This window comes from Leopardus geoffroyi, chromosome A3, assembly GCF_018350155.1.
Source record: "Leopardus geoffroyi isolate Oge1 chromosome A3, O.geoffroyi_Oge1_pat1.0, whole genome shotgun sequence".
Classification (NCBI taxonomy): domain Eukaryota; kingdom Metazoa; phylum Chordata; class Mammalia; order Carnivora; family Felidae; genus Leopardus; species Leopardus geoffroyi.
In genome coordinates this window covers 118,956,050-119,098,937 of record NC_059336.1, presented here as the reverse complement: position 1 = coordinate 119,098,937, position 142,888 = coordinate 118,956,050, and the positions used below count along the sequence as shown (strand labels likewise).

At 47.6% G+C, this 142,888-nt stretch overlaps 1 protein-coding gene and 2 long non-coding RNA genes across 5 annotated transcripts; 1 reads left to right on the top strand and 2 right to left on the bottom strand.

Moving 5' to 3' along the window:
- The first annotated feature begins 23,194 nt into the window (after positions 1-23,194).
- DPYSL5 (dihydropyrimidinase like 5) lies at positions 23,195-125,303 on the top strand. Of its 3 annotated transcripts, XM_045447451.1 has the most exons (14): positions 23,195-23,494; positions 40,787-40,838; positions 69,184-69,448; positions 96,224-96,382; positions 99,248-99,427; positions 100,278-100,346; positions 102,591-102,635; positions 104,450-104,525; positions 105,472-105,628; positions 111,578-111,719; positions 113,343-113,485; positions 115,194-115,401; positions 120,252-120,420; positions 122,286-125,303. In XM_045447451.1, the coding sequence occupies exons 3-14, from the start codon at positions 69,188-69,190 to the stop codon at positions 122,369-122,371; spliced, it is 1,695 nt and encodes a 564-aa protein (XP_045303407.1). In that variant the 5' UTR covers positions 23,195-23,494; positions 40,787-40,838; positions 69,184-69,187; the 3' UTR covers positions 122,372-125,303. The 3 variants fall into 3 exon arrangements, with proteins under 3 accessions (XP_045303407.1, XP_045303405.1, XP_045303406.1); XM_045447449.1 differs by lacking the exon at positions 40,787-40,838 and having other exon boundaries at positions 23,196-23,494; XM_045447450.1 differs by lacking the exons at positions 23,195-23,494; positions 40,787-40,838 and adding an exon at positions 55,410-55,458.
- LOC123581385 lies at positions 69,440-75,753 on the bottom strand. The gene is made up of 3 exons (XR_006703720.1): positions 74,512-75,753; positions 73,487-74,168; positions 69,440-69,747 (listed from the first exon to the last, which is right to left on the bottom strand). It is a non-coding gene; the product is annotated as an uncharacterized LOC123581385 (long non-coding RNA).
- Positions 100,292-113,336, bottom strand: LOC123581386. Its single transcript, XR_006703721.1, has 4 exons — positions 113,142-113,336; positions 107,193-107,379; positions 104,944-105,035; positions 100,292-100,401 (listed from the first exon to the last, which is right to left on the bottom strand). It is a non-coding gene; the product is annotated as an uncharacterized LOC123581386 (long non-coding RNA).
- Positions 125,304-142,888: the final 17,585 nt, after the last annotated feature.

Here is a 142,888-nt window from a genome sequence, read left to right as displayed (position 1 = left end):
CCAACTTCAATCCAGGTCACAATCTCACAGTTCATGAGTTCGAGTCCCACATCGGGCTTACTGCTATCAGCCTGTCAGTGTGGAGCCCACTGGGATCCTCTGTTCCCCTCTTTCTGCCCCTCCCCCACTGCACTTTCCCAAAAATAAATAAATAAAAACTAGAAACCGAGAGGCACCTGGGTGGCTCAGTGGGTTGGGCATCCAACTGTTGATTTCGGCTCAGGTCACGATCTCCTGGTTTCTTGAGATCAAGCCCCACATTGGGCTCTGCACTGGTAGCATGGGGCCTGCTTGGGATTCTCTCTCTCCCTCTCTCTCTGCCCCTCCCTGACTCGTGCACATGAACACTTGCACTCTTCTTTCTCTCTCAGAATAAATAAATACATTTTTAAAAAATTAGAAACTGAGCCACAGAGAGAGGAAAGAGCTTTTCTTCACTCACAGAGCTGGCTGGTGAGCAGCCCTGCTGGACTCTGAGCTCCCAGAAAACAGAATCTCTGTCATCCCTGTCTCCGTGTCCCCACTTCTTAGCCCAGTTCTCAGCTTAGAATAACTACTTACTGAGCGAACAAATGAATGAGGGAGTGGGTGAAGGAATGAGTTGTGGCTAGAACCCATATTATGTTACAGATGTTAGAGATTTTGCGACTACATGTCTGGGCATCTATCAGCCTCTGGAAATTTCTCCAAAGTCCAAGAGGTCTAAATGAGGCAGATTTTTGGGTGCCTGGCTGGCTCAGTTGGTAGAGCATACAACTCTTGATCTCAGGGTTGTGAGTTCGAGTGCAATGTCGGATGTAGTGATTACATTAAAAAATAAAATCTTGGGGCGCCTGGGTGGCTCAGTCGGTTAAGCGGCCGACTTCGGCTCAGGTCATGATCTTGCGGTCCGTGAGTTCGAGCCCCGCGTCGGGCTCTGTGCTGACAGCTCAGAGCCTGGAGCCTGTTTCAGATTCTGTGTCTCCCTCTCTCTGACCCTCCCCCGTTCATGCTCTGTCTCTCTCTGTCTCAAAAATAAATAAACGTTAAAAAAAATTTTTTTTTAATAAATAAATAAATAAAAATAAAATCTTTGGAAGAATAAAAATAAACTAGGCAGGGGCATCTAAGTGGCTCAGTCAGTTAAGCCTCTGACTCTGGATTTCGGCTCAGGTCATGATCTCACAGTTTGTGCCCCGAGTTGGGCTCTTCACTGGCAGTGTAGCGCCTGCTTAGGATTCTCTCTCTCCCTCTGTCCGCTCCCCAGCTTTTGCTCTCTCTCTCTCTCTCTCTCTCTCTCTGTCTCTCTCAAAATAAATGGGCATTACGAAATATATATATTAAAAAATAAACTAGGCAGATTTGTTTCTAAATTATGAAAATTATGATGTCTGGAACCCAAAGTAACCAAGAGAGCACTGAAGAGGTGGGTGTGGACAACAATACGTACTTGCTTCTATGGTCAAGCAAGTTATCCATTACAGAAGACCCATAAGCAGAGGGTGCCAGATCATAGCGTAGAAAAAAGAAATAGTGTTGACCGTCCCCTGTTGGGAACAACAGCAATCAATAGAGAAAGTAGACTGGATATCCAAAGGGAAGCCCACAGCCCCTGTTCTTCCTCTCCCCACTCACTTCCCACTCACTGCCTCCATGAAGTTTCTCCATCACCACCCGTCTCCACACCACCCCCAGGTGCATCCCACGCAGTTGTGAGTTTGCCGGGACTTACAGATCCACTTTGCTACTGTTCTTTGGGTAGTATGAGAGCTGTCATCATCTTCATCACATTAGTACTCTCCTCTCACTCAGGTACCCCTTCATTCATGACCTACCTCCAAGAGTCCAGTTAGCCACCGTTGCTGCCTGGCTGGGCCATAAACCAGCTTGTGGAGAGTCCCCTGCAGACTGTGGCTCTGTGGCCCTGAGTGGTAAACCCTCAGGTTCCCAACCGGGAGGGGAAAACACCTGAGCCAAAGATGCAAGTATGAAAAAAGTGGTATTTTATTGTCTGTTATTCATATTTTCCTAACCAGCAGAAAAGCTGAACGCAGATTTATTGGCCATTTACATTCCCTCCTTATAAACCCTACGTATTCTTTTCCTACTTTCCTTTATCAGTTTATAGAAACTTATATATATCAGAGATACTAATCTTTACTAAATCAAATACATTGCAAATATTTTTTGACTTCTGGGAAGAATTTATTTGTATATACATGGTATGAGATAGGTGTCTAATTTTATCTTCTTCCAGATGGCCAGCAAAATATGCCTGCATGATTTATTAAGTAAAGTGCCTATTGAATTTTCCTCTATAGGATGAAAAGGCCTCCTTTACTATATATTAAGCTCCCATAGATACTTCCATTTATTTCTGCTCACTCTTTATTCTTCTGTTAGTTATAACAAAAAATGGGAAATTACCTGAATGTTTAAATAGACCATCGTATATCCATACAATGAAATATGGTATGCCCATATACCCATATACATATTACCTATGTAGCTATTAAAAGTAATAAATAAAACCTATATCTATTGGTCAGGAGGGACTTTCATGATATAATAAGTAAAAAAGGAAAATTACTAAGTATTATGGATAGACATGTGAAACATGGTATTTATTTTAAGAGGTAATAAAACTGTCGTGTGTGGGTATACAACTCTGTGAATGTACTAAAAACCATAGAATTCTGCACTTTAAATTTTTTTTTTCAACGTTTATTTATTTTTGGGACAGAGAGAGACAGAGCATGAACGGGGGAGGGGCAGAGAGAGAGACACAGAATCGGAAACAGGCTCCAGGCTCTGAGCCATCAGCCCAGAGCCCGACACGGGGCTCGAACTCACGGACCGCGAGATCGTGACCTGGCTGAAGTCGGACGCTTAACCGACTGCGCCACCCACGCGCCCCTGAATTCTGCACTTTAAAAGGGTGAATTGCACAGCATGTGAATTATATCTCAATAAAGCTGTTTTCTTTTTTTTTTTTTTTTTAATGTTTATTTATTTTTGAGAGAGTGAGACAGAGCATGAGTGGGGGAGGGCCAGAGAGAGGGAGACACAGAATCCGAAGCAGGCTTCAGGCTCTGAGCTGTCAGCACAGAGCCCGATGTGGGGCTCAAACCAGGAACCGTGAGAACATGACCTGAGCCGAAGTCAGACGCCCAACTGACTGAGCCACTCAGGCGCCCCAAAGCTGCTATTTTCTTTAATAAGTTTATTTTTTATTTATTTATTTTTTTTTTAGAGAGAGAGAGAGAGAGTGCACAAACAGGGTAGAGGGGCAGAGGGAAAAAGAGAGAGAATCCCAAGCAGGAGCTTGGGGCTCAATCCCACAGCCCTGGGATCATGACCTGAGCCAAAATCAAGAGTTGGACACAACCAGGTGAGCCACCCAGACGCCCCTCCTTAATAACTTTAAATTTGTGTTTGTGCATGTTTGCAAGGGTATAGAGAAAAGGGTAGGAAGATCCACCCCAAGCTGTCCATATGGGGTTGGGATCAGGAAAGGAAGAGGGGATAATTAACTTTCCTTTATACACCTCTGTATTGTTGAATATTTTGCACAGAGAATGTTAGTTTTGTAATTTTAAACATTCAATAAAATAGCTTTCCAAATTTTGTACTATTACATCTTTCCAATGGGAGAAAAAAAAAAAAAAAAAGACTCGGGCCTCAATGTTTATATGTTTGAATCCCTGCTGATAACAGCTGTTGTTCTTATTGGCTAAACTGATGAGAATATACAACTGGTTCCAAATGCCCAGCCTCTAGAGGCATCCAGAAAGAACCAAATGCAGTTCAATCCAGCAGAGAAACAAGAAACTTTCAGAGTCCCCAGCTGAGCTGAAGAGAACTCACAAGATGGCTCTCACTGTACATTCACGAAGTTCTAGACAGACCCCGCACCACTCCAGACCCAGAGGTCCACGTGGACACCCTCTCTAGTCTTACCGTCAGCTTGCGTGGAGGCAGGGCTCATCAGAGCAGAAGGCAAAGGGCCATATACTGAGATGCCAGCCAAGGCTGTGGAGAGAGAACTGTAATTCAGTCCACTGTAAGATGAAACCATCCCTGCATGTAACAAGTGTCTCTCCAAGCCTCTTCAATCTTTCAAGCTTCCTCAGTTTCCTCAGTGTACAAGTATATGCACACGGGGCACACCCTGTGTGTGTGTGTATATGCACTTGCTTGCTGAGTGTGGAGCCCGTTTAAGATTCTCTCTCTCTCTCCCCTCTCTCTGCCCCTCTCCCCCGCTCCTGGGCTCTCTCTCTCCCTCTCTCTCAAATTAAAAAGAAAAAAGAAGCACAATCCAAGTAAAACTTACACAGAGGTGTCCCAAGCATATTAGTAATACGTATGACAGTGAAGAGATGGCCTGGTAATTTGGTGTGCTGATGAGCAGGCCGTACGTGGGTGACCCCCATGCTAACTGCTGGACCAGGATTATGACACACCAAACCCAAGGTCACCAACCCCAGAAGGCTTACTGGGGAAGAAGGAGCAGCTAGATGGATGGGTCGGCACACCCAGCCCCAGGGGCCGTTAGCGGTAACCAGTGCGTCTCATTCTCTCTCCTAGAACCTAGACCGACCAGGAGAAGCCAGTCCTGCAAGAACCCACAAGAGATTTCCAGGGGTCACACAGGCCTGGGGCCTCACTGGGCTCTCCTCCTGGGGCCTCTCCCGGCCTCCCCATTCCACAGCCAAGGAAACAGAAGCCCAGGGAGGGTAAGTGAATTCTTGGGCAAAGAGTTTCTCCTGCCTGAGGTCAAGGGGACTTTGCAGGCATGAGGTGGGACAAGGGAGGGATTCTCAGTCCTGCTGCAGCAATGGGGACGACCCACCAGGGAGACAGGGAGGGGAGAGAAGTGACAGAGAAAAGAAAGACAGCATTAGACCATGACATGAGTCAGCCCCCAATCACCCTGCCAAGATCCTAGGGGATCTTGTGTTCCCCAAACCGATTCCCACCAAAAACAGTCCAACCCTCCTGGGGCCCCAGGGAGCACTCCAGCCCCTGCCCCTCTGTGAGGAGAGAAAGAGCTGAAGCCGTAGCAACCACCAGGTACTGCAGAACAAGGCAGGAGTCAGGGGACCTTCCCAGTCCCCTCCCTGCTGCACTGTCCTCACTTGTGCAAGATTCTGACTTCGGAGATCCCTCTAAAATATCCCTTTGGGGGGCGCCTGGGTGGCGCAGTCGGTTAAGCGTCCGACTTCAGCCAGGTCACGATCTCACGGTCCGTGAGTTCGAGCCCCGCGTCAGGCTCTGGGCTGGTGGCTCAGAGCCTGGAGCCTGTTTCCGATTCTGTGTCTCCCTCTCTCTCTGCCCCTCCCCCGTTCATGCTCTGTCTCTCTCTGTCCCAAAAATAAATAAACGTTGAAAAAAAAAAAAAATTTAAAATATCCCTTTGGCCCTTGCTATGGACTGAATTATGTGCCATCCCCCCAATTCATTTTTTCAAGTCCTAACCCCGGTACCTGGGAGACAGGGTCTTTAGAGGTCATTAAGATAAAATGAGGTCATTAGGATGGGCCCCAAGGCAATGTGATTGGTCTCCTTATAAGAAGAGGACCAATGGACACAGATGGGTATAGAGGAAAGATCAGGCGGAGGTACAGGGAGAAGGCGGCCATCCGCAAGCCAAAGAGAGAGGCCACAGAAGAGACAGCCATGTTGGCACCTTGATCTTGGACTTTCCACCTCCGCACTGTGAGAGATTATGTTTCTGTTGTACCCCCAATCTGTGGTACTTTTTGTGGTGGTTTTAAGTAAAAAAATTTTAAGCCATCTCTGATGAGGGACCATAAGGCAAGCTGAGGGCAAAGTACAGGCTAAAAACCCCACCACCACCACCCCCCGCCCAGGTGGGATATGGGCGATATTCCTCAGGCACTCCTGGCTGCCCAAAAACAAAGGGAAGGAAAGGAAACAAATGAGTAACTGATAGAAATCACAGTCATGCAGGACAGGAGTCTCCATCAGTTTACAAATATCTTAGTAAATTACAAGAAAAAGGCAATCTTATCGATAGCCTCATCTCCAGAAATGTATAGGCTCAGTTTCCTGGAGCCCCAACATCACCCCTCCAGAGGCAAGAAGGAAATGGCACGGTAAAGTTACATTTCCTAATAACCTGCAGCCCATTGACAAATACTTGAGGCAAATACAGAGTATAAAACATTTCTCCAGGAACCCCCTGCCTTCATAATGTTAATGCCTTACTAAGAGGAAAAACAACCTTAGCTTGAAGTAGCAAGGCCTCAGGTATCTTAAAGAATCCTCTTTAGCATATCAAAGTCCCTCTGGAGGCCTCCCTTTTGTCTTTACCTCCCAATTCCATAGTCTATAACCAATCACTCTTCACAACCCCCGGGCACCATTTTCTGCCCACCAGTCTTGTCCCCGTGCTTGAACAAAATCACCTTTTTTTGCACCTAAGAGGTCTTCAAGAATTCTTTCTTGGCCGTTGGCACTGGACCCCCACCGTCACCCCAAAACTTCATCAATCTCTACACCCAACACGGGGCTTGAACTCACAACCCCAAGATCAGGAGTCACACGCTCCACCGACTGAGCCAGCCAGGCAGGCGCCGCTGAGTCTGTGGTACGTTGTAAGTCAGTCAGCCCTGGCAAACGAAAACAGCCCTCGTCTGCCACCCGGATCTCACTGTTCTAGGGGCATCCACAAGAAGACAATCCAGGTGTGACAACAGGAAGGGACCCTGGGCTCACTACAGAGAACGGAGTATGGAGGCTGTGGGGCGAGAAGGTGAAACGTCACCATGGCAGACACGTGGCGTGGGCTGTTGAGGGCAGCAAAGTGGGAGTGCACAGAAGAGTGTGTCCTGAGTGGAAGGAATGGGTCCCTGCGTGCTTGGGAGGGAGTCCCAGACTCGTCTGGGGCCTTTCCCACCGGAACCCCCAGGCAGAGAACCTTGAGTAGGAAGAACCGTAGAGCTCATGGTGGGAAGAGAAGCCTGCCACCCCTCAGCTCAGGTCCACCTTCTCTGGTGGCAAGAGCAGCAGACCACAGGTCCAGGGGGAAATCTGAAGGAAAATAAGCCTCATTAGACCATCCCACTGGCGACACCTGTGCAGACATTGAAATTAGAAAGTGATTACAAAAAGGAGAGGCAGACCACATCGATAAAGAACTTTCTGTGTTCCCAGGGCTTTCACGTGAGCGGATATGCACCCATTCCTCCTGACAGGCCTGAGAGGTGAGCGTCGGGATCTCCGTCTTCCATCCGAGGTAGTAAATAACCAGGAGAAGGGAACTGAGGCCTGGCACGGGACAGCCCCAGGTTTGGACCCCGATTCTGGCTGCAGCTCCGTGACCCAGGCAAGTAGCTCATTCCCTCTTAAGCCACGGGGATGAGAGATCCTTCTCGCTGGGGTACTGTGAGGGTTGAACACATTGATGTGGGGGAAGCGTCTGCCCCCCAAAAAGGGTAGCTGCTACTATTCTTGGGATTCTGCCATACCGCAGTCCCACACGGAGGCATTTCGCGAGGCTGAGGAGCCGCGGCAGAAGTGGGGCTGGAACAGCCGGCAGACCCAAGTCCCAGGAACGACCACCAGGACCAGACCCCCTGGTACCTAGTGGTATGATGTGAGGTCCGGGAGTGAATGACCAAGAACGAATTCTTGAGATGTTTTCAGTTGGGGGGGCGGCGGGAGGGGGGGGAGTGGTGTTATTAAAGCACAGGGATGGGAGCCGTGGGCAGAAAGAGCTGCATTGGGATTGTGAAGGATATACTTGTAAAGTGGGGGGAGGGGTGGGTAGAGACCGAAGGAAGTTTCCAAATCCCCAAAGGATTTTCATATGTTAAAGAAGACTTACGAGATCCTGGAGGCCTGGCTGTTGTCAAGCTAAGGGGTTTTTTTTTTTGCCTCTAGTGAAGCATTAACATGAAGACAGTTGGGAGTCTGGAGGAGTGTCATACACTAGTGGCCTCAAGTATTTGTCAATGGGCTGCAGGCTGGAAGAAAATTTAGTTTTATCTACATTTCCTTTTGCCTTTGTTCTCCACGTCACCAAGCAAGGAGCACAGCCACACAAACGGGGGTGCTGGCCTTTGAAAGTCCTTCAAGGGTAGCCCCGGACCCTATTTCAGGATGGCTACGCAAGGCTGGCTCAGAGGAGAGCAGTCTCAGGGGCTAGGACTCGGTGGGGCTCAGGGGTTTTAAGCAATTCTGAAAGGTTGTCACCGGCTATTGAGTAAAATTGGTCACCCTCAGCTCCACAGCAAAGAGACTAATCTGCCATGACATCTTGAATTTATTCAGTGCTTTTCTGCCAAGGAGATCAAAGTACTTCAAAATAATTTCCGCTAAACTTCTCTGAGAAAGAAGCCAGTGGGAAAAAAAACATTTCACCTACGAGCTGTGCTTGACATCAGTCATAGTCTCTGAAGTTTTATAATTCTTCATGATTTACAAAATGCCTTTGTATATAATCCCCAGTGGCACTCTGGGAAGTAGACAGATGGGTGAGATTGACCCCACTTTACAGGTGGGTAACTGGGAGCCCAGGGAGCTTGAGCGCATCTCCAAAGTGAGGGCAGCACGTTGGTATTGAGTTCCACGCAGATCCCAAGCAGGGCGCGGTTCCTGGAAGGCCTTTGAATCTAGCAGCTGGGAACAGTGCCGGAAGCACCCACTCTCCGAATCCCGAGAAGCCAGTGCTGGATAGAGTGGAAGCAGCCATCTGCAGTGCCTGATGGGGGTGGAGGGCCAGAGCCGTCCTGGCTGCAGGACCCTGGGACCCCAGCCAGTCCCACACTGGGAGGTATCCTCCAGGCATGGCCATGTTTGCTATTTTCTCCTTCCCAGGGTGCCCCCAAATCCCTCCCATGTTGTCAACCCGGCCCTCTCTCCCCTCCCCGCAGGACTCACCTTCTCCAATCCTACCCCTCCATCTCCCCTCTGCTTTTCGTTTCTTGCTCTTCACGGGACATTTCTCCTGGTCTGTGGACTTGGCCAGGGCCACGTCCGGAAGCTGGAAAGAACCTTCCCCGACCCTGCTGGCCCTCCCTTCAGCTGCTGTCTACACCACCAAGGCCATTTCCTCTCCCTGCCAACTTTCCCCTGGCCCCGAGACAGTGCTTGCATCCATTGTCTCCCCACCTACCCCTGAGCCTTCGAGGGACCTCCACCCTCTCCCTGTACTGCGACTGCTCACCACACACCGTCACGACAGCCTTCTACTAGGGGGTCTCCCACTGCGGGTGCTGTGCCAGCCACCCTTAAACTGACCTTGAGAGAAGGGTCCAGGCGAGGCAGCACAGGCTCACTCAGCTCGGGGCTGGAACTCACAACCACTGTGGCTCCCTGCTCCGCCACAGCCCCACTGGTTGGGCCGTGTGTGTGCTTGGCCCAGGGGAGGCCTCCCCCATGTTAGAAAAAAAGCCCACTGACCCAATCAAAGGAGGGATGTGGAGACTGGGAGCACAGTGAAGAGAGGCTTTAATCAACATTCTTGGAAGAGCAGGTGACGGACAGGCACTCTCCCGGGCAGTTACAGCAGACAATTTATCTCCTAGCGTGCAAGTCCCTCCCCTGGTTCCTCATTGGCTGAGTGTTACAGAGGTTACAGCCTCACCCAGATGTGGCCTATGCCCATGTAAGGCAAAAAGTAGTCTGATCGGAACAAATGTACATTCCCTGAGGAATGAGACTTTCAGTCCCTCTTCCCTTTGTTCTTTGGCACATGCTCATTGCAAAGCCTGTGAAAATAAGCCCACTAACCAGAGAGGGGAAACAGAATCAGGGAGTGCGGTGTCTAAGGCTTTGGGACTCCATTGGGGGGGGTGGGGGGTATACACATTTCCAATAGGTTGTAAACCTATTGTTAATTAGCACAGCTTTGATTTGGTATTTCTGAGAATGAATCATCTCCCTTCTCGCACCCCACCCTCAGCAGCTTCCTGTCTCCTGCCTACCTGGCCTGCTGCAAGTGTCCCAACGTTCCTCCTTTGTCCCTCTGCACTCACTCCTACACTCTCCTACGCTCTCCCAGGCTTCAGCTGAGGGCTCTCTGCAGATGGCCTCTGAATGCTCCGTTGGCCTCCCAGCACCTCCTAGTTCCAAATCCTTGAGGTTACAGCTCCTTGGCTGCTCAACTTCCTGAGATGGTGCAATATAAGGTCTCCAAACCTAGACTCCTCCTCTTCCCCTCAAAGCCGTCTCCACCTTGCAACTTCTCCACTTCTGCCAGGGATGCTAGAATTCTCAGTCATTTGGGGCTTTTGTACAAGCCGGGCCTTTCCACAGGCCTGGCCAGTCACATATTCCTTCTCCCTGTAGCTCCTCAAGCCACGACTTCTTTATTCACTTCACTTACTTACAGCTGATCTGTGGTCACCTTCCCACTGGCCTTGCCTACGCCTGGGAGATCCCCAGCCCTGAACCCCCCAAGTCTCCTGCACATGCCCTGGTTTTTTAAAATCATTCTAGTATACATAACGAGGTCAACCCAGGAAAGGGCCAGGGAAAATCCAGAAGCTGTGGTGTCTCAGGAGCTCCACATTTCCCAGCACAAGCTAAAAAGCGAAATGTTGGGGGCACCTGGGTGGCTTACTCGGTTAAGCTTCTGACTCTTGACTTCAGCTCAGGTCATGATCTCACAGTGGTGGGATGGAGTCCCACATTGGGCTCTGCACTGAACGTGGAGTCTGCTTGGGATTCTCTCTCTGTCAAAAATAAATAAATAGGGGCGCCTGGGTGGCGCAGTCGGTTAAGCGTCCGACTTCAGCCAGGTCACGATCTCGAGGTCCGTGAGCTCGAGCCCCGCGTCGGGCTCTGGGCTGATGGCTCAGAGCCTGGAGCCTGTTTCCGATTCTGTGTCTCCCTCTCTCTCTGCCCCTCCCCCGTTCATGCTCTGTCTCTCTCTGTCCCAAAAATAAATAAACGTTGAAAAAAAAATTAAAAAAAAAAAAAAATAGACATCTTTTTTTTTTTAAGACTCATCATTTATTTTTTTTAATTAAAAAAATTTTTTTTATTCTTTGACAGAGAGAGGCAGAGTGCAAGCTGGGTAGGGGCAGAGAGAGGGAGGCACAGAATATGAAGCGGGCTCTAGGCACTGAGCTGTCAGCACAGAGCCCAATGTGGGGCTCAAACTCACAAACTGTGAGATCATGACCTGAGCTGAAGTCAGTTGCTTAACCTACTGAGTCACCCAGGCCCCCCAGATAAATGTTTAAAAAAAAAAAAAAAGGGCAAAATGTTGGCCTCACACCTGCTCAGACTTTAACCTTCTCCCAAATCCAAACACTCTGACGGTGTTATAGAACTTAAACCCCTTCCTAAACTGACTTCTCCAGGGAGGCACAGGATTCAAAGTCAGGCAGACCTCAGCCTGAAACCTACCTGCCCACCCACTTGCTGTATGACCAGTAAGTTGGTAACTTAACTTCTCTGAGCTTCAATTCTCTCATCTGAAAATTTCATCGAGTTGTTGAGAGGATTAAACTTAAACCGGGTAATATGCATAAAGCATACTTCCCGGCACCTCACTCAGGAAGTAGTGGCCTCTGTCTTTACTGGAGACCAAGATATACCCCAGCCGCACCCCCACCCCCCCTTCTACACTCTATGCCTCAGCCTTGGAGACTTCCCCCAGTGCAGGAAGGGCAGACATGGCTCCTCAGGAGTCATCAGCAAGGGGAGAGAGTGTGACAGAAAACATCTTGATTATTTTGTTTACATTTATTTATTTTGAGAGGGGCCAGGGGCAGAGAGAGGGAGAGAGAGAGAATCCCAAGCAGACTCTGCACTGTCAGAGCAGAGCCTGATGCCGGGCTTGAACTCACAAACTGCAAGATCATGACCTGAGCTGAAATCAAGAGTTGAGTGCTTAACTCACTGAGCCACCCAGGCACCCCCTTAATATTTTCTATATCAAAACTCTTTTAAAAAAAAAGAAAAAGCTTTATTCTTTTTTTTTTTTTAAGTTTACTTTGAGAGAGAGAGAGGGAGAGAGTATGCACGAGGGAGGGGCAGAGAGGGAGAGAGAGTTTCCCAAGTAAGGCTCCGTGCTGTCATTGCAGAGTCTGCTTGGGTCTCTCTCTCTCTCTCTCTCTCTCTCTCTCGATGAATAAATAAACTTAGGGGGGAATAGGGCTGGAAAGCCATTCTTAAAAAAAAATAATAAAGCTAAAAAAAAAACCGCTTAGAAGTATGAATCCCCAACAATCCTGCCATTTGGTTTTCCTTAATGAAATTAGACAAGAGGGGCGCCTGGGTGGCTCAGTCAATTAAGCATCCAACTTCGGCTCAGGTCATGATCTCACAGTTTGCGGGTTGGAGCCCCGCATCGGGCTCAGTGCTGACAGCTCAGAGCCTGGAGCCTGCTTCAGATTCTGTGTCTCCCTCTCACTCTGCCCTTCCCCTGCTCATGCTCTGTCTGTCTGTCTCTCTCTCTCTCTCTCAAAAATAAATAAACATTTTTTAAAAAATGGAAACAATTAGACAAGGATACCAAGATAGCTGTTCACAAATGTTTGTTCTGGGCTGTTTATAATAGTAACAAAATGCAACAACCTGGTCCAAAAATAGTCTAGTCTATAGGTAGAGTTCCTAATTGCAAGCAAAAGAAACCATTTCTGGCTGATCTGGGTGGAAAAGGGATTTATTAAAAGGATATCACATAGCTCTAGGTATGTAGCCAGGAGAGGTGGATGATGTGGGAAAGCAAAGGCAAATGAAAAATTAAATTTCCTTACTGCCTACAGCCCGTTGACACATCCTTGAGACAGCCAGAGTGACCTTCCTCTAGGGGCTCAGCTGCCTCGATGATGACACTTTGCTAAGGACAAACAAAAAGGAATCCTAGCTTAACATTCTCCTGACCCCTCAGGATCCTGTAAGTCTACTTTAACATATAAAAATCCCTTTGGAAACTTTCTTTATCTCTACCCGCCCCCTCCCCCCCGAGATATACATTGGCAACCAACCATACTCTAAGCATATGGCCCATATGCTTAGATATACATATACAGCTGAAGGGTCTCATGACTACGGTTTTACTAGACAGTGATAAGTGACCTTTTCCTAACAATAACTAACCCCCTCAAAGTCCTGGATACCTTGCTTCCAAAATTCCTTAGAAACTTATGCTCTCCCTAACTCCCTAACCCCCTCCCACCTTGAAGCTATGTAATCAGTCACCATTCACAACCCAAGTGCAGCTCTTTCCGCCCATGGGTCCTGTTCCCATGCTTTGGTAAACCACCTTTTTGCACTGAAGGCTGCTCAAGAATTCTTTCTTGGCCATTGACTCTGAATCCCAACGCTTCAAACAGCATCAGTGGGTACCTGGGTCATCGGCAGAACTGGCACGGTGGGTTTACCACTACATTTCCAACCAGAGCGGTGCCAAGCTCTACTCATTACCACCAGCTCCACTGCTGTGGGCTGCCCAAGCAATGCGCCGTCTTGCTGAAGAGTTCCTCCAGGGCCTCTCTGCTTTTATGCCACCAGTTCCTAGTTCAAACATGGGGTGGATGTGCCTGATGGGCAGAATCTGGATCCCATGCTTGTGCCCCACTGGCAAGGGAGCCTGGGAGCCAGTTTGGGACTTTTGGTTTCTATAGAGGTAGTCTGGCTCTGTTTCTCCTCACGCTGGAAGGGAATTTGGATGCTGAGAGACCAAAAAGATTGACACATGTGCAGCAGATTAGGAAATGGGTAAAATAAATGATGATGCCTGAATAGAAGAAGTGGGATACTATGGTGAGGGGGCTGAATCTAAATCTACAAACTTTAGTTTCCTAGCTGAACTTGATTCTTATCACAAGTGCCCATTCGGTGGGGGTGAGAGAAGCAATAGTAAATTAATCTCAGAGAATTTATGGCTCCTCTCCTGTGGAGTGTGTTTAAATTCTGGAGGCTTACACAGAGTAACAGCAAACACCCTCTGCTCTAGATTCTCCATGTCATTTGGACAATCTCCCATCCCCCCCCAGTGGCGCGGGGTAGAGGGAATAGGCACTCTCTCTTTGGTGTCCACAGAGGCTGTGCTCAGCCCTTGTCACCTTCTCTGTCGCTCTACTCAGCCCAAGTCTGGAAATATTAATCCAACCTCCAGAGCATGAATAAGACTTACTCAGACTTCTGGGGCTCCTGGGTGGCTCAGTCAGTTAAGCATCTGACTTCAGCTCAGGTCATAATCTCACAGTTCGTGAGCTCGAGCCCCACGTCGGGCTCTGTGCTGACAGCTCAGAGCCTGGAGCCTGCTTCGGATTCTGTGTCTCCCTCTCTCTCTGCCCCTCTTCTGCTCTCTCTCTCTCTCTCAAAAATAAATAAACTTAAAAAAAAAAAAAAAAAGACTTACTCATACTCCTATATTCTTCAAAATCTATTGATGATGCCTCAGTTCCTTCCTAGCCTGAGGGCTAGACTTTGGAAACACTAAAGGCAGGAATTAACTCCTTTTTTATGCTTTCTGCTTTTCGTGAAGCAGTGAATGTTGAGTCCCCTAGCTGACTGAATGGAGAAAGAACCAAGGAAATATGTAGAAATATCCCTCAGTAGACATTTCAAAACAATCCCCCTTCACTCTGTACTTACTGATCTCTTTTTCAGAAAGGTAAAATCAAGGATGCCTGACTGGCTCAGTTGGCAAAGCATGTGACTCTTGATCTTGGGGTTGTAAGTTTAAGGCCACATTGGGTCTTTAAAACTAATTAGTTAATTAATTAATTTAAATAAATAAATATTAAAACAAAATATATAAAATAAATACAATTTAAAAACAAAAATAATCTAAGTAATGAAAATATGATTAAAAAAAGAGGTAAAGGGGCGCCTGGGTGGCGCAGTCGGTTGAGTGTCCGACTTCAGCCAGGTCACGATCTCGCGGTCCGGGAGTTCGAGCCCCGCGTCAGGCTCTGGGCTGATGGCTCAGAGCCTGGAGCCTGTTTCCGATTCTGTGTCTCCCTCTCTCTCTGCCCCTCCCCCGTTCGTGCTCTGTCTCTCTCTGTCCCAAAAATAAATAAACGTTGAAAAAAAAAATTAAAAAAAAAAATAAAAAAAGAGGTAAAATCATGACACAAACAAATGTAAAATGAAGATATGTTCAAATTTTTTTTAACTCACTTATTACTGAGAGAATCAGCAAGCTATAACAATTATTAACAAGGAGAATCCAAATAACAAAGACATCTATAGACAGGTTGCTGATAGGAATTTGCTAATAACAGAGGCAAGACTGTTCTCTTTCACTGGATGAAATTGATTGCATCTTTACTGGAGAAAATGTATTTACATGTCTGTAAACAGGAATCATTTACAACTACCATCAATTCTTTACATTACATTTTATTCTAGAGAGTTACAGAATGATCGAAGATGAAAGGCACAGACATGATAGAATTGGGTGAGCCCAGAAAGGTCCAAGCCTGGCCTTCCATAGAAAGGGAACTCTATTAATTTCCTAGGGTTGAGTACCACAACCCTAAATGGGTATTATAGAACAATGGAAATGCATATTTTCCCAGCTTGGGAAACTAGCAGTCCAGGATCAAGTTGTCTACAGGGCTACGCTCTCTCCAAAGGGGCGAGGAAAGAATCCTTCCTTGCCTCTTCCAGCCACTTGTGGTTCCTGGCAATCCTTGGTGGTCCTTGGCTTGTAGACATCACTCAGCCTCCATTGTTACATGGCATTTTCCCTGTGTATCTGTGTCTAAATTTCTCCCTTCTTTTTTTTTTTTTAAACGTTTATTTACTTTTGAGGGAGAGAGAGAAAGATCATGAGCACTAGCTGGGGAGGGCAGAGAAGGAAACAGAGGATCTGAAGCATGCTCTGCACTGACAGCAGAAAGCCTGATGAGGGGTTCGAACTCACAAACCATGTGATCATGATCTGAGCCAAAGTCAGACACTTAACCGACCGAGTCACCCAGGTACCCCTAAATTTCTCCCTTCTTATGAGAACAGCAGTCGTATTGGATTAAGGCCCACCCTGATGACTTCATCTTAATTTGATTAAATGTAAACACTTCTATTTCTCACAGTTCTGGAGATTGAAAGTCCAAGATCAGTGTGTCAACAGGGCACATGGTCTGGTAAGGACCCTCTTCCAGCTCTCCTGGGCCCCTTTTATAAGACATTAATCTCATTCATGAAAGCTCTGACCTTATGACCTAATCATCTCCCAAAGGCCATACTTCCTAATACCATCATATTGGGCATTACGATTTCAATATATGAATTTGGGGGAAACACAAACATTCAGCCTGTAGCAGAGCCCAGTCGTAGAGGGGCCCTCACACTTTCATGGGTTTTACCTCCAAGAACCCCACCAGTTTCTCATGATAAAGAGTAGAGAAGGGGCGCCTGGGTGGCGCAGTCGGTTGAGCGTCCGACTTCAGCCAGGTCACGATCTCGCGGTCCGTGAGTTCGAGCCCCGCGTCGGGCTCTGGGCTGACGGCTCAGAGCCTGGAGCCTGTTTCCGATTCTGTGTCTCCCTCTCTCTCTGCCCCTCCCCCGTTCATGCTCTGTCTCTCTCTGTCCCAAAAATAAATAAAAAGTTGAAAAAAAAAAATTAAAAAAAAAAAAAAAAAAAAAAGAGTAGAGAAGATCCCCTTAATGTTTCTGGCATGGTAACCATTTTGAAATAAACCCAGAAGGTTCTCCCTAATAGGGACCTCCAAGGGAAACCCTACCAGAACCTTCTCTTACCTGGAGGAAGAACAATTAGCCAGCTATGACCATGTCTAGCCTCCCTGTCTCATGTAAGAGAAGGGAGAAAAAAGGCTGAGAAATGCTTCTGAAGGTCAGAGCCCAGGGGCTCAGGCCTGCTAAAAACAATGAGATTTAATCGTAAGATTATGGAACACTTCTCTTTCCAACATCTTTCCACTACATCAACAGGCTTCAGGATACTAACAGTGGATTAACTGGGAAAGCTGCATATCACAGAGTCTATCTAAGAAGGAGTTCTTAGGGAAACCCAAAAATTACAGAGGAAGAAAAAACAAGGAAATTAGAGGAAACAAGCCTGTGGCACTCAGAGCCACAGCAATTCTTAAACACAGCCCAGCTCCTGCCTAGAATAACACAAAGCATTACACTAAAAACCTACTTACCTCAGTTTCTCTTACTCAGTTTGTCTTGTCTAGCTTTCAACAAAAACTTACAAGGCATGTTAAAAAAAGCATGAAAGAGGGGCACTTGGGTGGCTCCATTGGTTAAGCCTCTGACTCTTGATTTCGACTCAGGTCATGATCTCACAGTGTGTGTGTTCGAGTCTTGAGGAACCTGCTTGGGATTCTCTCTCTCCCTCTCTCTCTCTGTCCCTCCTCTGCTCATGTATACGTTCTCTCTCTCTCTCAAAATAAATAAATAAACATTAAAGAAAAAAGCACGAAAGAGAGGCGCCTGGCTGGCTCAGTTGATGGAGCATGCAGCTCTTGATTTTAGGGTCATGAGTTTGAGCCCCACATTCGATGTCGAGATTACTTAAATAAATAAAACTTGATTTTAAAAAAAAGCACAAAAGAATACCATCTGAGGAGACAAAGCAAGCATCAGAACCACCCTCAGCTATGACATAGACGTGGAATGATGAGATAGGGAATTTAAAATAACAATGATTATTATGTTAAGACTCTGATGGAAAAAGTAGACAACATGCAAGAATAGATGGGGACTTCAAGCAGAAAGATGGAAACTCTAACAAAGAATGAAAAAAATAAAAATAAAAAAGAAGGAAGAAACACTGTAACACAAATGAAGAATAACTTTGATGGGCTCATCAGTAGACTGAACACAGCTAAGGAAAAATCAGTGCACTTGAAAATATGTCAATAGAAATTTCTCGAACTACAAACAGAAAAAAAATGAAAAAAAAAAAAACCCAGAATATGCAAGCATGTAGGACAATTCCAAGTGCTCTGAGATACTATAACTTTGAACAGCAGGATACAGGCTCTCTGGTACCTCACAGAGCACCCACATGGGACTTTTCATTGTGAAAGTCAGGAGGCAAGCTAATCAAAGTCAACAGAATCGCCAAGGTGGATGGGATGGCCACCACTCTGAAAATTCCAGTATGAATCCCCCCAAAAAACTAGATTTGCGAATAACACACAGTGTGGTCTAAATGAACAAATATGGATCCTGGAGTCAGACCTAGGTTTTGATCTCTCTCTGCCCCTTTGAACTGTTTGACCTTGGCACGTTACTTGCCTTTGAGATCCTGTTTCCCCCTTTCATAAAGTGGGCGTCATACCTTTCTCACAAGTCTGCTGTGAGGATTAAATGAATCCTATGAATAAAGTATGCAGGAAATTGGGGCGCCTGGGTGGCTCAGTCGGTCGAGCGTCCAACTTCGGCTCAGGTCATGATCTCACAGTCTGCGGGTTTGAGCCCAGCGTCGGGCTCTGTGCTGACAGCTCAGAGCCTGGAGCCTGCTTCGGATTCTGTGTCTCCTTCTCTCTCTGCCCCTCCCCCACTTGTGCTCTGTCTCTGTCCCTCAAAAATAAATAAATGTAAAAAAATTTTTTTTTAATTTAGAGTATTCAAGAAATGCAGGAAATGCTCAATAAATATTCGCTTTAATTCTTGTTGAGATAAGTTCTGATTAAATGCAACTGAAGAGGACAAATTAGCTGAACTAGGGCTGGCTTCAGGGGCACCTAGGTGGCTCAGTCAGTTAAGCACCTGACTCTTGATTTCAGCTCAGGTCTTGGTCTCAAGTTCGTGAAATCGAGCCCCGTGTCTCCCTCTCTCTGCCCCTCCTGCTTTCTTTCTCAAAATAAACATTTTTTTAAAAGAAAGCCTTTATAAAATAATATCAGGAAAATTCAAGTAAAGGCAGTAATGGGATTTTTTAGTGTTGTTTTCTTTAGACTCCTTTTATAAATGAAAACCCAACTTGGTGGCAGGGTAAGGGGACTCTTTCCAATATTCTCAGCTTCCCGGCCCACTCATCCAGGGTTTAATAAAGCATTGTGCTGTGGAGAGTGACAGGTGGGGAACAAAAAGATGATTAAAGATGTGGCTCTTAGAGTAACTGTTTTGTTCTCTGAAGGTGGTTGTATATATTTAAGTTGTGTTTCTTGCTGTCACTATTATTCTTGCTAATGCCCAGATGAAGTGTCTTTGTTAAGGGAGAAAAATGTCTTAAAACAAAACCTCCTTATCCTTATCTATAAAATGTTGACATTGTGAGACTATGCAGTTTATAGGTTCCGTTAACTTGGAGAATGTGTGTGTGTGTGTGTGTGTGTGTGTGTGTGTGTGTAAGAAATGCCAATTTCAAATTGTAGATTTCTGCCAAGGGGCTAGAGCAGCTGGAGTCATCCAGCGATTCTTCAGGTTGGTTTGTGGCCATTCTAGTTCCAAGAGAAGACAAACTTTTATTTTAAAATTACACTTTGAGGGGCCCCCTGAGTAGCCCAGTCAGTTAACCATCTGACTCTTGATCTAGGCTCAGGTCATGGTCTCCCAGTTCGTGAGATCAGGCCCCGGAGTCTCAGGGGAGCTGCTTGGGATTCTCTCTGCCCCTCCCCCTCTCTCTTGCACACACATTATTCTCTCTTTCTCAAAATAAGTAAATAAACTTAAATAATAAATAAAATTAAACTTTGAGACTTAAAAATAAAAGCAGAAAAAAAAAAAAAAAAGGATTCCTAGGCCAAAAGAAATGATTTAAATTTTCGGAGAGCTCATCAGCATTTCAAGAGCAGTGATAAGCCACTGGAATTTACTTTGATGTTTTCAGCTCCAGCACAGCCACCCCAGCCTCCCTGGGTCCCCTCCCCTGTGTCTCAGCGTTGGCTGGGTGACCACAGCACACGGGGACCTGAAACTCTCTTACTCTCATTCCCCACTGCCCTTGTTTGTGTATCTGATTAGCTCTATGCTTTTTTTTTTTTTTTTTTTAAGATTTTAAGTAATCTCTATACCCAACATGAGGCTCAAACCCACAACCCTGAGATGAAAAGTCCCACATCCTGCCGCCTCAGCCAGCCAGGCACCCTTAGCTCTATGCCTTAATTCTTCTAGAGGCTTCCTCTGTTCAGTCTTTCCCTCAATGTCCATTTGTCCATCCTCCTGACTCCTTTTTTGGTTCCTGCTCCGTGGCACTGACCTGAATATAGAAGTTTGACTGCTGGCTCACAATTGTTTTAATGGCTAAGAAGATGTCACAATGTGTTCTCCATGCTAGGGTTGTCATTGACTTAGGGGGAAGTTTGGGGGGAGAATGGTGAAAAGAGAATACCAAGGAAGAAATCTAATACACGATTCAGGAATGCTGGAGAACACCCCTTCTCAGAGGATGCCTTCAGGAGGAACAGGTTGAAACTGCAGAAGAAGGGACATAATTCCTAGAGAGTCACTCATGGTCGCCACAGTCCCTGCACTGGAGAGTCAGCCTTCTGAAAGACTTGTAGGGGAGAGCATGCCGGTGTAGAAGGGCTCTGCTCTGCATCAGGCAGATGTGGTTTGGAGCCCTGGTAATGATATTTACAGCAGGGTGACTTTCTGGGCAGATCACCTGACCTCCTCATCTGTAAGACATGTGGAGTTGTAAGGATCCAATGTGTTTCCAAAACACCTACTAGCCTTTCCCCTCTCCCCCTCTTATATGATAGTCCTTCACTTGCCCCTTATTCAGAAGCTTGTCGTTACAGCGATTTGGAACCCCAAACACATTTACTCATAAAAGCCAGTAGCCCTGAGCTTCATGAAGTCTGGCCCCAACACCAGCCTACCTTACTATCCTCTTTCTCTTCCCACCATCCCCATTCACGGACTTGACTTTCAAGTCGTGATGGGTTCCTCAGGTGCCTTCCAAACACTTCTCAGCTTTCCCACCCACAAATTTATACTCCTTCCTCCTGGAATCCCAGACCTTTGCTTAGAATCATCTAGCAAATGAATATGCAGGTGAAATCCAAATCCAGCTCCTCCATTCCCTGATGATCTGTTCAGACCAGATTTCTCTCGCATGGGAATTCCTCTTCTATTTCATCTAAGCTGGTCGTATGAGCTTTACAATAAAAGTCACAGCATATTGCTTTTCGTAGCTGTTATAATGGAAATCTTGTCATATTCTTGTTTCCCCTCACACTGTTCCGTGACCATTTGTTGTTGAATAAATTAATGATAATAGCTACATTTGTTGAGTGCATGCTATTAGGCCAGGCAGTGTGCTATGCCCTTTACATGTGTTTCCTTATGTAATTATCACAGCAAAATTTTTTTAAAAATTAAAAAAAAAAAAAAAAAAACCATGATCCCCACGTTCTGTGGGGAGCTAAGGCTCAGATGGCATAAGTAACTTTCCCAAAGTCAATTATCCAAAAAGTAGAGCAATGATTCCAACCCAGGGATGTCTGACTCCATGCCCTATGTCCTTTCTACTTCTCAGGAGAGACAGCCTAGATTAAAAGTATATGAATAAAACTAACCTCAAGTACTGGGGACATTTACAACCCCCAGGTCTAAGGTGTGTGACTTTTCAATGCTCCAGGCAGAGAGATGGCCACTCTTTCTCTTACCAGGGGAGGTAGGCCCCAGAAAGCAAAGAAACAAGATTCCCAATTTGAGGTCCACAAAATGCTGCAGAAAACATTTCCTGCCACTAGAGGACTCCGTTCCCCTTAGGCAAAAGGCGCAGCTTCCGAGGAAGATGGTACTCGGGCGATCCTGCTGTTGCTGGCCTGCTGGGGGCTTCGCTTCGCCTCCCTGAGGCTCAATCCATTTTGCCTAAAGCCCTGAGTCCCTGCAGAACCTGGCCAGCTTGTGAATCCATGGGGCAGTGCCCCAAGCTGGAGGAGTGGGAGGACAAGTCATTCCTGAGCTCCCTGGATTGGGGATGCTTTGGTGTAGGCCCTAGGCTCATTTGGGGGCTCCTTGCATACGCTCAGCTCAGGACGTGTGAGGCAGAGGGCAGAGTAGTAAACCTTCCTCCCCGGAGAAGCAGAGACGCAATGTGAGTAATCAGCATGCATCCCGCCCAAAGCCAGCCTGGCCTGCTCCAGGCCCAGAACCCACGGCAAAGGACCGCAGGGTAAGTGGTCCATGGACACCCCACTCCGGCAGGCTCTGCAGGCGGGATGCCCCTGTAGGTTTTGCTGAGAGGAGGAGGGGAGCACCCTCGGGAATAATGAAGCGCTATATTGGTTGAAAATAACTTGCAGAGAGGCGTGAACTACCTCTCTGGCTGCGACTGTACAGCCCGCTCGCCTGGGAGCTCCCTTGCCTCCCCCCCCCCCCCCCCAAGCTGGGAGGAGAGGGGTTTCTGCAGTATTCCATTGGGGTTCCCCTCCCCCCCCTCCAGGGACCGTGGGATGGGGTGGGAGGGGAGGACTCAATGGTGCATTTTAATCAACAGCAACACCTTTGAAGTGGCATTAAGTGAAAAGAGGCAAATTGCTAAACCGTATCTAAGCTATTATTACTACAACGACATAAAATAACAGATTACAGCAAAGGCTTGAGAGAGGTTTAGGGAAGTGGTACAAAGAAAGGCCTGATGATCCGCCCTCTCCTTTTTCAGATTTGTTGATTTAGTTCAATTATGCGTGTGTTTAAAACGTGAAGGAAAAAAAGGTGAGTAAATGTGAATTGAGTTATAAAACATTTCCAAAGGCTTCACCGTGTCCTGAAAGGAGGTGTCCAGAAATAGGACAGGCAGCTGGACCTGAGAGCTCCAGATGGAGAAGCCCTAGCTCAGCGCAGCTGAGAGAATGAACTCCAGGTTCGAGCCCCCAGAGCCGACAGACGCGAACTTAGTTGGCCCCGAGTGTCCGTCCACTGTGTACCGTACGTCAGAACATTTCGCTATAACGACCACCCGGTCCTCTCCATCGTGCAGTCCCGCCGAGCGCCCACTTTAGAGGCCTCACACTGGGTCTTGGAGGGAACTAGGCGGCAAAGGGCAGGCCCGGCAGCGGCCGGGGCATTGTTTCAACCCCTCGGGTGGGATCCTGCAGGGAGGGGGAGGGGAGGGAAGGCGGTGTATCCCAGGGACCCGCCCCGTAGCCCTCCCAGGGGACTCGTGCATCAGCGCGTGTGAGCGCTGGGGCTTTGTGAAGTGTAGTGAGTCACCATGGAAACCCAAAGGAACGCGGAGAAGGGCGCGCGGGGGGTCGGCGGGTTCTCCGGCCTCACTCTCCTTCCCCTCTCGGACCCCGGCCCTGCAGCAGGGCCTGTCGGGAGTTGTAGTCCCAAGGCTGCGGCCGCGCGCGGCGGCGAAGATGCGGGGCGCCGCCTGTCCCCGCCTCCCCCTAACCTGCTAGCGCGAGGTGGGGGAGCACTGGGGAGGAGACGTCGGGTCGGTGATTGGCCCAGACCGCCTCCAGCCCCCACCCACGTCCCCTCCCCAGCCCGCGGCTTCCGACTCCAGCGCCCCGCGCGCCAAGGCGGCGATCGAGCGAGCGCGCGTGCTGCCGCCGCCGCCCCGAGCACCCGCAGCTCCTGCGCCGCGTCAAGACCGAGGAGAGACGGACCGACCGACGGACCCTCGCAGCCGCAGCATCCCGGAGGAGTGCGTGATGGCGGGGCGGGCGGTGGGCTTATTCTCCCCGGGCTGGGACATCCATCTCATGGCCTCTGTTTTTCTGGGAGGCGCACAAAAGGGCAGGGATAGGGGTGCGCCCAGGGGCCCCGCTGCAGGGGACGCGGCGGGAGGTGTGGTTTGGGATTGGGGCGGCCATCGGGGCTACACTGAGGCCGGAATGGGGTCCTCTTTGTACGCCCACGGAGCGCCGTGCAGTGCCTGGCTCATAGTAGGCGTTTCATGTGTGCTTGTGGGATTGCAAAGAACTGAGGTGAGGAGACGGCTCGGTTGAAGGGATTTCACTCTTAGCACATAGTAGGTGCCCAGCCTCTCTCGTCGAGGTGCAGTGAATGGCTGGAGGCTGGGCGGGGGCTTCTCTGGCTACCGGCCCGTCCTGCGCGAGTCCCTAGATCGGCGCTATCTCTGGCCCCCCACCACCACCGGCACACACACCCTGCGTCCATCTCGCCTCCGGGTTGGGATTTGCCCAGCCTGTACCAGACCCGACGGCTTGTTCCACTCGACTGGTTAACGCAGCGGTCGCCTAAGGACGGTTCGCCTGCCGCCTCCGAGGCACCTGCCTGAACTACAAAGGCCGCCTGTGGCTGCCCGCCCCAGAGCGGGCGCCGAGCTGGGTCCCTTCGCTGGAGCCCATTGCGGGATCTCTCCCCGCAGCATCGATCTTGGTGGGCGACAGACACAGACGCCCCAGGCCTGGGGAGGGGCAAGAGCCCTAGCCTGAGAGAAGCTGGAATGGGGAGAGGCAGACGCGGGGCCTCCGTCTGGGCAAAGACGGGGAGATGGGGAAGCTGGGTGGGGACAGGTGACTGGGTCTGGGTGGAGGGGGAAGTAGAGACCAGGGTTGGAGGAGGAAAGAGAGAGGGGGCGGGGGGCGGGTCTGAGGCGGGAGGGAAGAGTGCGGTGCAGGTGGCGCGAGGCGGGGCGAGTCTGGGACTGAGGAAGAATGAGGATGGGAGGGCAGACGCTGGAGGGTGGAGACCGCCGGGGTTGTAGAGGGTAGACGCCGGGGAGGAGGAGACCCGCGCCGGCCGGGGGAGGGTCTCTCTGGGGAGGGAGGTCTCCCAGTGGAGGAAGGTCTCCGGGGAAGGGAGGGGGTGGGCGGCTGGGAGGCGGGTCTCGGGCCTGAAGACCCTCGGCTCCAGGCGTGGAGCCTGGAGATCCTGGCGGCCAGATCCAGGTGGCCAGCTGGGCGTGGCCGTTGGAATGGCAACCGACCTAGGATGGCGGCTCCGAGACTAGGCTGAGCTGTCCCCACTAGGAGCTTTGTCTCCCGGCCTGACACAGCCCGTAGGGACTAGCTTAAGGTTTTGCGATAATCCGCAGCGCCGCAGGCACACCCTTTTCTTCGCGGAGCTGAAAGGCTTGGTCCAGTGGCAGATGCTGGCAGGGAGGCGGGATGGGGGAAGTCTCCCGCCGGAGAGACCCGGAGAACAATAGCCGGCACTGGTATCCACGCGACTCCGTACCAGCCCCCCCCCCCCCCCCCATCCCCAGAATTTCAAGTGTTCAGTTTTCTGGTGCAGAAAATGCTCTGGTAGAAATCTCAGGGCGTGCGCTCGTCTTTTGGGGTTTGCGTTGGGGACCAAGCCCCGCTGTTAATTCCCTGGTGTGAGTCGCGCGTCCCCCCAGACTGTGAGGCGGGCTGAAAGCCGCCGCCACCGGCTTTGGGTGCCTCCGCGCCGCCGCCTGCCCCTTGCTATTGACCAGGAGCCCAGACGTGGCGTGGCGGCCCGGCGGCGACCTGGAGGTTGCCTCCGTGCACAGCGAGCCCCCTTGAGCAGTCGGCTTTGTCTGCGGGCTCACGTCTAAGGTCTGCTGTGTGTTCATAGAAGGAGCAGTCAGGATTGGTGCGGATTGTGGTTAAAAACAAAAACAACAAACAACCAACCAAAAAACGGAGAAGTGGCTTTTGGAGATTACCCGCCAAGGGTGCGGCTCTTGGCTTTTTAGAGCCTGCAGCCTGGGGACCAAAGCTTCCCATTGCCAGTGACCACACCCAAGCCAGTGTGTCCATCCTTTGCAGATTTTGCCTTTATTGTCTGCTGACCTAAGACAGGGACGGCTCTGTGATAGGAGGTGGCTGCTTGCCCATGGGAAAGCGGATGAACAGAAATGGAAGCACAAACCAGGGCTCAGCAGACCTTTCCATGCGCTCATAGTCTTGCTGGCTGTGTAAGCATCTTTCATGCCAGGCTGCAGCATCTTGACATGTGAAAGGATTACCCAATCCTAAAATTTCATTTTATAGGTTTTCTTTCATCATTGTTTGGCTTATATTAGAGGTGACTCTTTGCCATCAGGCTTCTACTTTTAAATTGTCATTCATTTAACAAAAAAGATGTGTAGGGAGGGCAAGGCAGAAGGATTATTTTCTTTTATTCATATTTTATTTTATTTAGAGTGAAGGAAGCTTGGATAAAAGAGCATCAAGTCTTAATCATTGTGACTTGTATTTGCCGTTAAGTTAACTGATGAGCCTTTGGCTCTCTCTAGCCTTGAAACCCCAGGATTTTCTTTCTTAACCAGGTTGATGCATAAGGTTGGTGCATAAGGCTGTGATATCACTGTTGGCTCTTGCCCAGAATATTCGATAGTTGCCAACCCGAAAGCCTCCTATTTGGGCAATACCGAGTGGCCATAGGAAAGCAGCAGTCGGCTGTATCTTGCTGGTTTTCAAGGATGGTGTTTTTAAGAGGTGCCCCTCAGAATTTACAAAACTGGTCTGAAAGGATTAATTGGAATGCTGTTCACTGAATGATTTAAACTAAGTTAATAGACCTGTCTATCTCTAGAGTAGATGAAAACTAGGAATCTTAATATTGGAAAACCTACAATCTGGCACAGAGGTTTTCTTCTTATGAAAGAGCTCCAGGGGGAAATGTGTCTTCATGTCGTACCCAAGGAGGAAAGTTTCAGAAGGGAATGTTTTGTTGGTTTATTCTTTTTGAAAGAATTTTACGGGTTTATTTAAAGGTGTAATCCTGTTGAGCCCTGTGTGAACATCCATCCCAATAGTTTCCTCCTGGAGAGTCCACAGATGAGGAAGGCCAGTATCCGTATGACCAGCCCATTTGTATGGGGAAGATGGAGAGAAAGCAGCATCCTTCTCCTACCTCCTGTGAAAATGTCTGGGAGACAGGGCGCAGAGGGAAGAATCAGGCGACCCCAGAATTCCGGGGTGCCATTGTTAACTTCCATCTCCCTGACCTCGGGGACCTTGGCTAGGTATATACAAGATGTTCATAGGACATGAACCTGACTGTTTTCAGCATAGCCCCTCCAAGATGGAGTTGTAAGCCAGGATGGTTTCAATATGCTTTATGCACTGTGCGTTTCCTCCTATGGGAATGGTTACGCAGCAAGGCGAGCATACACAATTGGCAGAAGTTAAGTTTGGGGACTTGGTGTTGACTTCCTCTGTGGTACCTCCACACCTGTGTGTCCTTCTACCATGGATACCTGGGAGTTTTCCCTCCTTAATAACCACTTCTCGGGGGCGCCTGGGTAGCTCAGTCAGTTAAGTGTCCAACTCCAGCTCAGGTCACGATCTTGTGGTTAATGGGTTTGAGCCCCGCACGGGTCTCTGTGCTGACAGCTCGGAGCCTGGAGCCTGCTTCGGATTCTGTGTCTCCCTCTCTCTCTGCCCCTCCCCCACTCGCACTAGTCTCTCTCTCTCTCTCTCTCTCTCAAAATAAATAAAACATTAAAAAAATAATAATAACTGCTCCTCTGACCCAGGATTCAGCATGATCCTACATAAAGAAAGCTCCAGGGAACTGTAGGCCGAGGGCCATCACAACTGGCCACATCTCTGGAGTAAATGAGGATTTAGATAATTATACAGAGCCAGAGAAGTCGGTATTATTATTTTTTTAAGTTTATTTATTTATTTTGAGAGAGCATGAACTGGAGAGGGGCAGAGAGAGAGAGGAAGAGAAGGAATCCCAAGCAGGCTCCCCGCTGTCAGCGCAGAGCCCAACTTGGGGCTCGAACTCACAAACTGTGAGATCACGACCTGAGCCAAAACCAAGAGCTGGACGCTTGGTATCTAAGACCCAGGGTGCCTGGCCGGCTCAGTCAGTAGAGCATGTGACTCTTGATCTTGGGGTGGTGAGTTCAAGCTCCACTTTGGGTGTAGAAATTACTTTAAAAAAATCTAAAAACCTGTCTATCTTGCTGGTGTAAAAATTAACCAAATTCTGATAGAATCTGATCCTGTTCATTTTTGTTTTCCGAGCTATAAGAAAATAATTTCAGAAACGCCTTGTAAGTCTTAGTACACAGGAACCTATAGGAGAAAATAATACAGAAAATCTTTGTCAGCATGAAAACCTGTAGGAAGAAGTTGGCATAATGTGAAATCAAATGAGAATAACAAGTAAGGTGTTTATTTTATTGCACTTCTAGCGAATAAATGAGAAATAATTTTAGGATCACTTTGCCTTAATTTTTTTTATTTTTTATTTTATTTTTTAAATTTTTATTTATTTATTTTTTAACATTTATTTAGTTTTGAGAGACAGAGAGAGAGAGAGAGAGCACAAGCAGGGGAGGAAGAGAGAAAGAGGGAGATATAGAATCTGAAGCAGGCTCCAGGCTCTGTGCTGTCAGCACAGAACCCGAGGCGGGGCTCGAACCCAAGAACCCTGAGATTATGACTTAAGCCGAAGGCGGATGCTTAACTGACTGAGCCACCCAGGCACCCCACGTTTTCCCCCATCTAATCTTTCATTGCAAGGGGCTGGAGCAGGCTGCAGTGGGGTATCACCAGTGGGAACAGAAAGGATGATTAGGACCACTTCATGAACCCCCACCCTTGCAAATAGTAGGAATAGCTCTGTGCTGAGTCTGAGCTTCTTGAAGCACAGCTGTTGTCAGCAGCTGAGAACTTGTAGTTAAGAATGTTCCAGAAGTGCCCTGATTCCAGCTTTGCCAAATCATCACAATGTGTGGTGTTGGCCTGGCATTTCACCTGCCCCTTCATCATCTAGATGATCAGGTACTGGTGAGGGGCTATTGTTCCAAGGCTGTTCTGGTTTTGGTGTGGGAAAGAGTGTTCATGTTTGGTTGATGGTAATTGTTGGGAATAAAAATATCTGCAGTTTTCCAGCTAAGAAATAAACTCAGCATCACAGAATTACTTATTTAACAAACACTTTCCAAGCACTTACTCTGTGCTAGGGGTTGTTCTAGTGCCTATGAATTAAGTACTATTATTATCCCCAGCTTACAGTACAGAAATCACCCAGCTAGAGGAGTCGCAGAGCCAACCTTCAAACCCCAGGGGTCTGCTTAGAGTCTGTATGACTTGCGGTTCTCCAGAGAAACAGAACCAGTAATGGTTATCTTACATGATTGTGGGGTCTGGCCAGTCTGACATGCCTAGGGCAGGCCAGCAGGGTGGAAACTCTCAGCCAGGAACTGATGTTGAGGTCTGAAGACAGAATTTCTTCTTCCTCAAGGGAACCTCGGTTTTTCTCCTAAGGCCTCTCAACTGATTGTATGAGGCCCACCCATATTACTGAAGAAAACCTCCTTTCCTTAAAGTCAACTGATTGTAGATGTTAACCACATCTACAAAATATCTTGACACCAACATATATAGATGGTGTTTGATTGAATAACTATACTATACTACACCATACTATACTATACTATAGCTTAGCCAAGTTGACATAAGAAACCAATCATCACAGAGTCCATGCTTTTTTTTTTTTTTTTTAACGTTTATTTATTTTTGAGACAGAGAGAGACAGAGCATGAACGGGGGAGGGGCAGAGAGAGAGGGAGACACAGAATCGGAAGCAGGCTCCAGGCTCTGAGCCATCAGCCCAGAGCCCGACGCGGGGCTCGAACTCACGGACCGGACCATAAGATCGTGACCTGAGCTGAAGTCAGAGGCTTAACTGACTGAGCCACCCGGGCGCCCCTGCTTTTTTTTTTTTTTTTTTAAATATTTATTTATTTATTTGCTTACTTGCTTAGAGAGAGAAAGAGTGTGTGAGCAGGGTAGGGGCAGAGAGAGAGAGAGAGGGAGAGGAAGAATCCCAAGCAGGTTCCGCACAGTCAACGCAGAGCCCGGGGCTGGGCTCCATCTCACAAATCATGAGATCATGAACCGAGATGAAATCAAGAGTAGGACGCTTAACCGACTGAGCCACGCAGGCACGCCCACAGAGTCCAGGCTTTTGAAACACCACTCCAACCAAGAACCTTACCTGGTGGGTGTAAGGTTTACAGTCAACGAAAGAATTTAGCATTGAGCTGTTCCGTGACAAAATGGTTCTCCCTCCTCTTGTTTAAAATAATATCTGGACCTCTTTTTCATCCACATAGCTTCCAGCACGAAATACTGCTCAGAGTGAGCATTCAGTAACGTTGAAAGAACGGCTGAGTGAATGATCTAGATGATGTGTTACAGGATTTTCCAGCCATTGAGACCTCTGGCTCCCCATTTAAATTGAAAATCCTTTGGCTCAAGTGAAGCTGAGGTTTTATGAATGAGGAGATTCTCTTGAGAAAAGAAGAGTATCTACGTTCTGAACTGAGTGTTGTGTCCTTCCCCACCCCCAACATCTGTCCGTTTTCATTGGCAGCAAAGTTTTTCGGGGTCTGTCACTGCCTCAACTCCCTGTGAATGTGTCTCCCACACACCAGCAATGCCCAGTACTCAGTCACACCATCTTTGTGTCACTTCAGTGTCCATTGACAGGCAGCCCCTTTGTTGATTTCAAATCCGCCATGGGCTCACTCTAATTTCTCAGGCTTTGGGTCTTTATTCTCCCTGCTTTTGTCTGGTCCTGCCCTTCCCTTTGTCCCTCTGCAGGGCATGATCCACTATTGATGGAGAGGTCCCCTCCTTTCTCATTTTTACCACTTCATCCAGATTTGTCTTTGTGGATTGATAGGTTCATTCTGTTATAAAATTCGAACATAGCCTCCAAATTTTTTTCATGCCATGGTTTTTTTAGCCGTGTTTGCAATACATGTGAAACTCAACTTGGATTATTCTAAGTTCGCCCTATTGCCAAGGGTGTGGGCAATACATAGGCTTAAGATGGTGACTTTGGGAGGGTGGGGTGAGGGTGTATTTTGAAAATACTCTTGTTTTTTAAACTCTTTGGTGAATTATAACAGATACCTAGAAAATATATGAATCATAAGCATATAGCATGATGAATTTTTGCAAACTGAACATACCCAGGTGATCAGCACCAGGCCAAGAAATAGATTACCAGTACCCCAAAGCCCTTCGCCTCCCCCTCCCTTTTTAAGTAATCTCTACGCCCAGTGTGGGGCTTAAATCTACAACCCTGAGATCAAGCGTCATGTGCTCCACCAACTAAGCCAGCCAGTCATCCCCCCAAAGTCTCCCTCTTAAGTCGCCTTCCAGTCACTGTCCTTCCTCCAGGGTTAATAACCACCCTCCTGACTTCTTACAGCACAGATCAGCTTTGCCTGTTTTTGAACTATTTTACAAATGGAATCCTTACAGTGGAAACTTTTTCATGGGTGGCTTCTTTTGCTCAATGTTATGTTTGTTGCATTTCATTTGCTCATTTTCATTGCTATATATTGTCCCATTGTGTAAATGTACCGTAGTATCCATTGTGGTGTTAATGGGTATTTGGGTAGTTTCCAGTTTGAGACTATCATGAATAGTGCTGCTGTGAATATTCTAGTACGCGTTTTGTTCGTGAACATTTGTGTGTTTCTGTTGGGTATAACCTTAGGAGTAGAACTGCTGGGTCGAGGGTTTGCATATGTTATTTTTTAGTAGACTGTGCCAAATAGTAAGATTAATGGTGATTAGAAACATTTTTAAGAAGAGTTTTTTAAAAGACATTCTGAGGGATGTACTGCTGTGATTAAACCATTTTTAGAAATCCTAGAGGCTGGTATAATGTCGTGGCTTGATCAGAGGTTGGTTTCCAACTCTCGTTCTTCAGGAAAAAAATAGAACTTCAAGCTGTGCCTGATTCCACAGTAGCTGAAATGAACTTCTTTTTTTTTTCTTTTTTCTTTTTTTTTTTTTTTTAATTTGAAAGAGAGAGAAAGCACAAGCAAGGGAGAGGGGCAGAGGGAGGAAGAGAGAGAGAAAATCTTAAGCAGTCTCCATGCTCGGGCTTGATCCCACGACCCTGGGATCATGACCTCAGCTGAAAACAAGAATCAAGAGTCAGACGCTCAACCAACTGAGCCTCCAGGTGCCCCTGAAATGAACATTTTTAAACTAAGGGTTGTGTTTCAGCCTTAGTCTTGCTACAGCGATTTCCTTACTCCTGTTTCTTTAAAAAAAAATTTTTTTTCAACGTTTATTTATTTTTGAGACAGAGAGACAGAGCATGAACGGGGGAGGGGCAGAGAGAGAGGGAGACACAGAATCGGAAACAGGCTCCAGGCTCTGAGGCATCAGCCCAGAGCCCGACGCGGGGCTCGAACTCACGGACCGCGAGATCGTGACCTGGCTGAAGTCGGACGTTTAACCGACTGCGCCACCCAGGCGCCCCTCCTTACTCCTGTTTCTTAAGGAAAAGATGAGAACAGATTATAATTGCAACATGGGTCCCCAAATCATTCCAGAGATGTCCTATCAGCCTTGAACAAGATTAACAAGTGATGTTTTTCTTCTGTTAACTATTTTGCGTTTCTCACATCAAATAGCGATTTTGAGTTGTGTCATTTCTCTGGCTTAAAAAATTCCTCAAAAGGGGGCAGCTTAGAATCACAGAGTTCGGATTTCTTACTTGGGAATTAGAATTCTAGCATAGATTCCCCCCCCACCCCCTTTTTTTTGTGGGTTTCTAAAAAAGACTTAAAACGGACATGATTCTTACAACTGGATTATAATGGGACAAAGCCTCTGCAACTACTGAAACCCAATAAAGATGAGGCACAGAGATAGAGCAACAGCCTTCAGATTGCGGATATAAGGCAAACCCATTTCATCGCCATGGCTGATCTTCACCGTTGGTCTAGGAGAGGTGGCAGTGATAACATGGCCAGTATAGATCAAGGGCGGCAGTTTAGGTGTGATTGCAGGATGGTGGTAATGAAGCCTATACTACCAAGGGAGCATGACAAGGTCGTCACGAATTCCTAACCCCTCAGGTTTTTCTTTAGGAGACCCATTCACAGAGAGAAAGATTTTTTTCCTGTCACGTGGCTTGCCACGTCTGTATCCATCCTCGTACAAGCAAGTGAGGGAGACAAGATTTATCCTTGCCTAAACACCTAGGTTTACTGCTTAGACTCTGAGTCCCTTAAGCGCTTAGGCAATACTGTAAGATTTAATTTGTACTTTATTTTTTTAAGTGTTTATTTATTTTGAGATAATTTGTACTTTAAAATGTATAGGGGCGCCTGGGTGGCTCAGTCGGTTAAGCCCTCAACTTCAGATCAGGTCATGATCTCACGGTTTGTGAGTTTGAACCCCGCACCAGGCTCCTTTGCTGTCAGCATAGAGCCCACTTCGGATCCTCTGTACCCTTCTCTCTCTGCCCCTCCCCTGCCTGTGCTCACTCTCTCTCTCGAAAATAAAATAAACATTAAAAAAATTTTTTTAATAAAATAATAAAAATAAATAAATAAAATGTATAATATAATATTCTGATACCTAATCAATTATAAACCACCCATAGACCATTTTGCTAATACAGCTAACGTAATGACTGCTTGTTTCATCAAAGCTTTGTCCATATGCTCACATAATTTTTTTAATTATTAAATATAATTTATTGTCAAATTGGTTTCCATACAACACCCAGTGCTCATCCCAATGGGTGAATTTTTACAGAATTATGACCACAACATGGATACTATTGGTATTCTGTTGTTTGACATTAAAAAAAAAAAAAGCTCTTTGGGGTGCCTGGGTGGCTCTGTCAGTTGAACATCTGACTTTGGCTCAGGTCATGATCTCACGGTTCGTGGGTTTGAGCCCCGCCTCGGGCTCTGTGCCGACAGCTCAGAGCCTGGAGCCTGCTTCAGATTCTGTGTCTCCCTCTCTCTCTGCTCCTCCCTGCTCATGCTCTGTCTCTTGATATCAAAAATAAATAAACATTTTAAAAATGTAAAAAAAAAAAAAGCTTTTTTATGTCTCTACCTAATTTAGAAATGTGAACTTTTATATGGCTATCTACCATTCCATTGGAAGAAACACTGTTGTATTTAAACATTTACTTATTGAGGTGCCTGCGTGGCTCAGTCGGTTAAGGGTCTAACTTCAGCTCAGGTCATGATCTCGTGGTCTGTGAGTTTGAGCCCCACATCGGGCTCTGTGCTGACAGCTCAGAGCCTGGAGTGTGCTTCAGATTCTGTCTCCCTGTCACTCTCAAAAATAAACAAACATTAAAAAAATTTTAAACATTTACTTATTGGTGAACATTTAGATTATGTCCAATTTTTTCTATTATCTTAAATATTGTTCACATCTTTATGAGTGAACATCACATACATGATTTTATCACCGAGCTGATAATGTTTTTGAGAATTGGAATTCCCTTAAAAGGAATTTTTGGTGTGGGGGATGCAGTTTTAATCATAATACCTGATATAGTTTGCACATAAAGACAAATGCATGAATGTATGTTAATTCCTTGACTTAAGGACCAACTTCACAAAGTTCCCTGATTGCTTTCTCATCCGTCTTCGTCAGCAAGTTGATCATCAAAGAATTTGTGTAAATGTAGGAATAAAATTGTCTGAAATGGTCATTAAAAACAGGGCTGCAGTGGGATGGATGCCTGTGTGGCTCAGTCAGTTGAATGTCCTACTCTTGATTTGGGCTCGGGTCATGATCCTAGGGTCATGGGATGGAGCCCCATGTCAAGCTCCATGCTGAGTGTGGAGCCTGCTTGAGAGTCTCTCTCTCTCTCTGTCTCTCTCTCTCTCTCTCTCTCTTTCTCTCACCCTCCGCCTCCCCTCCTCTCTCATGCTCTTGCACTCTCTCTATATATATAAATTTTTTTTTAATTAAAAAAATTAAAAGTAGGGGCGCCTGGGTGGCTCAGTCGGTTAAGCATCTGACTTCGGCTCAGGTCGTGATCTCACGGTTTGTGAGTTCAAGCCCCGTGTCGGGCTCTGTGCTGACAACTCACAGCCTGGAGCCTGCTTCGGATTCTGTGTCTCCCTCTCTGTCTGCTCTTCCCTTGCTCATGCTCTGTCTCTCTCTCCTTCAAAAATAAAAAAAAACATTAAAAAAATTTTTTTAATACAATAAAATAAAAATAAAAGATAAATTAAAAACAGGACTGCCATAATAACTTGGAAGGCAAAGGGCTGTAAGTAAAGCCAACTTTCATCAATAAGTTCTGTAAAAGTCTGCCGTTTCTTAATAGCAAATAGCAGCCAAAGTTGGCCACTGTGAAAGACATTCTGTGGTCTCCAAGTTGTGTAGGGATCACACAGTTATGCGGAACACTCAGTATTTAGTTAAATTCTAAATACCTGGGTGGAATGCAAATAGCCAGGAACTGGAAATGAGGGTTGGAGCAGCGTGGCAAGTGAGAGAGGGTTACTAACCATCCAGTGGCTGGACTTGGCTTGCATTGAGCTGTCATTTGAGATGGCCATGAACCTCCACTCATGTATTTCCTCAGTGTCTGCAGGGGGCCAAGCAATTTCCAGGAACGAGCTTGCTCATGGGAGAGAGGTGGGTTTGAATCCAGACTCTGCTGCTTTCTAGGTGTCAGAGATCTCAGGCAAAGTCCATCTCCCCAAGCCTTGGTTTTGTGATCTAGAGGAATGTTACTATCTTCCTCACAGGTTTGTAGGGAGGACTGATGGCATCCACGCACGGAGCCTGATGGGTGTGTGGGAGATACTCGGTAAGCGGAGCTAATGGTATTCTCTAGGGGCTGAGTTTGGTGGATATGTAACGGTATATAAAAGTATGCTCCAAGGCACATGATTGTCAAATGAATAGGCTGGACTGTATGGTCATTGGTGCAGAGATAATAGAGAGCACGTGAGAAATTCGGTCAAAACGGTTTCGTTCCCTCTGTACCATGAGGAAGCGGAGACTAGATGCTATCTGACAGCTTTGATGTTCTGTGACAGCCATGCTGTGTCACTGCTGGGAGTGTCGTGTCGCGATGCCTTACCAGCTAAAACCTGCAGACTGCAGTGGGGCACTACCTGTCGACATTAAAACCGCACATACCCTTTCGCCCAGCAATACCACCTCTAGGAGCGTACCCTAAAGGTATGCAAACAAGTGCACAATGGAAAATACCAAGGGCTATTATTGCGGCATGATTTATACTAGCCAAAAATCAGACCCAACCTAAATTCCCATCATCGGAGAGCTAGTTAAATACATTCTGATACATCCTTCCAAAGAATTATTATGCAACCATTAAAAAGACGAGGCAGACACTTGTTTTTTTAAATGTTTTTATTTTTATTTTGAGAGAGGGACAGAGAGTGAGCAGGGGAGGGGCAGAGAGAGAGGGAGACACAGAATCCAAAGCAGGCTCCAGGCTCTGAACTGTCAGCACAGAGTCCCATGCGGCACTTGAACCCGTGAGCTGTGAGATCATGACCTGAGTTCAAGTCGGACACTTAACCGACTGAACCACCCAGGCGCCCCTATGTTCTAATATAGAACAAGGGGCCAATTTATATCGCAACAGAAAGAAAGCAGGCAGAGCGATATTTCATGCATGCTGCTATTTTGTGCAATACAAAATAGATAAGTATATGCTTAAATATGCATAGGTTCTCCATGCAAAGAAACACGGCAAAACCTGTGATGGTGCTTATCTCCAGAGGAGGGGACTATTTGTATGGTCTTAAATGTTTATCGTGTGTATATTTTACCTGTTCAAACAGTAATAACAATAATTTGGCAGCTTTTCCTGGCTCTGGCTCCCCTTGGAAGGGATTCCAGAAAACTTGAGAAGAGTTGAGTTCTTGGCCCCATGCTCATGGCTTCTGTTCTCAGATGGTCTCCCACATGGAGGACCCCTAAAAATAAGACACAAGCATGCAGAGTAGGGCTTTCGAGCCGCTGAAGAGACAGAATGTGTAACTCCTTCAAAAAAGAAAGGTGCTGGGACCAGGTAGACTAAGGATGAGCCATTACGACAATTAACAAATAGCATCTAGTATTTTCCCTTCCGATCATTTTTATTCAGGAAAATTTGGTGTAAATCTTAGGATAGAAGATGAGAAACACTCCCCGGACATCACGATCATTTTTTAATCTTAAAAAATGTCTGCATTCTAATATGTACAGGTGCTCATTCCTTTATCCCTTCCTTTATGGAACAGGTGCTATTGAACACCTACTGTGGGCCAGGTGTCATCGTAGGACATCGGAAGAACCTTAGACAACATCTCATCATTTCACAGAGGAGGAACCTCCAGGGCAATTTAACTTCCAACGAGCTATATCAGTGCAGAGAAAGCATCTGGTGATTTTTGCCCTCTTTGGGCTCAAATGACAACAGGTTAAGAAGCCTCCAGATCATCCTGTAGAATTAGTTCCATTCTGCTTTATGGTTTGGTTAGTTGTGGGCATGTTTTCTCTGCAAGGATTGTGAAGAGGGACTCTTGGTGTGTCCCGTGCCATGATCCCCAGCTCCCGACGTTCACACCTCTGTGTAATGCTTTCCTGGGACTTTTTTTTGTTTTTTGTTTTTGTTTTTTCTTTAATGTTTATTTATTTTTGAGAGAGAGTGTGCACGTGCGAGCTGGGGAGGGGCGGAGGGGGGTGGGGAGAGAGAATCTCAAGCAGGCTCCGCCTGGTCGGCTCAGAGCCCTACACGGGGCTCGAACTCAGATCATAACTTGAGCCGAAATGAAGAGTCGGACGCTTACCGGAATGAGCCAGCCAGGCACCCCTGTGACTTGTTTTTAATCAGTAGAAGATGGCAGAGATGACAATGTCATTCCCCTGACTATATGATACACGACCTCGTCTGGCTAGCAGACTTGCTCTAGAGACTCTCCTTGCTCCCTTGAGAAGTAAGTGGTTATGTTGGGGAAGCCCACTTGGCAAGAAATTGGGTGGCCTCTTGGAGCTGAGAGTGGCCCTTAGCTGAAAGCCTACAACCGTAAGGAAATGAATTCTGTCAACAGCCTGGGGAAGCTTAAGGCAGGTTCTCGCTCATCACCTGAACGTCTTTTTACTTTTTTTTTTTTTTTTAACATTTATTCATTTTTGAAAGGCAGAGAGAGACAGAGCGCAAATGGGAGAGGGGCAGAGAGAGAGGGAGACACAGAAACAGAAGCAGGCTCCAGGCTCCAAGCTGTCAGCACAGAGCCCGACGCGGGGCTCAAACTCACGGACCGCGAGATCACGACCTGAGCCGAGGTCGGCCGCTTAACCGACCGAGCCACCCAGGCGCCCGCCCCACGTCTTTTTACTTTCATACCAAGCCAGCCACGTGCATTGCCCTTGGCCCATCCCACCCCTCCGTGCTCAGCTCTGGCAAGCAATACTCTCTTTACACCCTTTGGCACAACTCCGATAGGGGCCGCAGACCTACTCCAGAAACTGGGTCCATGCTTTTGGTGCCCTCCTTGCTTTACACTGGTTCCGTTTCAGTTGCTGACCCAGAGCCGTGGGGACATTACTTGATACTTCCCCTCAGACCTGTACCCCAGGTGCCCTCCTGGGGACCTGTCTCTTGACTTGTAGACCTGCCTGGAGTTTCCATTCTTTCCTGTTACTGCTTCTCGAAACTTAGAAGCACCCTGATGCAAGTCTGAAATCTTTGAGGCCTTGCTGACAACTTTATGGAGGTATAATTTACGTACCATAAAGTTCACGCATGGAAAGGATGCAATGCAGTGGTTTCTACTGTATTCATAATTGTGTAACCATCACCGTACTCTTATCTCAGAACATTGTCATCACCCCAGAAAGAAACCCCTTACCCATTAGCAGTCACTTCCCATTCCCGCCACCCCACCCCCAGCTCCTGGCAACCACTAATCCACTTTCTATCGATTTGCCTGTTCCAGACATTTCGTGTAAATGGAATCATGTATGGTGTTTCATAACTGTTCTCATTTTTTTTAATGTTTACTTATTTTAGAGAGAGAGAGAGAAAGAGAGAGACAGAGTGCGAGCGGGGGAGGGGCAGAGAGAGAGAGAGGGAGACACAGAATTGGAAGCAGGCTCCAGGCTCCGAGCTGTCAGCACAGGGCCCAACTAGCGCTCAAACTCACGAACTGCGAGATCGTGACCTGAGCCAAAGTCGGACACCTAACCAACTGAGCCACTCAGGGCCCCTGTTCTCATTTTTTTTTTTTTAAGTTATTTATTTACAGAGAAAGAGAGTGTGAGCAGGGGAAGGGCAGAGAGTGAGGGAAAGAAGGAAAATCCCAAGCAAGCTCCACCCCAGCTGTTCTCATTTTTTAATCTTAAAAAAAATTAATGCAAGGTCTACACTCCAGTTCACAAAATACCAATTTTTTGTGGGTTCACATGAAATTGTAAAGAATTTGGGAGGGGGGCGGTGCCTGGGTGGCTCAGTAGGTTGAGTGTCCAGCTCTTGATTTCAGTTTAGGTCACGATCTCACAGTTGGTGAGATCGAGCCCTGCGTGGGGCTCCTCGCTGTTGGCTTGGGATTCTCTTTCCTCTCTCTCTCTGCCCCTCTCCCAACACACACGCATGCACGTGTTTTCTCTCTCTCTCTCTCAAAACAAAAACAAAAAACAAAAAAACACTGAACCCCAAAATTAATAAAAATAAAAATTTAGAAAAAAGACGAATTTTGGGAATTACCCACCGTTAAAACGTTTTAAATTTTTTTTTTTTCCAACGTTTATTTATTTTTGGGACAGAGAGAGACAGAGCATGAACAGGGGAGGGGCAGAGAGAGAGGGAGACACAGAATCGGAAACAGGCTCCAGGCTCTGAGCCATCAGCCCAGAGCCTGACGCGGGGCTCGAACTCACGGACCGCGAGATCGTGACCTGGCTGAAGTCGGACGTCTAACCGACTGCGCCACCCAGGAGCCCCTAAAACGTTTAACCCCACCAAAGTGCTCCAGGAAGTGGCGCTCCAGGAATGAGCCCCCAAGGCTCATTCATGCCACTGTCTTTGGGCTCGGGTCTGAAAAAGCGGGCCTAGATAATTCTGACAGCATCTAGATCTTTCTATACAGAGCAGATAAAAATCCAAAAGTTGGATTATTGGGGCGCCTGGGTGGCGCAGTCGGTTAAGCGTCCGACTTCAGCCAGGTCACGATCTCGCGGTCCGTGAGTTCGAGCCCCGCGTCAGGCTCTGGGCTGATGGCTCAGAGCCTGAAGCCTGTTTCCGATTCTGTGTCTCCCTCTCTCTCTGCCCCTCCCCCGTTCATGCTCTGTCTCTCTCTGTCCCAAAAATAAATAAACGTTGAAAAAAAAAAAAAAATTAAAAAAAAAAAAAAAAAAAAAAACAAAAGTTGGATTATTTGAGTGGATGCTTTAAGGGGAAGGTGATTAACGTTCTGTGTGCATCTGCCTCTAGCCAGGCACCATGCTAAGTACTGCGGGAAGAGAAAGGTGGAGGGAGGCCGGGCCTTGCAGACTCTGTACCCTCCGTGCAGTGGCAGAGGAGAGCTAAGGTCTCCCTCGGGCTGAGAGAATGGTCCTCGCCCTTAGGATACATCAAAAGCCTTTTCTGACAAGGTGTTAGGGCAGGATTTGGGGAAGAGGACATTAGGGCAGAGGGTTTCGTGTAGAAGCTGCAGGATGGGGCCAAGGAGGTAAGGGGCTGTGCTGGTTGGTGTCAGAGCGGGAGGCTCGGACAGCAGGGGGAGGGGGAAGACTGAAGGTCGTTAGGGGCAACTGACCCCCACCCCCCACCCCCGTGCGTCTGTCCCTTCCTGGCTCTCCCCCTCTGGGGGTCTGTGTGCTCAGTGTTGTGACAAAGAGGGGGCCCAGAGGGTGTCAAATGAGGCCTTGTCTTTATCTGCATGAGTTTACACAGACCGACCAGTTCCCTGGGCCCCCAGACCACCCGCAGCGATTTTTCTTTCCTCATGAAAATCAAGGACAGTACAATGACAAGTTTTAAAATATATTATGTTTAGTGTGTGTGTTTAAAGTAAGAAATTCGTGTGCATAAACGCAATGCCTTTTCTCCTCCTCGGGTTGTGTTAAAATACCCTCTTTTGTTCCTCTTTTATTTTACAGCCTTTTGTTCACATCCTTCATGCTCCAAATAGCCAATAAATAGCACGGAAAATGTGCTCTTTGCTCCGAATTGTAGAATCCTCTGTTCTCAGCTGTGTAAATAGGTGTACGTTTTTCTTTTTTAAGTTTATGGTGAGCTTGGAGTAAGCAGCGGATTATCTTGTGTAAGAATTTAAGGTAGGGGCGCCTCGATGGCTCAGCTGGTAGAGCATAGGAGTCTCGATCCCAGGGTCATGAGTTCAAGCCCCACCGTGGGCGTGGAGCCTACTTTAAAAAAAGAAAAAAAAGAATTTAAAGTAACGAACGCGGCTCATGAGAAAGATCCTGTGTGTGAAGAGAACATCAAGAGCCTGGAAAACACAGCTCACGTCTTTTCTTTTGTGTTTTTCAACTTTTTTTTTTTTAATGTCTTTATTTTTATTTTTCAGAGAGAGACAGAGAGAGAGAGACAGATCACAAGCGGGGGAGGGGCAGGGAGAGAGAGGGAGACACAGAATCCGAAGCTGGTTCCAGGCTCTGAGCTGTCAGGACAGAGCCCCATGCGGGGCTTGAACTCCTGACCTGCAAAATCATGACCTGAGCCGAAGTGGGAAGCTTAACTTGACTGAGTCACCCCGGGTGCCTCTGTGTTTTTCAACTCTTAAGTAGCAGTCAACGGACCTGAACATTAGAGATCTGTAATGCACAGTCCTCACCCCTCCGGCCACCCGGGGCTGAAATGCTAACAGGGAGGTAAACTTGAGATTCTTGAAGGCAGAGATTCTGTGGAGCTCGTTTTGAAGACTGCCGTCAAGGACAGCGAGGGACTCCTGTGGGGGAAGGACACATGGGTTAGCCAGCCTGAAGGTGCACGTCCTGTGACCGGTACAGCCCATACTGAGAGAGTGCGGTGCAGAGGCAGGAAAGAGAATGCGTAGGAGTCAAGTCTGGGTGCAAGATCTTGTCTTCCAGACTTGCTAATAATCTGTGTGATGCCAGGCAAGCTGTCTACCCCTTCCTGAGCACCATTATCCCGATTCCTTGCGGTTTTGCTTCGAGGATTCGAAATGGAACACATCTGGTACAGTGCAGGGCACGAAACAGGGGCTCCGTAGATATGACTGGCCTTCAAGGTCGGTGGGTACGTTTTCCTTCAGTGAAAGTGATTTTGTTGCTTTCCCCTTCCCCCGGTTTTTATGAATAATACACCTTCACTGTGAAAAACTTAAACAATATTTAAATGTCAATGAAATAAAGTAAAAGTCACCTGAAATCCCAGCACCCTCAGGCAGCTACCGTTAGCATTTGGGTGATCATCTTTATGACACACACACACACACACACACACACACACACACACACACACACTCTCACACACATGTCCATCATGTTTTAATTGTTAACGTTTTTCTTTCTTTAAAAAAAAAAAAAGACTTTTCCCCTCTCTTCCACTCCTCTGCAACTAAATGCTCCCTCCTCACCCTCTGGTAATCAGTGTAAACAAACGGATGTTTTCACCCATATTTTGCTCTCTACACATTATCGTGTATAAATGAGATACAAAGATATTTTTTGTCCTTGCACATTTTATCAGAATGGGATCCTATTATGTCTGTGTCTGTGTGTGGATGTCATGGATTACATGTATTGGAGTTCCATTTTGGTAAAATACATGATCTCTACAACTTGTCTGTCTTATTACATCTTGGAAGAAGCTTTTTTTAATTTTTTTTTTTAAGATTTTATTCTTAATTAATCTCTATACCCAACGTGGGGCCCAAATTTACAGCCCTGAGATCAAGAGTCTCATGCTTTACCGACTGAGACAGCCAGGTGCCCCTGGAGAAGCTTGAAAGCAATTAGTATAGACTTAACTTTTTAAAAATTGCATGCTAGGGGCACCTGGGTGGCTCAGTCGGTTAAGCGTCCGACTTCGACTCAGGTCATGATCTCATGGATTGTGGGTTTGAGCCCCGAGTGGGGCACAGCTCAGAGCCGGGAGCCTGCTTCAGATTCTCTCTCCCTCCCTCTCTGCCCTCTCGTGCTCTGTCTCTCAAAAATAAATCAACACTACAAAGAAATAAAAAATTGCATGCTATTCTGTGGCATGGATAATGCAATACTGTGATATAATAATAAATCTGTATTTGGTCTTCTTCCCCAGTTCTGGCACAGAGCTCCTACAACCCTTGTAAGTTCCAGATTGACCAGGGTGAGGAGAGCGTCTTTTGTTATTCATAATAAGCCTCTAGCACCAAACCTGACTTATGCTAATGAGGTGACTCTCCAGATGGGTGCTAGTTGCCACGGGAACCAGCCAGGTGATTAGAGGGTTGAACTTTCAGCCCCAACCTCCCACCCCTCCTCCTGGGAGGGAAAGGGGCTGGAGATTGAGTAAATCACCCATGGCCAATGATCGAATCACTCTTGTCTTGGTAATGGAACCACCAGAAGAACCCCCGAAGAGAGGCGTTGGGAGAGGCTTCCAGGTCAGTGAACACCTCGAGGTGTGGGGAGGGTGAAGGTGCGGCAGCTTCACGTCTCTTGCCCTTACGTGGCCCCTCTTCCGCGTGTCTTGCCCTGTTCCATGGGTCTTCCTGTGTCTCTTCCACGTGGATGATCCTGACTTGTAATAGTAAAGCGTTTCTTTGTGAGCCGTTCTAGCAAATTATCAAACTTGAGGAGGGGTTCATGGGAACCCCTGATTTGTAGTCAGGTCGTCAGGGGTAGAGGCGACAACCTGGGCCAGGTGGCTGGCGTCTGCAGTGGGGTCAGTCTTTTGGGAGTGAGCCCTCAGCCTGGGGGGTTTACACTAACGCCTGGTGCTTAGCATCAGAAGTAGCTAGAGGAACACTATTCCTTTATTTTTTTTAAATGTTTATGTGTTTATTTTGAGAGAGAGCGAGAGAGTGAGGGGCAGAGAGAAACCCGAGCAGGCTCTGAGCTGTGACCTTGGAGCCCGACATGGGGCTCGAACTCACATACTGTGAGATCATGATGTGAGTCTTAAGAGTCGGCTGCTTAACTGACTGAGCCACCCAGGCGCCCCAAACAGTTTTCCTTTAGATAGTACTGTTCCCCATTGATGGGCATTCAGTTTGTTTCCAGGTTTTTGTTGGCTTATTATCCTCCCCACGTTGCTGCGATGGGCCTCCCTTACCTTCCATCTCCTTATGTTCTCTTGCTTCTGTTTCTATGGATAGAGACCTGGGAGTGGGCTTGCCAAGTCACAGAGCTTTTCAAATTTTAATAGAGGGCTTTTCAGACTGTTCTCTAAAAGCTCGAGATCATCCATATTTGAAGCAGCAGCGGCACCCTCACAACTACCCCCAGCCCACTCCCTCCCCCAAGTCCTATCGAGGTCAGGTATCACCCTAGAATTGTTGCCAGTCTGATGGATGTGGAATGACACCTCACTGTGACTTTCATTTGCATCTTCTTGATTGCTAGAGAGATTGGACATCTTTTCATATGTTGTTGGTTATTTCAATTTGCTCTTCTGTGTCACGCTTATGGATGAGCCCATCTTTCTCTTGGTTGTATTTTTCCTATCGGTTTGTAAGACCTCATAGCTGTCATATGCACTGCATATGTTCTCTCAGGATATTTTTCTATTTCTTCTTCTTCTTTTTAATGTTTATTTGTTTTTGAGAGAGAGAGACAGAATGCAAGCTGGGGGCAGGGGAGGGTGGGCAGAGTGGGAGACAGAATCCGAAGCAGGCTCCAGGCTCTGAGCTGTCAGCACAGAGCCCGATGTGGGGCTCGAACCCATGAACCTTGAGATCATGACCTGAGCCCAAGTCGGATGTTTAACTGACTGAGCCACCCAGGCACCCCCGGCTTTTTTTTTTGTTTCTATGATATCATTTACTTTACCAATTTTTTAAACTCATATAAAGTCAGAAATGGGACTTTTCTTTTATGGCTTCTGGGTTTCCAGACTGAGTTAAAAGGGCTCCCCCACTCCTCAATTATACAAGTAGTTTCCTGGGCTTGCTTTTAATATTTTTATTGCTTTATGTTTTACATTTAAATAAATTCCAGATGGATTACAGATTGGGCTATAGGTAGGGAGCCGACCTAATTTTCTTCCAGACAAAGAGCCAGAAATGCCGGCCCCATCTATTAAGTAAATCATTTATCTCCTCCGAACTGAAATACCACTTTTGTTAAATTTAATTGAAATCTGTTACCAGGCACCTTCTTCTTCTCCTTTCATCTTTTGTCTAATCATCTGCTGACACCATACAGTTTTTTTTTTTAATTTTTTTTTTCAATGTTTATTTATATTTTGGGGGACAGAGAGAGACAGAGCATGAACGGGGGAGGGGCAGAGAGAAAGGGAGACACAGAATCGGAAACAGGCTCCAGGCTCTGAGCCATCAGCCCAGAGCCTGACGCGGGGCTCGAACTCACGGACCGCGAGATCGTGACCTGGCTGAAGTCGGACGCTTAACCGACTGCGCCACCCAGGCGCCCCGACACCATACAGTTTTAATGACAGTAATTTCTTATAGCATCTTTTAATATTCCTAGGACAGTCCTTCACCTACCCCATAGTATTCCTTTTCATAATTTTGTTGACTCTTCTCAATTCCATTATTTTCCATTTCAAAATAAACGCATTAAGAATTCTAATAGGGGGCACCTGGGTACTCAGTCAGTTAAGCGTCTCTTGATTTCGGCTCAGGTTATGATCTCAGGGCGCTGACAGTGTGGAGCCTGCTTGAGATCCTCTCTCTCCTTCTGTCTCTACCCCTCCCATGCTCATGCTCTCTCTCTCTCTCTCTCAAAATAAATAAGCTTCAAAAAAAATTTTTTAATAAAAATAAATGAATAAATAGAATTTAAAAAAATTTTTTTACGTTTATTTTTGATAGAGACAGAGCACAAGTCGGGGAGGGGCAGAGAGAGAGGGAGACACAGAATCGGAAACAGGCTCCAGGCTCCGATCCATCAGCCCAGAGCCTGACGCGGGGCTCGAACTCACGGACCGCGAGATCGTGACCTGAGCCGAAGTCGGACGCTCAACCGACTGAGCCACCCAGGCGCCTCTAAATAAATAGAATTTTGAAGAAAGAGAGCTCGTGATTCAACACCATTTTATGTCCAAATATGTATACCTTCTAAAGCCATCTGTGCACACTTTCCTCAATTGTGAAACACTAGGCTGAGGGGAGAGGAAATAAAGGACCACGAATTTGGCTTAGGTGACGGCTGGGGTTGTAGTGGCCCCACTAGAGGGGCAATATTTTTTTAAAGGTTTAATTTTGGGGGCGTCTAGGTGGCTCAGTCGGTTAAGCGTCCGACTTCAGCTCAGGTCATGATCTCACACTCTTGAGTTCGAGCCCCGAATCGGGCTCTGTGCTGACAGCTCAGAGCCTGGATGGAGCCTGCTTCAGATTCTGTATCTCCCTTTCTCTCTGTCCCTCCCCCGCTCATGCTCTGTCTTCTCTCTTTCAAAAATAAATAAAAACATTAAAAAAAAAAAAAAGATTTAATTTTAAGTAATCTCTATACCCAACGTGGGGCTCAAACTCACAGCCCCGAGATCAAGAGTCACCTGCTCTTCTGGTTGAGCCAGGAAGGCACCCCTAGAGGAGTACTATTTAGACACCTTCCTTACCATTACCAGTTAAAGGATGGAAAGGACATGTTTGCATTCTCTTTATAACATAGGTTGGAGCACCAGATAAAAGCCGATAATTGGACTCTTTTCCTTTAACACCTTTGGACTCTTTAACACTTTAACACAGAAATGTCATCTCTAAGTAAAAATTTAGTGGTATTTCTTCAGCCTTTTATTGATGTTTGCTCTATATTAAAAATGGCTTGGAACAATATCTCTGCACCTTCTGCAAAATTGCAGTTAAATATATCCGTCATGTTTCTTACTTTCCTTAGAGAGGAATCCAATAAATCCCTTCTAGAATTATCTACATAGAGAGCAGATCTGCTTTCTCTAAAGCGTCCTCTTAAATGTTCAGTTGGATGGAGGGGAGCAATGAATTATTTGGGATTCAAAAGGCTCTTCCTGGTGGGTAAATCAGGGCCTCCCTTTTATCCAGTAATAGAAAGTTTTTCCTTCCCAAACCATTTCCACTTCTGCTTGGACTGCCAGGAAGCTTAGCACTAAATGTAATTCCTATTAAGTTCTATCTTGTTTTTTTCTGATCCCCCTTTAGCAATTCTCTGTTAAATGTGTTTTGGTTTTGGTTTTGGTTTTGGTTTTGGTTTAAGTCAGCTCTATGCCCAGTGTGGGGCTTGAACTCACTTCCCAAGATCGAGAGTTGCATGCTGTACCGACTAAGCCATCCAGTTACCCCTTTCGTTTGTTTTTCAGTCAGCTTTGTTGGGGTGCAATTTACATATGGTAGACAGCCTTTTACAGTATACATTTCAAAGGGTTTGGATATACTTACATACCTGAGTCATAGGGACAGGAGTCCACACTCCAGGTCATGTCACCAGGAGAGCGTTGGTGTCAGGAGAGCATGTTAGCAGGTGGAGAGGCCTCAGATGTGGATGGGCAGGCTTCCATTCCCTGGAGAAGGTGACAGGCAACAAACAGGAAGCATGTGCCAGCCTATTGGCCACGAGATAGTAGGTCATTTACCAAACAGGGAATCAGGTACCTGATGTGCAGTCTGGGGTCCAGTCCTCAGCAGGACACCTATGTATACAAAATCTCACTTATATATACAAAAGTTGATGCTCAGTCAGGGCTTGTCAAGCAAGCACCAGGTGTCCTAATCTTGAGCATGTTGGGCTCCAGTCTTTATTTTTTTATTTTATTATTATTATTATTATTATTATTATTATTATTATTATTTTATTTATTCAGTTTACATCCAAGTTAGCTTATAGTGCAACAGTGATTTCAGGGGTAGTTTCTTTAATGCCCCTTACCCATTTAACCCATTCCCCATCCCACCACCCCTCCAGTAACCCTCTCTTCGTTCTCCATATTTGAGTCTCTTCTGTTTTGTCCCCTCCCTGTTTTTATATTATTTTTGCTTCCCTTCCCTTGTGTTCATCTGTTCTGTGCCTTAAAGTCCTCAGATGAGTGAAGTCATACGATATTTGTCTTTCTCTGACTAATTTTGCATAGCATAATACCCTCTAGTTCCATCCACGTAGTTGCAAATGCCAAGATTTCATTCCTTTTGATTGCTGAGTAATACTCCATTGTGTGTGTGTGTGTGTGTGTGTGTGTGTGTGTGTATACTACACCTTCTTTATCCATTCATCCATCGATGGACATTTGGGCTGTTTCCATACTTTGGCTATCATCGATAGTGCTGCTATAAACATTGGGGTACATGTGCCCCTTCGAAATAGCATACCTGTATCCCTGGATAAATACCTAGCAGTGCAGTTGCTGGGTCATAGGGTAGTTCAATTTTCAGTTTTTTGAGGAACCTCCATACTGTTTTCCAGAGTGGCTGCACCAGCTTGCATTGCCACCAACAATGCAAAAGAGATCCTCTTTCTCCGCATCGTCGCCAACATCTGTTGTTGCCTGAGTTGTTAATGTTATTAGCCATTCTGACAGGTGTGAGGTGGTATCTCATTGTGGTTTTGATTTGTATTTCCCTGATGTTGAGCATTTTTTCACGCGTCGGTTGGCCATCTGGATGTCTTCTTTGCCCATTTCTAAACGGGGTTGTTTTTCAGGTGTTGAGTTTGATAAGTTCTTTATAGGTTTTGGATACTAACCCTTTATCTGATATGTCGTTTGCAAATACCTTCTCCCATTCCGTCGGTTGCCTTTTAGTTTTGCTGATTGTTTCCTTTGCTGTGCAGAAGCTTTTTATTTTGATGAGGTTCCAGTAGTTCATTCTTGCTTTTGTTTCCCTTGCCTCTGGATCCAGTCTTTATTTTTAAAACAGATTTTTAATGTTTGTTTTTGAGAGAGACAGAGCATGAGCAAGGGAGGGGCGGAGAGAGAGGTAGACACAGAATCCGAAGCAGGCTCCAGGCTCTGAGCTGCCAGCACAGAGCCCGACACAGGGCTCCAACCCATGCGCCATGAGATCATGACCTGAGCCAAAGTCAGACGCTTAACCGATTGAGCCATCCAGTCTTTAGATTTGCCTTCAGGAATAGGTCCTCGGCCTGGGCTGGGGGTGGGGAGGAGGCTGGCAGGGACTGGGAACCAAGGGAATCTGGCCAGCTCTTCCGAAGAGTAGAAGGGAATAAACTGTAAGTATTTATACAAGTAATTGGGTATCTGTCATCAGTTCCAACCCCACCTCTCTTCTGGCAGAAGCAGGTGAACCAGAAAACAAGGAAATGCCAGCATTCAGGATGAATTAGGTGGGAGGACAACCGTGTGCTCCCATTGACTTGTTTCAAGATGGAGACTTCATCCCTTCTGTTGACAGTTACTCAGCAGGTGCTCCCTGCCTCTGAAGGCTCATTACCTCTTTTTGTTTAAGTAAATGAGGGCATCTCCACATTTTCAGACTCAACCACCAGGAAAAGCCCTTTGAACCCAGTCAGTCAGTTGGTCCCTGTCTCCACCCATTCATTTGTGGAAGGCAGCAGCCAGATGGGCCGGGATTGAGAGGGTGTTCTGCTCCTTTAAGCAGCCATCTGAGAAGACACTGCCTCGTCTGGGGCGCCAGTGAACAAAAAGGAGGAAGGGGGCTGCGTGCTATGGCCTGTGGAGCTATCACTCGCTCTCCTCGCCCTTGCTGCTGGCTCGGTCCTGCGGTGGGAGCTGGGGTGTCTTACCCTGGGATGGGAGACACTGGAAGAGGAGCCAAGCGGAGACCGAGTGTAACGAGCTCAGTTTTAGGTGGGATCCGTTGGAAGGCCCAGTGAGACGTTACATTAGAAGGATCCAATAGGCTGTTAGACGTACCTATTAATGGTGGTTGAATAAATGTACGAGAGACGTTAACTTGCAAGTGAATTGCCCGTCCTGGCACAGACTTCCTCAGAGCCCACTCTAGTGTATTCTGTACTACTGCCCCCTTGACCGGGGCTGTTGTGGATTCCACAGCTGGTTTATGATACAGACATTTTCACAACCAAGTAGTGCAGAGAGATTGAGTCCTGCTGCAGTCCCTTTCTCTGAGACAACTGCAGTCACTAGTTTAGTGAATAACCTTCCCAGTGTTTTATGCAGAAAGCTTGTTTATATATGTGAGTTTTCACATATGTATGTAAGTGAAGTTTATGTATAAGTGAGAGGTCATATTCATATATATTCAAATATATATGAGATCTCACCTATATACACAAAACTAGAGGCACATACCATGGGGTCTGGTTCTGTAATCTGTTTTCTCCACCCAGTGCTGTATCGTATATAACATCCCATGTCAGTACTTAAAGATGTACGTGATCCTTTTCAATGGCTGCATCGCCGTCTAGTGTGTGAATGTACCATTATTTATTGAAACAGTCCTTACACTGACACACCCTAACCTTGTGTTCAAATCATTAGCTGTTATAACAGCAGAATAATTATGTAATTATATATAATGTTATGATAACGAAACACCCTCATAATCCACTTTTGTGCAATGGTCCGATTATTTCCTAGAAGAAATTCTTAGATGTGAGACGCCCATTTTAAGTTTTCATGTAGGTTTTTAGATTTCCTTCTGGTAAGGTTGTATCAGTTTGAACTCCTATGAACAGCGTATGAGAGTGCTTCCTCCTCTCCCCGTGGGCATTATTCTCTTTTTTTCTGTGCCATTACGACAGGTGAAAAATGTAATTTTCTTGTTTTCACTCACATTTCTTGGATTCTTAATAAGACAAACGTCTTTTCGTTTGCTTATGAGCTATTTACGCCCTCCCCGTCTCCACGGATTTCCTGTTTATATTTTTTGCTTACTTTTTCTTTCTTTTTTTTTTTAAGTTTATTTTTTTGAGTGAGAGAGCATACGAGGTGGGGAGGGGCAGAGAGAGATCGGGAGAAAGAGAGAATCCAAGCAGGTCCCGTGCTGTCAGTGCAGATCCTGATGCGGGGCTCGAACCCACGAACTGAGATCATGACCTGAGCCGAAATGAAGAGTCGAATGCTTAACTGACTGAGCCACCTAAACACCCCTCCTGTGCCCATTTTTTCTATTGGAGTACTTATCTTTCTCTTAAACCATGCAAACATGTCTTAAGCAGTTTTTGTCTTTTTTTTTTTTTTTTTTAATCTTTTTATTTATTTTTGAGAGAGAGTGACAGAGCACAAGCAGGGGTGGGGCAGTGAGCGAGGGAGACACAGAATCCGAAGCAGGCTGCAGGCTCCAGGCTCTGAGCTGTCAGCACAGAGCCCGATGCGGGGCTCGAACTCACAAGCTGTGAGATCATGCCCTGAGCTGAAGTCGGACGCTTAACCGACTGAGCCACCCGCGTGCCCCAGTTTTTGTCTTTATTAAAAGTATTTTGTGGCATCTTCTGCTGTATTACAGTTTGTTGTTGTTCTATAGTCACACCTGCATCAATCTCTTCTTTTCTGGTTTCTGGCTTTGGATTATGCTTAAAAAACCTTAGCCCACCCAAAATTTATAAACATATCTTTCTGTGTTTCCTTCGAATACTCTGTCCTTTGAATTTTTATGTAAAATGCAAATCTAATCATGTCACTTCTTTGCTTGCCCTCCCAGCAAACCTTAGAGTCCACACTCTGAGTGTGTCCCATCAGGCATTGAATGGCTGGGGCTCCTGGGGCTCCTCAAATACACCAGCCATCCTGAAGGCACCCAGCTAGGTCACACCGCCCCGCTTCTGTCTGGAATGCTCAGGTTTGGCTCCCCCAGCCCCCCATGGTGCACTCCTAAGCAGCCGTCAAGACTGATGTCCAAGGCACTTCCTCTGAGGAGCAGTCCTCTATCCCACTCAGGGTGAAGTGCTTCTCCCGCCCCGCCCCCCTTCCTGGTACTGACACAGCCCTTCTCTTAACTCATATTGAACTTTTTGTTCATGCCTTTCTTTGCACTCCAAACTTGGGAGCTCGTCGGGGGTTGGTGCAGTATTTGGCACTTAGCATAGTACCACGTAGGTGCTACGAGTGTCTCTGTGATCCTATTGGCAACTTACAAGCTCAGTATGCTGACAGGGCGGAGGCCAGGAGACCAGTTAGAAGTATCCAGGTCATAGTGATATCATCTTAATGCAGGTAGATGATAGGGCCCGAACCGAGGCAGTTGGTTCGGAGAAAAAAGAAAACGTAAGTGGGGCGCCTGGGTGGCTCAGTCGGTTAAGCGGCTGACTTGATTTCTGCTCAGGTCATGAGCTCGCGGGCTCGAGCCCCACGTCAGGCCCTGCTGACGTTGCGGAGCCTTGCTTGGCATCCTCTGTCTGCTCCTCTCTCGCTCACACTCTCACTCTCAAAATAAATAAATAAACTGAAAAAAGAGAGGGAGGATGGATAAGGAACAGATTTAGTAGGTAGAACTGGCAATGCCTGAGTAGAGTGTTTTGTCTCAAGTGTCTCCTAAGTGTTCAACGCACGAGTGAATCAGAAGGTTAGCCCATTAGCGCAGTCCAGACCTTTTGATCCTTGTATTATTTGGTGTTTCGAATTACGTCTACTCCTTTTCCCTTCCATGAAGCTGTGTGACCTTGACTAGTCATTACCTCCAGTCACTGGCTGTCAAGTGGAGACAGCCCCTCATCTCCAAGAGCAATTGTGAGGTTGTTTCCATTAAATGCCATGTGTTAAGAGCCTTAGCACACTGAGTAGCATTTAGTAGGCGTTGGTTTCCTGCTCCTGCCATCTCCTTACCTTGATTGGGTCAGTTGCCATCTTCTGACTGATCTAAAGGGTTCCTAGAGAGGGAAGCTGAAATCGGCTTTCGTTCCTGGGCGTCCATAAAGCACAGGCATGCCCCGACAGCTGGTCTCCATCTGTCCACACCAGCTCTCTGCTCTGCTCTGCTCTGTTCGCCCGTGCTTCCGTTCTTACTGTCTTCCCCAGTCTGTTCTCCCTTTCCTCCGGAGAACCCACCAGCATTCAGTCCTTTCTCGGCCCTGCTCCTTTTCTATTCCGTAGGCACCACCAGTTTAGCCCACCATATGCTCATGCCCGGATTCCCATAGTCCCCGTTCTCTCGGCCTCCACTCAACCTGTGCCAGGCAAACAAGCGGGGAGATCAGCCCCCAAACCACGTGCTCATCTCCTGACCAGACTCAGGATCCTGCTCTCCGTGCTCCAAGTCATCCTGGGCCACATGGGTCTCATTCAGAAGGCTGGGCCTCTTGCTCTGTGCTCCTTGACCTCATACCCTGGCTCCCCAAGCTGCTTGCTCAGCCCCGTCTGGCCTCTTGGCCCCAAGGCAGTTCGTCTGCCGGCTGTGCCGAGCCCATACCTGCTTATTCTGCCTCCTGTCTTGTTTTCAGCCCGGCCAACGCCAGCTTTGTTCCTCTGCCCTAAGCTTTGTACCAAACGCCCTCACAACCAGCATGGAACTCTTCTTTGGAGAAGCCTTCCTTCCTGTTGCTAACAGCCCCTCACTGTGGCTAACCCTTTGTGCACAGAGACTGCTCCTTACCCCGCTCTCTCTGCCAACCCTCGCTTCCTTCAGCTAGCATTTAATGAGCGCCTCTGCATGCCGAGCCCTTAGAAGGATAAAGTGAAGCCTGGGCTCTGCTCTCAAGGAGCTCCAGTCTAGTACGGATGAATTCCAACCCACGGTCTCCTCCGCTATAAAATGGGGATAATAATGCCGAACCACCTCACAGGCGGTTGTAAGATTTCTATGAAATTATGTGGGAGCCTGACACACAAAGAGCTCAGTGGTAACGATGGGCTGATGGTGCTGACATCCACTTCACAGCTGAGAAGACGGGTGTGGAGCAGTTAGTCACGTGGCTAGAGGCGCAAAGGCAAGTTCAGGGCTCCTGGCACTGCTCTACCCATCCCCCGCTCCATTTCCTCTTCCTGCCCCCTTTGCCCTTTGCTTCCCCATTTGCTCCTGTTGGCTGCTGTAAAACAGGCCACTGAAATGCAGACACAGGCTAGTGGCCTCACTGCCCCAGTTGAGGGAAGCTGATTATATTCACCCCAGGCCTGCCTTCAAGCCTCCTGGGAGTGCCCGCCCGGCCTGCCACTCCAGGCAGGCATGGTGCTTCCCACACAAGCCTGGGGGCATCACCCATGAGAATTTGGCTCCCATGGGAGATGATGGAGCTCACAGTGGTTCCCCGCCTTCTGCCCATCTCCCCAAGGTTGGGCTCCATTAGCCATGTATTGCTACAAGCACTGGGGAGATTTGCTCTTCAGGCTCCGGGGATTCTGGGTTAAGAAAAAAGTACCTCTTCACATTAGTGATGGAGGTGAATCAGGTCCATAAGAAGGCAGCTGGCAGCCACAGGCGCAGGAAGGAGGATGTCATTGCCTGGGCGGAAGCGTTATTGGTGAAAAGTCAATGGCAGGTGAAAGCACTTCATTTGGGGGAGAGAGCTGGAAACACATCTGCGGCACAAGATGAAATGTGCGGTACCTCTTTGAAGGAGTCTCACATCACAGAGAAAAAAGTCTGTGTCGTTCTAAAATCTATTGGAGTCAAAGGAAGGAAGGAGATTGGTTTGTCCTAAAGCCCAGTCCTTTTAGGAAATTTCCCTGGAGGTGGCAGGATGATGGCAAGATTTCCTGAAAAGAAAAGGAAACATTTTTTGCACCTTATTTCAATTTTTTTCCTAACAGTATAAAACAATTCATGTAGTTTTAAGTTACCATTATTATTTTTCATTATAAGATCTATATAATATTATACAGGAAGTTTGAAAAATTAGAGGAGTAAGATCACCTATAATCTCATAAACACAAACCTCGTTATTTATTCTCACCTGGTCTGTTGTTTTTTTTTATTATTTTTTTAATGTTTACTTTTGAGAGAGAGAGAGAGAGAGACAGAGCATGAACAGGGGAGGGTCAGAGAGAGGGAGACACAGAACCTGAAGCAGGCTCCAGGCTCTGAGCTGTCAGCACAGAGCCTGACGCGGGGCTTGAACTCACAAACCGCGAGATCATGACCTGAGCCAAAGTCAGACACTTAACCGACTGAGTCACCCAGGCACCCCTCACCTGGTCTGTTTTGTGTGTGTGATATTTTTACATAATTGTAGTAACACATTGCATATCATTCCGTATATTGACATGGAGTTCTTTTTTTTTTTTTAATTTTTAAGAGTTTTATGAGATACATACAGAAGAGCACAGAAAATGTCTAATTTAAAGAGTCATTTAAAGCAAACACCTGTGTAACTCCCACCCTTTTCAACTGAAAGACTAGAACATTTGCAGCTCTCCAGAAGCTTTCCCCACCAGGTGCCTCTGCCCAAACACAGCCCCTCCCTACCCTCCAGAGATAACCACCCACCCTGACTTTTATAATAATCCTTTCTTTGGTTTCTCTTCTTTCTTCAACTTTATGCCTAAACACTGTAGCTCACTTTTGCCTGGTTTTGAAAGTTCTTAAGGACTTACACTGTATTTACTATTTTGTCTCTTGCTTTTTCCTTCAGTTGTTGTTGTTGGGGAGATGTTATATATGGCGGTAGTTAGTTCATATCAAGTTTTAGTTTAAAAGGGATAAATAAATAAATAAATAAGAAAAGGTAGAATTTTTGTGTATTTTCACTTAGTATCTATCCCAAATCTAGAGTTTATCAGGTAGCCCAGGTTTGGGACACTTTTTATTTTATTTTATTTTATTTTACTATTATTTTTTTTTTATTTTAGTTTTTTGAAGTAGGCTTCATACCCAGCGTGGAGCCCAAGGTGGGGCGTGAACTGGCGACCCTGAGATCAAGACCTGAGCTGAGATCAAGAGTTGGATGCTTAACCCACTGAGCCACTCAGGTGCCCCAACTTTTCTTTGATTTGATTTTATGTTTTAAGATTTTATTTCTAAGTAATCTCTACACCCAGTGTGGGGCTCGAACTCACCACCCTGAGACCAAGAGTTGCGGGCTCCACTGACTGAGTCAGCCAGGTGCCCCTGGGATACTTTTAGTTAGGAAAACGCATTCTTTTCTCCTGCTTTTACACCCCCCACCTGAGAATGGGGGTCTCAGACAGAGAAGAGTCGTTCCCCACTCTCTGGCAGCGGCCGCTGGCCTCTCCGTCCTTTGGCTGGCGTTCTAGGAAGCAGCCACTCTGGAGGCCCTTGAGCTGCAGCTGGTCTCCTTCCAAGAGAGCTGATGGAATTATTTCTGGGGCCTGGAGACAGCTGGTGAGAGCCTGGAAAGCACAGCAGGGCTGAGGAATCTGCCAGAAGGCCCGCCTGGGGAAGGGCTATGCTGGCGATGGTGACTAGCAGTCACAAGAGCCTGGTGTTTTCTGGCTGAAGCCTCAGTCCGGAGGTTGGGACCCTTGTCTCCAGCGTGTTTACACCTCCCTGACTTTCGTCCGGGGCCCTGGAGCAGCTAGCTGGGCTCACGGGTGGGGATGGACTCATATTTACTGGTATTTGCTGGTACTCGGTCTCCCCCAGCCTCAAACGAAAGCCCCCTGACCTCAGTGAGCAGGCGAGCCCTTGAAAGGAGCAAGGGCATGGGCCGCGTGCACCTGGTGCCCCACGGCCGGCCTGTTCTGTCGCGGCGCCATGCCCGCCTGCAAGCACTCAGCTTCCCCTTCCCACAACTGCCCGGTTTCTCGCACAGCTAACCTGGAACAGGCGGTCTGTGGCTCCATTGCTTACCACCCTCTTGGGCTAATCCTTTGGAATTTCACTTTTGCCCTCCGTGCCCTGATGCACGTGGCCACGCTGCACCAGGCCAGGTCGGATGAAGCCACGGAATTAAGACTTCTTGCTCGATCTTAGCCTGAGGACTCCCCCCAAGTGGGTCCGCGTACACCTTCCCCAGAAGCCAGGCCCACCTCTTGGGCTTCACTATAGCAGCTCCTTTGTCTTTGTTTGCTTGTGTGTTTGTTTTTAACCCTTCTTAAGAAGAAGCCTTTGTTCATCACACTCTCACCCATCTTATGGACAGATGGGTCCTCTTTGCCTGCCTGCCCTCCCAGTGTGGCCCGGGTGCTGGACTCTTATGGCTGACGGCTACCGGCTGAAGGGTCCAGCGTGACTCGGGGTGGGCATAACATCGGCCACAGCCTGTCCAGCCTCTGCCCTTTGTGTGCTACCCTTCAGCCTGACTGGCCCTTCTCCCTGCCTCCAGGTCCCCCCCTAGTCCCTGGAGATGCCTAAGCCCCAGATCCCCCTTTTACCTTCCTTTTACCCAGTTCTCCTTCCCTGTGGCTGGGTTCCGCCTCCAGAATCCCTCAAGACATTTTGCACAAAACTCCTAGGTGACCCAAACCAGGCCCACCACTCAGACCAGCCCTTGATGCTGACAGTGGCCTAGTTGGGAGAGGAATTCAGGAAGAGTCTCAGATTTCTGGGTGGGCCATTGGGAATGATGCAGCTGGTTTTGGAAAGGTTGAGGGCATGTGCCTGTGGAACATGCTAGTGGAATGGTCAGTGGGCATTTAGATGTTAAAACGCACTCACATCCTCATTATTAGCATGGAAGAGGTTCCAGATTCCTGCTTACCTTAGAAAGGACGGTACTAAGTGATGAAGAAGTCCGTCGTCATAAGGCAGGTGAAGTGTGATCCTGAGATGTTGGGGAGAGGAGGTCATGGGGTGGGAACAGCTGTGATCTTGTCTTTTTTATTTTTCCTTGTCACCTAATTGTTATTGATCATTAGTCCATACAAATTAACTGGGGAAGTGGTTATGTCTGAGGGTGGGGTTGGTGGGTGGGACGAAAGAGGTGTGGGGACTTCAACAGTAGTGACAATGGTGAATTCACAGGTGTGTGTCACTTTTCTTTATACCTGACACGTATGTTAGAACTACTGTTTTAAATCTACTCAAGAGTCGATAAAGCCAATTAAGAATGATAAAATTGGGGCGCCTGGGTGGCGCAGTCGGTTAAGCGTCCGACTTCAGCCAGGTCACGATCTCGCGGTCCGTGAGTTCGAGCCCCGCGTCAGGCTCTGGGCTGATGGCTCAGAGCCTGGAGCCTGTTTCCGATTCTGTGTCTCCCTCTCTTTCTGCCCCTCCCCTGTTCATGCTCTGTCTCTCTCTGTCCCAAAAATAAATAAACGTTGAAAAAAAAAAAAAAAAAAGAATGATAAAATTATACGGCTTTCATATTAGTTAAGAATTATTTAGTGCTGTATTATTTAGAAAGGCAGTTTACTAAACACTTAAATGTATTTAACTTACAGCCTTGGCTGTTTCCCACTCACCTTAAACTTCCCTTTGTGGCTTTTGTGTTCTGTTGAATCTTTCATTTGTTCTCATTTATCATCTCAAAGAGAATCCCCTTCCAGTACCGTCCCAGAATGCTATAAGGGCAATGCCCCGCCCCCGCACACCTGTCCCCAACCCCCCTTTAGGGTCGGCTTTCCCCCTGCTCTGTTTCTCTTTCCTATATGCTGATCAGAAGAAGAAAAGCAGCTGTGTATTTTTTTTTGTCTTCTAACCACTGCCACGCATTGCCTTTTGATCCTTTGGCAAATGTTAGCTGCTTGGAGCAAAGGAAAAGCCACATCATTCAGCGTAGCCCCAGTGACCAGAACTGGCTTCTCCTTCCCCTCCAGTTAGCACTCCATTTACCATTAGGGTTGGCTGAGTAGGTCCTTCATGTCACAAGGTGGATGTGTAGCTCTTGCTTTGCACATCCCTTCATATCACAGTGACCGAGCGTCTGTAAAATCACACATTCTTCTTTGGATTTGACCGAAAGAGGACATGTGAGTCTTAAACCAAGGCCTATTAAAAAGAAAATACATATGGGGCACCTGGATGGCTTAGTTGGTTAAGCGTCCGGCTGTTGATGTCGACTCAGGTCATGATCTTGAGGTTTGTGAGATCGAGCCCTGCGTCGGGCTCTGTGCTGACAGCGCAAAGCCTGCTTGGGACTCTCTCTCTGTCCCCCTCTCTCTCTGTCCCTCTCTCAACATGAATAAATAAACTTAAAAAAAAAAAAAAGCCAAGAGAACATGACCTGAGCCAAAATTAAGAGTTGGACACTTAAGGGACTGAGCCACCCAGGCACCCCTTTAACAAGTTAGTTTTAAAGTCTTTATGCAAGAAGGATCCCCTTGGCACCCTTCTGGCCCCATGTGTCTTTGTCGAGCCCCAGAGTCCCCCGGCATCCTCCAGCTGAGCTGCTGGCAGGAGGCAGCTGTGCAGGACAGACCTTGCAGACTCTCCTTGTCTCGCACCTCCCTGCAGGCACAGGGGAGCTGGGAAAGGTGATGACAGACCCAGGCAATTTCAAGACACAGTGTTGGGGTTGGCATTTCCTTGGCAGGGCTAACCCTGTGCGCCTTTTAGGAGCATGGGCTTGTGTGCATTTCATGAGTGAGAAGCAGCAGCTGCCATAACCTTGACTGTCCACCCGGCAGGATCCCCCCGCTGTGCAGTTCTGCACTGGAACAGCTTACAGCACTAAGCGGGGCAGAAGGATGGGCGGTGCAGGAAATTTTCCTTTATCCAACAAGACAGTTATTAGATAGCAAATAGCAATTATTGTCACTGTTTTAAACATAAAGAGGCTTTCTCAGGAAAGACTGCACTCCCAGGTTAGACAGGGCTGTTTCCCCAGCTTGCACATCACCTTGTCTCTGCCCCAGCACTGGCTCAGGAGCATGAGGAATCCATGCCACGGAATTAGGAAATTGGGGAATACAAGCTGCATACAGTTGGATGAATCTTGGCATATCAAAGATATCCACCATCTTGCCGTGGAAGGCATCGTTGCTTCCCCAGATATGTTGTAGAATTCCTCAGATCTCCACATTTGCGGTTTACCGGCCCCCCTGGTGGTGCTGGACTGCTTCCCTTCTATTCAAGGTCACCGTTGGTAAAGTCCGGGGACTGAAGGGAGAGTCAGGGTAGACTTGATGAATCTATGCAGCTCTAGAATTCCATAGTTCTGATTTATTCCTTCTAATACCGTTTGACTATCTGGCATTTTTCCATTTCTGCCTGGGAGGACAGCCATGTGGTTTGAATTCTTTCATTTGCATAGACAACATAGCTGGGTGATCAGAGTTGTTGGTTAGACAAATGGGAATGTGGAATACCGCCAGAAGTCCTTAAAGGAGGTGACATCTATTTTAAGGCACAGTTGTCATTTAATGATGATTTTGATGATAATGTTCATTTCTAATGTAGTATCTTAGCTTAGGCCGCTATAATAAAAATACCACAGACTGGCTTAAACAACAACAAATTATTCCCCACGGTTCTGAAGACTAAGAAGTCCAAGATCAAGGTGCTGGCCAATTTGTTTCTTGGTGAGGACTCACCTCCCGGCTTGCGGATGACTACCTTTCTCTCTCTGTCCTCACACGGGGTGGGGTCCCAGGCAGGAGATGGAGAGAGAGAGAGAGGGGTGGGGGAGAGAGAGAGATCTCCTGTCTCTTCTGATGAGGGCCCCAACCTCATGACCTAATTCCCTCCCACAGGCCCTAGCTCCAGATACTATCATGTTAGGGATTGGGACTTCAACATATGAATTTTGGGGGTGATACAAACATTCAGTCCACAGCCTATATGGCAAGCCAGTGGGCCAGACATGGGCTCTGTCTATGCAGTAACTGTGTTTGGAATAAATGAGTGATTTGAAGCATCACAAGTAAGTAAATCTGATGCTGACCATGACCATGGATAAGAATGTTTTCTGAATATACTGCCCCCGCCAGAACAGAGGGAAAGACCGCCATAGCCCGTGGCACAATTGTGCTCAAAGCTTTTCCCTTCTGAGGGATTCTCCTAAGGGAGCCAAGGTATATTCCCCACTCACCCACCCCCTTACCCCATTATGTTCACGAACTCGTCTGTACACAGACAGAAGGCTTGCTGCAGAAAAAGACGCCAGAACATCTTTTCTTCCGTTTAGTTTAGCAAAGACTAGCAGGGAAATCTGTGGGAAGGTGGCGCTAATGAGGTTACTGGGGGAGGTGAGAAGCATAATGAGTGTCAACCGTCAATGGTGAGGGAGACTAGGTGGGATGAGGCATCTTGGCCACGTAGACAATTTGGAAATCTAAAATTGGGGGGGGAGGATACTGGTGTAGCAAGACAGTCTCACCATCAATCATCACACAGCCGGCTCACTCACTCACAGCTCTGGTCTCTGGTACACGGGTCAGAGACACCCAGTTTAAATCAATACCTGTGGGGGTGCCTGGGTGGCTCAGTCGGTTGAGCATCCTACTTCAGCTCGGGTCATGATCTCACGATCCGTGAGTTCGAGCCCCGCTTTGGGCTCTGTGCTGCCAGCTCAGGGCCTGGAGCCTGCTTCGGATTCTGAGTCTCCCTCTCTCTCTGCCCCTCGCCCGCTTGTGCTCTGTCTCTCTCTGTCTCAAAAATAAATAAAAACATTTAAAAAATTTTTTAAAAATCAATACCTGCTAATTTTTTTTTAATGTTTATTTTTGAGAGAAAGAGAGACGGAGCGTGAGCAGGGAGGGGCAGAGAGAGAGGGAGACACAGAGTCCGAAGCAGGCTCCAGGCTCTGAGCTGGCAGCACAGAGCCCGACGCAGGGCTCGAACCCATGAACTTCAAGATCATGACCTGAGCCGAAGTCAGACGTTTAAACGACTGACTGAGCCACCCAGGTGCCCCTAAACCAATATGTGTTAACTTTGTTTTCAGGTTTTTAGACAAGAAGTATATCCTCTACATTTTAGTTGCTCTGTAACACAATTTGTGTCTCTCTCACCCACTAGAGAGAATGAAATTAGAGTATTTTTTTAAAGTTTATTTATTTTGAGAGAGAAAGAGAGAGGCAGAGAGAGAATCCTAAGCAGGCTCCGCACCATCAGCGTGGAGCCCAACATGGGGCTCGAACTCACGGAACCGTGAGATCCTGGCCTGAGCCGAAACCAAGAGTCAGACCTTAACCAACTGAGCCACCTAGGTGCCCCAATTAGAGTATTTTAGTGCACACAAATGTTCATTTTAAAAAGACAATCTCTGAAAGCATCACGGACAGGGAGTGAGTATACTAAGGAACCGTGCTATGATATTATCCAAACACGACAGCACAGCCCTAGAGTGTTCTGAGGCCTCAGTCGCCCAAAAAGGCTGAAGGCCCGCAGGCAGTTCTGATGACAGCAGTCCCTAGTCTGAAGCCGAAAGTCTGCCAGAGGGTGGGGGAAGGAGCTCAGAGCATCCACCGAAGTGGCTCCACCAGGCGGCTTGAGATCCAGGCTCTGGGTCGCACGGCCTCCATGTTGGCATATGGCGCATGGTCAGGGATGTCGGCTCTTGTGTTAGTCTGCTCAGGCTGCCACAACAAAATACCACAGACTGCAGGGCTTATACAATGAAATTTATTTTCTCACAGTTCTGAGGCTGGAAGTCTAAGAACTGGAGGGTGTCAGTGTGGTAGGTTTCTGGTGAGAACTCTCTTCCTCCCTGGTGGACAGCTCCTTTCTTACAGGGCCTTTTTTCAGCGCTTATGCAAAGCACATGGGGGTGGTGGGTTGGGGACTCAGCCCTCTGGTGTCTCTTCTACTAACCTTGTGGGGTCAGGACGGCACCTTATGACTTCCTTTAGCCTTAAAATTTTGCTTAGGGGCTCATCTCCAAACGCAGCCACACTGGAGGTTAGGGCTTTAGCGTATGAATTTTGGAAGGACACAAACTTTCGGTCCACAACAGCTCTAGACAAGTGTCTGGCTTTCAATCCCTGCTTTGTTACAAGCTAGCTATGTGACCTTGAGGACGTTTCTTTAACTTTCTAAACCTCAGCCATCTCTGTGGCAGTAATGGGGCAATAATGGTATCTACGTCAGAGCGTTGAAAGATCAGATAAGATCATGTGTGTGACAGGTTTGGTGAGGGCCCAGTGTACAGGAGGTGTGCACTAATTGTTAACATCATTAACAGGGTCCTCCACGTTCTGAGAATGAGTTCCCTCTAAAGGTATCCTGGGAATCCAGTCCCTTCAGAGCTGGGTTAACCTTCATGGATTTCTACAAGGAAGATGAAAAGACAGGTTGGGTCGGGGACCCAACCCAAGGGTTCTAGAGAAAGGATTGAGTGTTACAGTTGGTAGTAGCTCAACCGCTCCTCCCATAAAGGAGGCATCGGGAGGAACTGAGCCCTCCACCTGAATGAAGGGTCACATTGGATGCCTCTGGCTTCTTTTTAGCTTTAAAAAAAAAAAAAAAAGCTTCTCAACATAACTTCTCAGGTTATGCAAGGTAACCCAAGTTTATTGTATATAGTTTGAAAGTACAGAAAACTATAAATAACATAAGAATCACCTGTAACTCTTCTATCCAGAGCGAACTCTAATGACCTTTCTTTAAACTCAGATAGACCTGACTATGAACCCGATCCTTCTCCTGGAGTGGTGTAGCCTTTAATTTCCAAAACTTGTGTTTCCTCCTCTTAAGATGGGGCTAATGTTTCTGCCTCGTTCCCACTTCTCAGGGTTGCCCCGTGGTTGAATGCATGGAAAATGCCAGACACGGGGTGTTAGCTTACCAAGAGCTATTCCTCTCGTTTCTCTTGAAGAAGATACCCTTGGCTTTTGACAACAGCATCAAAGCTAGGACAAGAATCCCCAGTAATTTATTATCGCATCGCCCTTCAAAGTCCCGACCCTCCAGGTATATACTCTGAAGTATGTGTTCTAGATTAATAAGCAAGTCAATATTCTCATTTACAACACTGACATAAACAATTTGCCAGCATAAATATTCCTACTTTTCCTCTTACCCTAAAGTAGCTTTAAAAGGTGAGGATTATATATTTGCACAGAGGGCTGGGGCGGGGGGGTGTCTTCTTTCGGCCTCCCCTACCACCACCATCACTTCCCTCTTCTAGTGCAAACTGAGAAGGTGCGTCTCTTCTTTCGTGGTCACACTTGGCCTTGACTTCGTAATGAGAGAGAGGGAGATTGCATCTCTTAGGCTCTCCGGGCTTCCTTTGGCCAGAGTGCTTATGTCCATCACCTGAGAACAAACTCATTTCCTAGTTGCATATTAAATTAAAACTCCAGTTTTCAGGTTTTAGGACAAAAGATCTGAAATAATGTTCAGCTTCTTCCCAGCTTCAGGCAATAAGCTTGTGGCCGGGACGGTCCCATTTTCCCATCTCTCCAGTCCCATTTTCCCATCTCACTGCCGCCTCTCTGCCCAGTACCTTCCTCACTAGGAGAGGGGCCCCTTCTCCCCAGAGCTTGGAATGATACCTGGTGGGGAGCAGATGTTCCTGGGAAACAACTGTTGCTGTCCACTCCCACCACCTGTGTTGTTCCCCAGCACCGCCCCAGCAGCAGCCCCCCAAAGGGCCAGCCCCTCCTAACAGCAGGAGAGCCTGGTGGTTGACGCTGTGAATAAGCACAGTAAACTTTCTTGGTGTTGAGATTCCAGGCACTCCAGACTGGTCATCTTGACAAAAACAAACTGCTTAATCAAGTGTATCTAGGAGAGCAGGCTAAGACTTCCAGATAGCTGACTTATCTCCTTTCAAGAGCTATTCCTTCAACAGGTTCTAAAGCCTTTTCATCCTGGGACACAGCCTCCCCACAACTTACCTGGTGGCAGGCAAATGAAATGGCAAGAAGAAGAGGACATCTGTTGGTGCTTTGGCTCTGTCCACAGGTTTTTGCTGTATTGGAAAAGTGATGAAAGCTGAGCGTTATCCCGAACGTAGAGTTGCCAGATATCCCAGGAAACAAATATGGAACAGCCTACCATTCACTGCTTTAAGCCACTTGATCATGTTGTGGGTGTAACAAGTGCAGCAAGGCCATTCATTCACTTGTTCACTGGTTCTGAGTATTGTATACAGGAGGCTGGGGATGAGGAGGGAACAGAAACAACGATCATTGATTATACTGTTGATTTGGAGGACCTTAGTTCACAGATGCAGATAGACTCCAGGGCCATGAAGTCTATGAAGGGGCAGGGAGTCAGGAAGCCTTCTCAGAAAGGGGGACAATTGAATTGGGTCCCGAGGAATGAATGAGAAGTTTACCAAGTAGAAAGGTGGGCTTCATCTGAGCCTTGGGGAGACCCTGCAATGGCGAGGTCTCCGTCCCCCTGGCCAAACTTTGTCCTATATTTTCTAGGCCTAAATGAAAATCATTTCTGTTCAGATACCTAAGGGTCAGGAGAGATGTAGATCCAACCAAAGTGGGCTCCCTGGACGGAATTCTGATTCGCTCACCGTGACCGCAGCTGTCTGAGCACTGACCCCTTCCCCTGTGTACCTCCCCCTTCACGCCTCCAGCCCCACAGTGGCTCCCCCATATACCCCCCACTCTGCTCACAGCCTCTTGCTCCTCGATGCTCCCAGGAGCTCCTGCCTCCAGATGTACAGAGAGAACAGCTATATATTCTTACCTCTTCTGCATCTTCACATATCTTCTTCCTATGAGCCTTGAACTTAGCCTTTCTTGAGTCTGTTTCCTCTTCTGTGGATGGGCATGATAATAGCTTCCTCACAGATTTGTTGGAAGGATCAAATAAAATAAACTATGTTAGTTGACAGGGACCTGGCTTCCATTGATGACGGCCGTCATTCTTCCCATGCTGCAAGACCTTACATCACAAATAATCTCTTATTCTCCTAGAACTTCAGTCTTTCCTTTGACTCTTTCCTAGCTGCTTGAAAAATCTTGGGTCTTCTCTGTCCTAAATTGGTACCTTACCTCAGCCATATTCCTCAGCCCATATTATGGCTTCTTTTATTCACAAAGAATTGACAAATTCCCACAAACTTGCCTTCAGCCACCATTTATCAAAGACTTGTTCATCTCCAAAACTGGTCAAGAACTCCTTGTGGTCCCTATTCCCCTCCACTGCATGGCCACATTTAATGCTAATGGAAGGGAGTTCCAAGAGGAAGAGAATGGTTAGTGGTCAAATGTGGCCACTCAGTGTATGTTCCATTTTGAGTTGATTTTTTATAAGATTTGAGATTTAAGCCAAGGTTTATTTTTTGTCTATGGATATCCAATTGCTCCAATACCATTTGTTAAAAAGACTATCTTTCCCCCCCCACCGCCATCAAATTGCTTTTTTGTAACTTTGTCAGAAATCAGTTGACCATACTTGCATGGGGATATTTCTGGGTCTTTATTCTGTTCCACTGATCTTTGTGTCTATCCCTCCATTCATATCACAAAGTCTTGATTACTGTAGCAATGTAGTAAGTCTTGAAATCAGGTAGACCGATCCCTCCCACTTTATTCATCTTTGTCAAAATTATTTTAGCTTTGTCATTTCACATAAACTTTAACAATAAGCTTGCCTCTATCTACAAAATATTTTTGCTGAGATACAAACTGCATTAAACATGTATATCCAGGGGCGCCTGGGTGGCGCAGTCGGTTAAGCGTCCGACTTCAGCCAGGTCACGATCTCGCGGTCCGTGAGTTCGAGCCCCGCGTCGGGCTCTGGGCTGATGGCTCAGGGCCTGGAGCCTGTTTCCTATTCTGTGTCTCCCTCTCTCTCTGCCCCTCCCCCGTTCATGCTCTGTCTCTATCTGTCCCAAAAATAAATAAACATTGAAAAAAAAATTAAAAAAACAAAACAAAACATGTATATCCATTAGGGGGAAATTGATATATTACTATGTTGGGTGTTCCAATCCATGAACATGGTATGTCTCTCCACTCACTTAGATCTTTGATTTCTTTCATCAGCATTTTGTGGTTTTCAGCATACAAATCCTGTATATGTTTTCTTAGATTTATGCCTATGCATTTAAAGTTTTTTGCATCATGTATATGTGTTCATTGCTAGTATATAGAAAAACTAACTTCTTATGTTGGTCTTTTATCTTGCATTCTTGCTGAACTCACTTGTACTAGGAGTGTTTTGGTGGTTTTTTTTTTTTTTTTTTTTTTAAGAGAGAAAGCACGAACAGGCAAAAGGGGCAAAGGGAGAGAGAAAGAGAACCTTAAGAAAGAGAACCTCTATGCTGAGCATGGAGCCTGATGTGGGGCTTGATCCCACAACCCCAGGATCACTAACTATCTGAGCAGAAACCAAGAGTCAGATGCTCAACCGACTGAGCCACCCAGGCACCCCCTAGGAGATTTTTTTTTTTTTGGTAGATTCTTTGGTATTTTTTACATAGACCATCATGTCATCTACATATAGAGACCGTTTTATTTTTTTCTTTTTTGATCTATATGGAATATATTTCTATTTCATTTCATTCGTTTATAGTGCTGGCTAGAATTCCCTTTATTGACTAGCAGTGATAGTGGACCGCTCGCCTTATTTCCAGTGGACACCCTCGCCTTATTTCCAATTATAGGCAGAAAGCACTCAACCCTTTTTTTTTCTTTTTAATGTTTATTTATTTTTGAGAGAGAGAGCACGAGCAAGGAGGGGCAGATAAAGGGGGAAAGAGAGAACCCCAAGCAGGCTCTGAGCTTGTCAGTACAGAGCCCAACGTAGGGCCCAAACCCACGAACTGTGAAATCATGACCTGAGCCAAAATCAAGAGCTGGATGCTCAACCGACTGAGCCACTCAGGCACCCGAAGCATTCAGTTTTTAATCATTAAGTCTTATGTTAGCTATAGGTTTTTCACAGGTGTTCTTTATTAAATTTAGGAAGTTAACTTTCCTACTTTTCTGAGAGTTTTTATCACGAATGGATGTTGAATTTTGTCATATGCTTTTTTCTGCATCAAATGATATGATTATGCGATTTTTCTTCTTTAGCCTGTTAATATGGTGGATTACATTGATTGAATTTTCAAAAATTGAACCAACATTGCATCCCTGGAATAAATCCCATTTGCATGGTATAGAATTCTATTTACACATTGCTGAATTCTACTTGCTAATATTTTGTTAAGAACTTGTTTTTTTTTTTTTTTTTTTAATTTTTGAGACACAGAGTGTGAGCAGGAGGAGAGAGGATCTGAAGCAGGCTCAGAACTGACAGCCCAATGCAGGGCTCTAACTTATGCGCTGCAAGATCATGACCTGGGCCAAAGTCTGATGCTCAACCGACTGAGCCACCCAGGCGCCCCTTGTTAAGAACTTTGTAATGTATATTCATGAGGGATATTACCCTATAGTTTTCTTTTTTTGGAACTGTCTTTGTCTGGCTTTGGTATCTGAGGAATACTGGTTTCATAAAATGAGTTGGGAACATTTCCTTCTCTTCTGTTTTCTGGAAGAGATTGGCATTAATTCTTCTTTAAGCATATGGTAAAGTTCTCTAGCTTTTAAAAATAGTGGTTCCAGGGGTGCCTGGGTGGCTCAGTCAGTTGAGCATCTGACTCTTGGTTTCGGCTCAGGTCATGATCTCAGGGTTCATGAGTTCGAGCCCCACATTGGTCTCTGCGCTGACAGTGCGGAGCCTGCTTGGGATTCCCTCTCTCTCTGCCCTTCCCTCCCCTGCTCACTCGCTCTCTCTCTCTCAAAATAAATAAATAAACATTTTGAGAGAGACTGAGACAGTGCGAGTGGGGGAGAGGCAGAGAGAGAGAGGGGGGCAGAGAATCTGAAGCCGGCTCTTCTGACTGCAGAGGGCCCGACATGGGGCTCAAATCCACAAACCATGAGATCATGACCTGAAGCAAAGGCCAATGCTTCACCAACTGAGCCACCCAGGCGTCCCTAACATTTTTTTATAAGTTTATTTATTTATTTAGAGAGAGAGAGAGAGAGAGCAGGAGAGGGGCAGAGGGAGAGAGAGAATCCCAATCAGGCTCTGCACTGTCAGTGCACAGGCCGATGCGGGGCTCGAACTTGAGAACCGTGAGATAATGACCTGAGCCAAAACCAAGAGTCAGACACGTAACCAAGTGAGCCACGCAGGCGCCCCCCCCCCCCAAACTTTTTTTCAAATAGTGGTTCTGGGGGACCCAGTCTGGACCACATAAGGCTGAATCTCTGGGGGTGGAGCTTTAGTGCAGGTGCTTTGCAAAGGCTCTGCCAATGAGCTTATTTGTGTGCAGCCAGCTGTGGAGCTTACTGTGGTAGTAGTGGCCTTGAGGCAGACATGGGAGAGCCAGCTGGAGCCGAATCCACCTGAAGAATGACACGGATTCAACAACTGTGAGGCTTGGAGAATTTGGCTCTGTGAGACACGCCCCGGGAGCCCCTGATACCTTTGGGACCATATGGTACAGTGGGGACACTGTTCACACAAGACCTGTGGTTTGACTTGGCTACTGAGAAGCCATAAATTCCTTACTCAGCAGTTTCAGCTTTCTGATTGGTGAAATGCCAGTCCTTGGGTTGTTCTGGGACTAAAACAACACAGTAGATAGGAAAATGCTTTAGAACCTACACATCATTTTGGGAAGGTAGACACTGGTGTTTCTTTGGGCCCCGGATGCACCCTTACTGCCACTGTGTCGTGATTCCCAATAAGTCTCACTATGAGGTCAGTGGGAGGCTTGTGACCCCAGCTGGTTGTAGGACCAGTGTTCTCAGGCCATGGGGAAACTTCCTCCCCCTCCCTGTTCACTTACTCTGCCCGTGGGGTTGGGACTCTGATAGGAAGAAGTGGGATCTTGGTTACAGTGAAAAGGGACTTTGACCTTGACTGGTGCCCCCTTTCACCCTCCATAGGAACATGCTTGCCAATTCAGGCAGCGTGAGGATTCTCATCAAGGGAGGCAAGGTGGTGAACGATGACTGCACCCACGAGGCTGACGTCTACATTGAGAATGGCATCATCCAGCAGGTGGGCCGTGAGCTCATGATCCCCGGAGGGGCCAAGGTGATCGATGCCACTGGGAAGTTGGTGATCCCTGGAGGCATTGACACCAGCACCCACTTCCATCAGACCTTCATGAACGCTACATGCGTGGACGACTTCTACCACGGGACCAAGGTAATGTTCCTGTTCGCCGAAGGTGCCTTCCTTCCCTTTCGGTTTCTTCTGTTTGTGGGGTTGCTCCAGACTAGACCCATGTGAACAGGATGCCCCTGCTGTATTGCTAAAAGGACGAGGGTGCTCTCATGGGGCCACTGTGGCAGCTGACATAGGAAATTCCAGGCTAGATGTCATAGATCTCCATGGCTACCGAAAAGGAGGTATGTAGGCCTGTTTTACTGATCACATCACTTACCCGTGTGCCGAGGCCGGGAACTGATTTTTATTTTTATTTGGTTACATCATGTAATGCAGACCTAGAAGAAGAAGAGAATCATAGCTGGTGTTTGTTGCTATGCATGTATGTGACGGGGAGTGTGGTATTGATCTGAAGAACTCCTTTATGGATGATCAGCTAAATTAATTCCCCAAAGATTGTGAAAAATAGATATGCTTCTTCTAGATGATTTTAATGGCAGTAATTATGAAACAAACATGGCTAGCGATCTTGGATTATCTCTCCTAGCTTGTTCATTATTTTTAAAAACAGCTGGAAAAAAAAAAAAACAAAAAACCTGGTAGTGGGGCCTCTTTTAGAGGGAGTTGTCGTGGGCAATATTTACTGTTATTGAGCTGAGCCAGAGCTGTGGTATGTTGCTGAATGCAGAATACGAAAACCAAACGAATTAGGAGGAAATTAACATTTTGCAAAAAAAGTCACGTGTGGATTCTTTTACCCTTCTGTGCTCCCGAACCTCTGTTATTGCTGTCACTCCTCTGCATTGTAATTACCTGTCACATGCCAGCCTCTCCCTGAACACCAGACTATGGGCTCGTTATGGCCTTGATGATATTCCTCTGCTTTCCCAGATCCTGGCACTGACCAGAAACCGGAATAACTACCCAGTAAATGTTTGTTGACTGAATAAGTGAACAGTGCTTATACATCAAAGTTACCTATGAAGGTTTTTTACCTTTTTTTAAAAAAAAATGTTTATTTATTTTTGAGAAAGAGAAAGAAAGAGAAGGGGAGGAGCAGAGAGAGACAGAATTTCAAGAAGGCTCTGTGCTACCAGCACAGAGCACAATGTGGGGTTCACACTCATGAACCAGGAGATCATGATCTGAGCCAAAATCAAGAATCGGACACTCAACTGACTGAGCCACCCAGGTGCCCCTGAAGATTTTTTTAAATGTAGAATTAAATCAATTTCAAGGACCACAAGTCCCTAACCCTGGAGGCAGCCTCTTCCACTGTCTGACCTAACAAAGGACTTGTCCTCTAACACTCTCTGGGCAAAAGGGATCCACTAGCTACTGGTCCAGGAGCTGTAGTCAGCCCTCTGTCCTACTTTGGCCCACAGCCTCAAATCCCCACGGCCCTCCACCCTAAAATGCCGCCTCTGCTCTACCGGGGCTTCTCAGGGAACCCTTCTCCCATGCTTAGGTGTCTCTCCTTAGAATCTATTTTCCTGGGGGTTCAGAGGCTCCTGCTAGGCAGTGACCGATGAGGCTCTGCAAACCCACCCCTGAGGGGTCTGGCTCGGGCAGGCAGAGGCTGGCCTTGGGGTCACAGTTCTATGGGCAGTTGGCCTCTAAGGTCTCCCTGAAGATATGTTCCCATCCTGCTGCAGGAGCAGCAGACCAGACCCCCGGACGGCTGAGCTGTGAGGAGTCACAGCCGGCTTGCCATAGCCCAGCCGGTTCTAAGGCAAGGATAGGCTCAGGACTAATACTCTAGAATCCAGGGCCAAGTCTGCCTACTCTAGCAGAGCCCAGAGAAGAGAGGCAGTAGGCAGACGCTTCCTACTTTCTCTTCTGAGAATTCCCCCAGGGCCTGTGAGTAAGGCTTCACTGAGGAAATGGGGAGCCCCAGCCCCATCAACTTCTGCAGGGTACACGAGTGGCAGGACTTTTTTGAAGGGAGTGAGCACATCCACCTCACCGTCCCCAAGTACTGGAGCCAGGCCAGGCCTGTTTGATTTATGGTCATCGTACTGTTATTTTTGTTGAAGCAGAGCATATATACAGAAAAGTATGCAAATTGTAAGTATACAGAATGTCACAACTGAACACACCCTTGTAATCAGCACCCACATTGAGAAACCAGACTTGACCAGCACCAAAGTGCCCCTCCTTATGCCCCCTCCCAGTCACTACTTCTTACCAAGGATGACCACTATCCTGACTTTTTATACCATTGTTTGAAAAACAAAAAAACAGCTTAGCAATCCCTATCAAAGTAACACCAGCATTCTTCACAGAGCTAGAACAAACAGTCCTAAAATTGGTATGGAATCAGAAAAGACCCCGAATAGCCAAAGCAATCCTGAAAAAGAAAACCAAAGCAGACATCACAATTCCAGGCTTCAAGACATATTACAAAGATGTAATCATCAAGACAGTATGGTAGTGGCACAAAAACAGTCACACAGATCAGTGGAACAGAATAGAGAACCCAGAAATAGACCCACAAACATGGCCAATCAATCTTTGACAAAGCAGGAAAGAGTATCCAATGGAAAAAAGACAATCTCTTCAGCAAAAGGTGTTGGGAAAACTGGACAGCGACATGGAGAATGAGCCTGGACCACTTTCTTACACCAGACACAAAAATAAACTTAAAATGGACAGAAGATAAGACATAAGACAGGACGCCATCAAAATCTTAGAGGAGAAAACAGGCAACAACCTCTTTGACCTCAGCCACAGCAACTTCTTACGGAACGTGTCTCTGGAGGCAAGGGAAACAAAAGCAAAAATGAACTACTGGGGCCTCAAGATAAAAAGCTTCTGTACAGTGAAGGAAACAATCAGCAAAACTAAAAGGCAACTGACGGAATGGGAGAAGATGTTTGAAATGACATAGCAAATCAAGGGTTAGTATCCAAAATCTATAAAGAACTCACCAAACACAACACCCAAAAAACAATCTAGTGAAGAAATGGGCAAAAGACATGAATAGACACTTTTCCAAAGAAGACATCCAGATGGCTAACAGACACATGAAAAAATGCTCCACATCACTCATCATCAGGGAAATACAGATCAAAACCACGAGATACCACCTCACACCTGTCAGAATGGCTAACATTAACAACTCCGGCAACAACAGATGCTGGCGAGGATGCGGAGAAAGAGGATCTCTTCTGCATTGCTGGTGAGAATGCAAACTGGTGCAGCCACTCTGGAAACAGTATGGAAGTTCCTCAAAAAATTAAAAATAGAGCTACCCTACGACCCAGCAATTGCACTACTAGGTATTTATCCAAGGGATACAGGTATGCTGTTTCGAAGGGACACATGCACCCCAATGTTTATAGCAGCGCTATCAACAATAGGCAAAGTGTGGAAAGAACCCAAATGTCCATCGACTGATGAAGGGATAAAGAAGATGTGGTGGATGTGGCGTGTGTGTGTGTGTGTGTGTGTGTGTGTGTGTGTGTGTGTGTATAATGGAGTATTACTCAGCAACCAAAAAGAATGAAACCTTGCCATTTGCAGCAACATGGATGGAACTAGAGGGTATTATGCTAAGAGAAATTAGTCAGAAAAAGACAAATGTCATGTGACTTCACTCATATGTGGAATTTAAGATACAAAACAGATGAACAAAAGGGAAAGGAAGCAAAAATAAGATTAGAAACAGAGAGATAAATCATGAGAGATTTTTAAATACAGAGAACAAATAGGGTTGCTGGAGGGGTGTTGGTGGGTGGATGGGCTAAATGGGCAAGGGGCATTGAAGGAGGACTCTTGTTGGGATGAGCACTGGGTATTATACGTAAGTGATGAATCACTAAATTCTATTCCTGAAATCATTGTTACACTATATGTTAACTAACTTGGATGTAAATTGAAAATAAATAAATTTTTACAAAAAGATCATAGAAACCAAAAACAAAACAAAACAAAACAAAACCCAACAGCATAATTCAGACATCATACAGTTAAGTAAGTAAGTAAGTAACTAAAGTATAGAAGTCCATGATTTTAGGTATATTCACCATAGATTGGTCCTGGCTGTTTATATAAATAAAATTAAGTGGTTTGTACCTTTGCATTAGCTTCCTTTGCTCAGTATTATTTTTGTGAAATTCATTCATGTTGAACTTATTCACTTTCACTGCTTTATTGTTTGATGTACCACATATTGGCATTATCAATGCCAATAATACCGTTGCGGTGAATGTTCTTGTACATCTTTCAGCAAATGTATGATCACATGGCTGTTGAGCACATTCCTAGGAGTAGAATTGCTGGGTCATAGGGGTACATGCGCTCAGCTTTAGGACAGGCCGCCAAATTATCTTCCCAACTGATTGTAACAATGAATACTCCCAGCTGTAATATAAGAGAGACCATAGTATTTACCACCAACAGGACTCTGATTACCACCGGGGTCCCTGCTGGGGTCAATTCTGTAGTGTGCTCCAGCGTCGCGCCCAAAATCGTAGCTTTCTGGCTCCTGTCTCCACTTGGGAGACCTTCAGTCTAAGGTCAGATGCCATGCTGTCACCACGCTGTCTACCAGCCTCTCAGAGGGCAGGCTGGCCTTCTTTGTCTTATTTTTCACATTGTCATCTGCCGAGACCTCATTAGCCAGGAGTGGCAGGTTTTCCCCCGAGAGCCTTTAGCTCTTTATAGCCGATGAAAACCCCAGCACACGCATCTTTGTGCAAGGTGGTGGGTAACTCCTGATCTTTTCCAGGCTTCTCATCCATGGGAGCAGCTGCCTCTGCAAAACACGTAAAAGCCCCTCTGTGATTTAAGGCCCCCCAGTGCATGTCAGGCCCTAGTTGTGCAGTGTTTAAAGGCCCAAAGATCCTACGCCACACTGGCTACTGGCATCCCCCAAACCAACCCTTTGTTATGTCCGTACTAAGCAAGATTGGATCTTGACGCCCTTGTGCTCGAGCCCTTGTATTGAGCATCTGTTTCCTAACGTAGCCCCTGACTCAGCCTTCCCTGGATCCCATCTATAGACCCTGCCCAAAATTCTGCCACAGTCTCCCAGCCTCCCAAGAGCCGGTTTCCTGCCCCAGTACTCCCACCCCTCCACTCCTGGATTTCCCCTTCACCTTGGTGCTCCTACAGGGGGACACTTGGGCTTCCTCTTTCTTCTAGTCGCTGACCATCTCCCAGGGAGAGAAAACGCTCTCCTGTTGCAGTGCTGCTCCAGGGACATGTCGATTTAATTATTCACACGGCCTGTGGCACTCGTTCAGAGGCCGTGCACCCTGATAGACCAACGCTGACCTACTTTGTACATTCTAAGAAAGGTAGCAGTTGATTGGCTTGAAGCATCTGGATTTATAATAGAATAATAATCCTAAGGAAAAGCTCACCCGAGTGATTAGCCTAGAGAGAAAGAGAGATCAAGTTGCATCTTTTTGTTCTTGTCCGACAGATCCGCGGGGCCTTGAACTCTGCGCCCCCTAAGCTATTGCGTGCCTGTCAATTTGGCGGCAGCAGCCAGGGCTGGGAAAACAAAACAGTTGAAAGCCTGGCTCTTCCGAGAGCATCTGGGTCTCCATTGTACTGGGTCTAAAGGGATTTCTCTAGCACTTTAACAAATGCTTTGCCTGCTTTCAGACGCTGTGGCAGGCGCTGCCTGGCACCCCGGGCTCTGCATCCCACGCGCACAGCGGGCCCTTGATCCTCCTCCCCGCCTCCTCACACCCTCCCGACCTGCGGGCCCTGCCCTCCCCGGCCCAGAACCTAGGTTTCCCGGAAGCGGAGCGCCAAGACCACCTGCTTGTTAATAATGCAGACCCCATTGAAGAAAGAGCTTGTCTCCCGCGGGGAGGCAAGGCCAGGATTTCAGATGGGTCATGAGGTCTTTTATTGTTACTCTCCTTAACTTACTTATAAGTTATATTTATTCTCTTGTGTGTAGCTAATGCTACATAATGAAGAATGTTAACGCAGGGTCTTGAGATCCACCCCACCAATGGCTCTCCGCAGCGAGGTGGGAATATCAGAATCAGGCTTTTTAAGCTATAGGCACAGCCCCTTCGCTAAGATGTTGATAGAGGGGGCAGGCATGGGCAATCGGAAAAAGCTTCCTAGATGCCTTTTCTGCTTTCCCGCTTCTCCGAAAATATATTAAGCACCACCATCTAGGCCAGTGGTTTTCAACCCTTAGAAACAAATTACAGTAGAACGACTCGGGGAATTTTTTATGACATCGGTACCCAGGGCCCATGCCAGACCGGTGAAATCCGTGCCTCTAGGTCTGCCTCTTCCTCCATCAGTATTTTTTTTTAATATTTTATTTTATTATTTTTGAGAGAAAGAATGTGAGCAGGGGAGGAGCAGAGAGAGAGAGAGGGAGACAGAGAATCCAAAACAGGCCCCAGGCCCTGAGCTGTCAGCACAGAGCCCGACGTGGGGCTCGAACTCACAGACCGTGAGATCGTGACCTGAGCCAAAGTTCGACGCTCAACTGACTGAGCCGAGCCACCCAGGTGCCCCTCCATCAGTATTTTTTTTAAAGCATCCCTGATGATTCTGACACTGGCAGGTGAATTAATAAGGAACTTTCTCTGCTGTTTTGAATAGTGTATTGTCCTGGCTGTTACTGCTGCCGAGCTGGCCCTCACGTCCTCTTTGAAAGCTGGGGCCTGCTTTGCCTGCCCTTGCCGGTCTTATTTATTTGCTTCTCTCCTTCTAGTCACATTCCAGGGTCGTCAATGGGCTCCCAAATCCCAGCCTGGGTCTTAGAATGCCTGTACTTGCTAGAATTCGCTGGCCCTGTCTTCTCCCCTCCTGTCTGTATCCCATTGACATCATCAGTGAGTGAGAAGTTGGCCATGATAGACGTGTCAGTAAACGGAAGTCCGGCTGGGTCTTTTCCTCTTTGTGGTCCCAGAGACTCCCTCTCGCCTGTGCCAGGACCATCTGGTCACAGAGACAGCCTCCCATTAACTCAAAATCAGCATCAGCAGGACATCTACTCTTTTCTACAAGAGAAGCCAAATCCAAGAAGAGTGCTTGGGCCAGCATGAGATCAGCCAAGGGGCTGTTCGATGGCATAGGTTTGGAGAGCCTGCCACATCCCACCCCCCAGTGGAGGGCCCTGACCCTCCCTCCCCTTCTGTCACTGCAGAGGACCGGGCCCTATCTGGCAGAGTCATGAAATGGGACAGGCTAGTACATAAATAAATTCCCTTTGGTGTCCAGCCTGCCAGCATCCTTACCAAGGAGCCCATTTATCCACTGGGCAGGCTGTTTTTCTAATTTGCTTTTGAAATTTGCTCTTTTGGAATTAAACCTTTCAATGGTGTTCACGTCCTTTCTTTTCTTTTTTTCTTTTTTTTTTTTTTTTTTTTTCTCTTGACTCCAGTACTCTGTCCATTTCTGTTTAATTCGGGCCAAAATGTTTTTCCAGTCTTTTAGCTCTGCAATAACTCTGTTTATCAGGACCCAGGTTCCTATGGTCTGGCTTATTAATTAATGCTCCCGAATTCACTTATGTCTTCATTCCTGTAAAAAGCTGGAAAGGGACCTTAGAAATCTAGTTCCACCCTCCCATCGATGGAAAATGCATGAGTTGCCCCAAGTCTGAGAGATAACTGGGCCAGAACGCAAGTTTCTCAGTCTGAGGGCCTTTTCACCATTTTCACCAGGCCACTCAGGGGCTCTTCTGAAACCCTAGAGTTGGATAGTCACCCCTTTCGGACCGCCAGCTACCTCTCAGTGGGCTGCATACAGATAGTTTCCTTGACGCTATGGCCTGGACCCGACGAAATCATCACAGAACTGACGTGCATTGCAGACCGCGGAGTGAGCTCTTTGTCATCCTGAAACGGGTGGGCTTTATAAAACCCCACCCGTCACTGGAGGAGTAACAAACATCCTCCTTAGATATTGACAGTTTCTGCCATTTACAAACGGGTGTCGTGGGGCTTAAAGGAGGATGCATGAAAGACACTTCCCACAGTGCCTGGCACAGAGTGTGCGTACGATAAATGATAAATGTTGGTCCCTAGGGTGTGACTGCCTGTGTCCACCCTAGGCCTGGCCTTGGCTCTGTCTTCGGTCTCTTAGACCCACCCATTTTAGCTTTGCGATGAAACTGTTCCACTGCCCGTCTAGTCCCTGTGCTGCCTGGGTCCCTAGCTTTGCCAGCAGGACATCCTGACGGGCCCTCTCTCAAAAGCCACCCTCCTCCCATCTCTCAAAAGCCACCCTCCTCCCATCCTGGGCCAGATGCTGCCACACCATGCCTGTTCTTCCCACCGACCTGCCACCCTTCTGGCACGGCTGTGCTGGTCAGGATCAGCACCGCTGGGCTCCCCTCCCTCCTCTGAATCACTTACAGTCACACTAAAGATCTCCATGAGTGCCTCATGAAGTGGCTTCCCCTTCTAAGCCACCTGGAGGTCATCCCTTCTCCTGCCTCTTCCAGTGGAACCTGGCACCCTGGCAGGCGTCGTATTGGTTTTCTACTTCACGACAAATTAAAACAATACCTATTTACCAGCGCCCAGTTCTGTAGGTCCGAAGTCCGGGCACAGTGTGGCTGGGTCCTCTGCGCAGGGCCTCACAAAGATACAGTCAAGGTGTCTGCGGGCTGCTTTCTCATCTGGAGTTCAGAGTCCTCTGCCAAGCTCACCTGTCTGTGGCAGAATTCGGTCGCTAGCAACTTGAGGGCTGAGGTCCCTGACTCCTTGCTGGCCACCTGCTGGGAGCCCTTCTCAGCTCCTCGAGGCTGTCACCATTTCCTTACCACGTGCCCACCTCCATCTTCAAAGCCAGAAGGAGACTTGCACTTTGAATCCCTCTCCTGTTTCAAATCGTTCTGACTTAGAATCTCTTTTGCCAGAAAGAGCTCGCCTGGTTAGCCTCGGCGCACGGAGATCCTCAACTGTCCCATATGACATAACCCGTGGGTAATGGCGTCCCATCTGATTCACGGGGCCCCTTCCACACTTAATGGGAGGGATGTACAGAGTGTGGTTCCCTGGGAGTCCCCCTGCCTACGGTTGGTGAAGGGGAACACATGCAAAACCATGGCCATCCTACAGACTGTTACCCTCGTCTACCCCTACCTCACCGATTTTGCTTAAACTACTTAAGACTCCACATTTACTTTAAAAAAAAATCAAAAATCACCTTGGCCACTCTTCACTTCACAGCTCTCTGTGCCTCATGTCACGTTCCTGCTTGAGACCCTGCTGTGACTCCCTGTGGTCTCAGATGTCAAGTCGGGTGTCTGGGTCTTCACCCTGGGCAGCTCCCCATCTGACCTTACCTGTCCATGCAGTCCGCATTCCCAACACGTGCCCGTGCATCAGCAAGGTGGTTTTCTCTCCCTGGGACCATCCCATGCTCCCCACTACTGTCCCTTCCCACCATCCATGGAAACCTTCGAGGCCTACCAAACTCCTGTCATGTTCTTCCTCCAGCTAATTCAGATCCTGGATCCCACTATCTCCTCCCCAGCCGAAATAATTTGTCATCTGGGGCTTTCAAATTGTTTTGTGTGGAACGTTTGTCTTCCAGCTAGATTGAAGAATATTCCAGGGGCAGAGACCACCATTTATCTTTAGCTCATGACCCACCACAGACCCGCATGGCTTGAAACATAGAGTAGTTGTTCTCAGAAATAGGTGAATGTCAGCAGTGTGGTAGTAATGAGCAAAGACAGGGGGAGACCACTGGAATCTGCATTTCAGCGCATGTTTACTAGATGTGTGATTTGGACAAATTCATCTCTCTCTGTCTCTCCGTTTCCTTCTCTGGAAAATGGAAGATTACAATAGTATTTTATGCGTGTTAATTGAGTTCCTATTTGTAAAGAACTTAAAATAATATTCAGTGCTTACTAAGGACTCTATGAGGGTCCATTAAATCAATCCATCAATCACCCAGTTGTGCTAATCAAGGACCAACCCTTGGAAAACCATTTGTGCAATTTCCTCCTGAGCCTACTACATATTCAACTGCTAGGCATCACACAGGAACTAAAACATTGGATTCCGTTTCTACTGTTAGGTTAATGATGTGTGTTTTCGATTTCAAATGGAGTCTAATAGTAATGGTGATGAATTCTAGAGAATTTTCTCTCTTCTCTCTTTCTCTTAAAAGCAGAAATAGCCAGTCAAACTCTGCAGGCACTCAGGAGCTATTTAAAGATGCCCTGCTTCAGATCAGTTATCTTGTTTAACAAAACCTTGCCGGCAACTTCTTTCTATGTCCACATTAATTGGGAGGCAAAATGTAGGCCAGGTTGACCCTTCTTAGAACAAATGTAAGAGGAGATCTATCGTTTCTTATAAATTTTATATCTCGTATTGGAAAAAAATCTCCTATGGTGACCGGACAACTCCTCAATTTCTAGAATAGTGTTTGCAAAGAATTTATCTATAAAGAGATTATTGAATCTTAATAGAATAGAAATAAACGCCCCCTCTGTGATCCTAGACGTACTGGAAACCTCTCATACCTCGTACGAGAAGTTCTGCTTTTATATTCTCATCCTTTGAGGTTTAAAAAAAGAAAATAAAGGGGCGCCTAAGTGTCTCAGTCGGTTAAGTGTCCAACTTTGGCTCAGATCATGATCTCACGGTTCGTGGGTTCGAGCCCTGTGTCGGACTCTGCTGAATGCTTGCTTAGAACCTGGAGCCTGCTTCAGATTCTGTGACTCCTTCTCTCTGCCCCTCTCCCACTCGTACTCTGTCTCACTCTTTCAAAAATAAATAAATGTTAAAAAAAAAAGAGACGAAAAATACATCATCTACTGTATGTATATTTCAGTGACACGTAGTACATGAATGATGTGTTTTTTTCCTTTCTTCTTTTTCTTTTCTTAAAACCTGCATATTTTTATGGGGCGCCTGGGTGGCGCAGTCGGTTAAGCGTCCGACTTCAGCCAGGTCACGATCTCGCGGTCCGTGAGTTCGAGCCCCGTGTCGGGCTCTGGGCTGATGGCTCAGAGCCTGGAGCCTGTTTCCGATTCTGTGTCTCCCTCTCTCTCTGCCGCTCCCCCGTTCATGCTCTGTCTCTCTCTGTCCCAAAAATAAATAAACGTTGAAAAAAAAAAAACCTGCATATTTTTCCGTGGTTCAAGAAATAGTTGAACACAGCCCATGGAAAGCTTCAAAAATCTTTTTTTCTTTATTTATTGAGAGAGAGAGAGAGAGAGCACGAGCTGGGTAGGGACAGAGAGAAGGGGAGAAAGAGAGAATCCCAAGCAGGCTCTGTGCTGTGAGATTCACAGACTGTGAAATCATGACCTGAGCCCAAATCAAGAGTGGGACACTTAACCAGCTGAGCCTCCCAGACACCCCGAAAACTTCAAAAATCTCCACTGAAAATATCTCTTTTCCCAAACCTCGCTTTAGTTGCCTCGGGTCTGAAGTTGTCCTGTTGTTGTGTTGAATGTAAGGTGTGTCTTAAAATCCCACACTGACTGACAGGTAGAAATGTGTTGAGATGCCACATCTCTTCCCCCGGTGGTTTCCGCCTCACCATTCCCTCAAGTTACCACTGCAGCCGAGCACATTTTTTCTCCTTCTGATCTCCTTTGTTTCTCATTAATTAAAAACTAGGAGCTATAGTGATCCTTAATTAGTGACTACACCCAGACAAAACTATAGGTCAACCATAGTAAGAACTTTCTCACTGATCAGTTTTTCTCTTTCATACACACGTTCACACACTTTCACATTCTCACACACACGCTCGATCACACACACGCAATTTTAGAGCTAGAAGTGCCATTAAAGATTAAGGAATCCATCCCCTAATCCATAAATAATTTTCGTGTTTAGATTTAAACTCTCCACAGCATTCTCAATATTTAAAAATAAAATTAGGGGCACCTGGTTGGCTCAGTCAGAGGACTATGTGACTCTTGATCCCAGGGTTTTGAGTTCAAGCCCCACATTGGGTATAGAGATTACTTAAATAGAACTTGAAAAAAATAAAAATTAAATTAAATGAAAATTAAACAATATCTGTGGGTGAACTCTTTTGAGAAGGAGTATGAATAGAATAAAGAAGTTCATGATTAGGTAACCTAGGAAACCATCTTTTTTTAATTTTAATCTGTTTTTTTTCTTCAACAAATTAAGACATACAATAAGCCACACATCCTTAAAGTCTATAGTTTGACACATTTTAACATATGTGAAGCCATCACCATTGATATAATAAACATATTCATCATCCCCAAAAGTTTTTTGTGGCCCTTGTAATCCTTCTCTCTCCCAGGTAACCACTGATCTGTTTTCTGTCACAATAGATTAGTTTGCATTTTCTCATGTTTTCATGTAAATGGAATAATACAGTATGTATTCCTTTTTTTGGACTGATTTCTTTCACTCAACATTGTTAAGTTTTTGGTTATTGCAGATAGAGCTACCATGAACATTTGTGTACAAGTGTTTATGCAGACGTATGTATATTTCCCTGACGTAATTACCTAGCAATGGAGTGTCTAGGTCATATGGTAGGTGTATATTTAGCTTTTTAACAAATTGTCAAACTAGTTTCCAAAGTGATTGTAACATTTTATATTCCTTACAGGCTCTACATCTTTGCCGTCTTGTTATGATCAGTTTTTTGTTTTGTTTTGTTTTGTTTTGTTTTTGAGAGTGAGAGAGAGTCAGAGGGAGGGAGAGAGGGAGAATCTTAAGCAGGCTCCACGTTCAGCACTGAGCCCCATGCAGGGCTCGATCCCATGACCCTGGGATCATGACGTGAGCCGAAAGCCACCCAGGCACCCCTATGATCGGTCTTTTTAATTTTAACCATTCTAACAGGTGTGTAGTGATACCTCATTGTGAGTTTTTTGTCTTTTGTTTTTGTTTTGTTTTACGAGATCACCAGTTTGTTACAAAAGGATATAACTCAGGAACAACCAGATGGAAAAGGTGCACAGGGCGAGGTTGGGGGGAAGAGATGTGGAGCTTCCATGCCCTCTCCGCATGCACCATTGTCCCTACACCTCCATGTGTTCACCAACCCAGAAGCTCTCCTTTGTGGTTTTAATTTGAATTTCTCTAGTGGCTAATGTTGAATGTCTTTACATGTATAGATTCCGTATGTCTTTGGTGAAGCGTTCACATCTTTTGTCTGTGTCTTAATTGAGTTGTTAGTCTTTTTATTAGGTTATTGAAGTCGTTTATATTTTCTAGTTACAAGTCATTTATTGGGTATATGTTTTGCAAATGTTTTCTCCCCGGGCTGTGACTTACCTCTTTATTTTCTGAACAGTGTCTTTTGAAGAGCAAAAGTTTAAAAAAATTGTTTTAGAGAGAGAGAACACGCAAGTGGGTGAGAGGGGCAGAGGGAGAGAGGGGGAGAGAGAGAGAGAGAGAGAGAGAGAGAGAGAGAGAGAGAGAGTGTCTCCCAAGCAGGCTCCACGCCCAGCACAGAGCCTGACGTGGGACTCCATCTCACAACCTTGGGATCATGACCTGAGCCGAAATCAAGAGTTGGATGCTTAACCAACAGAGCCACCGAGACGTCCCAAAAGTTTAAAATTTTGAAGTCCCAATTTATCGATTTTTTGTTCATAATTTCTTTTTTCACTGTGATCAAGGAATATTTGTGAAATTCCAGGTCACTAAGATTTACTAAATTTTCCATTAGTAAACCCTAGCCCCTACATTTAGGTCCGTAATCCATTTTAAGTTGGTTTTTGTATATGGTATATGGTAAGGATGGAGGGATTTTTGTGTATGGCTGTCCAATTGTTCCGTGCCATTTGTTGACAAGATTATTATCCCTTGTCAAAAAAGCAGTTGACCATCTATGTGTGGGTTTATTTCTGGACTCTCTTTTCTATTCTTTTGATCTATTTGTCTATCTTTACACCAATACCTCCCTGTCTTGATGCTCGTTACAGTAAGAATTGAGAGCAGGGAGTGTAAGTCCTCCAGCTTTTTCTTCGTTTTCAAAGTTCTTTTGGCTACTTCGTCTTTGGGAGCAAACTCTTTCAGTGCAGGCAGTAAACCAAAAACTGAAGAGAACTGTACACTGAGTGCATTAATCACATACTTGGTAAACATTCTCTGCCCTTAGCGTGGTCCCTTTCTGTCAGCTAAAAGTTAAGACCTTTCTTTAAAATTTTCTCAAGTTGGGGGGTGCCTGGGCAGTTCAGTTGGTTAAGCATCTGACTTCGGCTCAGGTCATGATCTCACGGTTTGTGAGTTCGAGCCCCGCATCGGGCTCTGTGCTGACAGCTCAGAGCCTGGAGCCTGCTTCGGATTCTGTGTCTCCATCTTCCTCTGCCCCTCCCCTGCTCGCTCTCTCTCTCTCTCTCTCTCAAAAATAAACATTAAGAAAATTGTTTTAATTTTCTCAAGTTGGGGCTTCTGGGTGCCTCAGTTGGTTAAGCATCTGACTCTTGATTTCGGTTCAGGTCATGATCTCATGGTTCATAGGATCGAGCCCCACGTTGGGCTCCGTGATGACAGCATGGAGCCTGCTAGGGATTCTCTCTCTCTCTCTCTCTCTCTCTCTCTCTCTCTCTCTCTGCCCCTCCCCTACTTGTGCTGTCTCTCTCAAAATAAATAAACTTTAAAAAAAACCATACAATTTTCCTAAGTTGTTTGGAGGTGGGGCGGGGGGAGGAAGCTATGAGTGAGTGAGTGTGTGTGTGTGTGTGTGTGTGTGTGTGTGTGTGTTAAAAGAAACTTTATTGGGTGTTGCGGGTCCAGGTCCATGGAGGATGTTGTCCTCCATGATCCTGGACTATGACGTCATGGGGAAGAGCCATTCAGCTCCCTCTCTGCCTTACAGTTGGTCAATGGCAAATAGGGGTAGGCTGGGGAGTACCGAACGAACTGGAGGAGTATAAAACTTTTGCGGACTGGAATTGCAACCACTGAGCCATTGCCACCCCATCCTTGCCCCCGTCAGGTTTCCATTCTTTTTGGTGTCCCTCCTTACCACCAGGCCTGGTGGACTGGCCTGAGTCACTTGCCAGGCTTAAGATACTCTAGAACTCATGTTTGGGAGAGTACTCTAGCTCCGAATCTCTATGCCCTAGACTTACTGGACCATCAAAGAGCATTTTTTTTTTCCTGCTGTGTGGAAAATACAGAGTTCACAATGGAGCACATTGAGCCTCTGACGGGTTCTGGGGTCCCAGGCCCCCAGGTGGCTCCTGGCGGTGCATGGCTCTCCACCGGGACCCACAGATGAGCTTCTGTCCCCTGCTTCCTACAAGAGGGGTGTGCTGAGCTGTCAGGCCTGGACTCAGGCCCATTTGTCAGAGCACTTCTCTATCCATCATCCACTTATTTTGATCTCTAAAGCACCCCCCCCCCCCACCACACACACTTAATATTATCTTATTATCCTTCCTCTCCAGGGGGGAATGCTGAGTCTCAGAAGAGTGAAATTCTTGCTATCCATGCTAATCGGTGCAGGGATAGGTCTGCCTGCCTCCCAACCTTGACTCCAGCCCCATTCCTGGACGCCATGTATCCAGGGAAGCCCCAAGGCAGCCTCCCTCGGCAGTTTGATGGTATTGTTATCAATTAGCTTTGGAACCAAAATGAGAACTCACCCACATCAGAGTAGACGAGGAAAGGAGAGCAAGGTGGGTGACATGCGGCTTATTTCTGGATTGTTGATAAATCCCTCCTCTCTGGCACCCATGGGCAGCCTGGACTTACAATAAAGATGGTCATGCCCTGATGCCTGTAAACTTTCCCGCTTTGGGATTAGAAGGGGCTCTGCTAAGGAGGCGGTTGACAAAGGGCCTCTCTGTGCGGCTCTATTTTAGAATGGTTTCCCCAGGCCCCTTGGCTTCTTAGAAGCTGGCAGCACATTCTCTCCGCCACATAACTCCGTTTGAGGATCATCTCCAGTCTCCATGGTAACTGCATGTCGGGAGACAGCCTGCTCTGTACTGTGGCTTTGTATTAAACACAATGAATTTAAATTGGATGCTCGGCAGTGAAGATAATCATTCTGGATCAGAGAGAAGCCTGGAGCTCCTCATTTCATAATTTTGGATGTTGGCACAATTCTCAGATTGAGCCCTGTAATTCAAGCCCAAGCCCCACCTACCCCTCTGTTTCTAAACTGCAGTTAGGTCCAATTTCACTTGGGCTTTTCTCCAGCTTCTCACAGAGGAGTCTTGGAGCCAGGGAGCCCCTCAGTCAGGTCAGGGCTATCCTGAGCTCTAGAAGGGGCAGCATAATGTAAAAGAAACTTGGGGGCTCTAGAATCAGATGGACCCTCATTCAGTCTGGCTGTGTGACTTCCTCTGAGCCTGTTTTCTTTTTAATTAAAAGAAATTTTTTTGGTGTTTATTTTTGAGAGAGAGACACAGACAGAGTGTGAGCAGGGGAGGGGCAGAGAGAGAAGGAGACCTAGAATCTGAAGCAGGGTCCAAGGTCTGAGCTGTCAGCACAGAGCCCGACACGGGGCTCGAACTCACAAACTGTGAGATCATGACCTGAGCTGAAGTCGCATGCTTAACCAGCTGAGCCACCCAGGCGCCCCTACCTGTTTTCTTATCTGTCTCCATAATTTTTTCATCCTCCCTGGCTGAACTCTGTGCCCATCATAAATATAACTCCCCCATTCTCCCCTCCCCGCCCCCAGCCTCTGGCAACTACCATTCTACTTTCTGTCACCGTGAGTTTGACCCCCCTGGGTCCCTCCTATATGTAGGTTCATACAGTCTTTGTTCATTTGTGATGGGCTTATCTCTCTTAGCGTAATGCCCTCAAGCTTCAACTGTGTTGTAGCACGCGTCAGAATTTCCTTCCTTTTTAAGGCTGGATAACATTCATATATGCCACACTTTATTTATCAGTCTGTCCACCATTGGACACTTGGGTTGGTTCCGGCTTCTGGCTGTCATGAATAATGCTGTGCACACATATATCTGTCTGAGTCCTTGCTTGCTTTCAATTAGAGACTCATTTTGAGGAGCAAATAAAATCAATGTTAAGGGGCACCTGGGTGGCTCAGTAGGGTAAGCATCCGCCTCTCGGTTTCGGCTCAGGGCGTGATCGCACCCTTCGTGAGTCTGAGCTCCACATCGGGCTCTGCGCTGACAGTGCAGAGCCTGTTTGGGATTCTCCGCCCATACCCTACTCCCTGCGTGCGTTCTCCCTCTCTCTCCCTCTCTCTCTCTCTCTCAAAATAAATAAACGTTTAAAAAAAAGATAATAAATATTAAGAACACTGCACACAGTGGGCCATCGGTAAACGTTAATTTCTTTCCTGAGTGTGAGTTCAGGCGCCGTTAACTGCCACAGTGGTCTGCTGGCTTCGGTGAGAATGATGTCACTTTCTACTGAGCAAGCTGCTTCTGTGTCCCCGCAACATGCTCATCTGCCGTGTCTGGGAATTAACACAGTGCGTTCCATGGTTTAAAGGAAATGTCTTAACCATGAAAACAGGCAACGTCTCATGCATGCTTTTACATTCTCCCACCAGTTGGTATGCATGTATCCCTGCTTCCAGAAACGACAAGATGTTACGGCTGATGTATATACTTCCTTATCGGTTGTCTATTTTAAGTCTTCCCTCTGGGAGACCCTGATGCAGGGGTGAGATCACCCCAGGCTGTGAGATTCTGTGCTTCGTAACTGTTTCACAGGCGTCAGATCTGTTCTGAGCATTACAGAAGAGTATGGGATTTGGAGGGAAGATACCTACACCCCAGTTCTGGCCCACCTCTCAAACACTGAGGTGAGGAAAACGTCTGTTGCCCGTGGTGGTTGTGAAGATTAGATGAGGGAAGTACTTTGCTGTGTGACCCGCTCCTGGAGCAGCCCATGCCCTGGGGGAGAAAAGGACCAGGTCCTTGGGCTGGGGGGGGGGGGGGCAGCTGTCCAGGAGATCCTCCCTGGGTCAAGTTTCATCCAAAGTGCCTATAGTAGGGGTGACTCTCCACTGCCTTGGGCACCTCCAGGGGTGGGAATCCCAGAGCTCAGGAACTGTCTTTCCTGCGGGGTAGCCCTTCCAGGCCACCGGGCGGCTGCAGTCCCCAAGAGAGTCAGCGCCCCTTTGTACTCAGGAATTTGAGACAGAAGGGGAGGAGGAGGAGGGCTCTTGCCAGCCTCCTGACCTGCGTGCGACCCAGCTGCTCCCTGCAGCAGGCCGTCAGGCCTGTTCTTTATTGCTGAGGCTGGCGGGAGGAGGGGAGATGGGGATCTCACACCACATCCCAGACCCTTCTCTCACTCCTCAGCAGTGCTGCTCGTGGTGGTAACGTATGCGCCCCGAGTCTACCTGTTGAGATCCTGCCTCCACGCACTGCTAACGAACGTAAAAATGCAAATGTCCCTCTAAGCCCCAACCAAACTCTGGGCCAGCCCTGAGATGCCTCCCTCCTGATGCTGCGCTGGACCTCTGCCTCGAGCCAGCCCTCTTCCCTGGGCTCCCCGCTCCCTCCGTTCTCCCAGGCTGCTTCCCCTGCACCCGCTGCCGGCCTCACCGGTCCCTCAGAGCAGCGTGTTGGTTCCAGCCCTTCCTAGTTAATTCTGCGTGTGACTCCCATAGGAGCATTGGCTCAGTGCCACACTCCTAATTTTCCCACCCCTTGCCTCCGGGAATTTGATTCCACTTCCCGTTTTGCTAAGGGGCCTGGCACCCCTTCTGATCATCTCCTCCTTTCTCTGTTACCCGCCCCTCTTGAATGGATGGAAAGAGGGGCGCCTCCCAGCCTAATAGAGATGAAGATCAGCCCTCAGGTTTCCTCATCGGAGTAATGGGCACAATAACGCACCTCTTTCGCAGGGTCGTTGTGAGAATTCACGGGGCACAGAGCACACGCTCAGGGGGCGTCGGTTACCGTTAGCGACGTTCGCCTCCACTGGGTTGACACTCAGCTCTATCTTAAGGCAAACGAAAACTCCTTTTCTTCTTCTTTGTCTTCTGAGAAACAGCTTCCACCTGTCTCTTCCGTCCCCACCCCCAAATTCAGGGCCATGACAATGCAGCCAGCACCCCACAGCCAGAGTCATGTTCCGAAGCCATACGTCATGTTCTTCCCCTGCCCAGAGCCTGCTGTGACCACAGACGCGTCCAGAGCTGGGGGTGTAGCCAGCGTCCTGTCTGTAAATGTGCTCCTAACCGCCCCCTCCCAAGCTCCCTCAGGACCCCCAGCGGCACAGCACATGAGCTGCTGAACTTTGCTGACTGGACAGAATCCAGGTTCGACAAGGTCCTCACATGTTTGGTCCTAATCAGACCTGCCTTGGCCCAAACCTGTCTGCATTACCTCATTTATCTATTGTGACCCCATGGGTATATATTATTATCCTCATTTTACAAATAAGGAAATGGAGGGGCACCGGGGTGGCTCAGTCGGTTAAGCATCCAACTTCGGCTCAGGTCATGATCTTATGGTTGGTGGGTTTGAGCTCCGCATCAGGCTGTGTGCTGACAGCCTGGAGCCTGGAGCCTGCTTCTGATTCTCTGTCTCTCTCTCTCTCTCTCTCTCTCTCTGCCCCTCCCCCACTCACGCTCTTGTCTTTTTCTCTCCCTCTCTCTCTCTCAAATATAAATATTTAAAAAATGAGGAAATGGAGCTCAGAGATTAAACAGCTTGTCCAAGGTCTTACAACTAAGTGTAAGTGTCTTACAACTAGGATTTAAACCTGGATCTGCCTGCCTTAAAGGCTGATTCTTGTCACTATACTGTTTTGCCTCTAAATATGACATTAATATGCCTTTACGTGACAGGTGGATTAAATGTGGGAAAATGTCCTTTTCTCGAAATGCGTTGTGAACTGAAGGTTGCCTGTTTTCTCTGCAGAAAAGTCAAAGAATGAAGTGCGAGTTTTAGATATGGTAATGTTTAGGGTAAGAGCATTGCAAAATCAGAGGTGGGACCAGGCCCCAGATGGTGTGGGAGAGGCCATGGACCCAGAAGGTAGGCATGGAAAGTAAAAGGAAGTTTGGGAGCACAATTAATTGCAAACGCACAGTTTGGAGAAAACCAGTCAGCTGCAAGCTGCTCAACAGGCTGTAAATCATGGGTGGAGAAAAGACTTGAGAGCTGTATGTAACGGGAGGGACAGAAAGGGTAGCCCCAGGGAACTGATCACACATCAAATGGATGCTCTGCAGAAAAGCTAGGGTTGCTTTTGGTTTGGTTTTGTTTTGTTTTTTCACAGAAAAGAGGCATTTGATAGAAAGAGGTTGGGGTGACTCCGAAGGAGAATGGATGGGGCAGTGGTCAGAGCAGAGGTCAGCACTCAAGCGGCCTGGAAGGGAATTGTCAGAGAGCTGGCTTGGGTTGGCAGTAAAGCTAAGTGTAAGCCTGTTAAGAGTCTCATCACCCTACATCAGGCAAGTGTCATGAATAAAGAGGTGGGACTCCTTCTTAAAAGATTATTAAGAAACTTAAGAGGACGACAGCAAAACATTAAACAATCCAGGCACAGAGGCCTTCTAAATGCAGGGCACTGTGGGCTGCACAGCCCACAAAGCTGGCCCTGGCTGGTGGGCTTGTGTTTCAGGATGAGGAAGATATTTACTGAGTGCCAGGCATGGTTCTAAGTACCATAGATGTATCATCTCACTTGATGAAGTGCTCAGGTCCTCCTTTTGGAAAGCTTCTCAAGTTCCAGGACTTGAGTGGTATTTAAGAACTGGCTTTCCAGGGGCGCCTGGGTGGCTCAGTCGGTTGGTTGGGTGTCTGACTTCGGCTCAGGTCATGATCTCACGGTTCGTGAGTTCGGGCCCCCCATTGGGCTCTGTGCTGACAGCTCGGAGCCTGGAGCCTGCTTCAGATTCTGTGTCTCCCTCTGTCTCTGCCCCTCCCCTGCTCATGCTCTCTCTCTCTCTCTCTCTCTCTCTCTCTCTCTCTCTCAGAGGTAAATATTAGGGGGCGGGGGGAAGGCTTTCCAAAGGGCCAGTAAGCAACCAACAGATCCCTGATGGTGCAGGAAGTTACTCCGAGCAAGAGAGGAACCACCGAGCTGGTGATTTTATTTCTCTTGTACTTTGGGAGATTGTGAATAAAAGAAGAGAATTTTCATGTGCAAAGAAAAACAACGGGTTCAGTGATTCCAAGAGAAGCAGATCTAGCTGAACCGACGATGGCTTTCCCAGCTGCATTAGGAAATGTAGAAATGTTTGCTTGACGCTCATTAGCCTACAAAACACATCCAAATACTTGTTATTTGGTTCTCAGTGCTGTAGCGTCCCCCCTTTAAAGATTAAGTTGCCCTTGATCGATAGGTCTAGGTAGCGGCAGATCCTGCTTTTCCGATTCCAATCACCTCCCCCCCCAAACACACCCCTTTTCTATGTGCTATATGAAAATACACTCCAGGAAGCCCCTCTCCCTCTTCCCCAGTGAAAAACCCCACGAATTATCTCTGGCTCAAGGGCCTTCTCAACAGCAGAGCACAAAGTTTGTGCCTTGACTTACTGGTTCAGCCTTGGAACAAGCTGCTTCCGTGACAGAAGGGTTGCAGGGCAGGGGCAGGAGGGTGAAATTGGAAGATTAAAAAAACCATTGCTACTGGGAAACCAGCAAAACGTGATTCGAGCTGCAGCAATGCAGAAGATGATAAGTGAGTGATTCTCCAGAGAGCTCTGTCCTGACAAAGGCAAGGAGGGCCAGTACACTCTTCTCTCCAATACTGTGACGGCAGCAAATAAGTCCTATTTTTCTGTTCTTTCCAACTTGCTGAGCATGGCCCTGGTCAATACAGAGACCCTGCGTGCCCCACAGGGGTCCGTCCGATGACTTCCGAAGCATAAAGATGACATTTATATCCGGTTTAGGTTTAGTTTCAGTACAAGTTCTTGCCAAGTGTATGCCTGGAAAGTCGGTCAGAAAACGGATCCCCATTAAGCATGTTGGGTTTTATTAGGAAACAAATGGAGGTGACATTACTGGGCATCAGACAAATCCAGACTTATCCAGCAGAATATCAAATATGTCAGAGACAAATCATGGTAACCCTTTGAAACACTAAAATTATGTTTCATCTCTGCCAAATGTGCATCATGATGCTGTGTCTGTTGGTTAAACAAATAGTCCCAGTGTCCGTGTTAACTTAATAGTGAGAGATGTGTAGTCCCACATTCACGATTAAAACCAATGCCACATTCTCAATGGGGATGCTTGGCTGGGCAGCAGTGTATGTAAAAAATTAAGGGCTTGCGTTGGTAAACGGGCAGACTTCGTCAGCCACCAGGCTCCAGGAGGCCCTGGTGAGATAGCCCGTCCGTGGCCCGGCGTGGTATAATTGGGGGTGCGCATGTGCACGAAGCTACAACTCCACTTCCGGGCGACGTATACCCTGAAAGTGGGGACCGTTCATGTGTGTGCAAGAATCCTCAAGCGCCATGTGTAGCGGTAAATGCCCATGAATTAGAACTGAATATGTACATGGAGGAGTATTCATACAATTAATTAGAATGGAAGAAACAAATCTTAAAGATGTTGAATTTTTAAAAAGCATGTTGCGAAAAGGTACGGATAGTACTTGGTGTAAATTTTTAAAATTCACGAAACAAACGTAGTAAAAGCATGAAAACAGAGATGGGATGACCAACCTCAGGGGAGAGGGATAGGGAACAGGATGGAGGGTTTTGGTTGTATTGGTTTTATTTATTTTTTTTTTTTCATTTTTTTTTAACATTTATTCATTAAAAAAATTTTTTTTGACATTTATTTATTTTTGAGAGAGAGACAGAGCATGAACAGGGGAGGAGCAGAGAGAGAGGGAGACACAGAATCCAAAGCAGGCTCCAGGCTCTGAGGTGTCAGCACCGAGTCTGACGCGGGGCTCGAACTCATGAACCATGAGATCCTGACCTGAGCCGAAGTCGGTTGCTTAACCAACTGAGCCACCCAGGCGCCCCTGTATTTCATTTTTTTTAAATGTGTTTTAAACAACAGCAAAATGTTAACATCTGTTATGTTTGACTAGTGGGTTCATGCCTGTGTGTTATTTTCTATACTTTTACCGTATGGTTGAAATGTTACATAACTTTAAAAGAAAATATTTTAAACACACAAGCGTGGTTAACTAAACTTTAAGTAATTTTTAGCTTCTTCCAAATTTATGTTTAAAATAGATATTATAAATAAAGTAATTGATTCTATTAAGTAAATTTCAGAAAACTAGAAAAAAATAACTCAGACTCTCATCACTGAAAACAGTCCTTGTTAATGTTTTGGTATATTTCCTTCCATGTTTTTCCTTGTGTGGGTGCCTGTGTGTTTAAACATCCTTCTAAGCATCTTGGGTACACATATTGAATTCTGTCTTTTTCGCTCATTACAGTATCACCCTTTTTCCATGTTATGACTTAGCCTCCATGAACATCATTTCTATTGACTTCCATTAAACATTGTCCACAGCTTGCTTAACCCACACCATTTTTTGCAGAAAAACAGGAACATTCAGTAGTCACACGGTCACATATTCATAAACATAATCCTTTTGAAATCCTCGGGAACAGGATTGGGTCATGCTCTCTGTTGATTTCTACAAGGATGTTTTATGTGGGATGACAGTAAAAAGGTCTGTCACATCTGTGATACCACATTCCCAGGAAGACAGAGCTTGTCGGCATTCGTCCCGTGGGTTGGAACTGTACATATTTTCAAAGCCAGCTATGTGTGTCTCTTGCCTGAGAGGAAACAAGTGCTCATACACCCTTGTACATCCAGCATCTGGTCTGGGCTCCTGAACCCGCAGCTGGGGGAGTATTTGCTGATCCTGTTAAACTCTTGTTTTGAGGCCTGAGGTTAAGAGTAGAAATAATTATTGCAGATATTTATGTGCTCCTTCCCAGCTTATAAAGGCTGTCACATCCATGGCCACCTGATCTCCTCTGGGAGGGGAGGTCCGAGTGGGTATACAGCTGGCGCTGGATTACAGCCAGAAAGTGGGAAAGTCAGGACCACTGCCCAGTGACACCTACCTGAACTCTTCAGTGACTGTCCTTAGGCTCAGGCAAGAGGAGCCATGTCTGCCCAGAGCCCCCTGTCCTCTTCCAGACCACACTCTGGGTCCCTGGAATCCCCTAACAGATGACCCTGAGCACTTCTAGGACCTATGTATGCTTGAATCTGTCCTCCTTGGGGGCCAGACCACCAGTGCCTGTTCGCCTAGGTCCACGGGCAGCATTTTGCAGGGAGTGAGCAGATGAGAGGCCTGCGGGCTGCAGGATGAACCCAAAGCAGGGGTGTGGGCTGGGGGCAGTGCAAAGGCTGAAGGCCAATATCCCCTACGGTGTAGCTCAGAGCTGCAAGGACCCCAAGAACTCCAAATTCAGGCCTGGTCTTCTTGGTCACGTATTTGTCAGAGTAGGAGGATAGGAGGTATTCTTGATATCAAGAATATCAAGTTAGCTTGATCTGTGACTTTTAACTATTTAGAGATTCAGCACGTGGACCTCCTTTTCTACTCTCGCTCTGGGACCCACAGATCTTAAGAAGTCTTGCTTCTCTTATCATCCTATACCGTGCTGTTTCCAGGCCTCCTTTTTTCTACCCAAGGCTACAGACATACTGAGGGGAGTGCAGAAGAAAGCCATCGAGGGGCACCTGCGTGGCTCAGTCGGTTAAGCATCCAACTTCCGCTGAGATCATGATCTCACGGTTCCTGAGTTCCAGCCCAGCGTAGGGCTCTGTGCTGGGCTCTGTGCTGGCCGCTCAGAGCCCGGAGCCTGCTTCGGATTCTGTGGCTCCCTCGCTCTCTGCCCCTCTCCCACTCATGCTCTTTCTCACAAAAAAAAAAAAAAAGTGAATAAACGTTAAAAAAAACAACAACAAAAAGAATCTAGAACCACAGAAAAATAAAACAATTTAGTGTATAAAATCCCAATAGATAACCCCACCCCCACCCCCATCTCTGCATATAAAGGCAAAAAATGCATTTTGGGGCAGAATAGAGTACAACCACCTGCTATGAGGGTGAATCAGCCTGACACGATCGGGATCACAAATAGAAGCCAGCTAGTAAAGCTACAATCAGCGGCTCTTCCCCTTCTCTTATTTCCCGCCCCCCCCCCGCCCCCGCCCCCCCCCCCGCCCCCGCCCCCCCCCCCCCCCCCCCCCCCCCCCCGCCATTCTGGTTACCCATCTCTGCCACAGAACTACCGCCCTCTGTTGGTTGCTTTAAGCCATGCAAGAAGTTGGACCTCTGAACTCACGGCAACAGGGGAAGTGGTCTCCCAGCCGGGGACAACAAGGAGAATCTGTGTTGCGAGAGTTTTAATTGTTTGGCCGCTGAACTTTTTTTTTTTTTTTTCAGTTCCCCATTCCCCACCAATATTTCTGATCTGATTTGTGATCAAGGATTTGACTGACTAGAGAAGCAGGAATCATTAAGACAATTTCATTGTCAGAGATAAACAGAGATAAACAGTCCAAATCTGGATGATTAAACACACACATTAGGACAGACTTCACTCAGTCCATTTTATTAGAGAACGGCTCAGTTGACTTTCCCAACGATCCAGGAAGGAAGCTAATTTAGGTAAAGCTTAGAGAGGTTAAGTAGCTATTATAGTAGCTATTATAGGTAAAGCATCTCAGAGAGGTTAAGTAATGTGGCTGAAGTTATCCAGCTGGGAGGTGGTGAGCGGGGACTCAAGCTTGGGTTCATCTAAGTTCTTGCAAGGACCCAAAAAGAAAGACAGGTTTTATCCAGGCTTACTCATGGAAAAAGAGAGTCACCTTCTATCGGAGCACTCCGAGTAGTGGAGCTCTCTCTTAATTCTATTTTGATGAAGTTTTGTTGGGGAACAACACATTAACGTGGAACAACCTTTGGTCAATGCTAGTTCTGGAGGCTTGTGCAGGTCACCTGACAAAATTGGCTTTAAAAAAAAAGTATGTGTGGGCAGGGGAGGTGGAGCTTTAATACAGATTTAGCCATTATTCCTGGAATTACAAGAGAGGCTTTTTAAAGATTTCTTGTTAAGTGATGTCATGTGGAGATTGTGAATAGGGTAATTTTTCATTGATAAATCATACAGGGACCTAAAAACTGCTCCATCTCAAACAAGATAAATGGAAATGAACTTAACGTGCTTGGAGAAACTGAACACAAAGGCCTCGATGTTGAAAATGCATATGAAAACTTTGAATAAAATTGTTTCATGGAATATGAGAGGATACGACAAAACAGTCTATCCAAACTAACATTTTATTCATTGGGATTTAAATATGTATGTGTAATAGGGCGCCTGGGTGGCTCAGTCGGTTACGCATCCAACTTCGGCTCAGGTCACGATCTCACAGCTCGTGAGTTCGAGCCCCACGTTGGGCTCTGTGCTGACAGCTCAGAGCCTGGAGCCCGCTTCGGATTCTGTGTCTCCCTCTCTCTCTGCCCCTCCCCTGCTCATGCTGTCTCTCCCTCTCTCTCAAAAAAAAATTTAGAAATTTAAAAAATCTGTGTGTATCACTAAACATTATAAATAGACATATTATATTGCGCTAAACATTTGGTTATGTCATGTATATATTCACGTTGGTCAAAATTGTTGGGGGTGGAGGGAGTCTTCTTTTGGGGAAATAGAGGCTGGCTTTGAGGCTCCAGTGACACACTAAGTGGTTTTTCTAAAGCACTGAGCCACAACCCAAGATGAGGAAGAGGCAGGTGTGTTTACTGGATCCAATGGGGTGATGAAGGTTGACACATGGCCTCCAGTGTGTGTCTAGCTCCTCAAAATTTCCCAAGCGTGGCTGCACTGGGGCCTCACAGCCTCAAGCTTAATAGGGTCTGTGGTTGTCCTGAATGTCCACCCAAGGACCTCAGGTGTCTCCCTGCGTCAGTGACTCGGATGTGGGAAGGGATGTGACGAGACTGCTTTTCCCGTCCCCCACAGGCGGCACTAGTCGGAGGCACCACCATGGTCATCGGCCACGTCCTGCCTGACAAGGAGACCTCCCTCGTGGAAGCCTACGAGAAGTGTCGGGGTCTGGCCGACCCCAAGGTCTGCTGTGACTACGCCCTGCATGTGGGGATCACCTGGTGGGCACCCAAGGTAACAGTGCTGGGTAGAATCCCGAGAGAATAAGGGCTTTTTTTAGGGAGAGGGGCCATTTGGGTGGAGTCAGCTGGGGTGGGGTGCTCTCCCACAGGTAGGGGACGCCCCCCACCATCCTAACTCCCCAGATGCCAAAAGAAAAGAACACATGATTCCACAAGGGGGTGACAAGGCTTGTTCTGCTTAATTTCAAGAGCCAGTGTCCCAGCAGACCCAGAGGCCTGGGGAACGCCGGCTGACTCCTTGCTCAGACCACAAAGCTCTCAACGTGTCTTGATACTCTTCATCGGGTGCCACTTCTGCTGAGTAGCGGGCTTGGCAAGAGTCAGGCTCCAGGGGACGTATTGTTTTCATGCCAGAAGTGACGGCATGGACCTGAGGTCTCCGAACAGAACAAGAGAGTCCTGTCCTGGCTCCGTGCCACCTGGATAAATGGGACTGGGCCACTTTTTTCCTCCTGGGGCCCAGCTCCTGCTCTGAGAGCCCCGAGGCTGCTTCTGGCCTGTGGCTGAGGCTGGCTCCCACTGAGCCCTTTCTCACTTCAGCCCCTGTGCCCCTCGCTTCTGGCTTTCCCGTCCCCCCGCTGCCCCCAGACCCCAGGGGCAGAGTCCAGTCCCCTCCACCCAGGTTCCCACTTCCTAAAAACAGACATTTAGATTTTGCTTCATGTCTGGAGTTTTACCACTTTTTACCCCAGGGAAGCAGCCTGGATGCCCATTCTACCACCAATTCTGCACTGGTACAGGTGCCAGGACCTGTGTGGGCATCCTAAGCAAACACTGGGGCGCCTGGCTGGCTCAGTCAGTCGAGTATGCGGCCCTTAATCTCAGGGTGGTGAGTTCTAGCCCCACATTGGGCATGGAGTTTACTTCAAACAAACAAAAAAAACAAACAACAACAAAACAAGCATTGACGTTTTACAAAGTTCTTCAGCTAGGGAGCCTGGTCTAAAGGGCCTGCGTCCCTTCTGAGATGGTAATTAAAAGCCTTGTGTCCTTCTGCCCTTGGGTTTTAGCTTTGAGCGTGGGGCTCCCCGACTCTCCTCCGTTATGTCAGACATGGTCCTTATGAAAGGCCTTGGAGCCCTCCAACCTTCACACCATGAAGACCTCCCTGCTGGCATTGGGTAAAAGTGCAGACCCACCCTGAATGGCAGCCGGCCCTTATCGGAGGAGGGGATTTTGTTTATTCTCGACACCCTCCTGGGGGGACGACCTTACCCCGAGCCTCTGTATTCCCTCCCCCCGGAGCTGGCCTGGAATAGAGCATCCATTCAGATTCTCAGCAACACTGAGGCCCGGCCAGCCCTCCCTAAGTCCCCAGAGGTTGTGGGGACTTCCATGCATCTAGAATTTTAAATTCTTTTTTGTTATTATCAAATAATTCTTTTCCTAACTGTCGATTTTAAAAAGAGAAAAGAAGCCCATCATTCTGGTTATCCCAACACAACCACTCTTGTTACTTTGGCTTATTTCCCTCCAGTCTTTTTTTTTTTTTTTTCCATGTGTGCTTTTTACATAGTAACTCCTTCACTTAAGTGTGAGCATTTTCTGTGTGGCTGCATGGTCTTCATGACCATCGGTGCGGTGGCCGCTTCATGTCCTATTAAGGAGATAAACCTCAACTTGTTTTCCTGCTGTCAGACCAACGTTGCTTCCATTTTTCCCCAATATAAACAACGTTAGGATGAATCTCCATATTCATATAGCCAGGCGGGCCAGTCAGGCGCCCTGGGTCTCAGGAGTTTCAGCATTATTGTGCCTTCTTTGAAATTTTTTTTTTTTTAACGTTTATTTATTTTTGAGACAGGGAGAGACAGAGCATGAACGGGGGAGGGTCAGAGAGAGAGGGAGACACAGAATCCGAAACAGGCTCCAGGCTCTGAGCTGTCAGCACAGAACCCGACGCGGGGCTCGAACTCATGGACCGTGAGATCATGACCTGAGCCGAAGTCGGACGCTCAACCGACTGAGCCACCCAGGCGCCCCTATTGTGCCTTCTTTGTAACACCACTTCCATTATGGGAGTGGGGAGCACAGGCCTTGGGGGTAAACGCTGTTAATGCATTCACCAATAAGGCTGACTTGGAGTTAGAAACACAAGACAAGCCTGTACGACAGCAGAAACATGCCTAGATGGTCACAATATGGTTCCTACGTTTGTGTCATGCTTGACAATTTTCTTTTTTTTTTTATTTAAAAAAAATTGTCTTGGGGCGCCTGGGTGGCGCAGTCGGTTAAGCGTCCGACTTCAGCCAGGTCACGATCTCGCGGTCCGTGAGTTCGAGCCCCGCGTCGGGCTCTGGGCTGATGGCTTGGAGCCTGGAGCCTGTTTCCGATTCTGTGTCTCCCTCTCTCTGACCCTCCCCCGTTCATGCTCTGTCTCTCTCTGTCCCAAAGATAAATAAACGTTGAAAAAAAAAAAAAATTAAAAAAAAAAAAAAATTGTCTTAATGTTTGTTTATTTTTGAGAGAGAGAAAGACAGAGAACGAGCAGGGAAGGGGCAGAGAGGGAGACACAGAATCCGAAGCAGGAGCCAGGCTCCGAGCTGTCAGCACAGAGCCCGACGCGGGGCCCGAACTCACAAACCGCGAGATCATGCCCCGAGCCGAAGTCGGACTCTTAACCGACTGAGCCACCCAGGAGCCCCATGCTTGGCAATTTTCAAAGTCCTTCTGCATCCATTTGCTCACCTGACCTCACAGAGGCCTGGGGGGTGGGAAGAAAATGAGATACTGCAAGGTTGCAGGTGGCCGTATGGTCATTCCTCCTCCCACTGGCCCCCATCTCCTCCATCCTGGGCCCGTCAGCCTCTTGAACATCTGTACTCACGTGGCATTGCCTTTGCATTTTGCTCTCCAGGTGAAAGCAGAAATGGAGACACTGGTAAGGGAGAAGGGTGTCAACTCCTTCCAGATGTTCATGACCTACAAAGACTTGTATATGCTTCGGGACAGTGAGCTGTATCAAGTGTTGCACGCTTGCAAGGACATTGGAGCGATCCCCCGAGTCCATGCTGAGAATGGGGAGCTCGTGGCTGAGGCAAGGCTGTAGAGAATATTGGGGAAGGGGGGGCTGGGGCACCAATAGAGACAGTTCTCGGGGGGTTTCCTGACCACCCATCGCCCATCCCACAATTTTGTCCAGACAAAATGAGTTATAAAAGGCAGTGTGAGATGTTAACACCCCAGATGACAAATCTAATCCACTTGTCTACCGTCTGTCTGGAAAAACAAAAACAAAAACAAAAAAAACTCTTCATAGTCCAAAAGGGTTTCTAAGTCTTAGATGATAATGTCTTAGTTCTAGTGATATGATATTTAAATTCCATGATAGCAAAAGAACTTGGAGCACCTCTAAGAAATATTTTTAATGAGATTTGACATCAGAATAAATGACAGTCAGCTCTCCTCTTTCCTCCGCTTTCCTATTACCTCTCCCCCACCACCCCCGAGGAACTGAGATATTATAGCAATCTGCTCACTGGTAGATGAATCCCTTTGTACCTCCTGGATCTTAAATAGGATGCTTGCTAAGGGTTATTCTAGGTGTTGCTGGAAACTAGAGATTTGACTAGATTTCCGGTGGGGAAATTCTGATTTTTCAGACCGATGGTCTTTGATGTCCCAAGCCTATTGGCTAGTTCTAGAACTGGAATTTTAAGAGGAAAAAAAATACGTTCAGTCCTTAGGAAGTGAGGTGCAGGAGAGCCTGGCTGCCAGGGAACCCCATACTTACTCTGCCCTCTTTGGAAGGCGGATACTGCAGAAGTGAGCAAAGCGGCAAGCCTATTGGAATGCACGGTGTCCGGCATGCTTTTGTGTCCCTGGGGTTCGTTATTTTCTCGTATCTGTATGGTTCTCTCAATTTTCTTTCTTTTGCTATTATTCAGGGTGCTAAGGAGGCGCTAGATTTGGGAATCACGGGCCCAGAAGGAATCGAGATCAGCCGCCCAGAGGAGGTGAGGAAAACTGACTATGCCTCTTCTCAGCTTCTTTCCTATGGATTCACAGAACCTTTAGGATAGAAGAGACATCAGTAAATATAAGTTGCATATTATCGCTTTCTCCATGGGTGAAATTCGCATCTAGAAGCTTTTCAGGGAACAGCCATCGCCCTGCGGAGGCTGACTTGGCCTTGAGCTTCCTTGGGAAAGACTGTTTGGAGGAAACCAGACCCACCTAATTTGATTCTGATTTCAGGGATCTGAGGGAGACTATGTGAGCACATCGGGGGCTGCGTTCCCCAAAAATTGAATGGTGAAAGAAAAGACAGAGTGAAAGCGCTTTCGGGTGTAAGAAGAAATTCCAGATTATAAGCCAGTGATTTAGTGTTGTAGGAATGAGAGCATCTGAGGAAAACTTTGGACCCTTCCCACCAGAAACCAGAAGCACATACGTGTCTATAGTCTTGCCCCCTTGTTACCTACCATATTAACCACCGTGGTGATCATGAAAAGCCCTGCTCTCCTCTGCCCTCTGGTTTAATCCTGGCACAGTTTGGCAAGGTGCCCACACAAATCCCCAGAGGTCCCCCCGCTAAAGATGTCTATTCTGGAGGGGACCTCACTGGACAAATCGTGCCTTCTCGTCCTGCGACCCCATTCCGACACCTGCCGTTTGTGAAGAGAAAGCTATTTCCCATTTCTTCAAAGCGTTCAATGCAGAGTGGTGGCTGGATGTCCATGAGGGATCGATGGGAGGCCCTGAGGGACGAGGAGCCAGAGACCAGATGTCATGGCACTGCCATCAGACATGCAAGGCCCTGCGAGGACCTGTAAGGACAGGAGTGGGCGGGTGGGCAAAGGACTGGGCTTTGTTCAGTTGTATGAGGGAATAAGCCAAGCTCTGACTGTAGGGTATCAATAGCGAGAGTCACCACTGTTATCTACTGGTTAAAGGCTCTACGCCAGGAGAGATTTTGCCCTCCAGCAGACATCTGACAATGTCCAGAGGTATTTTTGGTTGTCCCACTTGGGGGGGGGAGGGGGGCAGGGGGAGGGTGTGGTACTGCTGGCATCCAGTGGAGAGAGGTTAGGGATGCTGCTTGACGATCGATCCTACGGTGCCCAGATGGCCCCCCACCACAAGGAGTTACCCGACTCAAAATATCCATGGTGCCGAGGTTCAGAAACTCGGATCTAGGTTAATTTCCAGCTTGATATTAGTGAGTATCATTCCTTGCTACTGCACTGAGGTGGCTGTGGAAAGAATACCCCAGAAAACACGGAGGGGTTTCTAGGTTTCTGTTTCCTTTTGTTTTGTTGCTTTTTTCTTTTTTTGAGAGAGAGAGAGAGAGAGAGAGAGAGAGCATGAGCTAAGGAGAGGCGGAGAGAGAGGGAGGGAGAGGATCTCGAGCAGGCTGCACACTGCCAGCACAGAGCCTGATGCAGGGCTAGAACTCATGAACCATGAGATCATGACCTGAGCTGAAATCAAGAGTCAGACACTTAACCGACTGAGCCACCCAGGTGCCCCAGATAGGGAAGAATTTTTAAAAATTTGTTTTAATGTTTCGGTTTGACAGAGAGAGTGTGTGTGTGTCAGAGCGCCCGTGAGTGAGGGAGGGACAGAAAGAAGAAGGGCGGGGGGCGGCGGGGGTGGGGGGGAGCAGCAGAGGATCCAAAGCAGGATCCAAAGCGGGCTCCGGGCTGACAGCAGAGAGCCTGAGGTGGGGCTCAAACTCGAGAACCGTGAGATTCGTGACCTGAGCCAGAGTCATATGCTTAACTGATTGAGTCACCTAGGCGCCCCCCCCCCAAATTTTTTAAAGTTTATTTCTTTATTTTTAAGAGAGAGAGACAGGGGCAGAGAATCCCAAGCAGACAGCACAGAGCCCCATGCAGGGCTCAATCCCACGAACCATGAGATCATGACCTAAGCTGAAGCCAAGGGTTAGATGCTTTAACTGACTGAGCCACCCGGGTGCCCCTCGTTGCCTGTTATTTAAGGCCTGAGTAGCATCCAGCGAGGATATGCCTGGTGTAGTAAATCCTCAGATTCTCTCAGGGTGAGAAGAGGTGGTTGGAACTTGGTGCCCCTGCCCAGGGCTCACCCCCCGAGCCAGCCCCTATGGGTGCATTTGGCCCCTCCGGCCCAATGTTGGATATTCCAGCACTTTCTACAAAGTGGGCTCTTGAGCAGAGGTGGGCTTGCTTGGGAGAGAGGCTGAAGCTTGTTTTCTTCCTGTCCTTTGTTTCTTACAGCTGGAGGCTGAAGCCACTCACCGAGTTATCACCATTGCAAACAGGGTAAGTAGACCCCAGCTCGCCCTAAACCCATCCTTGACTCTGGGATCAGAAACCAGCATCTTCAGTCTACACAGTGGAGTCCCATTCTGCCCTGGGTGCCACCACCATGCCTGGCTCACAGGACCCCAAAACCGTTTCCTGGGTGTTGTTATTCCCACAGACCTGGCAGAAGTCCTCCTAGCTGCCAGCTCTCTGTCCTCCCCCTCCCCCCCCCCCCGCCCCCGCTGTGAGCTTGGTGAGTCTGGCTTCATTGCTCAAGTGGAAATGGCTCCCATGGGAGGCAGGGTGAGTTGGGTGTCCACAGAGCCTCACTGCAAATGAACTCTGTTTCCTGTAGAGGAATTCGGTAGATGGCTTGCTTAGAGAACCGTGATCGAACCCTCTGCCTCTAGACCACTTAGAAGTTTTCCTTGGTATCGCTTAGGGCGAGGGGTTGCTGACACGGTGTGGGAAACGAACAAGACGTGAGATCTTTACCAAACACGAAGCTCTCAGCGTATGCGCATCACTCAACCACTCTGATATACTATTTTGTTACCTAACGTTGGAATGATAATATCACTTCTCACAGGAGGATTGTGAGGGTCAAAGGGGGGCAGAGAAAGAAAGGCACTTTATAAACAGTAGATATATACCAAGAAATATACCAAGGTTGTTTATCCTAAACCGTCATTAAAGAGTACGATTTGCTCAGATAATCTGTGCTGTCACCTCGAGAATACCAGTTTTCTAAAGTGTGGCGCCTGGACCAGCAGCACCCGTGTTTGTTAGAAATAGAAACTTAGAATTGCAGATTCTCGGGCCCATACCCATTGAATCAGAAACCGGGGACGATGCCCAGCAGTCTGTTTTAAGAAGCCCACCCATGGTTTTAGCGGGCACTAATGCTCGAGAACCTCTTCTCTGAAAAGACATGGGCGATCCCGAAGGATGTAAGTAAGCATGAGGGCGTGGTGTTAGGAATGCTGGGGACGAGGCAGAGGTTGGAGGTCCAGCGGATCTCAGAATTGTAAAGTTGCACCAAGCACGACAAATGTCAGGCCAGTTCCTAAGCTCTCTGTCCTCTCATTTTGATGAGCAGAGAAGGCATCAGAGTAACATTTGGGAAAAGTTTCCCATGAGCAGTTGACGAGTCTGGGTGCCGGTCGAGGACATTGATTTACTGGCACACCAGTGGTCATGATACCAATGATTTCCTGACGGAGACCGACCCCAGGATAAGGAAAGATGTCAACAACAAAAAGCCGGCTTCCTGTTTTTTAGCTCAAACATATGCCCAGGCAGGTGAAGCCAGGGACCATTGTCGTACCGCTCAGCAGAGGAAAAGCTCATCGATATTACAACCCAGGTGTCCGTTTGTCCAGTCCTGCCTGACGTAGACCCTGAACCCCAAACCTCTTACATTTTGTTTCTTCTCAGGGTACATCCTGTCTACTGCTAAGGCAGCCCTCGTTGTAATTTTAGATACGAAGTATGATCCACGACTGTCTCTAGGTTGTCACGTTCATGAACAGGAAATTTAAAAAGTCCCTGGCGTTAAGTTATAAATCATCTTGACTCCGGCTGGTGGAATATTTGAGGCTCGGCCCTGACATTCCCCTTGGGTCCTGGTGCTTGCCTCCTCCGTGCTTCCCCTAGTCTGTGCTCTGGCCGCCAGCCTGCCTTCCCGGTAGAAGACCCTCTCTCCCTGCGAGTGGGGCTAAGACGTGCAGAGGGAGGTGCCGGGGCCCGGACTGGTTTGGCTGGGGCTGTGCTAGTGCTTGTTAGGTTCATGGGGCTGACGCGCTCTCCTTTCTGCCGGTTTCCTTGTTTAGACTCACTGTCCAATATACCTGGTCAACGTGTCCAGCATCTCGGCCGGTGACGTTATCGCAGCTGCTAAGATGCAAGGCGAGTCCTTGGGCTGGAGTGGACCGTGCGCACGTGTGGTGGGGTTGCAGCCCTGCGGGGTCCCCCGGAGTACTCCCTTTTCTCTCCCGCCGCCCGCAGAAGCACTGCGCTAGCCTGGGTTCGGTGCGCTAGAAGCAGTGTTTTCCTCTGTGCATTTGCATGCATAACAGCTCTGCAGAAGTGTCTGTCACCTCTCCCGGGTCTGGTAAAGTTTTCCACGTTTTCAGTCAGCTCCTTAATTGGTATCTTTTTGGCCTCTTGGGTTTTACTGGTCGTTGCCTTGGCAACTAACATAAAATCCTGGACCGGTTCCAGTGGACATTTCAAGGGGATGCCAGGGAAGTCCCCGGAGGAGTAACAGTGTATGGACCCAGCTTCCCTTCCAGCCACCCCACACCCTGTGTGTGAGCCCCGATACCTGTGTGTCGGCTGCTGCTGAGCACTGGGCAGCACCTGAAGGTTTTTATACTTGCTCATAGTCTTGGCCCGGCTCAGGGTGCCAGTGAGGTCCTGGAAACGGGAGAAACAAAGTCATGGTCACAGACCTGGGGAGATAAATCAGAGCAAGGGCTTTCAGCCTTCTGGTAGAACTGCCCGCGAGATCCTGCCTCCCGCCTCTCCCCCAGTGGGAGCCCTTGGGTGTCTCACCCGCACCGCTGGCCCTCCTTCCTCCCATCAGTGCCCTGAAGCACCCGTGGTCCCCCAAAACGGCGGTGCTGCCCCTCTTCGGCACCTTTGCCCTTCTGTTCTCCTTGCCTGGAGCCAGCATGGCAATATGGAGCCCTCCGGCCTTGAACCCAGCTGTGCCCTCAAACTCCCGTGTAAGCTCGGGCAAGTCCCTTCCTCTCTCTGACTTCAGCTCCTCTGCCTATGAAATGAGAAGCTCAGACCAGTGATCTCTCAGGTCACTGGCTTCCTAGTCACGGTTTGACGTTTCTTCTTCTAGGGAAGGTTGTGCTGGCCGAGACCACCACCGCCCACGCCACTCTGACAGGCTTACACTACTACCACCAGGACTGGTCCCACGCGGCCGCCTACGTCACGGTGCCTCCGCTGAGACTGGACACGAACACCTCCACCTACCTCATGAGCCTGCTGGCCAAGTAAGGCATTTTGGCAGAACCTCTGTGGGCCCCGTAGCACATCCTTAACTCATAATAGATGCCGTCCTGGGAATGTACGTATCTTCGAGGTGATGTTGCAGAGGCCCCGAATCTGACCTAGGTCTGGTTCCATTGTGCCCGTAGGACGACGCTGCTTTCGTTACCTTCTCCAGAGCCCATCAGCTAATTGCCATCCCAATTACCTGTCGGCTTCTCCGACCACTTGATTTGGAGCGAGAGCTTCTGCAGTGTTAAGGGTCAAGAGCATATATGAAACGGTGAATGGTGGTTGTTCAGAATTTCCAAGGACATTGCTTTTACACTGAGGACCACTTCAGGGCTGTAGGATGTGGCTGCTGACTTATTCTAGAATATATGTGGGCCTTTCTGTCTCTTTTTTCTTTACCTCCCCCTCCTCGTTGTTTCGCGTGTGGTTTCCCCTTTCTTTCCCCTTTGTCCTTTCCTTCTGCCCTCTCTTCCTCTTTCCCCCTCATTCTTCCCCTCCAGATCTCCTTTTCTCCAGCTTCTCTTGTGCTAACACCATTTTTTCCCATATGATCCAAATCTAAAGGAAAAGTTTTAACGAATAGTCTGAATTCGGTGGGACACAAAGATGAAAAGATTTTGTTTTGTCCCAAACTGCTTGCAGCTTCTTTCTTTCCTTTAGTGACATTTTGCATAGAATCCATTGTTTTCTCTCCCTCTTGGTTATTAAAGTCTAGTTTATTTTTTTCTTAAAATGTTTATTTATTTTTGAGAGAAAGAGAGAGCTGGGGAAGGGCAGATAGAGAGAGAGGGACAGAGGATCCAAGGCCGGCTCCACACTGACAGCAGAGAGCCCGATACGGGGCTGGAACTCACAAACCATAAGATCATGACCTGAGCTGAAGTCAGACACTTAACCGGCTAAGCCACCCAGGCGCCCCAAGTCTAGTCTAGTTTAAATGTCAGTCTCCTCCCTTCCCCGTGCCCAGTCCCTGAGTAGGGGGATTCTTCTCCATACCCAAGCACCAGTCTATACTCCTGCTTCTCAGACTCAACGTGACTGGCCTTTGGGGCCCTCCTTATGTAGGACACATGCCCTTGTGGGCTCTCTTGTGCAGCCCTCATACAATCCCCTGATATGGAAGATGGATTCCAGCCCAGCCTCTTCCACCCACACCTTCCTTGCTTCTAGAACTAGTGGTGTCCCTGTGAACAAGGACCCTGGAAGGCAGCTCCAGCCTGACCACCTTCTACAGTGTCTGGGGCCCAGAGAAAGCTCACACAGCTTTGCCACTCTCGACGGTGGGAGGGCAGCCTGTCCCCATCCCACTGGCTCTCCTCTCCTAGAGGCTCAGGGCACGTCCACCGGCCCCCTCCCAAGCAAGAAGCCCACAGCCATCACCTCTGTTTTCCGTGGGTGAACCTGTTGCAATGTCCCCTCCTTGACTATGGAGGAGACTGCTAGGAGAGAGGGTAGGGAAACCACACTCGAACACGAAAAGAAGGAAGAGGAAAAGACTACAGGACTCTCCATCCTGTGATACCTCAGTCTCCCTCCTTGTCGTAGGCTTTTATATACCTGGGGGGAGGTGACAGCCCTCTTCTCTTCGAGGGTGATGGTGAGGATGATTGAGGGAAGTAGCCAGCCCCGACTGAAGATGGCTGTCTTGAGAAAAAGGGGCACTTATTTTATCCAGGTCCTTAATATTCCCTCCTGGTCGCCGACAATTGGCAAATTCCCACTCAGCATCCTGCTGTGTTAACACCTGAAAGAGGAGTATAGGGTGCAGTCAGTAAGGTCTCGGGGCGCAGGTGGCCCCGGAGGGCCAGTATATGCGTGGCCCAGTGCAGCACCTGCTTTCTGTCCCACAATATTGCTGTGATCCTGAGCAGCAGCGCCCCTTACACATTTAGATAAGTTAGGGTGTACGATGGGGCGCCTGGGTGGCTCAGTCGGTTAAGCGGCCGACTTCGGCTCAGGTCATGATCTCTCGGTCCGTGAGTTCGAGCCCCGCGTCGGGCTCTGTGCTGACAGCTCAGAGCCTGGAGCCTGTTTTGGATTCTGTGTCTCCCTCTCTCTGACCCTCCCCTGTTCATTCTCTGTCTTTCCCTGTCTCAAAAATAAATAAAACATTAAAAAAAATTTTTTTTTTTTAAATTAGGGAGTACGAGAGAGGAGAAATGCCAGATCAGCTCTGACTTAAAAATGCTTTTCACTGCAGAGGGCACCTGAGTGGCTCAGCTGGTTAAGCATCTGACTCTTGATTTCAGCTCATGTCATGATCTCATAGTTTCTGAGTTCGAACCCCCCCCCTCCCCTCAGGCTCTGCGCTGACCTGCGGGAGCCTGCTTAGGATCCTCTCTCTGCCCCTCCCTGGCTTGTTCTCTAAGATAAATAAATAAACTTTAAATATATATATTAAAAATAAATAAGGAAATAACTTTTAAAAATGCTTTTCACAGGGAAATGCCAGCCAGCCTCTTTTCCATCTTTATCAACACAACCAAAACAGACAAGAACCAGGAGCCCGCTGTAGTAATTTGGGCTCAGTGCCAAGGTCAAAAAAATCTTTTGAAGTACCTCTGTTTGCCACAGCCATATTTGCTGGAAGAACAAATAGGTGGCAACTGCCCCAACCTACCCAGATGACAGCGGCCCCAACACATTCAAATAGGCAGGGGAAAATAGTGCTGTTAATGGAATCATTTAAGGTTTTATATCTAGCCTATTTTTAAGGTAACTTAAATACATTTATTCACTTAGGTCGAATTGCAGTTTCATGCCAACTGTCCTGAGAAGAGTTTGAATCCCTTTTGAAGATTGGTGCATATTGTACAAGTGTGTAATTTTACAGAATTTGGAGCAGCGTTTGAACATTTTTTTTTTTTTTTTTTTTTTTTCAACGTTTATTTATTTTTGGGACAGAGAGAGACAGAGCATGAACGGGGGAGGGGCAGAGAGAGAGGGAGACACAGAATCGGAAACAGGCTCCAGGCTCCGAGCCATCAGCCCAGAGCCGGACGCGGGGCTCGAACTCACGGACCGCGAGATCGTGACCTGGCTGAAGTCGGACGCTTAACCGACTGCGCCACCCAGGCGCCCCAGAACATTTTTGTTGTGTATAGGAATTTGTGGTACTGTCGTTTCGTTTTTAGGACACCTTGGTGGTGATAATTGATATCCTACAAAATGCTTGACAGAAAACCCAGGCACCAATTACCATATTCTTATAAGAAAACGTGCGCTGCTTTCTTAGGACCCACGTTAGCATGTGACTTCTTCCGTATCAGGGGGGAAAGCACCATCTATGGGTGCAAGGATTTATCCTTTATTTAAAATCTAGTGTCACTAACTAAAATTTCAATGAAAAATTAATTAATTAATTAATTAAAATTTTGGTGTTGACATAAATAAACAAATACATCGATAGATAAATAAATAAATAATAAATCCAATTTCTTGGGGTGTCGGGAGAGCACGCAACTCTTGACCTTGGGGGTGTGAGTTCCAGCCCCGTGTCGAGGGTAGAGATGACTTAAAAATAAAATCCCTAAAATCAAATCTAATTTCTTCCTCCTTTTTTTTTTTCTTCTTTTACTGACACGTGGTTGACACACGATGTGACGTGCTACACGCGAGTACAGCAGCGACTTGGCACTCTCTGTGTTATGCTGTGCTCACAAGTGTGGCTACCTCCTGTCACCGTGCGACGCTGTCACAATCCCGTGGACTGTATGCCCCACGTTGTGCCTTTCGTGGCTGTGACTTACTCGTTCCATAACTGAAAGCCTGTACCTCCCCCTTTCCTTCACCCATTTTGCCCAGTCTCCCAGCCACCCCCCGCCTCTGGCAACAGAGGTTGTTCTCTGTGTAAAATTTCATTTCTGAAAGGGGCCAGAAGTTCTCTTCATTTGAATATGTAAAATTTTAAAGGACTTGAGGGGCGCCTGGGTGGCTTAGTCGGTTGAGTGTCTGACTTCGGCTCAGGTTATGATTTCCCGGTTCGTGAGTTCGAGCCCCATGTTGCGCTCTGCGCAGACAGCTCGGAGCCTGGAGCCTGCTTCGGATTCTGTGTCTCCCTCTCTCTTGCCCCTCCCCCACTTGCGCCCTGTCTCTCTCTCTCAAAATAAATAAACATTAAAAAAAAATGTCTTCAACTACTTAAAGACAGTCATGTCCTAAACTTTAAAGGGTATGGATGTGGGTGTCGTATTTCCTAGATTCAGGGCAGCGCTAGGAGACCTCAGAAGACTTTCTGGAATGTGACCGCACTCCCCGAGGGGCACCTACTTGTGTAGGAGCCTTTTTTGAAAGGTGGTTGCTCAGTAGCACTTGGCTCAAGAATGGGAGTTGAGGTCCCTGACCCTGAGCCAATGATTCTGACGGGCACCTCTTCTGATCTGAGCCCTGCCTGGGGGTCTGGAGGACCCCTGAGGAGAAGGTGAAACTCTGATGGGTTCTGCAGGCCCGGGGAATGTGGGCAGCACTGGGGCGCCCTAGAACAAACCCTCTGCTCTGTGGAGGGTGTCCCCTGCAATCTCTGAGAAGGCCCAGAGCAGCGTGTTTGGCTAAGGGAGACACCAGCCCATGCCACAGGAAGGGCTAAGTCATCTCACTGTGGATTTGGCCAAGGAAGTCAGTCATTTGGCAACAGTTGTGACTGATGAACCCTGCCAGGCCCCCAGTGGAGACAGCCCAATATGCAGCCTGACCCTGAATTGTCTGAGAGCCTTAAGAATATGCCTCGTCACTGGGGCGCCTGGGTGCCTCAGTAGGTTGGGTATCTGGTTCTTCGTTTTGGCTCAGATCATGATCTCATGGTTCCTGAGTTTGAGCCCTGCATCAGGCTCTGTGCTAACAGTGTGGAGCCTGCTTGGGATTCTCTGTCTCTCTCTCTCTCTCAAAATAAATAAACTTAAAAAAAATTTTAAAAAAGGAGATGTCTCATCACCAAGTCTGACATGGGCAGCTTAGATGGCCCACAGGCATTCACAGGCTTTGGTGCCTCCTACAAAGAAATTAGATTCTCAGGGCCCCCGCTGTGTGGTCCCAGCAGTTGTCCCCCTCTCCCACACAACCCCCATGCTCCAGCCAGGACCCTCCCTGCCCTCCAGTGGTGTTTCCTCATGAGGTTGCCCTGGCCTGGGCGATGTGGGCATCCTTCCCCCTCTGCCCCTCACCACCTCTGAGCCCTCGGCCTACAGAGATCTCTGTACATGGGCCAGCTATCTGTCGCCCTCATTTGGTAGAGGGTCTGCTGCCTCGTGTACTGTCGCACCGTCCTACTAAGTCTCTGCCCTGAATCCTAGCGAGGCCGGAACCCCCGGAGAGCCCCACCATGCCTTAGCCGCCCACAGCCTTGCACGGAGGTCGGCCTCAGTAACCTTCCGAGGACAATGGTCATAGAGGGCGGGGGTGATGAACCGGTTGGCTTGCATAGCATCGCTGGTTTATTAAGGCAAGCATCTCTTCTGTCTTGTCCCTCCTTTCCTCTTCTGTGCCATCAGAGTCCCCATATCCAAGAAAGGCTATGGCTGCAAGTTATTTAGCAATGCTTAACATTGAACTTGTAAATGTTTTACCAAGCACATGCTTGTCACCAGCAGGGACCGGTAGGGTTTGAGGGAGAAGACGACAAGAGCTTGGCATCTGAGCCTCTGGCAGTAAAACCACCTCAGGTTAGCAAAACTAGGAGTTGAATTTTTCTCTGCCTGCTGCCTTAACTCTTAAAAGTTGTTGCCCCAAAGGCTCCCATCAATGTCGCCTGTGACACTGACAGCCAGTGTCAACCCTCAGCCCACAAACCCATTCTACAGATGAGTAAACTAAGGTTCACACAAATGAAGTAACTTGTTAGAGGTCAGCTTTGCCTGGATCTGAAGGGAAGGCTTTTTCCCTGCACCTGTCCCCACCCTCCGGGACCCTGGCCTCCCTCCCTCACTGGCCCATCTTTCTTTATCCAGTGATACTCTGAACATTGTGGCATCAGATCACCGGCCTTTCACCACGAAGCAGAAAGCTATGGGCAAGGAGGACTTCACCAAGATCCCGCATGGAGTGAGTGGTGTCCAGGACCGCATGAGCGTCATCTGGGAGAGAGGAGTGGTATGTTCTGGGGACCCCCCTCTGCTCAAGTCCTCGCAAGGGTTTTCACTCTTAGGAGAGCTATAGCCATGGCTCCTTGTTTCACTCAAAAACAAAACCAGAAAGTTTGTATTTTCACCTAACCAGAAAGGTAGTACAGCTTCGTATAGAAATTTGGAAAACACAGAAAAGTGTGAGGAAAAAAGATCCCCCTAGTTCCATACCGAGAAGTGAAAGTATTAATATTTTGGTCTCTTTCTTTCTAGTTCTGTGTATGTTCTGGATGTTATTGTAATAACGGGGTTCATCTTTTTTTTTTTCACATAACAGCGTATCTTGAGTGTCTTTCTATATCAGTAAAAATTCTTTAAAAGCATCTCTCTCTTTTTTTTTAATGTTTATTTATTTTTGAGAGAGAGCATGAGCAGGGGAGGGGCAGAGAGAGAAGGAGAGAGAGGATCCGAAGCGGGCTCTGCACTCACACCACAGAGCCCGACAAGGGGCTCAAACTCACGAACTGTGAGATCATGACCTGAACTGAAGTCAGACGTTCAACCCGCTGAGCCACCCAGGTGCCCCAATAGCATCTTTTTTTTTTTTTAACGTTTATTTATTTTTGAGACAGAGAGAGACAGAGCATGAACAGGGGAGGGGCAGAGAGAGAGGGAGACACAGAATCTGAAACAGGCTCCAGGCTCTGAGCTGTCAGCACAGAGCCTGACGCGGAGCTCGAACTCACGGACCGTGAGATCATGACCTGAGCCGAAGTCGGACGCTTAACCGACCGAGCCACCCAGGCGCCCCGATAGCATCTTTTTAGTAGCTAAATAGTAAGTATTTCCTCCGGTGGAAGTAGCACATTTCAGTTAATCCTTCCCTGAGTTTGGAGCTTTTAGCTGTTCCGGAGTTTTGCACTTACAAATAATGCTGCAGAGAGCTTCTTTGTTCAGGAGTATATACGTGTGAGCGTTTCTAATTATTTCCTTAGGACAGATTCCTAGAAGCAGATTTCTGGGCCAAAGGGAATGAACCTTTTTTTAAGGCTCTTTATTTTGGCCAGTTGCTTTTTGAGAAAAACAGGGACTAGGACTTCATTTGAATACCACCTGTTCTCCCCACGAAGAATAAGTATTTTTGGTCCTGACCTATCACAGATTAGCTGCAGCAAATCCGAGCCTAAGGAGATTTGAAGTCCTCAAGAGTAAGCCAGCAGCTCAGAGAGGCCCACGAGTGGCTGTGGAATCCCCCTTGAAGGGAGTCCACGGTGCTCTCACTGGTGGGTGAGGCAGTAAGATGTTTTTCAAGAGCCCAGAAATCTGTGTCCCTTTGTGGACGAAGGGAGGCTTCCGACCCATCCCTAGTAGACACATGGGTAGAGCCGGTTGTACAAACAGGAGGTCGATTTCCACCAGGTGGGCGGCCTTTGGCGAAGAGCCCACTCACCACTGTTGCCGGAGGAAGGATTGAGGCGATGGCCGGGAACCCGGCCAGCAGGTTGGCTCAGCTGAGACGGTGCTCACTTCATCGTCCTTCTCGGCACCGTTGTCGTGACCAACGAAAAGACCGCAGGCCCGAGTCAAGGGTGGCCGTGGCTTTGAGGCACGCGCAGGGTTTGGGTGACGTGGCACTGTTGCAATGTTTCAGGTTGGAGGAAAGATGGACGAGAACCGTTTTGTGGCCGTTACCAGTTCCAACGCGGCGAAGATTCTCAACCTGTATCCCCGCAAGGGCCGCATCATCCCTGGGGCCGATGCCGACGTGGTGGTGTGGGATCCAGAAGCCACAAAGTAAAACCTGCTGCTAGTCGCCGGGGCTAGAGGGACTTGGGATTTTTAAGGCGCTCGCAGTGCAAAACTCCACCAGCTTATCATCTCTGCGCTGCATCTAGCGTAGCGAAGTGTGACCCTGTGGTGTGTTCGGTTCGACAAGTATTTGAGGGCCTGCCGTAGTCTGGGCACTAGGAATGCGGCAGTGAACAAGACAGGCTCAGACCGGCTGCAGGGTATCACCATGCACATAGCACCTTACAGTGATGCGGAGCGGCTTCACATCAGTGATCTCGTTTGGTTTTCACGCGGCCCCAGGAAGCACTCATGCTGGCGTTCTTATTTCCATTTTCCTATCGAAGAAACGAAGACCCAAAGAGTAGAGGGGCTCCCCGCACCACATAGCTAACACGCACTTGAACCAGTCAGGTGTCCTGACGCTCCGGGCTCCTCCGCCAGCCCCCTGCTCCCCTCACTGAGGGTGTTGGGTACTCTGGAGTGCACAGAGCTTGACACCCACAGCATTAGCGCACGCGAGTTGAGTGAACGAATGAAGGGGGTTACCAGGCCACGGGCTACAGAGCCTGGTTTTTTTTTTTTTTTTTTTTTTTCAACGTTTATTCATTTTGGGGACAGAGACAGAGCATGAACGGGGGAGGGGCAGAGAGAGAGGGAGACACAGAATCAGAAACAGGCTCCAGGCTCTGAGCCATCAGCCCAGAGCCTGACGCGGGGCTCGAACTCACGGACCGCGAGATCGTGACCTGGCTGAAGCCGGATGCTTAACCGACTGCGCCACCCAGGCGCCCCCAGAGCCTGGTTTTTACTAAGAGATTTGGGCAGGGGAGATGGAAACCGCTCTTTCCGATTAAATTTCATTAATCGCTCAGCAGATTTTTGTTAAGTGCTAACTGGTGGCCAGGTACTTTTCTCGGTGTACAGGCTAGAAGTAAAGAAGATAAGCAAAAATTTAATGGAATTTTGAAAATAAAAAGTTGAATTGGAAAGAAGGTTCGCCTTCTTTGGTGCACCGCCACCCACCCCAAGGCCGGGATACCCACGCTGTCTTCTCCATTAGAGCATTCGAGAAGCCATGTTCTGCCTCCTGAAGCCCGGGGCTGGTCCCTGTTGCTGCAGAGGTGTGGGTGTTCATGATCACTGTTGGCAGAAAACTCGCTAGAGTTTGGCTCAGTTGATCCATTTCCTAGGGCTGCTCCGGCCCTACCACAGACTGGTGGCTTAGACGCACCAGAAACGTATGTTCCCCCAGTTCTGGAGGCTGGGAGTCCAAGATCAAGGTGTCAGCGGGTTTGGTGTCATCTGAGGCCTCTCTCCGTGGGTTGTAAATGGCAGTCTTACGCCTCCGTCCTCACCTGGTCTCTCCTCTATGAGTGTGCATATCTGGGGTCCGAATTCCCTCCTCTTATAAAGACACCAGTCAGATTGGATTAGTGGATCATCCACTCGTATGATCTCATTTTACTTTAATTAGCTCTCTAAAAGCCCTGTCTCTAAATGCAGGCACATTCAGAGGCTGGGGGTGAGGACTTCGGTATATACATTTGGGGGGGTGATGGGATTCGGTCTGCAGCAGACAGCTTTTGGGGACTATTATTATTCCTTGTCACTGAGCATCACCCCCTCCCACTGACCATCGATTCATCCTGCTGAGCTGTGATATCGTCACCTCTTCTCAGAGCTTTCTCTCCCACCCCTGCCTCTCCACCAGGACCATCTCAGCCAGCACCCAGGTTCAGGGAGGAGACTTCAACCTGTACGAGAACATGCGCTGCCATGGCGTACCGCTGGTCACCATCAGCCGGGGACGAGTCGTGTATGAGAACGGTGTCTTCATGTGCGCTGAGGGCACTGGCAAGTTCTATCCCCTGAGGTCCTTCCCAGACACTGTCTACAAGAAGCTGGTCCAGAGAGAAAAGGTAAGAGGAGGGAAGGGGAAGAAGGTGTATACGAAGAGGTTAAAGCCCCCCGTTGGGGAAATTCTATAATGACTGTTTTAAACCTCAAAGATGTTCTCATTCCATTTTCCCACTGAACCTTATTGCCTAGAATGGTCACTTTGGGGACAACCAAAATAGCAGAAAGGGTGTACCTATAACAGAGTAAAAGTGTATTGGGAACAGTCCCTAAATCCCCCTAGAGCTAAGGAAATGCTACAGGATGCTCGCAGATGTCCCCCACATCTAGTCTCTGGGAGGATTCTCACCAACCCTCAGATGGGACTCCCGGCTCGGCCTGGGTTACCATATTTGCCCTGGAGTTGTTCTTTCCCTGAAGCCTCCCCCTCCCTTGTGACCGGAGTGAGGTTGGTAGGATTTTCTGGGTCTGGATGCCCCCCAACCCTGATGTGATCAGGCCGAGTCTAGAATACTTCATATCCCAGGGGTCCTACCCAGCCCTTGGATTCCACAAGCACACTGAATGTTCCCTAAATCTTTGGGCTTCACCTCATCCCCAGGGGTTCCTGTCCTCTAAGTAGACACATTCACCCAAAAGAAGACTGGCTGTTGCCTCGTTGCTTAGGGATTGACTGCCCAGACTTATCTTCGAGAGCTGCCCTGGAGAACCTGGCCTGAGTTCTTGCTGACAACTCCGGGTGCCGGGGACTGCAGCCGTGGCCTCTGCGGGGACAGGGAGGGGTCCCAGAGCCTCGGAAAAGAACAGATCTAACACATCGACAGCGAAAGCACGTGGTTCTCATAATGGTTTCTCCTCCCCTTCCTCGGGCATAAAGCAATATTATTGTGGCTTCAGAAGGCTCCTGTCCAGAAAGGGTGGGTGTTCTTCTGTCACGCCTGAGGACCCAGGAGCCCCAGCCTCACTGGTCCAGCCGCACTCCTGCCTAGGCTCATGGTTGTAATCATGGCGCACTTAAGAAACGTTGATCCTTTTTTTTTTTTTTTTAATTTCCTTACCCAGCTTCTCTTGTTCTCTTGTTCTATTCCTTTTGCCATTCTAGTCCTCTGTGCACAGCAGGTGCCTGCTATATGTTCTGAAGGTAGTAGCAGAGAAATTTTCTTGTAAACTGCCCAGTCTGGCCTTGTCGGTCAGCTGCTTGTCTGTGCCAGAGGTGAGACCGACCCAGGAAAACGGTCTGTGTGTTTTTTAGCTGGAGGCCCTAAGTAGCAGCTGGTGGGGAGGCCTTTTCTGGCCCCTTCCAGGTGACCTCTCCACCCCCCACCCGTATTGTGGTTACTGTCCCAGACCAGCATCAACTTCTTCCCGCTCCCAGGCCCCATGCTCTCCACTCATCATCAGCTCTGGCCTGTAGCAGGGACCAGAGCTATAAAGCACCTTGACTGAAAACAGACTCAGCTGCCATTATTACTGAGCTCTAGAAATGTGCTCAATAATATCTCCGGAATAGGCCTTTTAAGAGCTGCCTGTGGCTTAGCGCACTTTGCCAGGAGACAGTCGCGTGACCTCTCCTCTTCAGCCAAACTTTCTTAGCATCGCGATTCTCAAGTCCTTTATGCAAAAGCCAAGCTTCTTTGCCCAGTGCCTCGGACCTCCCCTTCTTGTTCCCATTCTTGTTCCTTCCTTGAACCGCCCAAAGGCTTTCGGGAGCAGCCGCTTCAGCCTGTGTCCTTCCAACTGTTCTCTGTCTGCTGCACAGGCTGGCCTATGAGGCCCCAGCCCTAGAAGGAAAGCTCTACCAGGATGGGGGGTGGGGTGGGAGGAGGAGCGGGGGGCAGGTAGGCTTTCCTTCACTCTCCGGGCCTCTAACCAAGACTTCGCTTCACCCTGAGTATGGTCCTCAGTAGAGCCCCTCTGTACAAGTTCATTCACAAAAACTACAGTATTCTTTCCCAAACTGTGGTCCAGCTCTCCTGGGCTGAGAGGGGTGTGTGTGACGGAACAGAGGGAACGCCAGAGTCGGATAGTGCTGGTTTCCATTCCCTATCTTTGACTATCACATAGCATTTTAAGTGATCAGGCAAATGGGGAGTTCTGGGCTCCCGAAGGCACAAGAGTGAAACATGAGCATGTCTGTGACACCTGAGTTCCTCTCGATTCGCAGGCTCAGGGGCCTTTGAGGTACTGCCATTGCTCGGTTCCTTCCCAGTCTTGAAGTAACGGCACGTAAAACTGATACTTGAAAAGCAGTCATCTAAAGCCTAAAAGTAAGCAGGCCATATTAACACCAGAAGATTAATTCCATCGCTTTCCACGCGTGAGGGCCCAGAGTTCTCAGAATGACTAAACACCCTTCTCTCCCAAAGGACAACAAAGGAAGAAATCCAAAGCCAGATCTGCTGAGAGGGAGCAGACTTGGGTTCCCTGGGAAAAAAAAACAAAAAAAAACCCATGATTTCAGTTATCACCGCGTTCAATCCAAAAGCAAACTCAGGGTCTCTCAGGAGGCGAATGGTGCCATCTATCTCCAGAAAGCTCCTCAGATGTGAACCCGCAGCACAAGGCCTCAGCCAGCCTCTGGAGGGAGCGCTGGCAAGAGCAGTGAGAGTGATTCGTTCATACAGCACAATGTCTGACCGAGGGTGGCTGTCGTTTTAAAAAGGAAACTGGAAAACAAGTGTCGGTTGGGATGTGGAGAAAGGGGAACCCTTGTTCGTTGCTGGAAGGAATGTCAAATGGTGCAGCTGCTTTGGAAAACAGTTTGGCACGTCCCCAAAAGTTAGATATTAGAGTTACCAGAGGAGCCAGCATTTCTCCTCTTGCGAAAATCCTCAAGGAAGTAAAAATAGGTGTCTACACAAAACCTCGTACACATCCATAACAGCGTCGCTCATAGAGGCCGAGAAGTGGAAACGCCTCCAATGTCCATCAACTGTTGAATGGATAAACATAATGAAATATAGCCATTCAGTAAAATATTATTTGTCCCAAGAAGGAAACAGAGTCCTCATAGATGCTGCATTCAACACGCGTGAACCTTAAGAGCATTATGCCAAGTGAAAGAATCTCGTCACAAAATACCACATAGCTTAAGATTCCATTTATGTGAAGTGTCTGTAATGTCCATAGACAGAAGATCCATTAGTGGTTAGTTAAGGCTGGGGGGTGGGGAACAGGAGTGACTGCAGACGGGTGTGGGATTGCTCTTTGGGGGCGATGAAAATGTTTGGGAGTTAGACAGCGGTGGCCCAAAGTTGGGAATGCGCTCAACACCACTGAATTGTGCACTTTCGAATGGCAAGTTTTATGGCATGTGAATTATATTTCAGTATGAAACAAAAAGAATGATGGTTCTGCGGTCTTTCCAAAAAAAAAAAAAAAAAAGGCATTTGGTATTCAGGAAATTGGGTCAAAAGAGAGCGGAGAGAGTATTTCAAGCCTTTCTAAAAGACAGCCTCATAAAAAAGTGAGATAGATCCCAATTCACAACACACCGCTCCCCTCGGGTCAGCCACCATGGAAGAGCCCCAGTTTCCAGGATTGGTATCAATTCAACCCAGAGTCTCTTTATCTAAAGCATTTATTACAACGACAACGTAAGGGTCCCAAGAAAAAGCCAGTTCTGTTAAAGTAAAGGAACACTTGCATGCAGAAAAAGAAAACTATCAAAAAGTCTCATTTTCCAAACATTGTCAGTGATCAGTCCCTAGAGAGCGTGGGTCTCAGGGAAGAAATCCTCTCTGGGAGGGTGTGGTATACAGCCAGTAACGAAGGGGCTGGCAGCGGCTGTCACCTGCCAAGGTCACAGACTCCGTTTTCACTCAGCTGGTGTTTCCACCTTTCACCACTGGGACCCCAGCTTCCCAAGCCAAGATGCTAACGTGCAGCCTGCTAGAGGCCAAAACAGTTCAGACCAGGCTTGACATTCTGAGGGCTGAGCTAAACCCTAGGTCTGTTGTTGGAGAATGTAAAGGAATACGGAGGCTGAAGATCCTTCAAGAAATCCCCCATTGTCTATTGTTGCAACAAGATTTTCAGGAAGCAGCAAGGAGGTGGAGGTTATGCCCCGGACGAGTGCCTGGCATGTAGATCGTCCACGCTGCTCCTTCAGACTTTCTGAGCACACCCCAACTCACTTTGTCCTCACAGCAGCATGAATGAGCACACGGAAATGACCTCTGCCCTAATTACAGCTCCCGGTGCTTTCACATCACTTGCCATGTGCCAGAGCAGTTCGAAGAGCTGTATGTGTATTAATTCATTTGATCTCCTAACAATTCTATACGTAGTACCAATAGGCACTACGGTCAGCCTATTTTTTACAAATAAGGAAACAGGCACAGAGAGATTCGGTAACTTGCATAAGGTCACAGAGCTGCGATTGGAACCCAGGCTGTCTAGATACCGAACATAGGCTCTTAACTTTGCTGCCTTTGTGAGTACAAAAGTGACTAACATTGCCACTGGGGATTCTCCTCTCCAAATCGGCTGTATTTGGTTTCTCTCCCCACAAAGTTGTCAGATCACAGTAAAAGGCATGGCCTCTTGGAAGCCTGGCGTGTGAGGGGATAACATTGCTCCGTGGGTGGGGAATACCCCAGAAATCCACCTGCCGCCTTGGAAAGGATTCCACCAATGTTGAGGGGGAGCCAGCGGGGGCCCCTCTATGCAAGGGCGCCCGCACACACGTACACACGTGCACACCCTGGGAGGTAAAAGACTCCACTCCTGAGCTCAAGACGTAAGAAACTTTTGTCTCAGGCAGTCATTTGGGTCCTGAGAAGAGTGGCAGCATCCAACCTCCTGCCGGCCATCGAGGAGGCTCTGGTAGAGATGGCCTCTGGGCTCTGATGGTGTCTGGGCTCTGATGGTGTGCTCTCTTCCCATTTCCTCCTTCTCCATCCTTCGCTAGACCTTAAAGGTTAGAGGAGTGGACCGTACTCCCTACCTGGGGGACGTAGCTATCGTTGTGCATCCCGGGAAAAAAGAGATGGGAACGCCACTCGCAGACACTCCTACTCGGCCCGTTACCCGACACGGGGGCATGAGGGACCTTCACGAGTCCAGCTTCAGCCTCTCTGGTAAGAGCAAGGGCCGCTCCGGCCGGGATGCGTGGCTCTACCTCAGCGGGGTGGCTGGAGGACAGGCCCACCCTGGCAGCGGGACTTCCGTGGCTTTTTCTCTTTGTCTCCTCCCTCCCCCCACCACCCCATCCCGCATCTGCAGTTGGGTGTTGGGTCCCACATAGAGACACAAATATCAGGAGGGGCGGGAGGGCTCTTCGGGTCCCTGGGCACCAGTCATTCCAAGAGGCCGTGGCTTGTCTGCTGCTCGCCCCACAGTTTCTAAGTTCAGAAAATTTTGCCCTTGAAACATCTTCGGGGCCCTGCACACAGTAAGTGCCCCAGGGGTGATCAGAGCTCTGAAGGCTTCACCGTCTCTGCTACATGGGACTGTACCCCAATGCAGCCTCCCTGTCTCCATCCCTGCTCCTTGCCAGCCTCTAAAAGAGGAATTTCCCTATTCCCTTTCCTCCCCCGCCTCAGCCCCGTGTTTGTCCCTCTGGCACCTTCTTTTTTGTCAGCAATTGTAGTATATGTAATACCACATATAATATATGGGGGGCGGGGTTGTTCTGGGACTTTACGGTCGATAACTCACATCCCAGGTGCTCTGCAGTAGCGAAAGGTGGGGGTCGTTGCCACAAAAATGGTAGCCCTCCGTGGAGAATGAGCACGGCAAGGTGGCCTGGTCCTCCAGGCCGCTTTGATGGACACTGGGACCCCACCCCCGACCCCAGCTTGAAAGGGGCAGGACGGGGTCTCCTTGAACACGCTGAGCGGCCTTCAGAGTCGGACCGGGTGGAGGCCTGGCATCACTCTGCGAGGGCCACACCAGGACCCAAACAGTGAGAGGACCAAGATCCAGATCCTTCCACACAGAGTGTGGCGTTTACTGTTATGATAGGAAAGGCCGAGGGAGGGGGCTGCCCGCCGAGCTTCCTGTGTGTCCCCTTATGTGCTGGGGGCAGAAGACACGTGGTTCCTGTTTAGAGGTTTTGAGGACTTTGTGGTCTGTGGGGAGGGGTCCTCTCCACCACTCTCTCCATCCTCAGAGGCGATCTCAGTGCCAAGATAACTATCCCCCTGCCCCCGCCCTGAAGGCCCCTGCCAGTCCCACCAGGGACAAGACACGTGTGCTGGGAGTCGGGAGGGAGTCCGTGGTGCCGAGTGTCGCGGTCAGGCCTTGCCATCCCAGGAGGTGTAGGCTCCCACGGCTGCCTGGGCACGGCCCTTCCTGCAGCAGCCAGGCCCACGAGAAGCCACAAGGCCCTTGGAGCGGCCAGTGGCTTCGGCTCCCAGGTCTCGGGGCCAGCCTCTCTCCAACTCGGCAAATATCCTTCCACCCCAGTCTCCTCTCTCCTGGGCAGGCTGGGCTGAAGAATGTCCCGCTCGCTCCCTAGGGCACCAAGCCACTTTCTGAGTCTTGGGATTTCAAGACGCTGGGCCTTTGGGGTGTGGTTCTTTGATTTTTCCAGAACAACGGAGGGCCCAGCCGTCTCCCTGTCTTACTCACTGAGGCTTGTATACAAAGGCCCACGTGCTAACGGGCTGACTGACGGTCCGTGTGCCTGACAAGAGACCACATGTCCAGGTTTGGGAGCAGCGAAGGTAGCAGAGTAGCAGTTCATCGGAGAGGCCCTCGATCACAAAGACCTGGGTTCAAATCCAGGCTCTACCACCTACCTACACGCTGCGTAACACTGGGCAAGTCACTTAACTTCCCTGAGCCTCGTTTTCCTCACCTGTAAAACCGGATGGGGTTGTGAGGGTTCAGACAGATCGTCCCCACAGAGGGCTGAACGGCCTCCGCCGGGGAATGGTGGCCGTGCAGTTATAACCCAGGCAAGAGCAGCCGAGCTCACCCCCTGCTTCCTTCTCTGCAGGTTCTCAAATCGATGACCACGTTCCAAAGCGAGCTTCGGCTCGGATCCTCGCTCCCCCCGGAGGCAGGTCAAGCGGCATTTGGTAAAGGCACTGACCAGCCCCCCGCGTGAGGACGCACCACTGCCACCAGCCCGCACACCCTCCGGCCGCAGCTGCAGGGGGCGGGAGAGGCTGGGCTGGGCAGTACACCACCTGAGGGGGCCACGGGACCCGGGGAGCCCTCCCCATGTCTGACACGCGATTCACTGTGCTTCGAGCCAACCCTAACAGGCACTTTGAGATGTGTCCCTCCCGCTGCAGTCCTTTCCTGCCTTGGCCTCGGCAGGCTTTGGGGGGCCCGGGAAACCCACACTATGCACAGAGCCCAATGCATAGAGCCCGGCCCAGCCCCTCCTCTTACACCCGCCTCCATGCGCTGGCTTTGGGAAAGCCCAGACTTTAGTGCCCTGCCCCCTGGCTGACCCGCCAGCTGTCCGGAGCACTTTAGCAGATGTGTGTTAGAGGAAAAGGACCCCCTCCCCCTAAGGAGGCCCCGCGGTCGCTTTTCCCAAGTCAGACAGGTGTTGGCTTCCCGGCCGTGCCCAGGGGGTCCCGTTTTTTCCTGACTCCACGCTGGCCCCTGTGTGGGTGTGGTTGGGGCGCTCCGCACCCTCCGCCAGCTTCTTCCTCCCCCCACCCCCACCCCACCCTCTGGGAGTCACAGGCCCGGAGGGGCTAGCTGGGTGGGGCACGGGGCTGGTGCCAGGCGCGTGTACATGATTTTGTTTTGCACGTTTGGTTTGCGCAGTGGTTTGGTTTGACTTGTTTGTGCATCCTGTGAAAAATAACGGTGCTTCGTGTCACTAGCATAGCATAGAAACAGGAGTAGATGTGGACCTTAAGAGATGCTGCACTCGACACCAACCAGACAGCCTAGGGCACAGACGAGGAGGGGGCGGTGAGGGGTTGGACTCACAGGCCCTTCTTCTCCCAACCTGGGGCCTTCCAGGCTGCCGAGGCCTTGTCCCAGGCCCTCCTCCCGTCCCCTCCCCTCTTGGTATAGTTCCCTACAGTCTGAGAGGGTGCCCCGGGGACCGTCGGGGAGCGGAGTCACCTTTCCCATCTCTGGCTCTGGTCACTCCCACCCCTGACACCCCCACACCCCCAGCCAGCTTCCTGTAACCTCCCCCTGCTGGACGGAGGCCCGGCCGCTCTTCCTGTGTGATTGGCAAGAGGCCTCGTGCCTGCTAAGAGAGGGGGAGCGGGACCAGGGAGGGAGTGGGCTGGAGGCCAGGCCAGCGGGACGGGGCTGGAGAGCCCACATTGCTGCACAGGTGCCGTGGAGCCCCGTGGTCAGCACCTCACCTTCACCTGCCCGTGGCCTCCCTCTCCTCCCACCTCCAGCCGAGCCCTCCCTGCCTCAGAAGCACCGGGAAGGTCTCCATGGAGACGCTAGAGGCCGGGTGATCTCCATCCACCCTGAGCGAGCTGGGAAGCAGCCCAGCCACCTGCCCTTCTTAAGCTTTGCCTTCCCCTCGGGGAAGTGATTTCACGTTCCACATCGCTTTGCGCACCCCAGGCTTGTTCCAGGACTCGGGCCAGCGGTCCTACCCTGCACGTTTCTTTCGTGCTTTACGTGTCGTCAAAGCACTTGCATCGACGAGCGCTCGCTTGCTCCTCGCAACGGCAGAGCGTGTGTTGTGGTCCCCATTTCGCAGATGAGACCCAGAAGGTTTCGGCCTTCTGACCCCAGAAGTGTCCAGGACCACCCCTAAGGGCGTGGCTGCCTCCCCCCGCTGTGGAAAGGAGGAGGGGTGACGTCTCTTGTAGATGCCCCCCGAGAATTCAACCACCCGGAAGACTGACTCCCTTGATAGGCGTTCTGCTTTGTTTTGCACAGATAGCTAGATTTTCCTTGTTGACAAACTTAACGCGTGTTCACTGCTCGAGCCAGGACTAGATCCGTGTTGGCGGCTTGCCGTGTGGTTTGCGCTGCCCCCACACCCTCACTTCTCCCTTCAAGCTCATCTTCCTCACTCACTCAGGGGCTGAGAGGACGGAGACGGTACCCCAGGGAGCAGAGGGAGCAAAGGCACCCACGGGGACAGGAGGTAGGGGTCTGGGCCTGGGAAACTGTGACCTTGATCCCTCGCTACAGTGCACATCACCATCTTTATCCCTTCCAGCCCTTTGCTGGGTCGCGGGCCTTGGGAAGATGCCAAAGAGCCGAGCAGTGGTGGTGGCCAGCGGGCAGAGTGTCCCTGCTTGGGCCAGGAAAGCTTTACCTTCTCTGAGTGCCTCTGCCTGAGAGATGCATGGTCTGTGGCTCTAGGAGACCACGTCTTGGAGTGGTCCACCGCAGGCCTTCCGCTTCATCTACCCTCCCCACCCCCACCCCCGATCTTTCATAGACCCCACCCTCGCCCGGGAGCTTCTAGATGAAGATCAGGAGGCTCAGGGGACCACATGAACGGTCCGCTTCCGCCACCCGCTCCTTGCCCCTGTGCAGAGCTCCAGCCGGCTCCATCGGCAGCCCCCACTGCCCCTGGTTGGAATGAAAAGGGTCTCTGGTTGCACTGAATGCAGCTCTCAAACTGGTCTTGTACTTGCTGAATAAATACTGTTGTTCTTGCCTTAGCTGCTCTCTAGGTTTGTGGGAATAAGTTACCAGAAAATTGTGCTACTGTGTGTGCGTGTGCGTGTGCGTGTGTGTAGTGCTAGGAGTCCACAGTAGGTCTCTGTCAAGCCGATGCCGCGATGAGGGCTTTTCCGATACTGACCCAGAAACCACAGAACCACGCGAAAACCCAAACCACCCTCTCCAGCTGCCCGGGCGGCAGGCACAGCCTGGGGTCAGGATGGAGCCTCCAGCACCCAAGTGACTTCTCACTCCTCTGTAAACGTCATGGTGCTAAGATCGTGTCAACCCCAAGATGACACATGGTCCTGTGCTTTGGCCACCTGTTTGAGGCAAAAACAAAACAGCCCGACACATTGTGTTCTGGTGCAGGTTTGTATTAAACTGTAGCTACTTCTCACCTGGTCTCAGTTGTGTTTCTTCAAAGAAGAGGGACTTTGACAGGGGACCTCTTCCACAGTGGCAGGGGCGAGGCTTCGGTTGCTAAGAAAATTCAGCTCTGGTTTTTCACTCGTGTCGGGTGGCAGGTAGCAGCTCGCTGAGAGGTGGGAGCCTCAGTGCCCGGCACTCGGGGCTCTGTCCTCTTCCTGGTGGGGACAGAAGCAAGGCTTTGGATGCCAGATTCCCAGGACAAGGTTGCTGAGTTAACTGAAACAGCCGTAATTGGAAGAAAGCATTACATACAAAAGGAGATGGGGGAAACTAGGCTTCCCCCACTTATCCCTTGTTGCCTGTTCTCTTGGCTACCATTCTGGAAACCCATAGATCCCCCCCCTTTACACAATGGAACTCTTGGCTAATGGAGCTGTGACCTCATAAAATCACATGACAGAGCTGTCCGAAGGCCAGTGTGTCTCTCTTTTTTTTTTAATGTTTATTTATTTTTGAGGAAGAGAGAGAGAGAGACAGAGCGTGAGCAGGGGAGAGGCAGAGAGAGAGGGAGACACAGAATCGGAAGCGGGCTCCAGGCTCTGAGCTGTCAGCACAGAGCCCGACGCGGGGCTCGAACTCACAGACCGTGAGATCATGACCTGAGGGGAAGTCAGATGCTTAACTGACTCAGGCGCCCCGGCCAGTGTGTCTTTGAAGGAACTTCAGGCTGCTCCCTGGTTCTCCAGAACCCCACCTTTTGGGTTGGTCTACTATACCCTCTAACCCCTGCCACCTGCATCACCTCCACCGTCTCTCTCGATCTCAGCCAGATGTTGGAAGGGATTACCAGATCAAACTCGTCCACACTACAGGGTGAAATTGTTTCCAGTACTACGGGGTCACTTGTAGTTTTTTCTTAGCCCCCAAAGACAAAACCCTAGTGGCAAAGGAACTTTCCCACTTCTCACCAAATAAACAACCCTGCCAACAAGGCCAGAACCAAAAGAAATCCCCGGGGTGCTGCGTTGGGACCAAGCACTCGGCTGTAATGAAGTGAGCTGTATGCACAAACTCTGGTGGGGTTTCTGAGCCAGATGGAAACACTGTTACCTGGCTTGCAAAGGATGCCGAGTCCCTGGGATGGTACTGGGCCAACGTGTCTGTTACCCTGATTTCCCATCACGTGGGAGCGCACCAGAATTTGACTAGCGGCCCAAAATCTTTTGTGTTTGGATGAAAAGCATGCCACATGTTCAGCAGGCCATGTGCATGCTATTGGATGGTGTATGGAGAAAAAAATAAAAGCCTTTGTGTGTATGTAGTTGCGGGAAAATAAAAGACCACAGACTTTAAAATAAAGCCATCTAGTAAGATGAGGGTTTTAGTGCCTTCTCACTAAAACAGTAAAGGATCTAACATTTGGTTGGTCCTTGACGCTGTCTTGCAATGAAAGCTGATTTCTTCACTTTCTTCCCCTGGTATATTTACAAAGTACACATTTATACCTATAGGGAATCTTGTCCTGGTTTTCCCGGGACAGTTCCGGGTTCAGTCTATCGCTCCAGGGTAATTAGTGGTGCCACCTTTCATATATGTCGTGCTTTGGGCACTAACTTCTTTGGCCACCTCATGCATACCTATATGTTCATTAGGCTATGAAGATGCCTGATCGGGAGTTAAAATTCATTCCATCGCTGAAAGGTGAAGGGCAGGGCATCGTGGGAGGTGGGGAAAATGGGTCCTTCTGCTGTGAGTGGGGACAAGGGTGTCCTGTGACAAGCCCCGAGTCTTCACAGCTCTGCCATGGGTACAGCAGAATGGGGAAGGTCTGGGGGCGCTTCCCTAAGCTTTTCAGTTTAGTGTATAGACTTATTATTCCATTAAAAATTATAAGTCTACCGCCTTTCATCACTTGCTGTTAAGGGGACTATGATCCCATTTAACAGCTTCATTGAACACTTGACAACATTTCTAACTCCATTCGAAATTCCATCTCCTTCTTAAGCACCTTTCCTAAAAGCTAAATAATCATCGCCAATCTAATCAATTAAACCCACAACTATAGTGAGCTTAGAGGTTCATGAGATGTTTCACTGCCACACATAAACTTAGATTGCATCTCGAAGTCCTAAATCTTTGGCTGGGAGCCTGGGCATCTAAGAGGTTGTGAGGAAGGCCTGCTTCCTAGCTCCACTCCAGTGGCTCAAATTTCCAAAGTTAGGTACCAGATTCTCACTTTACCACTATTCGGTCCCTCTACACCAACTGCATAGTTATTGGTGCAAGACTCCTACGTTAAGCTCTAGCCAGATGAATTCTGCCTCCTTTAAAATTTTTCCTGAATACATTAGATGCTTTGTATTTGAAAGTTTCCTTAAATTTTAACTGAACAAATTCTGTTCCTGTATAGCTTTCTTTTAAAAATAGGCTTTATTTTTTTTTAGAACAGTTTTGATTTACAGAAAAACTGAAAAGATAGTACAGAGAGATCCTACATACCCCACACCCAGCTTCCCCTATTATCAACATCTCACATTAATATGGCACTTTTGTTACAATTAGAGCACCAATATTGAGGCATTCTCATTAACTAAAACCCATACTTTATTCGTATGTCCTTAGTTTTTACCTACCGTCCTTATTCTCTTTCAGAATCCCATCGAGAACGCCACAGTACATTTGTCATGTCCCCTTGGGCTTCATTTGGCTGTGACCGTTGTCAGACTTTTCCTTGTTTTCGATAACCTCGATAGTTTTGAGGAGTACCGGTCAGGTGTTTTATAGAAGGCTTCTCTGTTAGAATTGGTCCACTGTTTGTCTCAAATGAACGGTTAGGCTGGGGTTATGAATTTTTAGGAGGAAGGCCACAGAAACGAAGTGTGCTTTTAATCACATCCTATTAAGGATAATACTGTGTACATGATTTATCACTATTGATATTGACCTTGATCACCCAGATAAAATCTGGCATCACTGTTTTTAAAAATTTTTTTAATGTCTATTATTTTTGAGAGAAAGAGACAGACAGAGCGTGAGCAGGGGAGGGGCAGAGAGAGAGGGAGGCACAGAATCCGAAGCAGGCTCCAGGCTCTGAGCTGTCCGCACAGAGCCCGAGGTGGGGCTTGAACCCACCAGCCGTGAGATCATGTTCTGTGCCGAAGTCAGACATTTAACCTACTGAGCCATCCAGGCACTCCTGGCATCACTTTTTAAATTTACATTGTTCCCTTTTAAGACCCCACCAGCTCCTCTTTTTACAAAATGTAACTTTCTTAAGCCACTAAATATATCATACTATGTGCTGTGCTAAATTTTACAGGAATTTGCTAAATGATTCTCCTAGCTGTGACTCTTTTTTTATTCAGTATCAATTGTAAAGTCTTTACTTTGACTATGGGAGAACAAGAAGATACTGGTATCTTAGAATAGCACATGATCAACAAGAAATATGCACATTACACACAGGCTCTTGAGGTTTTATCTGAACTTCTGACTCCTGTGTCAAAATTGAGACATTTATACACACGCACACAAAATTTTTATTTCACTACATAACCCCAATTTCATGAGGCCTTTGGATAAACACAAGTATCCATTAGCTTAATGCTGTTTGAATTATACTTCCAAAATCCAATTAGAAATTCTAGGGAAAGGGGCGCCTAGGTGGCTCAGTCATTGGATTGTCCACCTCTTGATTTCGGCCCTGGTCATGATCTCATAGTTCATGGGATCAAGCCCCGCGTTGGGCTCTGTGCTAACAGCACGGAGCCTGCTTAGATTCTCTCTCTCTCTTTCTCTCTGTCCCCTGCTTGCTCTCTCTGTCTCAAAATAAATAAATGTTAAAACAAACAAAAAACAACAACACAAAAGAAACTCTAAGAAAAAATGGCACTAAACAGATAAAGTTAATAAGCTAATGTTGAGGAAACATATTATTATTTTAATGCAATGCAGGAAGTTAGGTTGCAACTTTTCTATGGATTTATATGATTTTGGATTATCTGAATTTTACTGAATGAATTGATAAAGGACACATTTTTTCCATATTAGTCTCAATATCTTTCAACAACCATCAAAACCCCATGTCTTGGCACAAAAACAGACACTCCGATCAGTGGAAAAGAATAGAGAACCCAGAAATGGACCCACAAACGTATGGCCAACTAATCTTTGACAAAGCAGGAAAGAATATCCAATGGAATAAAGACAGTCTCTTCAGCAAGTGGGGCTGGGAAAACTGGACGGCAACATGCAGAAGAATGAACTTGGACCACTTTCTTACACCATACACAAAAATAAACTCAAAATGGGTGAACGACCTAAATGTAAGACAGGAAGCCATCAAGACCCTCGAGGAGAAAGCAGGCAAAAACCTCTTTGACCTGACTGCAGCAACTTCTTAACACGTCTCCGGAGGCAAGGGAAACGAAAGCAAAAATAAACTACTGGAACCTCATCAAAATAAAAAGCTTCTGCACAGCAAAGGAAACAATCAGCAAAACTAAAAGGCAACCGACGGAATGGGAGAAGGTATTTGCAAACGACATATCAGATAAAGGGTTAGTATCCAAAATCTATAAAGAACTTATCAAACTCAACACCCAAAAAACAATCCAGTGAAGAAACGGGCAAAGAAGACATCCAGATGGCCAACCGACACGTGAAAAAATGCTCAACATCAGGGAAATACAAATCAAAACCACAACGAGATACTACCTCACACCTGTCAGAATGGCTAATAACATTAACAACTCAGGCAACAACAGATGTTGGCGAGGATGCGGAGAAAGAGGATCTCTTTTGCCCTATTGGTGGCAATGCAAACTGGTGCAACCGCTCCGGAAAACAGTATGGAGGTTCCTCAAAAAACTGAAAATCGAACTACCCTATGACCCAGCAAATGCACTACTAGGTATTTATCCAAGGGATACAGGCATGCTATTTTGAAGGGGCACATGCACGCCCATGTTTATAGCAGCACTATCGACGATAGCCAAAGTATGGAAACAGCCCAAATGTCCATTGATGGATGAATGGATAAAGAAGGTGTGGTATATATACACACAACGGAGTATTACTCGGCAATCAAAAGGAATGAAATCTTGTCATTTGCAACTACGTGGATGGGACTGGAGGGTATTATGCTAAGTGAAATTAGTCAGTCAGAGAAAGACAAATATCATATGACTTCACTCACATGAGGACTTTAAGATACAAAACAGATGAACATAAGGGAAGGGAAGCAAAAATAATATAAAAACAGGGAGGGGGGCAAAACATAAGAGACTCTTAAATATGGAGAACAAACAGAGGGTTACTGGAGGGGTTGTGGGAGGTGGGATGGGCTAAATGGGTAAGGGGCAGTAAGGAATCTACTCCTGAAATCATTGTTGCACTATATGCTAACTAACTTGGATGTAAATTTAAAAAAATAAATTAAATGTTAAAAAAAATGCCTTACATCATATTTACAAAAATGCTTTAGCTATTTCATTTTAGTGCAAAAATTCAAATTCGTGTTGAAATCAATTATGCCATATTCAAAATTCCTGATTTCACATTCTATAGTATCACCTTGAGGGGAGGGAGGCAAAATTATATTTTAAAGAAACAAACTCACTGAATGTCCCAGCTTTGTTAATGTTTTAAACACCTTTTGAATCTGAGAGGCAGTTAATCCTGAATTCCCAAACTTGAACTCTTAAAACTGCATTAGGGTGCATTTTAAAACTGCAATAAGGGTGTGCCTGGGTGGCTCAGTCGGTTGAGCATCTGACTTTGGCTCAGGTCATGATCTCACGGTTCATGGGTTCAAACCCCACATTGGGTTCTGTGCTGACAGCTCAGAGCCTGGAGCCTGCTTTGGATTCTGTGTCTCCCTTTCCTCCTATCCCTCCCCTGCTCGCTCTTTCTCTCTCAAAAGTAAACATTTAAAACTTTTATTTTTATTTTTTTTTTAATTTTTTTTTTCAACGTTCATTTATTTTTTTTGGGACAGAGAGAGACAGAGCATGAACGGGGGAGGGGCAGAGAGAGAGGGAGACACAGAATTGGAAACAGGCTCCAGGCTCTGAGCCATCAGCCCAGAGCCTGATGCGGGGCTCGAACTCACAGACCGCGAGATCCTGACCTGGCTAAAGTCGGACGCTTAACCGACTGCGCCACCCAGGCGCCCCCATTTAAAACTTTTAAAATAAATAAAGCAGCAATAAGAATTATAAATGATTCTCTTACCAATAAAGGGAGTGGAGATGACTGAGTCAACCACCAACTTTCTAGAAAGTTCCTTTTGCCTTTTATTTATTCTTTGTCCTGTGACCTGTTCTTATCAGGAAGTTTTCTTTTTGAGCTTAAGAATATGCTAAAAATTTGGCTTAAAAAACATCTTAATTATCATAGTTTATAGCTTTACCAAAATACGCACATGCTGTCGGACTGTCTTTCTGGCTCGAATCACACAAGTGCATTGAATATTTTCCTGGAAATGCAAATTCTTCACATTTTTTTACTATTAAAAGCAAATTATCTTTCTTGAGACCCTGAGCTTTTCTGAACACTAGTTTTCTTTCTACAGACTGACTACATGTTATATGAATTACAGCCCTCTAAGCCCCCTTGGGAGGAAATAGATTCTTCAACTGTGAATTAAAGATCGCCTCAAAATGAAAGGCAATTGCTTACAGTGATGCATATTTAAATTTAATCAGCTACTCAGTGCCTCTCCCTTTATTAGAATTCTTGGTTTTAAACTATCCTTGGAAGCTTTGCAGCCCCCTTACCTTGAAGGGAGCTGATCCCTTTTGATCAATTCCCAAAGACACTAAGTTTCAAGGCACTGGAGCAGCCCTTTGCAGTAAACCAGACCTTCTCCCCGAGTTAGTCTTTGATCCTTTCGCTGCTGTGGGAGCAGAAGTCACTGGGGAACAATGTCTCTGGGGAGGACCCTTGGTATTTTGAACCCCAAGGGAAAGGAGACATCGGTGGCAGGACCTCAAGGGCCTGTTCCTGTCTCTGTTGTACAACAGAAGATTTCCTGACACCCCCAGAAGGAGAGATCTGGAAGCTGCATCAAAGGTATTTTAGGACAAAGCACCGCATGTGGGGGTTGCTGAGGGTTATTTGCTCATTTTTCCAATGGCCAGGGTTGTATAGTGAAATTTTCCCCACTGTGGGCTGGTGGACAGTCAGGGCCTGTCTCTTTTTTAAGTTGTGAGGATTTAAACTTGTGCCTTGGGGGCACTTTATAGATTTTACTTGATGTCCATAAGATGGTTTTGAAATTTCTCCCTGGTATCTGGGTGGAAACATATGAAAGGGTTTTGCCTTTCTTTGTTAACTCGCCTTTTCATAGCTATCAGACTTTCACCTGGCATCGCGGTCATAGGAGCTATCAAGGCAAAATTGTCATTTTGGATATCTCTGCTGTACCGGTTCCATTTTTTAAGCAAATTGGACAGGTTGGGGTTTATGACAGTTAAACACGAATTGAGCAGGGATGGGGCCCCTTCCAAGCTCTTGAGCTGAAGTTACCCATTAAGTCAGTCTAGCTCAGTGGTTCTCAACCAGGGGCCATTTTGTCCCCCAGGAGACATTTGGTAACATCCGGACACAGTTTTGGGGTTGTCAAAACTGGGAGCGTGAGAGAATCTAGTGAGTAAAAGTCAGGGGTGTTGCTGAACATCCTACAGTGCGCAGAACAGCCCCTCACAATAAGGAATTATCTGACCCAAGATGTCAATAGCGCCAAGCTTAAGAAACCCTGGTCTAGCCTAAGGGTGAAAACAGGGCATTCGATCATTTTTTTTTTTTAATCATGTGGGAAAAATTTAACAGGAGGGGAGAAGTAGCTTCGTTTATGATACCTATCTTATACGGCAAAGCTTTTTAACTAAAAACACCTCAGGAGTGGAGCTGAACCATAGCATCCCCAGGCAGCAGAGGGGAGGTAAGAAAAATGCCTACAGAGTAAGACATCAACAGGTCTCACCACGTGTATGCCCCGGGCCTCATCTGACAAACCACTGTCAGGGTTCATGTTGTGCCAGATCCTGCCATCATTACGTTAAAATGTTGCGGGAAATAAGAGACCACAGATACAGAATTGATAATTATTAGGTTGTGTCATTTCCTGGGACTCTGCCTATAGGAAGGAAGGAAGTCGAGCACTCACCAAGTGGCAGCTTGAAGAACTGTCGTGTCTCAAATTCTTAGCAATCAAAAGTATAGGCTTTCTTTGATCCATGGGTATAAACTAAGATCCTCTCCAGGAACTGCCTTATGCCCACTAAAGGAAGGAGGCTTCTTAAAACCCAGGAAAGGGAAGGAACATCTGATGATACTGAGTTGGAGGAGGTTATATATCATGGTTACAATCAAGATTGGAAAAGGCCATTTGAAGGGGTGACAAAATATACATCCGAAAAGGGTCACAGTGTTTGCCCGGTAAAATATTAAGAATGCACTTTTTGGGGCGCCTGGGTGGCGCAGTCGGTTGGGCATCCGACTTCAGCCAGGTCACGATCTCGCGGTCCGTGAGTTCGAGCCCCGCATCAGGCTCTGGGCTGATGGCTCAGAGCCTGGAGCCTGTTTCGGATTCTGTGTCTCCCTCTCTCTCTGCCCCTCCCCCGTTCATGCTCTGTCTCTCTCTGTCCCAAAAATAAACGTTGAAAAAAAAATTAAAAAAAAAAAATTTATAAAAAAATTAAAAAAAAGAATGCACTTTTTTTTTTTTTCTCCATTGAAATGCTTTACTTTGAGTATAACAGGTTTACAGTAGAGTGCATGGCAGTGACCCGTGCTGCATATAAGGAGCTCGGAGGTCACCACTCCAGCCTAACGATAAGAAAAAAGCTGAACAGACTGAAAAAAATCAACAATGATTCTTGGATCTGTAAAGAAGGGAAAGACAGGAAAAATACCGCCCCAAGATGGGAGAGAGAGGAATGCCACTTCCTGATTTTATTTAATTTTTTTATCCTGGAATTTATTTTTTTAATATTTTTAATTTTTAAAAATTTGAGTACAATTGATACATAATTTTTTCCACTTCCTGATTTTAAAAGCTACTACACTGGGGCGCCTGGGTAGCTCAGTCGGTTGAGCACCCAACTTCGGCTCAGGTCATGATCTCGCGGTTCGTGAGTTCGAGCCCCGCATTGGGCTCTGTGCTGACAGCTCAGAGCTTGGAGCCTGCTTCGGATCCTGTGTCTCCCTCTCTCTCTCTCTCTCTCTCTCTCTCTCTCTCTGCCCTTCCCCTGCTCACGCTCTGTCTCTCTCTCAAAAGTAAATAAACATTTTTAAAAAATTGTTTAAATGTAAAAGCTACTATGAAGCAAACTGGTGGTTACGAGGGGGGAGGTGGGTGGGAGAATGAATGAACTAGGTGATGGGGATTAAAGAGCACACCGAGATGAGCCCTGAGTAACGTGTGGAAGTGTTGAATCACGGTACTGTTCGCCTGAAACCAACATAACACTGTACGTTAATTATACTAGAATTTGGAAAACAAATAATTTTTTAAAAGAAACACTACTGTGAAGCACCAGTAATCAAGACAGGACTATACTGGGGGCACCTGGCTGGCTTGGCGGGTGGAACACATGACTCTTGATCTCGGGATTGTGAGTTCGAGCCCCATATTGGGTGTAGAGGTTACTTAAAAATAAAATCTTTTTTTGAAAGACTGTGGAGATCTAGATCAATTGAATGGAATATTGAGAGTCCATTAAGAAACAAGAAAACAAGTGTCTATGGTCTCCTGATTTTTGACCAAGATGCCAAGATGATTTAATGGGGGAAAATAGTGTTTTCAACAAATGGTGCTTGGACACCTGGATATCCACCTGCAAAAGAATGTAACTGGAACTTTACCTGAGATCATTTGCAAAAAAAATTTACTCAAAATGGGGACCCCTGGGTGGCTCAGTCGGTTTAAGCATCTGACTTCGGCTCAGGTCATGATCTTGTGGTTCATGAGTTCGAGTCCCCATCAGGCTCTCTGCTGTTTGCACAGAGCCTGCTTCAGATCTTCTGTCCCCTTCTCTCTCTGCCCCTCCCTCTGCTCTCTCTCTCTCAAAACTAAATAAGCGTTAAAAACGAAAAAGAAAAAAATTTACTGAAACTGGATCGAAGACTTCACTGTGAGAGCTAAAACTGTAAAACTCCTGGAAATATACCAGAGGAGTATATCTTCATAACCTTGGATTTGGAAATGAATTCATAGATATGGCACCGAAAGGCATAAGTAACAAAGGAAAAAAATAGATACATTTGAGTTCATCAAAATTAAAAACCTTTGTATTTCAAAGGACACTGTCAAGAAAGTGAAATGACAACCCAGAGAGAAGGTTCATCGCAGCATTATTCACAATCACCAAAAGGTAGCAGCAACCCAAATGCCCACTGACAGATGGATGGATTAACAAAATGTGATATGTGCACACCGTGGAATACTAGGCAGCTTTAAAAACGAAGGAACCCCTGGGGCGCCTGGGTGGCGCAGTCAGTTGAGCGTCCGACTTCAGCCAGGTCACGATCTCGCGGTCCGTGAGTTCGAGCCCCGCGTCGGGCTCTGGGCTGATGGCTCAGAGCCTGGAGCCTGTTTCCGATTCTGTGTCTCCCTCTCTCTCTGCCCCTCCCCCGTTCATGCTCTGTCTCTCTCTGTCCCAAAAATAAATAAACGTTGAAAAAAAAAAAATTAAAAAAAAAAAAAAAAAAAAAAACGAAGGAACCCTTGTCACATGCTACAACTTGGATGAACCTTGAGAACATTATGCCAAGTGAAATAAGCCAGTCACAAAATGACAAGTTATATATGATCCCCCTTATATGAAGTCTCTAAGTAGTCAAACTCATAGAAATAGTAGAATGGTAGGTACCAGGGGCTGAAGAACAGGTAAAAGGAGAATTGTGTAATAGAAAAAGGGTTTCAGTTCAGCAAGATGAAAAAGTTCTAGAAATTATTTAACAATAATGTAAGTATACTTAATCCTACTGACCTGTACACTCAAAAATAGTTAAGATAGGGTGGCACCTGGGTGGCTCAGTCTGTTGAGTGTCAGACTTCGGCTCAGGTCATGATCTTGTGGTTCATGAGTTCAAGCCCCACGTCGGGCCCTGTGCCGACAGTGCTAAGCCTGCTTGGCATTCTCTCTCTCCCTCTCTCTGTTCCCTCCTCCACTCGCTCATGCTCCCTCTCTCAAAATAAATAAATTTAAAAAGAGGGAGAATTGTTTATAAAAATTGACCATTTACTACACCACAAAGCAAGATTCAGAACATTCAGAGTGTACAGACTTATTTAAAAAGACCAGGAAAAAAAATTGGAGACAAAGCCAAGAAAAGTCGATGATCAGTCTGTCTAACAGCAGTTTCAGAAATAGGAGTACAGAAAAACCAAAGAAAGGGAGTTTATCAAAGAAATAATAGAAGAAAATTTCCAGATTTTCTGAAAGATAAGAGTCTCCAGGTTAAAGAGACATCATCATGACATTTCTAAACAATGAAAATAATGCTTCAAGAGCCAGCAGGAAAAGAAAGCACAAGCTGCATACAAAGAATTGGAAATTGAATGTCACCTGACTTTATCAACAAAACTATGAAAAGATGGAAAATCATGGAGCTTGTTTTCTAAATCTTGCAGGAAAATCATTTCCATCCTAGAATTCTATACCCAAACAATCTGTCTACCAAGTGTCAATAACAAGTCATTTTCAGGGGGCTCCCGGGTGGTTCAGTCAGTTAAGCGTCCAACTTTAGCTCAGGTCATGATCTCACTGTTTATGAGTTCAGGCCCTGCATCGGGCTCAGTGCTGACAGCTCAGAGCCTGGAGCCTGCTTCAGATTCTGTGTCTCCTTCCCTCTCTGCCCCTCCCCTGCTTGCATTCTGTCTCTCTCTCTAAAAAATAAACAAACATTAAAAAAAAAAGGTCATTTTCAGACAATCAAGATTGAAAAGATTGACTTTCCTGGTAATCGTTCTTGGGAATCTACTTGGTGACGTGCCCTGATATATTAAACTAATAATAAAAAATAGAAAAATATGGGACGGAGGAAATGGGAGATTCCACATAGGCAAGAGGGTAAGGGGTGGTTGTAGAGGGAAACCTCTGGAAGGCAGCTGTGCAGCAGCCTACAGAACAACCAGTCCAGAATGGAGCAGCCCTGAGAAAATCCTGAGCAGGAAAACTAGAAAAGCCATTTGCTCTAGTATTCGTTAGCCAAACACGGTTCTCAGACAGGGCAGAACAGCCAGGAAGTCCTGCTCTTGCTCTCGATAAGAGAAAAGAGGGTCTGCAAGAAGAATTCATCGCGGATTCTCGCAGTTTGGAGATTCCTTACATCTAATTTAACCTCTGCAGAAATTTCTACGGCATCCCTAACTGGTCATCTGGCCCAGGACACCGTACGTTTAGTCCAGTGATGGAGAAGTGCCTTCACCAGGCATACGTCACACTCCCCCAAAGTTCTATTTGTTCAGCAGTATCTCCTTGATGAAAACCGAATTCGGTCTCTCTGCAACTTGTGCCCCCACCCCCCCACCCCCAGCTCTTCCTCCGGAGGCCGTAGCACAAACGGTCTCACTCACATAATGGCTCTTCATTTTTGTGGGCTTCTCCCCTGCCCACCCTACGCATGTTTCCTCTAGGTGTTCTCAAATGTCAGCATGCGTCAGAATCACCTGGAGGGTTTATTTAATTTTTTTTAATGTTTATTTTTGAGAGAGAGACAGACAGACAGACGGAGTGCAAGTGGGGGAGGGGCAGAGAGAGAGAGAGACACACACACACAGAATCGGAAGCAGGCTCCGGGCCCTGAGCCGGCAGCGCAGAGCCCGACGCGGGGCTCGAACTCACAGGTCGCAAGATCATGACCTGAGCCGAAGTCAGACGCTTAACCGACTGAGCCACCCAGGCGCCCCTGGAGGGGTGATTTAAACACAGCTTGCCAGGCCTCACCCCCAGAGTTTCGGGCTCAGTAGGTCTGGTGTGGGGCCTGAGAATTTGCACTTCTAACAAGTTTTCAGGTGTGCTGAAGACCAAACTTTAAGAGCCGCAGCGGAGCAAATAGCTCCCACTCCTTCAGCTGCCGGTCCATGGCATTGTTTCCATGCTGCTCACCATCATGTTAAAACGTAGCATCAAGCCTCCAGGATGGAGGTTATGATGCTTCTCATAAGCCAATGACTTCCAGCCTGGGGACAAGCAAGGAACAGCTAAAAAGGCAGAGGGTCACGGGAAAGTAAGTCTCTAAGCAATGACCTCCTCCGGAAGTTGAGTGCCTTCAGTTCCTAGGCGGCCAGAGCAGCAGCTGTAAACTGGAAATGCCTGGAAGGTATTTCCTCACCTGCCGCTCTCCACTGCTAGACAGGTCTCCCCTTCTGCCCTGTCTCTGCCTTGTTTGGCCTTTCCCTGCTCCCTCAAATCCTGGGTCGGTGGGATGGCCCCTGGCCACAGTACTACCCATAAGGGCCTCCAGGTGGCGCTTTAAGCCCATCAGCGGCTGCTTTTTCCATTTAAAAGTGCCAAGGGGACCTAACCTAGGTGACCGGGTAAGGCTCAGGAAAGGCAGGCACATCCAGGTCACCGCGGTCTCAACCCCAGCCCCCAGAGCAGCTGGGGATGGGGTCAGTCTTGAGTGTGAGTGAGGGGCCATAATGGCCCTTCTCCCCGCCAGGAGAACCCCTGGGGGATTTGTCCCTTTCAAGGCCAACCTCGGGGGTTAGGTGAAGGTTACCAGATATAGCAAATAAAAATATAGAATGCTCAATTAAATTTGAATTTCAGGTAACAAATACATTTTAGGGTTTTTTTTTTTCCTTAGTGTAGATGTATCTCAAGTAGTGTCTGTGGCAAACTTACATTAAAATATTGTTTATCTGAAATTCAAATTTAACTAGGCATCTCATACTGATCTGGTAACTCTAGTTCGGGTTTACTTAACATTTTCCACCTTGCATTTAATGCATGCTTACGGAATATGTGCCAGGCATGTATTAGATACTACAAAAATGAAGCAAATATGGCTCCTGCATTTACAGATTAGTTTGGAGAAGACATATTGACAAATGAGTATAGTATAGAAAGTGCAGGAAGCAATGGGATGGTGGAAGAAGTTTGGATTTTGGTGTTGGCTTTAGTTCCAATCATGCTTCTGATGGTCACAAGCTGTGTGATCTTAAGCAAGTCAGTTAACCTCTCTGGGCCTCGGTTGTTTCTTGTGAAAACGGAAATGATACCAACCTCAGGAGGTGATCAGCGAGGTTATAGGAAACTCATCCAATGAATCCCAGCCTTTGTTACCCACCTGATTGTCACGGTGGGCACTTTCTTCAAAAAGCAGGGTAACAACTTGCCATCTAAGCCACTGGTCCGAGGTTGCTGTTCATTCTGGATACGGTACATCATTACTGTTCACACGAGGCTTGTCTTAAGATGGTTGCAAATTTTAAATTTGCGTATTGGCCCCTATGTCATTTAATAGAATATAACTGAGGGGGAAATCAAGTGAGCTCTTGACCCTAGTGAAAGTTTGGTCATTACTCACAGTTACCATTCACTAGGCATTTACTGTGTATAAGGCACGCTGGACATTTTTCATACATTATCACATTTGACCATCACAACAACAGATGAGAAAAACCAAGGTCCAAAGGTCACATGGCCAGGAAGTATCGGACCCACTGCTTATGCAGTTCCAGCAGGGTGAAGGGTTAGAGTCACTCTAGATAAGGACGCAACTGTATCATGTCATGGGATTAGAATTCATCCCTCAGCAAAATTACATACTGCCTACACAGGTCCCTTGTAAATTTTAAAACCATGTCAAGGGGTTCCTATATGTGGGAATCAGTCGTATGCGAGTGCCTGTTCACTCTCAGCTAGTTTCAAATGAATAATGAACACGGCTGGTGACGCTTACCGGCTTCACAGCTCCCTGCCTCCCCCTCACCACCAGGCAGAGCACCCCTGCATGTTCCCATCTAAAATCAAGCCCCCCACCAGCCAGAGTTAACCCGTTCACTCAGACTCCCTCCACCACTTGGCTTCCCCAGTCACCCTGGGAAAAGTGCAGAAAGGTCAGATTGTTTTCAGCTTGCTTGGCTGTTTTTAGTGAGGTGTTTTATGTGAGGTGCTAAGAATACAAAGATAAAAACAAGATGTGGTCTATGAGTGTGAGCACCTTGGACCATGATAAAGAATATGCCTGGTACCAAGGGAAACATGTCAGCTCTCCGCCCCACATGTCTGGTAAGGACCAGAGTATAATACAGCTTGTCCACCGTGTGAAGGAACCTGAATTTTATCCTTTTACCCTCACCGGTGTTTCTTAAACTTTCCACTGAAGTCCCCCCAAAGGCAGTGGGTGGTACGGGCATGGAGGTGTCTTGAGTTCAAACTCTCTTGAAAAGTTTTGCCTTTAAACTCTTGTGATTCTTGTGTTCTACGTCATCACACGCCAGTTTGTCTTACTAGTTTTAAATGGTTTACTGACTCGCCAAATAAAAATTAAACTTGAGGGAGATGTCACTATTCCATAGCTGCTCCCTCTCTGTCTCCTTACACGAATCCCCCGTGGCCAGTGGTTGCTTCAGCTGGTTTGAAAAGGACAACCAGGGGCGCCTGGGTGGCTCAGTCGGTTGGGCGTCCGACTCCAGCTCAGGTCACGATCTCGCGGTGTGTGAGTTCGAGCCCCGCGTCGGGCTCTGGGCTGACGGCTCAGAGCCTGGAGCCTGTTTCCGATTCTGTGTCTCCCTCTCTCTCTGACCCTCCCCTGTTCATGCTCTGTCTCTCTCTGTCTCAAAAATAAATAAAACGTTAAAAAAAATTTTTTTTTAAAAGAAAAGGGCAACCATAGGGATTTGAGCTGAGACGTTACATGATAAGATTTACCTTCTGGAAAGAGCTTTCTAGGAGTGGCGTTGAGGATAGGTCGGAGGTGGGAGAGGTTGGAGGCAGAGAGACCAGGTGGGAAGCTCTGCAATAACTCAGGTAAGAGAGGGTAGAGGTGATGGGGATAAAGAAGCGTCATATCTGAAAGACATTTAGAAGTGTGATTGATAGTACTGGAAAAACGTTCTGGTATAGGGAGCTGGGAGAAGATGTGGGACAGGATCATCCTCACGTTTTTCCTAGTGATGCCACTAACAATAATAGGGAATATAGCAAGGGGGGGGGGGTTGGTGGGAGGAAGGGTAAATAAGTTTAACTGAAACTCACTGAGCTTGAGGTGCTTATGGAACACAGGGTTGGAGGAAATCTAGAAGACAGTTACATGAACAGGTCTGATAGCTAGGAGAGCTTATTGGGCTGGAGACCCAGATGCAGAAGTCACAGAAACAGATTAAGACACTCAGGGAGTAGGTACAGAGGAAGGAGAGAGAAAAATGAGATGGGAACTCAGGGAAACATCGAAGTCTAAGGGCAGATTTAGGGAGCAAAAGGGAATGGAAAAAGGAACATCAAAAAGTCAGGAGGACCCATGGTTCCCTGGTGAATGGCCAATTTTGGGGTGGGGCAGGAAAGGCACAAGATGAGCCTGGAACATCTTGTGTCAGAAAGCAAGGAAATGTTCAAAGAATGATGAAAACAACTCCAAAGGGCACAAGAGCCAACTTGGAATTTCTTGCCCTGGCCAAATCGGTGACAAATTGCATATCAAACCAAATAATCATAGGCAAGGATTCTAACCCACTGGGGGGGAAAACCCATGCAAAGGCTGATATAAGTAAATGGTAGTGGGTCCGAGCACTACATTGGGAATTGGCAACATGTGCCCGGCTAGATTTCAGAATCGCTATGAACTAGTAACTGCTGTGTGTGCCTTCTGTTTTTCTCCTGTTTGAAATGATAATATCCATAGAAATGACCCCATGCTTGTGCCACTAGTGTTTTCTGGGCATATATGAGGCACACGATGTGTTTCTTTACTTCGCAAGGTCTTCAGGTCAGGAGGATTGATACTCAAGGAGCCATGCCCAAGGAACTGGATGTGAGCCAGTTCCCGATTTAGAAGAGGGGATCCTAGACTTCAGGCTGGTGCTGTCATGGAATGAGACTTGGGGGTTCTTGGGGGAGGGGATGAATGTATTCTGCATTGAGTGGGATATGAACGGTTGTCATCAGAGAATAGGAAAACACAGATGATGTTTTTCCAAAGATGATTTCGACAATCTCTCCCATCTACATTCTCTTATTATATGACTTGGATATTCTTCCCATTAAGAGGTGGGGTCTGGGTTCCCTCCCCTTGCTCTTAGGTAGATTTTTGTGATTTTTTTTCCAACCAAAGGATATGCCAGAAGTGATATCTGAAGCTGGGTTATAAAAGGGGATGCAGAGTTACTCTTATTCACTATCATTCTCATCCCGAAACCTTCGGTTACCATATGAGTAGGTCCAACAGCCCTGAAGGCACCATGTGGTTATCAAGCTTGCTCTAAGACAACTGGAAGAGAGAGGGTTGTCTAGCTGGCCCCCTACCATTTAAGCTCCTGCCACCATGTGACTGCTGCACTCGTGGGAGAAACCCTGAGCCAGAAAACCACCCCGCTGAGCTCTTTTTGAATCCCCATCCCACAGAAATGGAAATAATGAAACAGTTATTATCTTAAAC

Bases quoted from the DNA above. Each gene is read 5' to 3' on its own strand.
- DPYSL5 (XM_045447451.1), top strand. From the start codon at position 69,188: ATGCTTGCCAATTCAGGCAGCGTGAGGATTCTCATCAAGGGAGGCAAG. The intron at 111,720-113,342 runs GTATGTTCTGGG...GCAATGTTTCAG, and splicing joins TCATCTGGGAGAGAGGAGTG to GTTGGAGGAAAGATGGACGA. The intron at 120,421-122,285 runs GTAAGAGCAAGG...CCTTCTCTGCAG, and splicing joins GTCCAGCTTCAGCCTCTCTG to GTTCTCAAATCGATGACCAC.